This window comes from Pleurodeles waltl, chromosome 7 (genome assembly GCF_031143425.1).
Source record: "Pleurodeles waltl isolate 20211129_DDA chromosome 7, aPleWal1.hap1.20221129, whole genome shotgun sequence".
NCBI classification, from domain to species: domain Eukaryota; kingdom Metazoa; phylum Chordata; class Amphibia; order Caudata; family Salamandridae; genus Pleurodeles; species Pleurodeles waltl.
Window position 1 is genome coordinate 1427559006 of NC_090446.1, and position 144179 is coordinate 1427703184.

The 144179-nt window shown below is 44.8% G+C and overlaps 1 protein-coding gene across 1 annotated transcript; it reads right to left on the reverse strand.

Annotated features, from left to right (window-relative positions):
- Window positions 1-31241: 31241 nt before the first annotated feature.
- LOC138247423 (mucin-5B-like) lies at window positions 31242-89448 on the reverse strand. The gene is made up of 4 exons (XM_069202056.1): window positions 89335-89448; window positions 68425-68489; window positions 66614-66649; window positions 31242-31658 (listed from the first exon to the last, which is right to left on the reverse strand). Exons 1-4 carry the CDS (start codon window positions 89433-89435, stop codon window positions 31480-31482), a joined length of 381 nt encoding a protein of 126 aa, XP_069058157.1. The 5' UTR covers window positions 89436-89448; the 3' UTR covers window positions 31242-31479.
- Between the last annotated feature and the right edge of the window lie 54731 nt (window positions 89449-144179).

The window sequence follows — 144179 nt, forward strand, 5'->3', positions numbered from 1 at the left end:
TCCTGTCAAGCACGGCTCCGCTGGGCACCGCCGTGTCAAGCACCGCTCCGCTGGGCACCACCGTTTCAAGCACCGCTCCCCTGGGCCCCGCCGTGTCAAGCACCGCTCCACTGGGCCCTTCATCTCAAGCACCGCTCCGCTGGGCCCTTCCTGTCAAGCACCGCTCCGCTGGGCCCTTCATCTCAAGCACCGCTCCGCTGGGCACCGCCGTGTCAAGCACCGCTCCGCTGGGCCCTTCCTGTCACGCACCGCTTCCCTGGGCCCCGCCGTGTCAAGCACCGCTCCGCTGGGCCCTTCATCTCAAGCACCGCTCCGCTGGGCCCCGCCGTGTCAAGCACCGCTCCGCTGGGCACTGCTGTGTCAAGCACCGCTCCCCTGGGCCCCGCCGTGTCAAGCACCGCTCCGCTGGGCCCTTCATCTCAAGCACCGCTCCGCTGGGGCCATCCTGTCAAGCACAGCTCCGCTGGGCCCTTCCTGTCAAGCACCGCTCCTCTGGGCCCTTCATCTCAAGCACCGCTCCGCTGGGCACCGCCGTGTCAAGCACCGCTCCGCTGGGCCCTTCCTGTCAAGCACCGCTCCCCTGGGCCCCGCCGTGTCAAGCACCGCTCCGCTGGGCCCTTCATCTCAAGCACCGCTCCGCTGGGGCCTTCCTGTCAAGCACCGCTCCACTGGGCCCTTCCTGTCAAGCACCGCTCCGCTGGGCCTTTCATCTCAAGCACCGCTCCGCTGGGCACCGCCGTGTCAAGCACCGCTCCGCTGGGCCCTTCCTGTCAAGCACCGCTCCCCTGGGCCCCGCCATCTCTGAACTGCTCTGCTGGGCTCTTCATCTCATGCACCACTGGCACATTGGCAGGCCCGGTTCTGTGTCGAGCAGGGCTTCACGAAGCACTCTGGCCACCATGCCTCCTCCATGACCAGTGGAGTCTGTAATCCACCTGATAGACTGTGTCTTTGCACTTCCCAGGATACATCAGTGGGCAAACCACCCACTGTAGAGACTTGATAAACTGTGACTTTGCACACCCCAGGATGTAACAGTGGGCAACCCACCCACTGTAGAGACTTGAGAGACTGTGGCTTTGCACTCCCCAGGATGGATACAGTGGGCAAGCCACCCACTGTAGAGACTTGATAAACTGTGACTTTGCACTCCCCACGATGTAACAGTGGCCAACCCACCCACTGTATAGACTTGAGAGACTGTGGCCCTCATTCTGACCTTGGCGGTCTTTTCGCAAGACCGCTGAGTTACCGCCGCGGTGAAGACCGCCGACCGCGGCGGTGTGCCGCTGTGCGCATTCTGACCGCTGGGAGCGTTCCGCCGGAAAACCGCCAGCAGCCACACTGGCGGTCGGCGGGAAAGTGGAGACTGGTCAACCTCCACCGCCACGCCAGCAGAACACCGCCCACAGAATTACGACCCACATTTCCGTGTGGCGGTCTTCTGTTGGCGGTCTTCTGTTGGCGGTCACGTCCCTATGGCTCCCGTCGCCTCCCGGAGGACCAACGCACAAGGTAAGTTGATCGTCCGTGAGGGGAGGGGGTGGGGGGGTGTTGTGTGATGTGGGCGTGCATGGGGGTGTGCGTGTGTAGAGGGGGTGTGTGAGTGCGTGTATGCGGGCGGGGGGTGCTGCTGTGTCTATGGGTAATGTGTGCTGTTCGGCAGGTGCGCATGTCGGCATGTATGTGTGCGGGTATGTGTCCCCGCTGTGTATGTGTGTGTAGGGGGTGTGTATATGTGCATGTTGGGGGTGTGTGCATGTCGGGGTACATGTATGTGCATGTCGGGGTGGGGGTGGGGAGGGGGTTCGTACCACCTCTGGGGGGTGGCAGGGGGGTGGAGGGTGTGGGGGGAGGACTCGGGTGGGTAGTGGGGGGTGGGGGAGACCCCTATCAGTGCCAGGGAAGGAATTCCCTGGCCCCGATAGTGCTTACCGCCATGGTTTGCACGGCGGTTCCCGCCCGCAAGAAACCGCGGCGGTAGGCAGGGTCATAATACCCTTGGCGGTCTTGGGACGACCGCCGGGCCGGAGTGCGCAAACTCCAGCCCCGCGGTCATGACCGCCGTGGCGGTCGGAGTGGAGAAGTAGCGGTCGGTCGCGGCGGGGACCGCCGCGGTCAGAATGCCATTTTTAATACCGCCGGTCTGTTCGCGGTCCGACCGCCGTCTCTCCGCCGACCGCCAGGGTCAGAATGAGGGCCTGTGTCTTTGCACTCCCCAGGATGGATATAGTGGGCAAGTCACCCACTGTAGAGACTTGATAAACTGTGACTTTGCAATCCCCAGGATGTAACAGTGGCCAACCCACCCACTGTATAGACTTGAGAGACTGTGGCTTTGCACTCCCCAGGATGGTACAGTGGGCATGGAGGCCCCTCGTGGATCTGGCGTCGTGGACTCATGTGGCTGAGGTGCCCCCCCTCCCTTCCTCCTGAGGTGCCTGTAGTTTTATCTCGGGTCGGCCATGCATCGTTTTTCTCCCTCGCAAGAGAGCGATGCGTCAATTTCCAGACGGGGCACCTCTGATCCACGCAGAGTCGGGTTGAGTTGGACACCCAGGGATGATGAATGGAAGATCCAGTTGCAAGGGGTTAGAAAACCACGCTGCATGGAGTTTGCATCATTATCAGCCTCAGTAAGCGGATGTTGTGCGTTGGTTCTCCCACCGTGTTCTGTCGATCTCCCAGCCGCGATGCAGGTTAACGTCAATTTCAGCCGTGAAGCCTGAGGCGTGTCGTTTATCAGCCTCATTGTGGAAGGTGTGTCGTAAATTTCCCTGCACAGCGTTCTGTCCGTGGATTTTCAGTTCTTGTCTGCCAGCTTTACCTTTCAAGGGCCCAGGGACTGGATAGGGCACCACTTGGCAAGGCAGGAGTCTCAGCACAGATTCCAGGTGCTGTCTGGGGAAGTCTTTGATGGCCCTTAGACTTCAACAGCAGGAGGTAAGCTCAGTTTAAGCCATTGGAGATTCTTCTCAAGCAGGAATGCACAAGAAGTCCAACCTTTGTCCCCTTTCACAGGCAGAAGCAGCAACTGCAGGATAGCCAAAAAAAGCACAGACAGGGGCAACACTTCTCCTCAGCTCTTCAGCTCTTCTTCTTGCAGAGGTTCCTCTTGATTCCAGAAATGATCAAATCTTCAGGGGTTTGGGGTCCACTACTTATACCCCTTTCTGCCTTTGAAGAAGGCAAACTTCAAAGGAAAGTCTCTCTTGTTTGTAAGATCCTGCCCTGCCCAGGCCAGGCCCCACACACACACCAGGGGGTCGCAGACTGCATTGTGTGAGGGCAGCCATAGCTTTTTCAGGTGTGAGTAAACACTCCTTCCCTGCCTCCCAGCACAGATGGTTCATCAGGATGTGCAGTTTACATCCCAGTTCCCTTTGTGTCACTTACTGTCTAGAGGAGAGGTGCAAACAGCCTACCTGTCAAATTGACCCAGACAGGGAATCCACAAACAGAATGGTTTAAGCAAGAAAATGCCTACTTTCTAAAGTGGCATTTTCAAACACACAATCTAAAAACAAACTTTACTAAAAGATATATTTTTAAATTGTGAGTTCAGAGACCCTACACTCCACATGTCTATCCACTCCCAAAGGGAATCTCCACTTTAATCATATTTAAAGGCAGCCTCATGTTAACCTATGAGAGAGACAGGCCTTGCAACAGTGAAAAACTAATTTGGCAGTATTTCACTGTTAGGACATATAAAACACATTAGTATATGTCCTATCTTAAACATACACTGTACCCTGCCCATGGGGCTACGTAGGGCCTACGTTAGGGGTGTCTTACATGTGAGAAAAAGGGAAGGTTTAGGCCTGGCAAGTGGGTACACTTGCCAAATCGAATTGGCAGTTTAAAACTGCACACATAGACACTGCAGTGGCAGGTCTGAGACATGACTACAGGGCTACTAATATGGGTGGAACAACCAGCAATGCAGTCCCACTAGTAGCATTTGAATTACAGGCCCTGGGCACCTCTAGTGCACTGCACTAGGGACTTACTAGTAAATCAAATATGCCAATCATGGATAAACAAATTACATACACATTCTGTGTAGAAGCACTTGCACTTTAGCACTGGATAGCAGTGGTAAAATGCCCAGAGTAACAAAAACAGCAAAAACAGAGTCCAGCACACATCAACAACCTGGGAAACAGAGGTAAAAAGTTAGGGGAGTCCACTTCAAGGATGCCAAGTCTAACAATCACAAAGAAGGCCCTATTATATACATTGAAACTTCATCTCATGGATGTGTTGGTAAATCCTCCAGCACCATTGGTATGTTATTGGTCCTAAATATCGTGTCTCAGCTTGCACTCTACACAATCACAGACAACTCTTTCCTCCACCACATCTATGCCAGGCCACCAAAACTTGGATCTTAGGATTTCCTTTGTCTTAACAATAACCAGATGCCCTCCGTGAGCCATTTTTATCATTTTTTATCTGATTGAACTTGGGGAAATTAATGCTTTTGTCTTTTGTTAGTTCTTCCCTCCTTGACTCTCACACTTTTCCTAGTGCACACCAATTACCTTTTGTTTTGCTTTGTTTCTTAGTGACTGCACTGAAAATGTAATAATCTGAGACAGTCAATTTCCATTCCATTCCATCTTCTGTATCACACCATCAGTAACCTCACACACATTCATTTAATCTTCAAGTTGAATCTCTAGCTGATCACCACTATCAATCTCTCCATTGACAGGCTCAACTCATCTTGATAAACATTCTGCAGGCTGATTTGTTATACCTGGGACATATTCCACTACATACTCAAAATCTTGTAAAGAAACTATCTACCCCTTAATCCTTGCAAAGAACTGTTCTAATCCTTCCTTTGAGAATACTTATCTCTCAGGTTTATGATCTATTTGTACCATAACTGTCATTCCTCACACCAAACTCCTGAGTTTGTTTAAAGTCCAATAAAACACTAGAGATTCTCTCTCAATGATTGAATAACTTATTTCAGAACCTTTTAAGCTCCTGAAGATACATGTGATCATGTGTTCCTTCCCATGTAAATCAGTAGAGGATATCTCACTGACTGAATAACATATTTCAGAACCTCTTAAACTCCTGGAGATACATCTGATCAATTGTTCATTCCCATCTTTAGTCAGTACTAACATAGCTCCCAGACCATTGGGCTAGCTTAAGTAAGGACAAACATTTTTTTTTTCCCCAGGCACAAAGCCTACAACACAGGCACCTTTACCAAATCTCTCTTGATGGATTGAAATTCTTGTGTACATTCCTCAGACCACAAAAGCTTCCCCGATGAAACTGACTTTTTAGCAACATTTCTGATAGATTTGCTGTAATATTCCATCATTCCTGTAAGGAATGTAATTCCTCCTTGTTACTTGGTACCTGTAAGTTAAGAATAGTATTTACCACATCTTTTTTTGTCAGGTGACACTTCCAAACTGGAAATTCTATGTTCAAGATAGTTAACCTCATAATCCAAACACCTACTCTTATTTTTCTTCACTGTTAAACCTGTTTCCATCAACTGGTTTAACACATCGAAAACTCTGTCATCAAGCTTTTTCTGGGTTGTTCCAAAGATCAACAAGGCATCCTTACATTAGAGCATTCCTACTACACCTTCCAAACACCTTGCCCATCACTCTTTGGAATACAGAGGCTGGGGATATTAAGTTAAAAGCCATTCTCTTGTATTTAAATGCATCAACTGGTGTTATGAAGGCTGTCAAATTTTGGGAAACTTCACATAGCTCTGTCTGGTAGTGCACATATGCCAAATCTAATGTTGTAACATACTTAGCCTCCTTTAGTTTCATGAACATTTCATCAATGTTTATTAGGGGATATTTAGCCACAACCACTTCACAATGTAATGCTCTTAGATCCACACATAGGGGGTCATTCTGACCCTGGCGGCCGGTGACCGCCAGGGTCACCGACCACGGGAGCACCGCCAACAGGCTGGCGGTGCTCCCTCGAGCATTCTGACCTCGGCGGTTCAGCCGCGGTCAGAAGCGGAAAGTCGGCGGTCTCCCGCCGACTTTCCGCAGCTCGGGGGAATCCTCCATGGCGGCGGAGCGCGCTCCGCCGCCATGGGGATTCAGACACCCCCTACCGGCATCCTGTTCATGGTGGGAAACCCGCCATGAACAGGATGGCGGTAGGGGGTGCCGCGGGGCCCCCGTAAGAGGGCCCCGCAAAGTATTTCAGTGTCTGCTAAGCAGACACTGAAATAAGCGACGGGTGCCACTGCACCCGTCGCACCTTCCCACTACGCCGGCTCAATTCTGAGCCGGCGTCCTCGTGGGAAGGTTGATTTGCCCTGGGCTGGCGGGCGGCCTTTTGGCGGCCGCCCGCCAGCCCAGGGCAAATCTCAGAATCACTGCAGCGGTCTTACGACCGCGGTGCGGTGTTCTGACGGGGTTACTTTGGCGGGCGGCCTCCGCCGCCCGCCAAAGTAAGAATGAGCCCCATAGTCTTGTTGTGTAGCCATTTTAGTTATCGCTCCATGCAAGTTATTTTATACTAGGTCTGCTGCTGTCCACTTCAACCTAGATACATTTGTTTCAGCTTTGTTTATCATTTTAACAATAGTCACTTTCGCGGTCTTGTTTTATTTTTTTCTATCTAGCTGTTTGTTGCTTAGGCCTGCACTGTGTTCTTAAACAAGCACTATGTGCTTCTCTCAAGGCTGCAGTAAGATAGGTTGGGGGTAAACGTGGTAACGTTTTGTCTCTGGTATTCATAGAAACATACACATCCTTACGTAGGGACATTTTCTCAGAACATCAGCTGTTTTATTATAAAAAACACTTCCCTGTCCCATACACGTTAGAGGGAGATTCCAGTCAGATGACCACAACTGTATGCTAATTGCTGAACGATTCACTACAGCTGCTTATGAAGACTTCAGGCTCTTGCTCAGGTATGGGGGATGATGTCTTCCCAAGGGAACCTGAAGGGCAGAACTAGAGCTTAATATGCTTTGCTATAATATAGACCAGGTAGGAATTAGTCAATTGACTCTAGAGACAATGTGGTAGAGTTATTTCTATGATTTACTCTCCTTGTCACAACTTTAATCCTGTCAGGCTTTATCGTCCTGGTTATTGCAGTACATGCTTTATTATCTAAAATGCAGTTGCTTCATTAAAACCTTATTGAAACATATACAGCCTCTGTTTGTCCTTGTATATGTGAGACTAGTGTAATTGAGAGAAACAGATGAGATCTGAGTGACCAGGATTTCCCTGAGGAGTCAATTGTGTTATGCGCTTGGCTGCCCAATTGGGTAGAGATGAGGCATTGCTAGTAAGCCAGAGCAAAACTCGAACTAGGGCGACAGGTGTCACCTGTAGTGGGTTAAGACTCAGTCTCCCACACCCCAGGTGATTCTGAAGCTCAAATCCAGTAGTCTCTTTACAATAATGAGAGCCTAAGCAACAGTCTTATGGTCTCTCTTACCTTTTGTTTGCAAAACTATGTGAGCCAACCATTCAGTGGCCTCCACTGGCTCAATCACACCCTTTTATCTCAAATTCTTTCAATTCCTTTGCAACATTCTCTTGCATGGGTACATGAATGCATCTTACTTTTGCCATCACTTGCATAGCTCCTCTTTTTTACTTTATGGAATGTGTGCATCCCACTAGGCACAGCAAAGAATCTCTAAACAATTAACTGAATTCTTGTTCATAACAATCATTATCATAGAAAATGGACTGAATTTGTACTTGCAGATCTGCATTTGGATCTGACGTGAAATGCTGTTGTCATTGGTGTGGCCACCCTACTAACTCATCTTGTTTAAGTGATACATACACTTTTCTTGTGGTCATGCATTTTCTCAGTTTGATTGTGCCCCAAAACATGCCATCATATCTATGGGACACACACAATACCCCACTGTTTTTATATCTATATTGTGAAACTCTACCCTTCATTCAAATTCGCTTTCTAATTCTGATTTTGAGATTATTGTTAATTGAGAACATGAATCAAATGCATTTATACCATAACCTCACCAATTTGCACTATTTCACTTGAATGCTTGTGTAACATCCTTCATTTCCTTCAGAATCATTTTTTACACTCTTACTAATACAACATTTATTAAAATACCCCTTTTTCTTGTGTTACAATTCACATGCAGAGCCAGACATCTGCTAGAATAAGCTATGTGGCCTGCCTCTCTACATTTAAAGCATCCTCTTGAAAATATACTTGCAAATTCTCTGTTATCTTGCTTTTTCCTCCCAATCAGATTCACTTCCTTATGTAGTTTGTCCTCTTTTTGTTCCACCTTTTTCAAGACACTCAGGGCCAGATGTAGCAAAGGGTTTGCGCCTCGCAAACGGCGAAAAACGCCGTTTGCGAGGCGCAAAAGCCTCTCTGCTATGCAGAAATTCATTTTGCGAGTCGGATCCGACTCGCAAAATGCATTTCCGACTCGCAAATAGGAAGGGGTGTTCCCTTCCTATTTGCGACTCGCAATGCTATGCAATTTCATTTGCGCCCGCGAAAGCGGTCGCAAATGAAATCGCTGTTACCATCCACTTGAAGTGGATGGTAACCCATTCGCAAACGGGAAGGGGTCCCCATGGGACCCCTTCCCCTTTGTGAATGATCACAAAAACTATTTTTCAGAGCAGGTAGTGGTCCTATGGACCACTGCCTGCTCTGAAAAATACCGAAACAAAAGGTTTCGTTTTTTTTTCTAAGTGCAGCTCGTTTTCCTTTAAGGAAAACGGGCTGCAGATAGAAAAAAAAAAATGCTTTATTAAAAAGCAGTCACGGACATGGTGGTCTGCTGTCTCCAGCAGGCCACCATCCCCGTGAGTGCCCATACTCGCAATGGGGTCGCAAACTGCGACCCACCTCATAAATATTTATGAGGTGGGTCTTTGCGACCCCATTGCGAGTTGCAGAAGGTGTCTGAGACACCTTTCTGCATAGCAAATTGCGACTTGCAATTTGCGAGTCGCACAGACTCGCAAATTGCAAGTCGCAATTTGCTTTTTTCCTACATCTGGCCCTCAACTCTTTAACACACTTTACCATATGCTCCACCCTCTCCGTTAAACTAATAATTTCTTCAAGAGGATGCTCATCCTTGAGCCACAATTCCTTATGTATTTTCTCACTGCTACATTTTAATTAGTGATGGGTGGTAAACTTCACTCCACTGGCAAAGTTCACAGACTTTTGCCACTCAGTGCTCCACTTGAAGTGCAGAGTTTGGCAAAAACAGCTATGCTAACCACCGGCAGAGCAGAGTTTAGGGGTGTGTTGCTCACCTCTTTTCAGCATCACAATGCAAATCGGGCTGCAATCACTCAATAATATGTTTTCGCTGTCACATCAGGAGTACACGTTACTTTGAGGGAGGCCAAAAGGTTGCTTCTCTAATGGGAAAAAACACTACTCACATTTGTACTTCTACATCCTAGCTTCTTATCACATAGGGTGCTGGAAAGTGTAGTCCCCAGGAAATGTTTAATGAATGCCAAGGATGAGAGAATCACTTCCTCTTCCAGTGAGCAATGAGCACATGAGGACTGTGCATCCACTTTAATGGCTGGTTCGTCAGCTGCCACTCTCACAGCACCCAACCTGGTGAAACTTCAACTCCTTGGCCTGCGCTGTGAGTTCCTAGTAATCACTGGTGAAGCGTGGGAGGAGGAAGCGTATGCAGCCCGGGCAGGTAAGTGTACCCATTCTCTGCAGAACTGGGATTCTCTCTGGAGCAGCCCTGCATGATCTCCTTGGCAGGTGGACAGGCACTACCTGCTCTGGGGTACTCATCGGCAGACAGTCTCAGGGGAAGAGAAACACTGGCCCCACATGACACAACTTCCAGAGGAGACAGGAATGATACAGGAACTCCTGTGGCTATAGTCTCTTCCTCTGTAGGAGCTGGTTTTGCCGTCTGTGCCTGAGAAGCCTCTCTTCCCTCTCGCGCTGGGGTCAGAGCCAGTGAGAAAGAGGCAGCTGCTGCTATACTGCCCGTGGTGTGATGCATATTGTCTCAGAAAAGCAGGGCTGGTTTTTCTTCCAATACCTACCTTGGCCTGTGCATCTTGGAACATTGCTGAGTCTCTCCACTATGGCTCGGTGATTGTTTAATTTCAGAGATCTAATTAGTGCAGTGCAGAGAAATGAATCACTGCTAGGCACTTTTATGCTGCAATGATTTCAAATGCCCATACTTTTCACAGATTTAAAAAAAATGGCACAACTATCAACAAAGCAGCTAGGTCCATTTTGTTTGCAATGAGTGTCTGTGTTTAAAAAAAATAAAATAGAGAATGGGAGTTTTATGTTCTTTGTTCACATAAAGCACTAGAGGTAGCCAAGCACTGCTTTGGCAGCTCTTGGAACTCTGCATTATTTGGTGGAGTTTTTCCGTAGCTCCAAAGCATTCTGCGTAGTGAAACTTCGCAAGCTCTCCCCAGGCCTAATTTTTACAAGAGTTGATATCTAATTCTTTCCTCCAATGATGCTCTGATGTTACATGTGGAAGCAAGTTTTCCTAAACTGGTGACATCTACCCTCGTTATGACCCTGACAGACTTTTGACCGCCAAGGTTAATGTGGCGGTATCACCGCCAACAGGCTGGCGGTGTTTACCGCCACATTATGGCCTCTGCCAAACCGCCACATCTCCACTCAAACTGCCATAATGGTATGAACCGTCGGGCTGGACATGTACATCATTGATATTATATTGTAATTTGGACTTTAGACTAACAGTATGTATTGAAATGATATTACATTTCTAATGTTTAATGATTTACATGTGTGTGCAAAAATAGAGAAATGCAGTTCTGCGTTACACTGACTGGAAGGTATTAACAGAGTCAATTCGTTTAAAGTGACTGTAGCATGAATAATAATGAAGAATTATTAATGTGGAATGTATAGATTTGCATATTAAAATGTGTTTATTATAACATAGCAATCAAATGCATTGTTTTAATATAGTTGTATTAGCCTAAGTGAGGCCTGCTAGGCCTGTATTCGGTGACAGTTTGGGGTAATGCTGATTCATTTTCATAACTTGAACTTTTTCCAGATTTCGTTCCTATGAAAAAACAAGCCTTGGAAATAGACTCCTACTGTTTTAGACATAGAGAGAAGTGAAACAATGTCATTGAAGGTAGAACAACCTGACCTGTGAACTGGCAATATATACAATTGTTTGAATCTCCTGTGGAGCTACATGCAAGGATGATGTTCCCATGACGGACCTGGGAAGATGTGCCAATGTTTCAACTTTGAGTAGTGTGAACTATTGCTATTGAATTATGCCCTTTCAAAGTAAAATGGACTGTTGTCCAAAGCGAATCAGATTGTCTTATGAATTTTGTTGACCAGTTGGACTTTTGTGTGATTCTCATTCAGAATCCAGACAGATGTCTCAAAGATGTAGAACCCTGCATGCTGAGCCCCTTGGAGAGGTATCTTCCTTTCTGATTTGCAGCTTTGAAATGCTTTATTCAGACTTAGAGATTTCCTTTGCGGAAGGCTCTTGATTGAGCTTCTTACATGCTGACACTTTCCCTTTTTACCCTTTAAGAAAGTCAGTGTTTTGCCCTGATCACCCCCATTTTTTGCCTGATGCTGGTTGTTACTGCCTCTGACTGTGCTCTGGGCTCTTCTATGCAGACCCAGGGCCAGTGCTCTGTGTAACAGGAATATGCAAATTAGGCATAATCCTAATTGGCTATGACAGCCTACCTGTAAGTCAAGTCCCTAGTATGTAATAGGGGTTAGAGGATTATATGCCCAGTGGATTTATTGCACTCTAGTGTGCACTTCTGTAGTGCCTGCTGTCATTTAAAAGTAAAGTATATGTAAATTCAACTTTGGAATTAAAATTACTTCCCAAGTCTCAAACTACCTTTTTTTGTACATATAAATCACCCATAAAGATTCCCCTTGGTGTCACAGGGGTAGGGGGCCTTGTAACTATGAGCAGCAACAGTATAAATGTTGTTATATATGCCCTGGTGAGGGAAAAACTGCCAATTTAGTTTTTTTTTCCATTGTAGTATGTAGCTCCATAGGCTAACATAGGAAACCTTTATTAAGGTATTACTATCGCTAGGAGAAGACTACCATTTTCATTCTGGGACTTAAAATGATAGAATAAATCCAGCAATTTGTCACTGTTAGATTTATTTTAACACAGAAAATACGTTATAGAATGTTCCTTTCTGTGACTCAAAATCCAGTCTTCTAGTAGTTCCTCTGATTGGCCAGCCTCTGCCAGGCTTAGCCAAGCTGCCTTAATGAGGTGTAAAGTGTCCTGCATTGAGACAATGGGACATCTGGTGGGTGGAGATCTGCAAGCTGCAAAGTGAAAGGCAGATATGAAGCTGGGTAACCAAACTGGTCTTGAAAGGGGTTAATTACACTTAGGTCAGTACACAGCTTTCCCCCCACTTCCTCATACCCCAGCCAGATTAAATTAGCCAAAGGAGTGTTAAAGGAAATAAGCCACACCAGTGGGGTGGCTTAGCCAGATCTTAACCCCAAGGAGAGATTTCCTGGATTTTGGTAGAATAGTGTTTCCAGCAATTGATTTTTGCCACACTTTGCAGGAAGTGGTCACCCCAGATTGTGGTACCCTGCACCCCAGTGGACAGGGGTGCCCCCCTGCTTGTCAGCCAGGGAACAGTACCTAAATATGGAAGAATGGTCCAGTAACTAAGGCCACTGAGCAACAGGTTAAAAGAGCTTCACCTGCAACATTCCCACCAAGAAGGAACCTGGTGACCACCTTTAACTAGACTTTTGAGGATATGCCAGGTGCATTCTGGGGAAACATAGTACCAACATCTGAATTACCATTTCAGAGCTTCTAAACCCTTGTAAATTTGCTGTGGACCACTGGAGACCTAACTGTCTGAAAGACGATCCAGACGTTTGGAGAATATTGGAGAACATTTGGAAAAAAACTGTATAAGGCGGCTAACCCGCCAATGAGAGTCAAACTACCAACATCGAAATGCGCCTCACCCTGAAATTCATGTTCATCCCACTAAAGTTTCAGAGATTTTCCCATCGAGGAGACTTTCAGGTGTAGACCAGGAGGTCATGCTGAGCCAGACCAATGATGCACTAGAAAGCACCTTTTATTTATTTATTCTTCATATTGCTGCTTCCCTTCTTTATATTTGTGTCATTTTGGTATTGGTGTTGCATTTTTAGTATGTGACATGTCTTACTTATTTGATATATTGGTGTTTTTAAATGCTTTACATGCCTGTCTCTTAAGTTAAACCTGCCTGCTCGTTGCCAGCTACCAGAGATTGAGCAAAGGATTACTTTACTGAGACCATAACTGATCCATTTATCGTGTTTTTGGACTTCTTATCACTACTAATAACCCACTTTCTAACTCTATTTTTAGACATGACATCCTTGGGGTGGTCATCCTCCAACTTTCGCCTGCCTCCCTCCATTTCTCTGAGACTGTTTTTGCTGGTTTTAGGACTCTGCACACATTACCACTGTAAACCAGTGCTAAAGTGCATGTGTTCTCTCCCCTAAACATGGTAACACTGGTTTCTACCCAATGGACATATTTGATTTACCTTAAGTCTCTAGTTAAGTGCACTACATGTGTCAAGGGCCTTTAAATTAAATGCTACTAACAGGCCGGAAGCACTGATTGTGTCACCCCATAAGCAGCTCCTTAACCATGTCTCAGGCCTGCCATTGCAAGGCCTGTGTGTGCAGTTTCACTGCAACTTCAAATTGGCATTTAAAACTACTTGCCAAGCCTTAAATTCCCCTTTTTTCTTATTAGTCACCAATAAGGTAGGACCTAGGTAACCCATAGGGCAGGGCGCTATGTAAATAAAAGTCAGGGCATGTACTCATGTGTATCACATGTCCTGGTAGCAGAAAACTCATTGCTCCTCTCACAGATTAGCATTAGAACTGACCTTGTATACTTTTAAGATTCTGATCTGGAAGGAGTAGCCCTGTTATGTTTAGTATGGCAAGAATGGTAATAGAAAATCCTGCTCATTGGTTAAGTTGCATTTAGAATTACTATTTTAGAAATGCCTGTTTTAGAAAGTGGGCATTTCTCTGCACTTACTGCCATCTGTGCCTTACAGGCTGTCTCCAGTCCACCTATAGTCTGTGCTGGTTGATAGCTCCCCTTGTGCATAAATCCAGTTAATCATAAACACAGGACACTTAGGGAGTTATTACAACTTTGGAGGAGGTGTTAATCCGTCCTAAATGTGATGGATATACCACCAGCCGTATTACGAGTTCCATAGGATATAATGGACTCGTAATACGGCTGGTGGTATATCCGTCACTTTACCGTCACTTTTGGGACGGATTAACACCTCCTCCAAAGTTGTAATAACCCCCTTAGTCCCATCTAGATTCATCTGCATACTGAATGGGACTCCCTGGGCAGGAAAGGTGGATGGGCTCTCTCTTACATTTCAAAGGCCAGTGGCCTGACCTCACACAAAGGACTTATAACTCCCCACAGGGATCCTGACAGACAGAACCTGTGCAATTCGAAATCACTCTTTCAAGTTTCCCTTACTTCAAAGGCATGTTTGGGTACATAAACTGGGTCTCAGACCCCACCAAACCAAACACTTCTGGATCTACCCCTGAACTCATCTGAACTGCTTTGATGGGAAGGACTGCTGCCCTGCTTGTTGCCCTGATGCCTGCTGGCCACTGTCTGTGCTGGAAGGTCTCTGCCTTCCCCCAAATGTGCTCTCCAATGGCTTGGATTGAGCTTGACTCCTGTTCTGAAGTCTCAGGGCCAGCAAAGACTTTTAGCTAGTTCTTGAATTCAGCAACGCCAGTAATGACTTCAGCGACGCCAGCACCGGCGTTGCACCCTGCTCCACCCGCGTGGACCTCGCTGCATGTAACAACAACAGCCTGCAATGAAAGTCTGACACACCACGTCTTGACTGTCTGGATCCATCAACCCACCCGGCCACAAGGAACCAATGCTTCACCACCGATGGCGCAACCAGCTCCCCCTGCAACTAGACAGACCCAACACCTCGCCTCCCCTGCCTTGCAGTACAGAACCGATGCCTCATCTCCTCAGACACCATAAGGGACTGATGCCACACCGGCCTCAGCGATGCCTCACCTCCACGACTCCCTGTGAGGTCCATTGAAAGGTACTGTACTTGGGGGTCAGTGCTATTCTGTGATCAGGACCTGTTGCGCCGGATCCATCAACTATGAGGTGATAGCCCCAGTTGTGTTTTTAAGCACTTTAGTGGGATTTAATCTTTAAAAAGTCATAATTGTGCTTGTGAACGTTGGATTTTCATTGTTCCAACCTTATTTTATTCAGATAAATATTCTCTATTTTTCTAAACCTGTATGGTGTATTTTTGTGGTGTTTTCACTGGGTTATTGTATGAGCTATTGCACATATCACAGATACTTTACACATTGCCTTCTATGTTAAGCCTGACTGCTCAGTGCCAAGCTACCGGAGGGTGGGCACAGGATAATTGTGTCCATTCGTGGACAAGGGTGCATACCCCTGCTACCTAGAGACTCCATTTCTAACAACAATCTTTTTCCCAACTTAGTTAGTACCCTGTTGCCCGAGATTAACCTTTTCCAAATTTTTTGTGTCCCTTTTGTCTTTTGTCCATATATGTTCTGACCCGCACATTATCCCTTAACTTGGTTAATAGTAGGGTTTTCCCTGTGGCCAGCTAAACTGAACTTTTTGATGATTTGAATAACATTAATGCTTGTCATAGCTGAGCAGCGTTTATTTTCTGTATGTCTGATTTTCTTGTTAATGTTTTGCATCATTCTTATAGAGTTCTTAGATCTATTAGTGCTAGTTTGCCTGCACTTATTTCATCCCCTTGAACAACCCTTGGTGATTCTGTATTTTTATAACTTGGTTTTGTAAACTTTCTACAGAACACTAAGCTTGAGTTTGAAATAAATCTCTTTTGTCATGACTGGATTTTTCTTTGTATGGCCATATTGGTCATACTGTGTAACTTAATTGGTCTGTATTGAAAATTGAGTTGTATGATTCTACCACATTCTATTGCAGGGTCCAAAGATCTATTGATCAGAAGTGAAGCATTGATTCCTGTGAAGGATGAAAATGCTCCAGCACATAATTCCTGCTGCAGCAGAGACGGCCACACACTGATCGGGCCTCACCAACTAATGAGGCTAGTGTTGTACTTGATGCTGCGGTGCTCCTTCCTCTCACAGCCCCCACGACCTCCTCACCTGTGGGTAACCAACGGGCGATCCTTACTGTCTGTTGAGGTGTTACACTCTCAAAAAACAAATCCTGTCCTCTGTCACCAACGTGACGATGTAATTCACCACACTGAACACATAAGGCTTGCAGAAGAGAGTGCTTTAATGAACACCCCAGCTGGCGTCCAGTCTCACACCAACTGTCACTGGTACCCATGTTCCCTTCCACATTCTCATGGAACCTTCAGCTCATGAGCAACTTGTGCTTCATGTGCAGCTTGTGACATCCACAAGCTTCACTAGACATCACAAAGGCTCCTGTCAGTGGTGAGTCTGAAGACACAGAGATTGTATCTGGAATGAAGCTGGACATACCTGTTCTTATTGACTCCTCCTCATTTCTTTTTCAACACCTTCCAGCTCCAAATGTAACGCAACACAGCTCAAGGTACTGTGTTGTGTTACATTTCTTTACAAAGCCATGCTAGGTGGTGCAAATCTCCCCGTGTGTGGCTTTGTAAATCTTACAGAGCCATTGCCTTGTCCTTACATTGCTACTTTGCTATACAAGAACAATTCAAAGGGCCAGATTTACGCGAAACTGACACAGCTCGGTGCTGCACCAAAATCAGCAGTGCCGCACTGCAACTGTTTTGAAACACAGGGCTGCGCTGTATTTACAAGAATACAATACAGCTTTGCGTTTCCCCCAGTGCCGGGTACAGGCATTCTTGCACCATAATGCAAGGGTGTCTGCGCTGAAGGGAGTGATTGTTTATGTGCAGAAAGGTGTTCCTTCCTGCACATCAACAATCTACAATGGTGATTTGGCACTTCTATGTTTTCTGAGTATGCTGCACACATAGAAGTACAAATGTGTCATTTTTGAATGATTGTTTATGTGCAGGAAGGGACACATCCCTGCACATAAACAATCATCCATGGCATTTTGCTTCCTCCATGTGTGCTGCAGAATACAGAAAAAGAAAAAAATCATGAGGAATAAAACCCCTGGGGTGGCAGTAGTTTTTGGCGCTGCCACAGATTTACGATTTTTCCTAAATTTGGGGCAGCATCAAAAGCAGTGGAACGCCCACTGCAACACTCAGTACATGCCCGTCTCATGCAGAAAACTGAGTCGGAGTGGCCCATCTTCACAAGGAGGCGTAAAACCTCAAAAAGTGGTGTTACACCTCCTTGTAAATATGAAGAAGTGGTTAGCACCACCGAAGCGTCTCAAAATGTGATGCTCTGGTGGGGATATGGCCTTCTAAACCTGGTCCAGAGACTTACTACATCTTAGACATTTTTGTAAATCTCCCACATCAAGAAGAAAAACAATACACTCATACAATGAAAGAGCATTGTGATCAAAATGTATTTAAAGAGGGAGTAAGTGATAAAGAAAATGGAGTACAGCAGAGAAGTGAATAACTCAAAATAAACCACTTCACATGTTTCAAGAAAAGTCCTCATTTATATGAACTTTGGTAAAAACTTTGAACAGCAGGTTCACGCTATTCAAGGGCAGTACATGCCGCCTGCAGGGATGAACATGCATTTTACTATTTGACTTTGGTGCAGAGAGAGAAGGATTGCAGTTGTGGATTCTCAATAAAAAGTGTAAATTTAGTCACTGACTGATAACGCCAGTGACTCCAGCTCCCAAGATTATGTAACACTTTAGCCTGCAGCAGAATTGGCATTTCAGATAACTAGAAGGGCTACAAGAGAACTCATCTTTTTAGTCTCTGGATTTGTTTTCACAGACATGATATGGTGAAGGATCAGAGAGCTTGTAAATGTCTGGAGCATTAATAATCTTCCTGACACTACATCTAATTCCCGCTCAGCAGAGCTGTGGTCTCCTTCAAGATTAATTCTCCTTATATGTATGAAGAATGAGGAAGAGATGTGCAGCCTTCTTATCGCCGCTGTTGTGGTCTAACAATTGTTTTTTGTTTTATTTTAAACAGGAAACATCTCCTCAAAGATCTACTGGATCTTACCAAAATAATTAATTTTCAGTATCACCTTGAAGGTATCCATGCCATGAGACTGATTTACACTATATTGTGAAGATTAAGATTTTGACTTTCAATAGTGAATCTAAGGTTACACAGCTGTGATGTACTTTACAGTGTAGTTACAGTGAGATTTTTTTTAGATTCAGTATATGTACAGGTTGATATTTCTGTCTTGGATATTTTTAAGACTAACAAACAATTAACAATATGCATTTGTTGTTTTATACACAGAAGTATGTGGCTATTTTTAACATATTCGATTTCCACTTCTCTTTTTATTTATGCCATGCTAAGGCACTATTCTTACACCTCCTACCGGTGCCTAATGACACCTTGGTTGCGCCGTATTTATCATACAGTGTGCACTATGGCGGTAGTTTATGATGTTACTGTGGTGCTTTGCTTCACTAGCTTCAAAAAGATTGACGCTAGGGCAGCAAAGTGCAAGAAGGCCCAAAGGTTACTATGGGTGCGCCATTTTAGTGCCTGCTCTGAGCAGGTGTTAAAAATGACGCCAAAAATCGGGCAGTGAAATCTTTTAAATCATACTGCACCATTTTGCAGGCCCCCCAGTACCAGAATGCCACCTTGCATACAATATGCCTGGGACAGGCATAATGTGGCGCAAGGGTTTATAAAATAGTGCAACGGTGGCATTGTGCCACTTTGTAAATATGGCATGTGGGAAATGCCACATTAACACCATATTTGTATAAAAAAATAATATGCAAAAATGGCCCAAGGTGGCACTAGAGGCCTCATAAATATTTTACTATGTTCCTGAAGGCTGGTGTAGGTACAGTGTAAAATATGTAACAAAGGGCAGGATGTTCAATGTCGTGGAAAAAGGCTAATGCGAGGTTTCGACCCACATGGCATACATAACTATATCTCCCAACTCACCTCATCTTTTAATTTAACAGAAATGCACAACAGGTAGGCCTGAGACCTCATGTCTTTCTAAAGTGGTCTTTTAACAAGGAAATAACTTGCTCAGGCTTTTTTGTCCTGTCCTGTCCCTGAAACCCTATGCCCCTGCATTCCACGCCTACTACCCTTTTCCACGCATGAAGTTCCTTGCCAGGGAAATCACAGACATGGGCAGGCAAACTGCAGGGCAGTTTTTCGAGTAATAAGATTACGTGATGTTGCCATTAATAAGAGTACATGATTGCACACATTATTGACACGTTAGTGAAATGATGAGAGTGAGCATGCAAATCGGTGGACGAGTAATTGATATAATGGGAGAACTGTTGGTGTATGATTTTGTATAGGTGAGAGAGACTAAGGGGGTCATTACAACATTGGCGGTAAAAGCCGCTTACCGCCGTGCAGAAGACCGTCAATACACCGCGGCGGCGGCAGGAGACTGCCACAGCTATTATAACACACATCACGGATTCTGCCGAAATTCAGACACCCACACAAGTCCGCCACACCAAAGGTCAGCGATAAATATGCGGAAACAAATCCTCCACCTCCACGCCAACAGAAACACGCCCATGCTATTACGACCCACAAACACGCACATCTCCAAAACACCACCACATTGGACAATTACAAATACACACACCTGATACACATACACACACCACTCCCACACACACAACACAATATAAAACACACACTCACATCACCCACAAACCCCTACGACCACAATTTTTGAGAGAAGGTCGAGAGAGACAGCACAGAATAGATAACACCATCACACAGAGGCACACTACACCATCACCCACACAACATCCATGCACAAAACACCACATACCACTACACTCACCACACTCATCAACACATACACCACCCCAAACATCACACAAACCACCCCATGTCACGCCAAAGACACCCCCGCTTCTCCGAGGAGGAGCTCAGGGTCATGGTCGAGGAAATCATCAGGGTAGAGCCACAGCTATTTGGCTCACAGGTACAGTACACATCCATAGCCAGGAAGATGGAGCTATGGCAAAGAATAGTGGACAGGGTCAACGCTGTGGGACAGCACCCAAGAAATAGGGAGGACATCAGGAAGAGGTGGAACGACCTACGGGGGAAGGTGCATTCCACGGTATCCAGGCACCACATCGCGGTACAGCGGACTAGCGGCGGACCCTCACCTCCTCCCCCACAACTAACAACATGGGAGGAGCATGTCTTGTCCATCTTGCATCCTGAGGGCCTCGCAGGAGTCGCTGGAGGAACGGACACTGGTAAGTCAAATCTTCACTATCATATCCCCCACCCTACCTGCATGCTATCACACACCCCCACCTTCACACCCTCCCCTATCACCCCTAATCCTCACTAATCTACCCATAACACCAACCTCCCATCCCAACCCCAAGACCTGCATGACACAACTAAGCATGGACACCCGTCACTAAAGCATGCCCACTGCACAGACCCCCAACACCCCCCAACCATCAGCACACAAGCCCCCACACAGGAATGCCTACACTGGGGTTCACGCACACCCAACCATTGCACACCATGAAACACACACATGCAATAATCATGTACTTATACCCCCGCAGGAACCCGGAGGAACGTCACCACACCAGAGGGTCCAGACAACACCACTCCACTCCCAGAAGAGGCCCACAGTGACGACAGCAGCTCTGCCCTACTGGATCTTGATGACCAGCCCAGACCATCGTGGGCCTCAGGACAGTCGGTTCCCCTTGCCCAGCCACAGCCCAACACTGAGCTTACACCCTCTGGTAACCCCAGCACAACACCCACCCAGCGGGCCCATACCTCCCTACCCAGGACAGGTCAATCAGCGGTGTGTCAACCACTACAGGGAACCCAGGGTAACCCACCACCCCAACAACAACAGGGACCTGGGGGCAGTGGTAGTGGGCACACGGTCCAGGGGACGGAGGCACAGGAACACCGGGGAACTGGGAGGGCTGCTGTGCGACAGAGGGAGTACAGGCCAAGGGAACCTACTCTCAACAAGGCCCTATCCTCCATCATGGGAACATACCACCACTCCCAGGAGACGATGGCAACAGTCCTGGACAAGTTGCAGGAGACCCTGCGTCTGCAGGAGGAGCAGTATTTGGGGTTCAGGGAGGAGCTCAGGACCATCGCCTCCGCCCTGGGCACCATCGTAGGGGTGCTGACGGACATTCAAAAGACCTTGAGGGACACCGTGGCACTCCAAGGCGCCCCTGACACTAGCCAGGACGATGAAATGCCCACCACCTCCGCTGGCGCTAGTGGACAGGACGCCCCACCACAGGACCAACACACCAGCACCCCACCCCCTGCAGACGGACAACCACCAAGAAAGCGGGCCCTGAGATCCAGGAACAGGACAGAGTAAGATGGCAAGACCCCCGCCAGGAAATAAGACCAGCCTGATTGTCCCCCCACTGTCCCACTTTGTTACCCTGTCAAGTTTAGAACTGCCCCAGCTCCACTTCCAATGGCCAGATGTGCTATGTACCTGTAAGACTAATAGACTGGACTCTGCCATGGACATTCTTCCACCATGACCTCTCCCCATTTCACAACCCCCCTACATTTTTATGCACTTCAATAAAAACCCTTGAAACCTCAATAATATTGGAGTCAGTCAATGATTGTGAACTTTGTATTGTCAATTACAGTGTTAAAAAAGTTTACCCATTGGAAGGTCGACATACCAATGTCACACATCACAAGCCTTTCAAGGGTGCAAGCTGTTGACACGTAGGTTACCACATTACTGAAAATGAAATGGAAGGGGACAACTCAGTTACCAAATAGTGAGTGAAATGTAGGTACAGGATAGAGGTAGACGTGTGAAATGTAATATAATGTGAAACATGAAATTGTACTCACCTTTGTCTCATTGAAAATATTGCTGTATGACTGACTCCCTGTTGTCGTTTTCATCTTCATCAGCTTCATCCTCATCACTGTCCACAGGCTTAACCGCTGCAACAACACCGTCATCTGGATCATCCTCCTGCAGCAAAGGCACCTGGCGTCGCAATGCCAAGTTATGGAGCATGGAGCAGGCGATGATGATGTCGCACACCTTCTTCGGTGAGTAGAATAGGGACCCACCTGTCATATGGAGGCACCTGAACCTGGCCTTCAGCAGGCCGAAGGTCCGCTCGATCACCCTCCTAGTCCGCCCATGGGCCTCATTGTACCGTTCCTCTGCCCTGGTCCTGGGATTCCTCACTGGGGTCAGTAGCCAGGACAGGTTGGGGTAACCAGAGTCCCCCAATAGCCATACACGGTGCCTCTGAAGTTCACCCATCATATCAGGGATGCTGCTATTCCGCAGGATGTAGGCGTCATGCACTGAGCCAGGGAACATTGCATTTAGCTGCGAGATGTACTGGTCTGCCAAACAGACCATCTGGACATTCATGGAATGATAGCTCTTCCTGTTCCTGTACACCTGTTCATTCCTGCGGGGGGGACCAGAGCTACATGGGTCCCATCAATGGCACCTATGACGTTGGGGATATGTCCAAGGGCATAGAAGTCACCTTTCACTGTAGGCAAATCCGCCAAATCAGGGAAAATGATGTATCTCCTTACGTGTTTCAGCAGGGTGGACAACACGTTGGAAAACATAGGCTGGGACATCCCTGATGCCATGGCCACTATTGTCTGAAAAGACCCACTTGCAAGGAAATGGAGCACTGACAGCACCTGCACGTCAGGGGGGATTCCAGTCGGATGGCGGATTGGTGACATCAGGTCTGGCTCCAACTGGGTACATAGTTCCTGGATTGTGGCACGGTCAAACCGGTAGGTCACAATGGCATGTCGCTCTTCCATTGTCAACAGGTCCACCAGCGGTCGGTACACCGGCGGTTCCGCCATCTTCCAATATGTCCCAACTGACGGTGCCTAAGAAGGACAACAGCGAAGAAACTGTCAGCATTCCTCCAGGTATGTACCCACAGTCACACACAAGACTACAACAGACAATTAACCCATCCGGGAAAGGTGTTGAGTGTAGGCCTCGGTATGTGTGACACTGTAGTAATTGAAGCCATGTGGGCCCCTGAAATGGTGGCTGCCTGACCTCTAAACTGGGACAATGGAATTGTGGGGTAACTGCGCTGGCGTTGGACACCGTCGCGGTAGGCGGTCGTAGAGCGTGGAGCAATGCTGCATTGGTTAACATTGGACCCTATGGGTCCCAGGAGCCAATCAACAGGTGCGCTGGCGGTGATGATGCGCACCGCCGCGGACGTCACCGCCGCGGATGTCACCACCATTTTCCATCTCTTCAATCACTAGATACCTGACCTTCGACAGGAGAGGACCTACACTGCTAGTGCTGCTGTGACCTCGGTCTGGAAGCGACGATGGCTGCTGCGTCTGGGGAAAGGGCCCCTGCCTTCACTGCACAGGAGTTGGAGAAACTTGTGGATGGGGTCCTCCCACAGTATACGCTACTCTACGGTCCTCCAGACCAACAGGTTAGTACACAGGGAGCACGTTGTATGGGTTAGGCCTGGGTGGAGAGGGCTGGGTGGATGAGGGACGGGGTCAGAGTACATAGAACAGTCATGCATGGGGATGAATGGGCCACAGGGATAGAGTTGGGAGGGGGCCAATTACAACGACGGTGCTGTAGGTAATGATTGTTCCTCTTTCCTTGTGCATGTCATGTAGGTCAGCGCCCACCAGAAGAGGGACATTTGGTGTGCCATCGCCAAGGAAGTCCTGACCCTGGGGGCCCACCCGAGACGGGGCACCCACGTCCGGAAGAGATGGGAGGACATTCGCCGCTGCAGCAAGAAGATGGCGGAGGCTCAGCTGGGGATGGCCTCCCAACGTGGGAGGGGTGCCCGTCGCACCATGACCCCTCTGATGTTCCGTATCCTGGCGGTGGCCTACCCAGAGTTGGATGGGCGCTTAAGGACATCACAGCAGACACAAGGGGGTGAGTACAACCTCATCCTATGGACTTTGCGTGCAGTGGAGCTGTCTGGGTGGGGGTGGTGGGCTGTGGGTGTCCCTAGGCCAGGGCGAGTTAGGTAGGCAAGGCCCCTCCATTATGTAGGCCATGTGGCAATCTACCCCAGCTCAAAAAAAAGGCGAATTGATGTATAGTTGCCCCTTTGTCATCCATGTGGGCAGATTTCTATCATTGCCATGTAGGCCATATCCCAGAAATTGCATGTGCAGAGGGCAAGAACACGGCGTAATGCAGGGGCCTGCTGCGTTTTTCTTGTCCGCCAACGGTAGCGGTATACCATGCACTAAAACTCTCTTTCTTCTGTCTCCACCCTTTTTCTGCTCTCCCTGTCCTTCTGTACATCAGCATCAACAGGCGGAGGTACAGTGGCACCGGAGCACGAGGGAGCTGCGTCCCACATGGCCATGGAGGGCCACACCACAGACTCTGAATTCACCAGTGGGACGGAGGGCGACGGGAGCTTCACGTCGGCCACAGGATCACCAACCAGCGACACGGACTCGTCCGCCAATGTGAGCTCCCCTGTGGTGGCGGCACCATCTGTGCGCCCCACTTCTACAGGTACAGCCGCCACCTCCCCTACCAGCACCGCCCTCCCAGCAGCCCCTCAGCGTTTGCCCCGTGCCCGCTCACCCAGGACGGTGGGCATCACCTTCGCCCCAGGCACCTCGGGCCCTGCCCCAGTCACCCCAGCTGCCCTCAGTGAGGAGGCCATTGACCTCCTCAGGTCACTCACTGTTGGGCAGTCTAGCATTGTGAATGCCATCCAGGGTGTAGAACGAGAGTTGAAACACGGTAATGCAATCTCTGGCCTCAGCACTGATGGCAGCCATTGTCCCTGTGTCCAGCCTCCCCCCTCCAACTTCCTCCACCCAGACCCAATCCCCTGTACCCCAGCCCATCCCAAGCACACCTACAGACCAGCATGCACACAAGTCAACACACACAAGTAGCTCAAGCAAACATAGTCACCACACACACCACAGGCACTCACAAAAGCATCAGACCCATACAGACACAGCAACATCCACTGTCTCCACTGTGTCCCCCTCCTCCTCTTCTCCCTCCTCCCTCCCAGTGTCGTCTACACACACACCTGCATGCACCACATCTACAGGCACTATGACTCGCACCAGGACACTCAGCACCACAAGCCGCTCACCTGCACTCACCACCTCCACTGCCATATATACGTCCCCTGAGTCCTCTCCCAGTGTGTCTGTGACGCCCCCTCCCAAAGTACACAAACGCCAGCAATCACTCACCCAACATTCATCTACCTCACTACAGCCTCCAGTACCTGCACCTGCACCCAAAACAGCTAAAGTGACACCTCCTACAACCACCTCCTCTTCCTCCACTCCCAGAGCCCCTCCAGCTACCCATTCCAATGTACATCAGAAACTGTCCCTATGTCAAATTGACCTTTTTGCCCCCACCCCCCTCCAATTCATCAGTCCCGTCGTAGCGCCTCAGCCAAAAAGCCTCCAGTACCAGTGGTGCGTGTACCAGGTTTTTGGAGTGCCCCGTCCACCAGGGCAGGCAGTAGGACCCGGAGCCAAGGCACTGTCAGCCCACCCCATGTAAAGGCTCCGAAATTGGAGAGTGGACGACAGGACCGTGTCAAGACTCCTGGTGGGACAAACAGTGAAATGGGATCCAAGGCGATTGGTGAGTCATCTGTAACTCAAAAGAAGGTGGGGAAGGTCCCGAGGAAGTCTCCCCAACCTGTTGTGAGTGTCACGGCGGAGAAGTGCGCCATCATTTACGGCGGTCCAGACACAACCGCCAGCACCGTCGTTACTGGTCAGGAGACCACCGCCAGAGTCATAGCCCAGGAGGGCTCAAGTATCGTCACTGGTCAAGAGACCACCGCCAGAGTCATAGCCCAGGAGGGCTCAAGTATTGTAACTGGTCAGGAGACCACCGCCAGAGTCATAGCCCAGGAGGGCCCAAGTATTGTTACTGGTCAGGAGACCACCGCCACCGCTGGAGTCACAGCCCAGGAGGGCTCAAGTATCATAACTGGTCAGGATACCACCGCCAGAGTCATAGCCCAGGAGGGCTCAAGTATCGTAACTGGTCAGGAGACCACCACCAGAGTCACAGCCCAGGAGGGCTTAAGTATCGTTACTGGTCAGGAGACCACCGTCACCGCCGGAGTCACAGCCCAGGAGGGCTCAAGTATCGTAACTGGTCAGGAGACCACCGCCAGAGTCATAGCCCAGGAGGGCTCAAGTATCGTAACTGGTCAGGAGACCACCGCCAGAGTCATAGCCCAGGAGGGCCCAAGTATCGTTACTGGTCAGGAGACCACCACCACCACCGGAGTCACAGCCCATGAGGGTCCAGAATCCCACAGCCCCGCTGGGCAATGATGGAACGTCATGCTACACACCAATGTCCAGTGTGGAGTTTGTCATGCCACAAACCAACGTCCAGTGTGGAGTTCGTCATGCCACACACCAATGTCCAGTGTGGAGTTCGTCATGCCACACACCAACATCCAGTGTGGAGTTCGTCATGCCACACACCAACGTCCAGTGTGGCGTTCGTCATGCCACACACCAATGTCCAGTGTGGAGTTCGTCATGCCACACCAACATCCAGTGTGGAGTTCGTCATGCCACACACCAATGTCCAGTGTGGAGTTCGTCATGCCACACACCAATGTCCAGTGTGGAGTTTGTCATGCCACACACCAATATCCGTACCAGAACCGCCATGGCAAAGCACCGCTGAACAGTCCATAGCCAGCCATAGCAAAGCACCGCTGAACAGGGCAAAGACCGCTATGGTGAAGACCGCTGAACAGGGCAAAGACCGCCATGGATATGCACCGCTGAACAGTCCATAGCCAGCCATGGCAAAGCACGACTGAACAAGGCCAAGACTGCCATGGTGAAGACCGCTGAACAGGGCAAAGACCGCCATGGCTAAGCACCGCTGAACAGTCCATAGCCAGCCATGGCAAAGCATCGCTGAACAGGGCAAAGACCGCCATGGCTAAGCACCACTGAACAAGGCCAAGACTGCCATGTTTAAGAGTGCTGAACAGGGCAAAGACCGCCATGGATAAGCACCGCTGAACAAGGCCAAGACTGCCATGGTGAAGACCGCTGAACTGGGCAAAGACTGCCATGGCAAAGCACCGCTGAGCAGGGTATGAATAGTCCGGCACATCAGGCCTCCTTCTCCCATGTGCAGCTGTGACTGTGACAGGACATGTACTTTCACGGGGAGACTCATCCAGTCTGGGCACCAGTCCCACCCAGTCCCACCCAGTACCAGTAGAGAACTGCATCTACCTGCGAAGATGTGTTTTTGCACTCCCCAGGAAGGCACAGTGGGCAACCCACCCACTGTAGAGAGTTGAGAGACTGTGGCTTTGCACTCCCCAGGATGTAACAGTGGGCAAGCCACCCACTTCTGAGAATTGAGAGACTGTGGCTTTGCACTCCCCAGGATGTAACAGTGGGCAAGCCACCCACTTGTGAGACTTGAGAGACTGTGGCTTTGCACTCCCCAGGATGTAACAGTGGTCAACCCACCCACTGTAGAGATTTGAGAGACTATGGCTGCGCACTCCCCAGGATGTAACAGTGGGCAAGCCACCCACTGTAGAGACTTGAGAGACTGTGGCTTTGCACTCCCCAGGATGTAACAGTGGGCAAGCCACCCACTGTAGAGACTTGAGAGACTGTGGCTTTGCACTCCCCAGGATACATCAATGGGCATGGAGCCCCGTCGTGGATCTGGCTTCGCATTCATGTGTCTGAGGTGCCCCCTCTTCCCTTCCCCCTGAGGTGCCTGTATTGTTTCTATCTGATGCCCCGGCAGTGTTCTCTCGGATTTTGGTCAGGTATCTATTGTGGGCGTCGCCCATGCATTTTTGGACTGTTGGTGCACGGACATTGTTGTGTACATATCTGCACTACTTCTTGTATTGTACATTTATTTTTGACAGATTTCGTGATATATATATATCCGTATATTTTTTAATGAGTAGTATATTGGCACAATACAAAGTTTGACCGCTATTCGCTTTGTCTTTGCATTCTTCCGGGGGGATTGTGGGTTGTTACTGTGATATTTTTGACTGCATTGGTGTGTATGTTGTGATATGCGAGGGTGGGGGTGGGGGTGTTTGGTGGGTGTCCCCGTAACTTTTGCCTCCCCCTCCCCGTGTCGAAGGTGCTGTACTCACCGGTATGTTCTGCGCCTACGTCGCTGTTGGTCGTAGATGAGCAGGAATGCAAGGGCAGGTAAGATTTGTAGTTCCGGCTCCATGGTGTCCTCGTTCCTCGTGGGATGTGTTGAGGTGAGCGTTTTCCCATAGCACAAGCTGTTTCCGCTGTGTTTTTATCCACAGTGAATCCGCCCCGTAACAGGTGGCGGATTGGTGTGTTGTGATAGTGTGGGCGGTACATTGTCTTCCGCCTGTCTGTTGGCGGTGACCGCCAAGCTGTTTGTCTGTACCACCGTGGCGGGCAATGTGTTAAAGTGGCTGTCTTAGTTGGCGGTTTCCGCCAGGGTCGTAATTCCCTTTTTTTGTCCGCCGGCCTGTTTGCGGTATTACCGCAGCTTTAACACGGTCCGCCAGGGTTGTAATGACCACCTAAGTCAGTTTGCTAAAATAATGGAAAGAAAAAGGTTTGTGGAATTAAGTGAAATTTTTCATTGAACAACTTGGTAATTGCAGCCATAAAACATTGTGCGGGACTAGGAGAACTGGTGGAAGAGTGTACACATCGTTTGTAACAGATGCAATTGAGGGTTGTGCTATTTAAAGATGATATTTGAATTTCTTAAATAAGTAGCATATTGTGTGTTGCAGTGCACTTCTGTGTGTTTTTCGGGCTCAGTTTCTGTAGTTTCAGGTAAAAGGTTTTACATTTTAAAACATGGTTTGAAATTTTTAACGCAAATGACTTAATTAAAAATTATTAATGAACTTAATATAAAATGATTAACATAAAAAAATAATGTGCACGTTTGAAGTTGTGACCTCGGAGAATGGCCACCAGGTTTCACGAAATGTACTAAAAGAATGATTAACATACATGAAATGTTGAAAATGTATTAGAATTATGTAGTAATATGTCATATTGAGAATTATAACCTATATCTTGCAATAATTGTAGGCCTTAACTTAGCAAGTGTCTTGGCCTAGTCTTGCCAGGCCTCATGCAGAGAGCTGAATTTCTTAGTGTCTAATAGAAAAATGCTGACGAGATGAACTGACCGTGAACTGCTCGTTGTTTTAATAAAATGCTTAACTAGACCTTCTGTGAGAACTGACTGACAACAGATGTTGTTCTAGTAAATGTAACCAATAATGTATAACGTGCATGAGATGTACTTTCCTAGGACTCCAACAATGAAGGCACTGACAGTAGAAGAAGAAGCAACATTTTTGATACCTGATGAGCCGGATGATGAGGACATTGTAAAACGGACCAATCAATGACATGTGAACTGTGAAATATTGGAATACATAGATTTGGAATAGTACAACTATTGGGTAGAGTCATAACTTGTGATTAATTGACCAATTGGAAATTGGGGGATAGTCTGGGTAACTTCCATAACAACGTGACAGAGAGACAAGAAGACAGATGTTAGATGGGAGATGTTAGATGCTAAGGGAGAGAGACTACGTGATCGCAGAGGTGATTCGAGATTCTGTCACTGGGCTCATACTCTTTGAGAGCCTGATGTGATGCTGATGACTGATGACCTGAGGATGAAAATTGACTTTCTTGCTGACCCATACCGAGGATAGGTAGCCATGACAATGTGACCGAATTATATTTTTGTGCCTTTCCTTTCTAGGTACCAACTGCACTGTCTAAATAGTACTCTTAGATAGATGTTTTCTATATTCCTGTTCTAAATTGTTTTGCATGAAGTCCCACAAGTTGATGCTAATCTGGGTTAGATTAGGTTTTCCTAACATGACATTGACAGATTCAGAGACAAATGGTTGATGGACTGTTTTGCTGAACTCTATGATTAGAAAAGATCTATTGCCTTCTGTTGACCTATGCTAATGCTTTAAAATACACTTTGATGCAAGTTTTGATTAGATCATGTTTTTGGCGCATTTTAATAAATTAATACGGATTTTGAATTGAATTGCGTTTGAATTAATCTCATGACTTATTATTGTAACTAATATGGAAATAAAATCACTAAAACGTATAATGAGTTGTGGTTATTCAATGACTTAAAGGTCATGGTGTGGTGTTTATTGATTCTTATTAATGAGGACTAATGTTGATTGAGTTTTTGTGTAATGACTATTGGGAAACACCGACCATACCCTAGCTAGGATACTCCATGCAAATCAAAAGGTTCATCGACCTATGCGTGTCCCCTTGTAAGTTTACTAAGGACCAGGCGCGCTAGCAATATCCATAATTCCCTTATTAAAAATATTCCCCTCTTTAATGTCTTGCCACAAGGTAGATGTATACAAATAGATGTACTGTGTGCGGGTGTTATCCCCTAATACAGGAGGGTCAGATGGATGCTACAGCAAGACAACACTAGGTGCTTCTCTAGTTCATGCGGAAGTACCTTATTTGTCCTAAAACAGTACATAATGGTCCTTTCTTGTATGAATATACAAACCATCTTTCAGACAGCGTACACACATTCACTGAGCATGATGTCAATGTGAGTTACCAAATGAAGGAAGGTGGACAGTGCATTGAAACTCGGAAGAAGGAATTATCAAGGTAGCTTCTACTTTCCTTGCAGCGCAATCTCCTAGGTGCTTGTGTTTTAGGGTTATATTAGACTGTGAAGCGGGACTATGAGTGACTTGTGGTTTAGAAAAGCAAGATCTATTAACACAAAACTCTAAAACTGTAGAAATGTATTGTTTTTTACATGTACAGCTATAGCTTGGGGTGGATGCTAGAGTAGCAGTATTTGATACCCGTTAGGAGGTGACAGATAATGTACGGCTTCCAATCATTGTAACAAGATTTCCGTAGAAAATAATACAATAGCAGTCGGTGAGCAAGAGACTGTTTATTTCCAGATTTTCTCATCCGTGCCTATCCCCTAATTGCATCAAACACTGGAAGGGTCGCACACACGTGCCTCCTTGCTGAAGACAAGACCTTTCTTGTAGATACACCCCTCAATCCAGTCATTGGTACATTTAGTGATTACATGTAGGTAATTCTGACAGTTCAGGGGGCAGGCCGTGCCGCAGGGAGTGTAGACGCCGTTCCTGTTCCTGCAGGATCAACACTGGTCCTCGGGTATACATCTATCGCTGCTCGAGTCATTCAGGATGTAGCGATCGTTGCAGACACACCTTGGAACACACTGCCTCGTGCAAGGGAAAAACTTACCCCGGCGGTGGCAGGTCATTGGACAAGCAGTACCACAGTTGTTAAAATGCATATTTGCTGGGCAAGTACCTACGTAGGAAAAACATCAAGAGGCAAGTCATAAATATATATATATTAATCTGCAAGCAAAGAAGCCACTGTCTCCCCTCTGTCTCTATCACGCGCTCTCGCTCCAGAATTATCTTACATTTCCTGTCTCTTTGTCTCCTTTAGCCTATATGTATCTCTATTTTTTAACTAGTGCCATCATTATCTCTCTCTATTTCGTTCTTTCTCTTCCTTCCTTCATTGGTTTTCTGGTATTCCTACTATTTCTTTAATCTCCTTTCATTCCAAGTTTCACAAATACTTGTTCTTGGGTGTGTGTCTCTCTGCTGTACCGCTGCATGCTGCAGTTCGTTCGGCACAGACGTTGCTGGTAATGGCCAGCTCTTTGCACGGGGGGCCTCTGTACGGGCCTCCTGGGAGCAGGAAGGGTGTGGACAGACTTCTGACAATCTGAAACTGCTGAGCTCACTGCACCAGTGTCTCAGTGCAGAAACCAAACTACAACTATTTCAGGAAGAGTTTGACACCTGTTGCAGGAAACATCTAACTGAAATCCGAACACTCCGGGCATATGAATGAAGGTATCAGGCCCTATATTACGTGCGATCTCCACCTATTCTGAACTCCTGAGGAAATACAGGTGAAGTTAAGATAAGTGGCTCCTCTTCAAATGTTCCAGGTCTTAGTCCTACCGCCTGCCCTCATAACTTTTTGTCCACATAAGCTACCCACGCCAAATTTGCATCCTTTTTTTCAAACAACCTAACAATTCCAGCAGTACCCAGAGTTTGTGGGTCCCCCTGAAGGAGACCAAGAAATTAGCAAAAATACAGAGAAAATTTCATTAGTTTAAAAAAAATGGGACAAAACGGCTGCAGAAGAAGGCTTTTGTTTTTTTCCCCTGATAATGGCCTCAACAAAGGGTTTGCAGTGCTAAAATCACCATCTTCCCAGCTTTCAGGAACAGGCAGACTTGAATCAGAAAACCACATTTTTCAACACAAAATTTGGCATTTTACTGGGACATACCCCATTTTTCTATTTGTTGTGCTTTCAGCATCCTTCCAGTTAGTGACAGAAATGGGTGTGATACCAATGCTGGATCCCAGAAAGCTAAACACTTCTAATAAAGTAGATACAATTCTGAATTTAGAAAGGGGTCATTTGTGTGGATCCTACAAGGTTTTCCTACAGAAAATAACAGCTGAAATAAAACAATATATTGAAATTGAGGTGAATAAAACAGGCATTTTTCTCCACGTTTTACTCTGGAACGTTTTCCTGCACTGTCAGATTTTTGAAAGCAATATACCATTACATCTGCTGGACTCTTCTGGCTGTGGTGATATATAGGGCTTGTAGGTTCATCAAGAACCCTAGGTACCCAGAGCCAATAAATGATCTGCACCTTGCAATGGGTTTTCATTCAAAACAGGGTATACAACAATTAATTTGGTGAAATATAAAGAGTGAAAAATAGGTATAAAAAAACCTTTGTATTTCTCAAATTGGCACAAGATAAGGTGTTGAGAAGCAGTGGTTATATGCACATTTCTGAATTCTAGGGTCCCCATACTAGCATGTGAATTACAGGGCATTTTTCAGATAGATTTTTTTTTACACACTATCATACATTTGGAAAGAAAAAATGTAGAGAAAGACAAGGGACAATAACACTTATTTTGCTATTCTGTATTTCCCCAAGTCTCCCAATAAAAATGGTACCTCACTTGCATGGGTAGGGCTAATGCTTGCGACAGGAAATGCAACAAGGACACATCACATTTTTACATTGAAATCTGACGTGTTTTTTGGAAAGTGCCTAGCTGTGGATTTTGGCCTCTAGCTCAGCCGGCACCTAAGGAATCCTACCAAACCTGTGCATTTTGGAAAACTAGATACCTAGAGGAATCCAAGATGGGGTGACTTGTGAGGCTGTCAACAGAATCCTTTGCAAACTTCAAAATTTGGCCAAAAACACTTTTTCATCACAATTTGGTGACAGAAAGTTCTGGAATCTGAGAGGAGCCACAAATTTCCTTCCACCCAGCCTTCCCCCAAGTCTCCTAATAAAAATGGTACCACACTTGTGTGTGTAGGCCTAGTGCCCGTGAAAGGAAATGCCCCAAAACACTATGGTGGTCATTCTGACCCAGGCGGTCTTTGACCGCCAGGGCGGAGGACCGCGGGAGCACCGCCGACAGGCCGGCGGTGCTCCAATGGGGATTCCGACCGCGGCGGTAAAGCCGCGGTCGGACCGGCACCACTGGCGGGCTCCCGCCAGTGTACCGCCGCCCCATTGAATCCTCCACGGTGGCGCAGCTTGCTGCACCGCCGCAGGGATTCCGACCCCCCCTACCGCCATCCAGATCCCGGCGGTCCGACCGCCGGGATCCGGATGGCGGTAGGGGGGGTCGCGGGGCCCCTGGGGGCCCCTGCAGTGCCCATGCCACTGGCATGGGCATTGCAGGGGCCCCCGTAAGAGGGCCCCTACATGTATTTCACTGTCTGCTGCGCAGACAGTGAAATACGCGACGGGTGCAACTGCACCCGTCGCACAGCTTCCACTCCGCCGGCTCGATTCCGAGCCGGCTTCATCGTGGAAGCCTCTTTCCCGCTGGGCTGGCGGGCGGCCTGAAGGCGACCGCCCGCCAGCCCAGCGGGAAAGTCAGAATTACCGCGGCGGTTTTCGACCGCGGAACGGTAATCTGACGGCGGGACTTTGGCGGGCGGCCTCCGCCGCCCGCCAAGGTCAGAATGAGGGCCTATATGGCTACATCAAAATTCCATCAAATATCAAATACAAAACTACCTGTTTTTGCAGAGGCAGAGTGGACCTGCATTTTGGTCCTGGTCTCAGCAGCCATGCAGGGAAACCTACCAAACCCAGACATTTCTGAAAACTAGACACCCGAGGGAGTCCAGGGAGGTGTGACTTGCGTGGATCCCCCAGTGTTTTCTTACCCAGAATCCTCAGCAAACCTCAAATTTAGCTAAAAAAATAAATTGTTCCTGTATTCCTGTGTGGGATGATTGTACCGGGACCAATTTCCTACCACCCAACGTTCCCCTCAGTCTCCCGACAGAAATTATACCTCACTTGTGTAGGTGGGCCAAGTGCCTGTAACAGGGAAGAGCCAAAAACATGTCAAAATTGGGAGGGAACCAAAACGGGTCCAAAAGGGCAGTTTGAAAAAAAACATTTTTAGGCTGACAAGTGGGACAGACTTTTTATCGGTATAGATGAGACAATGCTGAGTGGTAGGAATTTTTGGGATTCCGGCAGATTCCTGGAAGGTTCCATCACAAATATGTGGAAAAAGTGTGTGATTTTCAGCAAAGTTGGAGGTTTGCAGAGCATTGTGGGTAAGAAAATGGTGCAGTGCATGTGAAGCACACCATCCTTGACTCACCCAGATGTGTAGTTTTCAGATGTGTCTAGGTCTTGTGGATTTTGAGAGTTAGCCTAGCTGTCATGGTCCAAATGTAAAAACAAAACCCCAAATAATCAAATGTCCTCTTGGCGTGGGATAAGATGTTTTAGTGTGCAGGGGAGAGGTGAAAGACTGTTACCCCGTCAGTTAGGGTGGGGGCATAACCATGCCCGTACTAGTTGGTAGACACCACCATCACATTATATATTTTTTTTAATTCCCTGGCATCTAGTAGACTTTCTGCCCCGAGGTGTGGATCGGGGGGAATTGCCACATCTGCCCACTGGTGGGCAGAACAACTTTGTCCCCATTTATTTGGGGTGGGGGTATGGCAATACCCCCAACCTCCTATTTTGAAATAAAAAATCTTCTGTGGTCTCTGGTGGCCTTTCTGCCCCCCCTGGGGGCAGATGGGCCTTCCAAAAATAGGCCAAACTGTCCCTAAGTGGGGCAGATATGGCCAACAGAAATGTACGCCCATGGGGAGCGACCCTTACCCAAGGGGTGGTTCCCCCAAACAAAACACACACAGACACACACACCAAACCCTGATGCCTAAATGGTTTCTGCCCCCCCCTCAGGGGCAGAGTGACCTAATATAAATATGCTGGCCTAAAACAAGTACCCCCCCTCCCCCGGGAGCGACCCTTGCCTTTATCAATAGAAATGTAAAACAAATCTCTGGTGTCTAGTGGCTTCTGCCCCCCCTGGGGGCACTATCGGCCTAATTAATATAGGCCAATCTGCCCCCAGAGTGGGCAGGAAAGGCCTAATAAAAAAGATTGCCCCCCTGGGAGTAACACTTGCCTAAGGGGTCTCCCCCCTTATGCCAATTTCATAACAACAAAAAAAATCCCTGGTGTTTAGTGGCTTCTGCCTCCCCTGAGCCGCCTGAGCGCTGTGCCACCAGACGTAACCACCTCGTCTTTGGCACCCAAGGGGTTAAGTAAAAAACAACAGTGCTGTTTCTTTGTTAATGTGTGAGTTAAAGTGTGTTTGTGGGAGACAATTAGATTGATTGAGAGTGACTGTTAGTTTTATGAATTTGGGGGAATCAATGAGAATGAGTGTAAAGCAAACACTGAGCAGTGCGAGTCAGTTAAAATAAGTTAGTGAGGTGGAGGGTGTGAGAGGGAGTGGTAGTGAGTGAGCGGTGCCTCTTGCAATGGTGCAACAGGATGCATACGTACTGGTGCAACTGCAGCTGCTGCACTATTAAAACCCCAGGAGTTCAAATCAAAGTCTCTGTCCAACAGTAGTTGTGACTGAAAGTTAGTGATTGTGAGAGTGTGAGTGTATGCAAGTATATTTTTGGGAAGAAACAGTGAGTGCGAGCATATCGGTACATTCATCTGTGAGTGCACTACGGCACATTTTCAAAGCAAGGAGGTGAACCCGTGGCAGATATTATGTTCTACCACTTTCCGAGATCACCGGCTGTCACTGGTTATTATACACTTAAATTGTAGTGATAGGCAATGTTGGAAATTAAATATTACTGTAGACCGATATTATCAACTGTGATATAGTTACATACCATATGAATAAATATTATTGGTCAGATATCCCTACACCAATGGAACTTAAACAGCCTGATTTTGCATTTTATTCAGCTTAGTAAATTACAGAAAATAGGAGGGCGGTTTATAACACTCTAAATACAAAAAATTATGAATACCCAAACGACCCGACATAAATATGTTGGAGCACTAGATAATAAGAAGATTCAACTGGAAGTAAAGAGCGGACAATTTCGAAGGGTAGTTGCAAATGTGAAGGTAAAGTAAAATATGACTAACACTTCAACCCCAAGAACTCTAAGGAAATTACCATCAAACTGCCTTGCAAAAGTGGCCATTGAACTGAAATACAAAAGTCCCACGACGCCGGAGGACAACTCAGAAGGCTGTGCATTGTAGGTTAGAGTGTCGGGGACCCAGGCTTGGCTGTGCACGAAGGAAATCCTGGAAGAGTGCACAGGAGCCGGAGCAGCTACAAATCACGCGGTACCCAGCAATGCAGTCTAGCGTCAAGGACTTACCTCCACCAAACTTGGACTGAAGAGTCACTGGACTGTGGGAGTCACTTGGACAGAGTTGCTGAGTTCCAGGGACCACGCTCGTCGTGCTGGGAGGGGACCCAGAGGACCGGTGATGCAGTCTTTTGTTGCCTGCGGTTGCAGGGGGAAGATTCAGTCGACCCACGGGAGATTTCTTCAGAGCTCCTGGTGCAGAAAGTAGGCAGGCTACCCCCAGAGCATGCACCACCAGGAAACAGTCGAGAAAGCTGGCAGAATGAAGCAATACATGATTGCAGTAGTCGTCTTTGCTACTTTGTTGCAGTTTTGCAGGCGTCCTGAGCAGTCAGCGGTCGATCCTTTGGCAGAAGGTGAAGAGGGAGATGCAGAGGAACTCTGGTGAGCTCTTGCATTCGGTATCCAAAGAATTCCCCAAAGCAGAGACCCTGAATAGCCAGAAAAAGGAGGTTTGGCTACCTAGGAAGGAGGATAGGCTAGTAAGAAAGGTAAGAGCCTATCAGAAGGAATCTCTGACGTCACCTGATGGCACTGGGCACTCAGAGCAGTCCAGTGTGCCAGAAAAACCTCTGTTTCCAAGATGGCAGAGGTCTGGGGCACACTGGAGGAGCTCTGGGCACCTCCCCTGGGAGGTGCAGGTCAGGGGAGTGGTCACTCCCCTTTCCTTTGTCCAGTTTCACGCCAGAGCAGGGCTGGGGGATCCCTAAACTGGTGTAGACTGGCTTATGCAGAGATGGGCAGCATCTGTGCCCATCAAAGCATTTCCAGAGGCTGGGGGAGGCTACTCCTCCCCAGCCATCACACCTATTTCCAAAGGGAGAGGGTGTCACACCCTCTCTCAGAGGAATTCCTTTGTTCTGCCTTCCTGGGCCAGGGCTGCCTGGACCCCAGGAGGGCAGAAACCTGTCTGAGGGGTTGGCAGCAGCAGCACCTGCAGTGGAGACCCCGGAAAGGCAGTTTGGCAGTACCCGGGTTCTGTGCTAGAGACCCAGGGGATCATGGAATTGTCTCCCTAGTGCCAGAATGGCATTGGGGTGACAATTCCATGATCTTAGACATGTTACATTGCCATGTTCAGAGTTACCATTGTGACGCTATACATAGGTAGTGACCTGTGTATAGTGCACGTGTGTAATGGTGTCCCCGCACTCACAAAGTCCAGGGAATTTGCCCTGAACGATGTGGGGGCACCTTGGCTAGTGCCAGGGTGCCCTCACACTAAGTAACTTTGCACCCAGCCTTCACCAGGTGAAGGTTAGACATATAGGTGACTTATAAGTTACTCAAGTGCAGTGGTAAATGGCTGTGAAATAACGTGGACGTTCTTTCACTCAGGCTGCACTGGCAGGCCTGTGTAAGAATTGTCAGATCTCCCTATGGGTGGCAAAATAAATGCTGCAGCCCATAGGGATCTCCTGGTACCCCAATACCCTGGGTACCTCAATACCATATACTAGTGAATTATATGGGTGTACCAGTATGCCAATGTGAATTGGTGAAATTGGTCACTAGCCTGTTAGTGACAATTTGGAAAGAGGAGAGAGCATAACCACTGAGGTTCTGGTTAGCAGAGCCTCAGTGAGACAGTTAGGCATCACACAGGGAACACATACATATAGGCCACAAACTTATGAGCACTGGGGTCCTGGCTAGCAGGATCCCAGTGACACATAACAACCACACTACAACATAGGGCTTTCACTATGAACACTGGGCCCTGGCTAGCAGGATCCCAGTGGGACAGTGAAAACACCCTGACATGTACTCACAAACAGGTCAAAAGTGGGGGTAACAAAGCTAGAAAGAGGCTACTTTCTCACAGATATGCAAAAGGGCATCCAGTGGCAGGTCCAGTATGATTTAGGTGTCTTTAAGAGTAGATGGAAACTGTCAGGTTTGTTGGGTGTTGGTTGTTTAGAGGGCATCCTCTAACTGTTATTTACCCATGAAGTTCAGGGTGTCCTGTCTTTGTCTACCTGAGGTAGGGGCAGCTCCTTCCAGTAGCAACAATGCACCAACACTTGGAGGCACCTTAGTTGATGGTCCATTCCAGAAGGAGTCCCAGAGGAAGAAAAAGCCCAGAGGCAAAAAGCTTCCTATTCAGGGAAACCACATGTGGAAAAATTGGTTTTGATAGTTTCAAATGGTTTGTTTTCATGTCATTTTGACCTAACTATACCATCTTATTAAACTTTGTTTTTTTTTTGTGTGAATTTTGATGATTATATTTAACATAAAGTAAGATGGTCATAGTAATGCATGGTGGGGAGGTGGACGCAGAGTCTGGCCTGGCATAGTCAATTGTGCTGCCCCCTTCCAAGCAAGCTGCCCTGTCCTTCCTCCTCCTTGCCCTCCATTGTCCAAGTCTGTAATCCTGACCCCTTGTTTAGCCCTGTGTGCCTCTTCAGAGTCTATGCCCCATCATTGCCATTTTGCTAAGCTTGCTGCCCCTAAACTCCTTCCCCCATCCTCAGATGCTTGTGTGCATGCCTGTTTCCTCCCTTTTGCCCACCATGATCTATGGACCTGCCACAGCTTACCTCTCTGATTTGAGTGTTATTTTGAGCTGCTGCAGCCCCTTCTCTCTGCCCAGCATGGTCAGATGGCTGCTGCCTGCCCCAGCCCCTTCCACCCTGCCTTACATTGTCTAAGTTTCATGCTCATGCCCTATCCCATTCCTTCTGTCCTCCATGACCCATTTTGCTGTCACTCCCTTGTGCCCTCCATGTTCTGTTGTGCTGCAAGTACTCCTCCGGCCTGCCCTGTGTGGTCTGTTGTGAAGTCCCTAAACTCTTCCCCTACCTTCTCCTGCCTGTTTCCAGCCCCTACCCCTTCTTTCTGCCCTCTAGGCTCCTTTGGGCGGGAAACATCACTTACATTGCGGTGAATGCAACCAAATGCATTTACCACAATGCATTTACAACACATGTGTTTACCACGCATGCTTTTACCACGCATGCCTTTACCACAAACATATTTTGTTGTAAAAGCATGAATGGTGAAGGTGTATGCGTGGTGAAGGTTTTATAGGTTAGGTAAGTACAGGTAAGTATTAAAAGTATCAAGTGGGTTGAGTGATATATGTATATATATATATATATATATATATATATATACATATATATATATATATATATATATATATATAAATAGTGTTTAGGGTAGATAACAGTTATTGGTGGTAATTGCATTTTTAGGTTTTAGGGTGGGCATGGGTTTTGGGGAGGCAAGTCATTCTTAGGTTTTAGGGTGGGCATGGGTTTTGGCGTGGTAAGGGCATTTTTAGGGTTTAGGGAGGGCATGGGTTTTGGGGTGGTAAGGGCATTTTTAGGTTTTAGGGTGGGTATGGGTTTTGGGGTGGTCAGGGCATTTTTAGGCTTTAGTGTGGGCATGGGTTTTGGGGTAATAAGGGCATTTTTAGGTTTTAGGGTGGGTATGTGTTTTGGGGTGGTAAGGGATTTTTTTGGTTTTAGGATGGGCATGGGTTTTGGGGTGGTAAGGGCATTTTTAGGTTTTAGGGCGGGCATGGGCTTTAGGGTGGTAAGGGTATTTTTAGGTTTTAGGGTGGGCATGGGTTTTGTGGTAGTAGGGGCTTTTTTGGGTTTTAGGATGGGCATGGGTTTTGGGGTGGTAAGGGCATTTTTAGGTTTTACGATGGGTATATATATGTAAATATATACATAATATATTTCTCCCTGGCCTCTGTTTTCAATGTATGTTCCCCTATGCCACCCCTCCTGCCTTCCCTGGTCTATTGGCATGCCTCTGCCCCCCTTCATGGTCTGTTGTGCTGCAACTTCCCCTCTTGTCTGTCTGGTATGGTCATCTTGTTGCCCTTGCCCCTTTCCTCTCAGCTCTCTGTTGTCAATATGAATGGCCCTGTCCCTTCCCTATTGCTTTCCATGGCCTATTGTGATGCACTGCCCACTTTCCCTGTGTGGTGTATTGTGATGCTGCAACCCTGTAAGGTCAGTGTGGTGCCACTGCCCACCTCCCTCCTTCCCTCTATTGTCTGAGTCCTTGTCCCTACTCCACTCCTGCCTTTCATCATCTAATGTGCCATGCATGTCAGTATTTTGAGTTTGGTAAGAGGGAAATTAAAAAAAAAATCTGAGGAATTGATTTTACCCATTTACTTCATCAAAAAGGAGGAGGTTTTAGGCAGAAGACAGCTAAAATATAGCCCTTTTGGACTTAAAAACAACAGGAATCTCCTGCCTGAATCGAGTCTGTTGACATGTATGTGTGTACTGCCACTGATTCTTCCTTCATCCCTCAATAGTCTGTTGTTTTGCCACAGCCTCTCTTGTCTGCCCTGCATGGTTGTTTTTTTTTGCCTCTGCCCCCCTTCTCCTTCCCTCAATGGTCTGTTGTGATGCCACTGCCCCTCTTGCCTGCCCAGCATGCCAACTTGCTGCCTCTGCACCCTCGTCCCTGCCCTCAACTCTCCGAGTCCATGCTCCTGACCTCTGTTTCCCCACAGTGTTCTAATGAACAACTAGATTGCTAATATTCTACATGTATGACAAAACTGTGGTAAACTTGAAGTTATCTTGATGTAATCAAAACTATAATTCCTAAAGTATTCCAGTTAGAAATTACAAAAATGAGGGGGTCTTTTTCCAACAGAAATGATGGTTAGTGCTCTAAAAAAACCTAAAATGAGGCCACATTTTCTGAGTTCTCAAATAGCGACACAGCATTTTTTAATTATTTGCTATGTTTTTTTTGTATCCAAATGAACACTTAATTTATTTGTTTCTCTTAGGGGAAAGGGTGGGGCGTTATTAGCATAGCAGACTTTGTAACTGGTAAACTAGGCACAAGTTTGGGCGTCAGCTCAACATCCTGTGATTCTGGGCAACTCACTTAATCTCCCCATGCCTCAAACCAAATTGAATGTGTCATTGTATAAAGAAGCTGATGCTCATGGAAAGTCCACGCTATATAAAACTGAAAAAAAAAGTGTTTCACACACTTTTGTCATTGGGCTGTACTTGGGCTACATTTGGGTGAGCTTTTTCTACATGTGGGCTCATTCGACTCTGGTCGCCATCTTGGGAGACTTTTTGGTCATGAAGCTCCCTAATTTTCTTATTTACAGCAGTATCAAGATGGTGTTCAGATGTGCCACACTTTGGCATATATTCAGAATGTTAGCACTCAAGTTGCTCATTAGAACACTATTGTAAAGCTGCTGATCACCAGGGAGTTAACTGGCAGTCTGCTGGTGGTGTGAAAAGTACATTTCAGTCTGCATGTCTGAATGATTTATTGAAATATAAGTAAGATATTCAAGAAGTCATTCAAAATATGTCCTAATGTTGTTTTCTACAGCTCTATCCATTATTTCTATGACACGATGAACCCGCTCATTTTATTTATTTCTAAATGAAATGTTTTAAGTTTTACTAGTTTGATTCAATCGAAATGGCTTCTGGTGTGCCACTCTTTAGTCATAAGTAAGACCATAAGCACTTTAGTTGTTCTTTCGAACACGATGGGAGGCTGCAATAGAATACAGAGGAATCCACTGACAGGCTGCTGCCTTTGGAAGTACATGTTTTACTGAGAATGTCAGGCTTTTTTCTCACATGGCTGAGAAGGCTACTGTAAATTTCCAGATATTATGCGCTCAGTTTTGGGTCTGGAGAACCTTCCATAACCTCTATGAGAAAATAATTTAAAAACAGTTTTTTCTCAATATTTCATGAAATCCCAGCAGAAGTTCAGCGTTTTTCACAGGATAAAATCACATTAGAACACATCACAATTTCTAAAATGAGTATGGTACCACACACAAATGATTTATATTGTAACTAAAATATTTTATCACCCGTGCATGTTTTTTTGACCCTCAAAATCTGCCATTTGCTGCATTTCAATGGGGCACGTATCCCAGAGTCCAGTAATAGCTGCTGCAGCATGTTGCCACTGGGACTCCCCACATGCCCTTTGTGGCCTGGGGGTGCTCACACGGCCCCCTTACATTTTTTGTATTTCATTCACAGGACACAGGGACCAAAACCCTGAGTCTTGTGATAGATGATAAAACACATTGTCCAGGTTGACAACATGCAATCGAGATTGACTAGTCCCATTTAAATTGGCCTATCAGAACATATCTGGAAACAAACTGTCCAGATAGCTATACATTTTTAATCTAATTTCTCCAAGCAGATTCATACCAAATCACTAACAGCACAATCTTTGGAACAAGATCTAGCTTCCTGCCAAATTTGGTGTCATTTCGTGCAGCATTTTTGCTGTAGCCCAGTCTATAAGAGTCTATGGAAAATGCATGGGCATTTTGCATTTTTCTCAACCCCTGCTTATGGAGTCACCCTAAAACTTTCCATACAAATCCAAAGCAAAACATAGCTTTTTTTCAGATTTTTTGACAAACAGTGCTTAAGTTATTAGCAGCAGAAAAAATGCATTTCCTAAGGAAACATTGCCCTAACCATAACTACCCAGTGGTGAGAAAAAAAAGTATATTTCATTTCCACTTTCGTCTCATTGTGCGGGCAGATTATGGATGGATTATGGCACTTTTGCCTGCTTTCACATTGGTGTGTCCCAACCAGCAGGGCCACACTGGTCAATGTTCCTCAGAAATGTTGCTGACCTCCCACAATTGTTGGGATAAAGGTCCAGGGGGACCAAGATGCATCAGGCGCTGTATTCTCTACTATTTTACCAATAAATAAAGCAAATTCTTCTTCTTTGAGGACCCTGTTTCATGTTTGTTGTGGTTTGCTGACAATATGGCATGAAAGAGAGAGACAGATATTGTTATTGCAGTGGTCTTGCAATACAATGACTTCAAAGCGTCACACTAGCACAATGTTTGAGTCAAATGTTAGAGTTACATTTGATGCACAGCAGAGCAGAGTCAGTTCTGACCTTCTGTTAAAGCTCTTGGACGGTTGCTCAGAAGGCTGAAGATTCAAATCCTGCTATCTTATGGCAGTGTGTTTTTTTTTACTTGTGTTTCAAATGCTAAAAATTGCTAGTGTGAACATTTACATCTTTTTCCATCACCATCTTTGCTTTGAATGTCATGGATTTGTCTGGACAATACACAGTAAGCAGTTTCCTGTGGCCTAGTTGTTAAGGTCTCTGATCCTCACTATGAAGGCAGAGCTTTTCAGTTTTGATGTGTCAGTGGTCATTTTCTTGCTTTAATTTCTTTTCAATTTCGAATATTTCAGGTACATACTGAAATGTGCTCTCACTCTTTTGTGGGGTTGGTGTTTGGTGGCTATAGGGGTTCGTTCGCAGGACCTGGCTGCAGGCCAGGCCCTGTGGACAACCCCCAGCGCAAATGGCTAATAGAGTTTGACTGGAAGACTGGGGTTGGGTGGTTATAGGGAGCGACTGCAGGGCCTCTGGCCAACCCCCAGCGTGAGTGGGGTGACTATAGGGGTAGGCCAACCCCCACCTGGGGGGAAGACTACAACTGTGTCCTAAGGTAACTAAAACTCGCACTCTTGCAATGCACTGTTAATTACCCCACATATTGCAACACTCATGACAACTATGGCATGTTTGATAATATCAACATAATATTTGCAGTAACATTATTGAGGAAACAACTGTGCATGGTGATGGCACAAGTTATAGTTACCTTAGGGCCAAAGTTACAGTTACTTGATATAACCGTAACAATAACTGCTCAAATTCTATGTTTTTGTGTGTGCAAATTCAAAACCTACTACAACGTCCTTGTAATCTTTGTTTTTTGGTTTAAGTGAAAGTCTACATATAAATACATATTTGTGTGTGTGTGTATCTTGGAAATGACCTTTCTGCAGGGTCCCCCAATTTTTTTTGCCTTCCTGCTTCTCTTTTTCTGACCTCATTTTTGCTGGTTCTAGGACTTTGCGCACTTTACCACTGCTAATCAGTGCTAAAGTTCATATGCTGTCTCCCTAAAACATGGTGACATTGGCTCATACCCAATTGGCATATTTAATTTACTTGTAAGTCCCTAGCAAAGTGCACTACATGTGCCCAGGGCCTGTAATTAAATACTATTAGTGGGCCTGCAGCATTAGTTGTACCACCCACATAAGTAGCCCTTAACCATGTCTCAGGCCTGCCACTGCAAGGCCTGTGTGTGCAGTTTCACTGCCACTTCGACTTGGGATTTAAAAGTAATTGCAAGCCTTAAACTCCCCTTTTTATACATATAAGTCACCCTTAAGGTAGGCCATAGGTAGCCCATAGGGCAGGGTGCTATTTAGGTAAAAGAAAGGACATGAACATGTGTGTTCTATATGTCCTGGTAGTGTAAAACTCCTAAATTCGTTTTACACTGCTGTGAGGCCTGCTCCTTTCATAGAATAGCATTATAGCTACCCTCATATACTGTTTAAGTGGTAGATTCTGATCTGAAAGGAGTAACCAGGTCATATTTAGTATGGCTAGAATGGTAATAGAAAATCCTGTTTATTGGTGAAGTTGGATTTAATATTACTATTCTAGAAATGCCACTTTTAGAAAGTGAGCATTTCTCTACACTAAAATCCTTCTGTGTCTTCCAATTCACATCTGGCTGGGCTGGTTGACAGCTCCCTTGTGCATTTCACTCAGACAACCCCAAAGACAGGATGCTCAGTCACACCTGCACACATCTAGATACCAAATGGGTCTTCCTCGGTTGGAAGGGTGGAGGGCCTGACACTTACTTGTCAAACGACAGTGGCCTGCCCTCACACAATGGACTGCCAACCCCCCCTACTGGGACCCTGGCAGACAGGATGGAACTGAAAGGGGACCTTGTGTACTTCTAATCCACTTTTTGAAGTATCCCCCACTTCAAAGGCACATTTGGGTATTTAAAACGGGTCTCTGACCCTACCAACTCAGACACTTCTGGACAAGATATCTACTCAGGAAGTAACTCTGAACCAGAAACTGCAAACTGCCAAGAGAAGCTGCCTGGCTGCCCATAGGACTCACCTAACTGCTTTGCTGTAAAGGACTGCTGCCGTGCTGTTTCCATGCTGCTTTGCTGCCCTCTGGCTCTGCTGAGAAGTGCTCTCCAAGGGCTTGGACTGAGTTTACCTCCTGTTTTCTGAAGTCTCAGAGCCAACAAAGACTTTATCTCTGCAAAGAACTCCTTGTGTGGTGAAAAATCCATGCACAGCCTGACGGAATCGACGCACAGCCTGCCCTGCGGTGACAAAATAATCGCACGCTGAACCGGAACAACACAGCCTGGCTCCCCGAGTGGAGATCGACGCAGTGCCAGCATTGTGACCAGAACTTTAATGCACAGCCCACTGGACCAACGCATTGCCGACCCGGAACAACGCAACCTGACTTCCTGCAAGAAGAATCGACACAGCAGCTGCTGTGCGACAGAAATGTCCCCACATCGCCCACCGGATCAACGCAGCTCCTTCATGCCCAGGATTTCTCCGCATCGTCCCAGGGTTGTCTGAATACCCCACAACCCGAAGAGGATCCAAGTCTGCACACCGGAAATCATCGCAAAGCCCTTGTTGACTGGAAAAGCATCAATGCCCCTGACTGCTTCCACCAAGCAAAAGCACACAAAGTCTGCTTTCTGTCAAAAAGTGAAGTTTTCATCTGTCTTCCCTGCTTGCAAATATGTCTGCTGGGAAGGCAGATAAAAACATTGCTCCCACAAGCAGGTAGATGCAATTAAAAGCAGCTCCCTGCTTGTGGCATGAATGGTGACTCCTACAAGATGTGGGGAATTGGCTCGGACCGACGGGATCTTGAGGCTCTCTCCACAGTCTTGTCACTCTCTCATCCATCCCATAATTGGATGGGCGAGAGATTGTTATTGCAATTGTCCCTCAATACAAATACTTCAATGAGCCAGACTAGCAAGATCTTTGTTTTGACTGATATTATTATGTTTTGATGCAGCACAGACCAGGATCACTTCTGCCCTACTGGTAAAGCTCTTGGATTCTCACTCACAAGCTAGAAGGTTTAAATTCTAATATGTCATGGCTGTGTGTCTCTTTAATACTAGTGTCTTAACTGGTAACATTTCCTGGTGATGTAACATTCATGTCTCTTTGCTGTCACAATCTGGGGGTTGCATGTCAGAGGTATATCTTGACATAGAACAGTCAGGGGTAACCTGTGGCCTAATGGTCGAAGTTGAGGGTTTGACTCCAGGTGTATCCATAATCATTTCCCTCCTTTAATTCATTTTCAACTGCAAATGTTTAAGGCTCATACTGAAACGTGATCTCACACTTTTTAATTGACAAAGACATTGTTCTTTTCAATTTGTCCAGAAATCTCTCATTTTAAGTATATGACTCAACAAAACCTAAAAAACTCTCCATCTCTATCTCTCTCACACTCTTTCTCTCCCTCCCTCTTTCAATCTCTTTTTCAAATTCACTCGCCCACTCAGACCCTTAAGCACCAACTCACAGACCCACTTAGACAATCACACAGCCTCTCACAGACTCACTCAGACCCTTGTGCAGCCACTCAGATTTGCACTCAGACCCTCACACACACACTCACAGACTCACTCAGACTCTCACCCACCCACTCACAGCCCCACTGAAACTCTCATGCTCCCACTCACAGGCTCACACAGACATTGATGCACTAACTCGCACAGCCACCCAGATACAGCTTGTCACACCTAATCTCACACCGAGAGAGAAAGGCCGTGGCCAACTCCCACTGTGAATGACAAAAGGGGTACTTAGGGGTGTTGGCCACAGTATCTGGCCACAAGCCAGACCCTGTGGCCAAGCTCCACTGCATATGGCCAAAGGCCATGCACTGCGCAGATTTGGCTGGTTATAGGGGTTGGCTGCAGGTCTTGGCTACAGGCCAGACCCTGCCACCAAAATCCACTGACCATGGCCAAAGGCTGTGTGCATTGTGGGGTTAGGTTGTTAGTTCCTGCGGCTAACCGTCACCATGCACGGCCAAAGGCCATGCACAGTGGTGGTTGGATTAACATATAGTAATGAAAATGAGTTTATGTAAAAAACATAGAAATTCACTGAAAAAACTAAGTTTACAGGGATATTATAGTTAGGAAATAGAATTTAAAAAACATAGAAATTCACTTTAAGGTTACAATAATGTTGTAGTTATGTACACATTTTAAATGTACGAAACCAAAGAAATTAATCTCTTATAATTAGAGTTATCTCAAGTAACTATAACTCATACCATAAGGTAACTATAACTTACTACCTCGCATTGTATTGCTAATTACCCCATAAATGATGGCACTCAGGACACCTTCGATAACATCAATGATAATATCACTGTAATATTTTAAGTATTTTTTTTGATGAAAAAACTGTGCATGGCGAGGGTGCATTGATAATATCAATAATAATATTTTCAGTAATTTCTTTGATGAAAAAACTGTGCATGGTGAGGGTGCAAGTTATAAAGACCATTGCAATGACAATGTCTCTCCCTCTCTCTCTATAGGGCTGCTGGAGGAGCTTGAAGGTGTCCGTGGTTCTAGCCATCTTTCAGCATCCTGTAGTAGCCGGCATTCCTCCCTCAAGCAAGGAGCTGCTTTAAATAGTAGCTCTCTGCTTAGGGGAGCAATGTTTTCATCTGTTTCCCTGCACACGTTTGAATGCAGGGGAAGAGATGAAACTCTGCTTTCTGACAGCGTGGGAAGTTTGACGGGTCCCGCTGTCAGAAAGCGGGCTTTGTTTGCTTTTGCTTGTTGGGAATTGTTAGCTCCCACCAAGCAAATGCAAGCTCCCACCAAGCAAAAGCAAACAGCTCTGTCCCGGGGGTAGGCAACCCCATGACATAGGAGGAGCCAAACCCGGGGAGTGGCAGTCCCAAGGGCAATTATTAGCTCCTTGAGGTGTGAGAAAGGGCCTCTTTTGACAAGGTAGCTCCCTACATTTTGCCTGGACAATTATGTGGTTTCAAATTGCAAGTGCCCTGGGTCCTTCTAAACAGGTTGCCAGGGTCAGATTTCTTTCTCCAAAAGTGTACTTTGTGTCACACTTCAACCACCTTTGTAAGTCGCTAGTAAATGGTACCTAGGGCATGGGTACTGAAAAGGATCCCCCAGAGCTGCAGCACCAATTTTGCCACTCTGAGAGGCCCCACGCCTCATGGAGACTGCCATTGCAAGTGCATGACAAGGTGTATTTAATAGTTGAAAACTCAACATGGCACTCACCAAGAGTGCTATGCCCACTAGCATTAAGTGAAATATAGGTAAGTCACCCCTCTGGCAGGTCTTCCAGCCCTAAGGAAGGGTACACTATAATGCATGTGCAGGCATATGTGTGCATGAGCAAATATGTCCCTACTGTGTCTTTGCAAAACTTTAAGACGTAGCAAGTGTACAGGGAAGCCACAGGAAATACATGTGTTGGACACTGGTCATTGCGAGTTCCCGAGCTACATGATGGCCTCTCTGAATACTGGGTTGTTTGATATCAAACAACTCAGAATAATAAGCCCACACCAATGCCATGGCTGGATTCATTATAAATTGTATCCAGAGAGAACCTTTGATGTGTCCCCCACAAAACCTAGCAACCCTGGCATGGTTTCTGACTGGTCTTAGCCAGTCTGCCACCACCAGACAGAAGTCTGGACTCCTGGGGTAACAGCCTCTGCTCTCAAGAGCTAGAGCACAAAGCTTTTCCTGGCTGTATGTGTTATATCTCCTCCCCCAGGCAGCCATCCTGCACCTGAGGTCAGCTTCAAAGGCCTTATCACCTTTACAATCTAACCCAAACCTCTGCTGCTAGACGCAGATAGCCACCCAACAGTTCTCCCCCCAATTTGAGCAGGAAAACTGGCAGGAAAACATAGCCAGAATAGGAGGAGTGGCCCTCATCAACCTGCACCATGCCTCAGGTGTGGCAGGTGAAGTGACTACACCATTTAATTTTCCTCTATCCTGGAAGGCAGGAAAATAGCTAATCAGGGTTACGGATGTGACCCCTTCCCACAGGAAGTGGTGATGTAGTGGGTGTAGCCACCCTAACGTTGGTGGCTCACTGGCCACTACCTGGTACTCCCCCTAGCACCCACTAAGAACAGTACTTAGAGGGAATTCATGGACATGCAGAGCAGACTTGATGGACACAAGAAGACCAGAAACAAAAAAGAGCCGAGGCATGAGAATAGAAGCTCTGCTGCAAGACGAAAAAGGTGCCAGACCCTGCCTGCTGCTCCTAGGACTCGACCATCGCTGCTGAGGCATCACCTGGAAACCTAAAGGACTCTAAAACTCCACAGAACACCACCAGCCTTCTGCAAATTACCCAGTACTTCCCTTAGAGTGAAGGTATCACTCTCCTGCAACCTACAAGCAAGGAACCAGTGAAGTCCAGTTCACTGACTGGCAACTGACCAATGAACTGGACTAAGCTGCCTGACCCATATCCTCATGACAGGGCAGAAGGACAAAATCAACCAGTGTGCCAAGATTGGTGGCATTGCTACTTTCAGGGCCTGAGATATTCCATTGCCCTGGGTACTGGACCTCCAACATGGATACCCAGAAGCGAAGTTCACTCCAGACTCTGTGAGGACCAGAAGCAAGCACCAGTCAAGGGACATCAGGTCACCCAAGAACCACCCCCATAGTCACCCTGATGACCTGCAATCTACCCTCCAAGTGCACCTTGTGCATGGCTTGTGAATGTAAGTAATACCTGGCTCCAAGGACTTCCTGATGCACTATTCTTGGCTGACCTATCTGCACCCAGCCTCCTTGACTCTTGCAACACTGTGCTTTAGGGGTCTTTAACCCCTTGCGACCTCTACAGCTCAAGGGGACCCACTGGACGTACCTTTAAGTGCATCTGTGCAGAGTGATTCCAAGTTGTTCCCTCCTCTGTTGTGCACCAGCTCTAAGACTTTCAGCCGCTGCTCCCATTTGAGCCGGGAACTCCCTGAACTCCTCAGCGTACTCACAGGACATCTTGATGACCTCAACCTAAAAACAAGCATTTGCAATGCAACAGGTCTCGCATTTCTCCGAGTTAGAGCTATTAGCAGTTGTAAACTCCCAACCGGACTTTTCTTGCCTCATTAAATGGGGAAGAAATAAAAAACGAGTGCGATCCCTGCATGTGTAGAGCCTCAGTTCTTGCTCCTGTCATCTTCAACTCCACCCTCTCTGGTGCTGGACACCCTTGTTTGCCCACCTCATGGCCGGTGAAGGAGCCTTCCTGTTAAGGGAGCCTGGCGTGTCCCTGGCTTCTCCGAGTGACTCTTCCCCACTCCCTCCTGTTGTACCTAAGCCCCCTTTATTTGCAACTAGCAATGGCACCATTGTTTTGTGCATTCTTGAACTATTGCGCTGATTTGCTCACTTTGCCTGTCCAGTAGGGGATCCAAGTTCATTTGATTCCGCTGTTCCGTCTTCTGAAGCAGTATTGGCGACCACACACTCTCCAAAGTGTTGGCATCCAATTTGTCTCTCTTTGGTTCAGTTCTTATAGAAGTACTAGGATCAAAGTTCACTTTATTTTTAACTCTAGTAGCTGTGTTGCATGCTCAGCTGTTCCGTGGCCAAGTTTTCATTCAGCCCTCAGGTAGGTTTTAACAATCATGGTGTCCGAGGTGACACACAACTCACTCTTAAATAAAATCTTCACCACCAAGCTTCACGCAAAAAAAACTACAGCTCTGAATTGAGGCATTACATATTAGCAAGAAACTTCCAAGTAGACCCATATTTCTGAAGGCCAGTGCAGGAAATGGACAACTCACTACAAACAGGATGCAAATAATGAACAGCATGGCTTTCGTCCAGATAACTAAAGCCAACATACTGAGGAGACAAACTACAGAAAACTCGACAACACAACTAATAATTCTTACTGGTCTTGTTTCAACCCAATATTGCTATAAGACCCACCTGGCTGAGAGCGGTAAAAACTGCCAAAATATCATTATGGAGGACTCATGATTGACCTGCGAGAAAACGCCCAGGTAACAACCAAAGAAAAGTCAATAATTAAAAAAAAGATAGACAACTATATTAATTAAAGTAAAAAGAACAATGCAGAAAGGAAACCACCAAGAGCAAGGTTTTCGAGTACACGTGGAACAAATACTTCACTTACAAATAAAAGACGTGTGACAAATCAAAAACACCACGAGGTGTTAAGAAATTCAGGGTGAAAACCTCAAACAAAACAGAAACTTTCAGTAAATCTCCCTAGAACAAGAATCCCATTGGACGACCTGTTTAATGATAAAGTAGCCTTCAAGGGCTTGACTACAAGAGCCAGGCACTGGAAGGTTTACAGAAACAGGCTGACAACTACCAATCTGTATTTACAAAACCGTAGCATTTGAACTAGAACTCCAGTAGAGTGAGAACATAGACTCACTAGTTGGGTACGTTTACTGAGTTTCCGATGGTTCCGAGCCAATGACGAATTGAAATGTAACAGTGCCATAAAGAAAACCGTATACACCCATGATATACACTCAAGTGCCTTGTCATGTTGGTGGCCGTGGGTTGGAAGTGTGCGCGTGGCGAGGATTTGCAAGGCATTGGCCAGGGGGTGCAGTAGTGAACAAGAAACACTCTGGATGTGGCCTAGTATCAAATCATGCCACTTAAGAGTACTTGGAGCCAGCAGCAGCATTTGCAAAGCCTTTTTACAGCATTATCCAACAGAGGATTTTGGAATTTATGACCAAACAAAAATGATTCACTCAAGACCAGAATGAATACCTCCCAATACACACACCGCAGACCACATCCTCACATTATAGATCATGATCACTAAGCCTATGAAGAACATCAAAAGAAGAAACATTTTTCTTTGTGGTAGTCTTATTAAAAGTGCACACTGGATTCCCCACCCCTCCCCTTCACGACAACTACAGGCTGCTCCAGCTGATAAAAGCATTGAACAACACGACTTGAATCCCCTATCAAGCGTAAGTTAAAACCCAACAGAAGCAAACAGGAAACAGAACAGAGAAGGGATTCCCTTAAACCAATCGAGAGATTTTACAAAAAGTACTATTCTCCTGCGGGTCTTTTAGAGAAAAGATAGGACAGACTGCTGCCAGTGCGACAGAACCAGACCAAGAGGCATGACTGGGCCCTGTCTGGGACAGAGCACAATCCAGGCTCTGCAACCAGAGCTATGGATACCCAGGCTGTGTACCACCAATGTCGGAGGAGGCCAAATGTGCCATAAGTGGCCCAGTGTAAAAGGCCAGTGACCCGGGAGCTAAGCTCTAAAGACGGTGATAGCTGGTCGGCCAATGATACCGACTGAGGCCTGGATACAAGGCTGCGCACCAGCGAGGGAGGGGGCCCGGCTGTGTAAGGGCACCGTCATAGGGAGCTAGGTTGCGCAGCTTGATTGATAGAAAGATACTAAGGATCATATGTACTAAAGCATTTTCCCATAGACACAGAATGGATACATCTGACCCTAAGATGCTAAACTGTGCTATCAAAGTGAAAAGAGGCCAGGCCGTGCCGCTCGTGTAACTGGCGGACACCGAGACGCCAGCTGTGCTGCAGGCAGTGGTCGGCTAGAGGCCAGGTTGTGACATGAGAGAGGATCCAACAGGCCTGGATATGCAACCGGTCTTGAGGGGAACCCCGATTTCAGCACGCGTGGCACCGAAAGCCAGGCTCTGCAGCCAGTGTGACAGCAGGCCATGCAATATAGCCAGCGTGATAGGGAAGATCATTTTCAAACAGTATCAGACACAGACACCCACGAACCAATTTGCTGGCCCCACACACACACACATTTATAGAAAAACCTGTTCCAAATTTCTAGCCTCCTTTAATCTCCCCTCAGCCTTGTTCTGCCCACTATACAGTAAGGAATTGGTTCTAATAGCAGCCCCAGACTAAATCCGAATAATTTTGGATTTCAAAGGTTATCCAAATTTTGATCCCTTTTGGTCTCTCTAACGTTGGCAAGCAACTACTGATCTGCTTCATGAGCAACTGCCCAGATGCAGTGACACATTTCAGGCTTGCAATGAGCCCTGTCCGCTCATGGATGAAGTTGAGTCAAACTGAACTCAAGTGAACCAAAGTCTTCTATCTCTGCAAACAGCCTTCTGTCTAGTCTAAATTGGTGGCCTTCTCCGCCTAGCCGAACACCTGGTCCTGCGACTAAGGTTATGAATCTAGGAGTGGCATGATCCCTCCATTTCTTCTTTGTCACTTATCAACCACATTGCATCCACTTAATTTGATCTGCTTAAGATCTCCAGAATGGTGCAGCCTTTCCTGGCAAAAGGATAGTGATTGAAGCTGCTTTAGTCCCTTATTTGCACTATGGTCATTCTTTTCACAAAACTGGCTTAACATGCTCCACATCAGGCTTCTCCAACGAGTAGCTCATGAGCTACTGGTAGCTCTGCACCTACCTGTAACTGGCTCTTCTTACGAAGCCCAGCCCACTAAATTAGAAGCTTTCGCTTGGTTGAATGAATAAATATAACTAAATTAAAAAGTGTGTAAAGACAAAAAGGTATGTATTTTCACAATTGATGTTTTGGAAAAATGGTTACATTTACAAAATATACTTAAAGGTAATATTTGAATGAAATTATTCAGTGTTTTGAGGAGGCTTATTTCTAACATCATGGTCTTGGTGTCAAGTGTATGAATTACCAATGTAGAGACATTTTGTATTGACAAAGCATTTTTTTTTTTTTTACATTACTGCTGGCAACCATGCCTGATGGACTAAGATGATTAATTACAGTAAATGTTTATATGGTGGCTACTAATGTAATCTTGCCTAATGTGGTCACTAAACCAACTCCAAAAATAGCTTGTTATGGTTTTCATTGAACATAAGTAGCTCTTATTAAAGAATAGGGATACATATTTCCAAACTACACTGGCTTCCTGTACTAAAACTCACAGCCTCTCAATCCCTATGAGGAGAACAAAGCAGTTCCCAAACCCAGCCCTCAAAACATTTGATCTTGTTGTTAACTTTACAGGCCTGTGCACATTGTAAGGTCCTTAGGAGGCCCGGCGGATGCCCTGTGAGGAATAGAGTCCTAAATTTTGAGCCAATACAAGCTATTTCACCTTCCACAAAAACTGAAACCCTCACGTATTTATTAATTTGTTGTGAACCCCCAATCCACAGTATTCGAGTTCAGCGCCAGGACACGCTCAAGCCACAACACTTTGCATGTATACATTCTGTAGCATGAACCTAGCCAAAGAGGTGGGGAGCACTGCTAAGGGCAAGGACACAGTCCAGATGCAGAGTGGTAGCTGGTTATTGGATTATTACTGCATTGTGATGTGCTGTTCGTTAGAGGTGTGTCCAGCTCTTAAGCTGATCTGCGTCTTGCTGTCATTCTAGATACTGAGATGCTGTTTGATATCCATGGAAGCAGAGATGCTTTACGAGCTTGTTACCTGAGTAACGACAGCCCGCGAGTGCCTCAAGGGAGCCAGCGTGACCTGTATAAATTATGCTGCAGTCAGCATGGGGGAAGCCTGGCTGCACAGCCTATGCAACAGGGCCACAGAAGGCAGGTTCTGTCGTGGGTGTGACTGAAGTACAGCAACAGAGTGCAGGATGCACTGCTGGCGTGACAGGGCACCGGGCTGTGCGGTCAGGGCGAGGGTGTTTAAGCCAGACTGCGGCTGTGTTACAAGTGGCTGTGCATCCAGCTGTAGAGAGAAAGGTGGACGCGGAGCCAGTAAGGCCCATTGGCTGCACACCAGCATATACCCCACTTAAACAGATATTTACATTACAGCCCTGCTTCTTCCAGCCTGGAAGGGGGGCACTGACCCCCTCAGAATACAGGTAAGACTCTCAGGTCCTATGGTAGTCTGTCCGAAACTTCCCCTAAATATTTCATGGAATACAGCCCTGTTCCAATGAAATTCTCTTAGAGTTAGTCTATCTCTGCGCAGTGCCCACACAAACCCAAATGACAGCCGCCCTTCCTGGCCCAGAGGAGTTCCCTAGCTAGAGGTCTTAAACAACGAACATCAAACTATCTGTAGCTCACTGTCTGCACTTCCCCAACCCCCCCCCCTTCGGAAACAAAGTGATTTAGAGGGCGTGTTTGGGTGCAGCTGTTACACAGCCAATAAGAGAGGCCAGTCTTCCTCAATCTCTGGCCAGTCTCCCATGGGAACACAACATAACCCGGTCTTCTGGCGCACCCGCCAGTCTCCACAAGATCACATGAGTGTGAAAGCGATCAGCTGTAGAGGGACCCTGTGGCGGGAAGAACAATTCTTCCTTGCAGTCTTGAAGAGTGGGGTTCAATAAGGACAGTTTTCACACCCACGGGTGACGCACCAGGCTCTTCCTCCGCAGGGGCAGGGTGTGGAGTCCCACTCATTCACTAAATGCTCCCTCTGCTCTAACCGTGCTCACAGCATGGTGCAAAGACCAAAGCCCACACATCAAAAGACATTCCCCACCTCTGGCAGGCAAAAGAAGGCCTGAGACCGCCCCAAAACAATATCTTTGTAAGAGGGGCTTTGTCACACACAGCAGTACAAAACACAGTAGAAGGAACCCATATTATCAGCCACACAGCCCTTTTCCAGGCACTCATGCTAGTTACGTTTCCCCTCGAAAAAGCATTTTTAGAGACTACCCCTTACGCCCCACCACAAACATGTGATGATAAAAGGTTTCGCCGAAACAAACCCAAAAGAGTGACCTCCGCTAACACCACTTTCACGAAGAAACCCCCAACAGGCACTCTGCAGAAACAAAACTATAAATCTTCGGGTTGACTCCAATAACACCTTTGTGAAAGCACTCCGCCTAAACCTGAAACAGCAAGGAACATTTCTTTTGACATGCAGTGTTAAAACAGCCCACTCCCTCCATTAAATGATTCCAACCGAAAACACGCATTTGGAATGCAACAGTCTCTTGTTTGCTCGAGTTAGAGCTCACAGCGTTGTAAATTACTGACTGGACTTTTATTGCCACACATACTGAAAATAACAAGAGGAGAACAAGGGTGAGCTGTCTGATTGAATATGCATTTTTTAAATGATTTTCCCATTCATTCCTATGGTGCTCAATTACGCACAAAAAGAATACATTTTTTTGGAACTTTGAAAAATCATAACAAAAGAAGTACTTACTATTCAAAGTAGTGTAATTACATTTTGTGAGAATCTGTTTCGAAAAGAGAGATGCCCAGCAGTAACGTTGACAGACAATGGTCCTCCATCTGTGTCCAAGGAGTTTGATCAATTGTTCAAGATGTGGGGAATCAAACATTACAAAACCCCAGTATACCATCCCAGAGGGAATGGTCAAATAAAGAAATGTGACCGAGAATTTGGGGAAAGTATTCTGCAAGCTGCTGTAGGAAATATATGTTATGGACAGAGGCATAGAAAAGGGATGAAGAAAAAAATCAAACAAATTGTGCTAGGAATGTTTATGAGAGTACCTCTTGACAATAAAGCAAGAAAAGGTTGCTCCAAGTTTCCTTTTCCCAAGGAATTGTTGAAGGTGAAAGGGAACAATGTCATGTTGTCAGATGTGAAATGGTGGAATACGAGGAAAATATAGATTTGCAATGAAAGAGAACAACAAGCATGGTTTGATGTTTGAAGCAGCTAACATTTGATGTGACACAATAAGCCTCTTTAAAGTTAATCAAGTTCCTGGGCATGGCCCACTTGCCATCCTGTCAAGGCAACAGCATAATATCCTCATACCACAGACCTTTGTCCTGCTCTGAGGAATGTCTTCATGCCTCATCAATGGGGCTGGTCAGCTGTCAGATGACCTGTGAAGCTCAGGCAAATGGACGCCCAAGGCTTTAGGCAAGGAAAGTGTACATTTCTTCAGGTGTCTTCAAATAATTAATTTTGTAGTTGTTTCTTTGGCAGAGATAACGTTATTGAATATAATATTGCATTCTAATGCTTTGTCCTTCCCTACTTTTTTAGTCTCTTCAGGTGCCCTCTGTTAGAAATGGGGTCTTTCGTTGGCAGTCAGGTTACTCCCTGTCCAAACAAGGACCCTCAGTCTAGTCAGGGTAAAAGAGAATCACCCTCAGCTAACCCCTGCTTACCCCCTTGGTAGCTTGGCACGAGCAGTAGGCTTAACTTCAGAGTGCTAGGTGTGAGGTATTTGTACCAACATGCACAGTAACTCAATGAAAGCACTACAAAATGACACAACACAGGTTTAGGAAAATAGAATATATTTATCTAAACAAAACAAGACCACAACAACAAAAACCCACACTACACAAGTCAAGTTATCACTAAAAATACAAAAAGATTCTTCATGTAATTTTAAACACAATGCTAATGCTGTTAGCGTGAAAATGTACCTTGGGTGCATCAAAAATAACCCTACACGGGCGAGTGTGCATCAAAAAGGGCTGGCGATGCATGTATTTTACTCTCGAGTGAGACCTTGCGCAGTTTCTCCTTTAGTCGGGTTGGCATGCATCGTTTCTTCTCTCCGCAGGAGAGCGATGCGTCAATCCGGTCAGAACTGTCGGGGCAAGCCTTGCGTTGTTTTTACTTGCCCAGCGGTGTTTGCATCAGCAATCCAGCTGGGCGATGATCTGAAAACCACGCAGCGCCGGTTGCAATATCACCAGCCTCCGTCAGCGATGCTGTGTGTTGTTTCTTCAGCCCCGGGTGTTGATCTTCGGGTCGCGTTGCAGGCTAGAGTCGATTTTCAGCCCTGAAGTCGGCGGCGCATCGATTTTTCAGATGCAGATCGGAGTTGCATTGATCTTTTCCCCCGCACGCCAGCTTCTCCTTTCAGGGTCCCAGGAACTGGATGGGCACCACTTGGCAGGGTATGAGTCTCCCCAGAGACTCCAGGTGCAGGCAGAGAGAAGTCTTTGCTGTCCCTGAGACTTCAAACAACAGGAGGCAAGCTCTAAATCAAGCCCTTGGAGATCTTCACAAGAAGGAAGGCAACACAAAGTTCAGTCGTTGTCCTCTAGCACAGGCAGAAGCAGCAACTGCAGGATAGGTCCACAAAGCACAGTCACAGGCAGGGCAGCTCTTCTTCCTCAGCTCATCAGCTCTTCTCCAGGCAGAGGTTCCTCTTGGTTTACAGAAATGTTCTAAAATCTGTGGTTTTGGGTGCCCTTTTTATACCCATTTTGCCCTTTGAAGTAGGCTTATTTCAAAGAAAAGTCTCTCTTGATTTTGAAATCCTGCCTTGCACAGTCAAGGCCCTAGACACTCACCAGGGGGTTGGAGACTCATTGTGTGAGGGCACGCACAGCCCTTTCAGGTGTGAGTGACCACTCCTCCCTCCTAGCACAGATGTCTCATCAGGAAATGCAGACTACACCCCAGCTCCCTTTGTGTCACTGTCTAGAGAGAGGTGCAACCAGCCCAACTGTCAAACTGACCCAGACAGGGAATCCATAAACAGGCAGAGTCACAGAAATGGTATATGCAAGAAAATTCTCACTTTCTAAAAGTGGCATTTTCAAACACACAATCTTAAAATCAACTTTACTAAAAGATGTATTTTTAAATTGTGAAGTCAGAGACCCCAAATTCCACATGTCTATCCACTCACAAATAGAATCTACACTTTAATCATATTTAAAGGTAGCCTCCATGTTAAACTATAGAGGGACAGGCCTTGCAACAGTGAAAAAGAAATATAGCAGTATTTCACTGTCAGGACATATAAAACACATTACTATATGTTCTACATTAACCATACACTGCACCCTTCCATTGGGGCTACCTAGGGCCTACCTTAGGGGTGTTTTACATGTAAGACGAGGGAAGGTTTAGGCCTGGCAAGTAGGTACACTTGCTAAGTCAAATTTACAGTTAAAACTGCACACACAGACACTGCAGTGGCAGGTCTGAGCCATGATTACAGTGCTACTTATGTGGGTGGCACAACCAGTGCTGCAGGCCCACTAGTAGCATTTGATTTACAGGCCCTGGGCACCTCTAGTGCACTGTACTAGGGACTTACTAGTAAATCAAATATGCCAATACATACACATTTTGTATAGGAGCACCTGCACTTTAGCACTGGTTAGCAGTGGCAGAGTGCCTACAGTAACAAAAACAGCAAAAACAGAGTCCAGCACACATCAACAACCTGGGAAACAGAGGCAAAAAGTTAAGGGAGACTACAACAAGTATGAAAGTCTAACACCCTCCAAAATAGTTTGGACACCTTTGTGGTCATTTTTTTGTGAGCATATGTAAGCATGCCTCATGGGCTAGCCATGGGGATTCTTACTTCACTTATTACAATTCAGTTATTTTGATACTATTTACATGAGCTCAGTACTCCAGGTGTTAATAATTTGTAATACTTAAGTGGAGTTTTGCTTTATTCCTCACTTCTGGTGTGAGGTTTATGCTCTCTTCTAGCAGTAAAACAGAATGTCTCACCAAAAGGTTTATGATCCATCACTGGCAACTTCACTTCCGGTTGGGGATGGACAGCTGATTAGAAGCGTGGGAGAAGGATTCCCCTCCTTCGTCTTGATCTGTCCTTGGAGAACATTGATGTGACACCCTGTGTTATGCAGTTTTGTTGATTCTCACAGACTGCTTTCACAGTGGCAGCAAGGCATTGTTCTCATGCTTTCCCTTGCTCCCTAATCGATCCTCTAATTTCACTTTCGGTCAGGGACACACAGCTGGCTAGATGTGTAGGGTGAAGGATTCCCTCCTTTGTTTGGATTTGTTTCTTGTGGTATGAATTAATGAGGTGTTTTTATTGTTTTTTTGATCTCCTCTGAGAGTTTCTTCTACCAAGGTAGTTTTCATTTCCTGCAAATTTGTTTTTTCAGTTTTTCTATAGGTTAGTGCCACTCTCTGTTTTCAGAGGTGGTGGTTACACAGTATTTTAAGTGGATTCACATCATCTGTCTGCCAATGCCCCATTCTGTTCCAAGAGGTGGTGACTAGGTGGTGCATGGAGATGATGTCATCACTTCCTTCATATGCACATTCACCTTTTCTATCATGCTTTCTCAGCTCTTTTGTGGATAATTTTAACACGATGATCATTTTTTGTCTTCTTTTCTCCTTCGTCTTTCTATATGTTCCTCTACACTCTTTCTTTTCTATTTGGGTTTGATTCTTGCTAATGAGCAAGCATGTCTTTTATTCCCTACCCTAAAGGGGTCTACCTTTACTCTGGTCTGATGATGACCCCGGAGGAATAATCCTAATTTCGGGTCCAAACGGCAACTTCATTTTTAGCCCACCCTCAACCTTTTTTGTTGGACACAGGACTTTTATATTTTATGATATTAGGTTGAAATCCCTGAATCTAGTAATCCGAGGGAGGTTGGGTACGTTGTATATTTTGTATATATATTATTTATGTTATGGTTCACTGTTCTTCAATGGTTCACTGCGCCGTCACTTGGAGCACCTTTCTTTCCTTTTCTCTTTTCTTTTTTTGAAAAATACAATATTTTGAAAGTTGCTGTATGTTATTATGATTTCTTGAAAGGTGATAATTGACCCAGATAATAGGTCAATATATTTTCCATGTCTTGCAATTATAGTTTTGTTTAATGTTCCCTTTCCCTGCAAAACATTTTGTGTGAATGTTGCCCTGGTTGCAAGGGGGAATATGTCCAGCCATATGGGTTCTTCTCATAGGACTCAACAGCAAGCACAGTCCTTCTTGTGTCTTGCAGAGGTCTAGTAGTGTTCTGAAGAAGCTACCCAGGATGTCCCAGGATGCCCCATTTATACCTGGTACTATTGTGTGAGTGGGGAGGCACTCCTGACCCCTACCTAATCAATGGGGAAAAGTGTTCCCTGGGGCAACTCTACCAACTTTTGCAGTAGTTCCTGTCTGCCTGGCAGCAAACAGTCCCATGCTGTACTATCCAAAACCAACATGGCTTACCCTTTCTTCCTCTGTGCAGAGTTCCCTGTGCCCACACAAAGGTGCAGCTATGGAAATGGACAAACACTCCCTCAGGTCACTGTAAACCAGGTCTGTGGCAGCTTCTCTCCCACTGGGGTTTGAGCCAGCCTGATTAGGAAGACAAAAGGTATATATTACATTTACACATGTCCTCCTTTCAAATATACCCTGCCTTAGAGCTAGTAAAGTCTACTTCAGAGGTGACTTATAGTCAACTTTGTTCCTCTACATGTTCATGGAACTACTTGGGGACTTGCAATGTCCTTACAATGTACGGCGGGAATACTTTACTCCTATAGTATCTATACCGCTGTGATTAGAGTGAGGTTGTTTCCCTCATGAGAAGGCACATCAGATATTGGGATTGATCTCAGCAACCTAATTTAAAACATTTCCTTATTGCTTCTCAAAATGGTCTGCATTTTTGACAATAGCATATATTATATTGCTTTTCTAGTTGAAAAGTGATGCTGTGCCATTTACTTCCCCCTCACTCTTCCTTTTTAGGGTCGAGCGCAAAGCGCTCTGTCCCTGGTGTAATCTCTCTGTGGGCTTTTGACCACACCCATGTCAAGCCCATCAGTCTGGTTGGTTTGTAGGATTTCCTTTTAAAATTAGCTTGATTTAATTAGTGAAATGTATGCATTCGTCCTGGCTTTTCCGGTGTTTAGCCCATCTCAAGCGTACCGTCCAACTACTGAAAACATATGAGGCTCCATGTTTTCCATATGGTTTCTACATTATTTTGAAGGCAGTGCAATCTCGCTGGGCAGTAGTAGAGTGCATTGCATGACATCGACCCTGTTACATGGATATTTGCACTTTTGCCGGCTACATTGTTAATTACAATTTTGCGGTTACATGGATAATTGCACTTTTGCTGATATGGTTCACTGTGAGCGAACTTCTGTTTCCTTTTGTGTGTTTGCTTTGCGCTAGTTTCAGCCATCGGCTTGCTTATGTGTAATTGTTTTATTTTTCAGTTTATGTGGCAAGAAAAGTCCAGTTGGGAGTTTACAACGCTAATAGCTTTAACTCGAGTAAACACAAGACCCATTGCATTGCAGATGCTTGTTTATTATGTAACTCCTCCAATGTTGTAGAATTGCACAGGCAAATATGATTGGAATGTTGTCCTTCTCCACCAACTCCATCCATTCATTCATTCATTCTTTCACTGCCCTTCTCTCTTTTTATTTTAGATCCCTCATTTTCTTTCTATTTGTTTTGTTTAAGATTCTGTATCAAGGGAAAGTTCGAAGTAGAAGGAATAATTTATTAAGATTACTGTTATTCGGCTTATACCTGCTGTTATTCCCTTTTTAGTAAACACACCTTATTTGGTACAAATCACACTCTGTCTACCTGCTGATGATCTTTGTGTATGGCTTAAGAAATGTGTATCTCATTTGTAACCTGGGAAGAGTTCAGAAATCATACCTGGTAGCTGTTCTGCCTATATGTCTCTATGTATTTGTCTGTGCCTCTCCATTGCTTTGTGTGATACCATGTTCTATTTTGCACAAGGTTGTTTATGTGTGTGTGGATTTGTTTCAGTGTAAGTGTTCCTGTCTATGTTAAAGTGTGTGCTTAACCGTTCATGTCTTTGTTGGGGTTCGGTTATATGTGTTGGCATGCTTCTTTTAATGTATCTGTCTCGATGCAAGTCGGCTATGTTCTTGTGCTGTTGTGCTTCCTGGTGTTTGTCTGTATTTAGGCATTAACTGAGAAAATATGAGTACTTTTTTATGAATGGGTGTCAGTGTGCTTCTGTTCTCTGTTTTGAGTTAACTAGTTGCATGCTGCTGACTTCTGCAGTGACTTGTGATTTAAGGTTTTGAACACAGCCAGACCCACTCAGGAGTTTACCTTACTGATGCCTCTACATGTAGTCCCGTAAAATTAGTATGTAGCACTCTGTATTTACAGTGCCTAGAAACTGCAAAACCTTCATTTGTAAGTGTTGCATGAAAAACACAATATATCTCATATTTTGAAAAAATCCACTATGCAATGCAAGCTATTAACAACACACACCTATCTGCTCCAGCATAATATATTTTCCCAAAATAGCAAGAAAACATTGCCTAATTTACATAACAGAATATTATGCTTGAAATGCTAATTCTCACATTCTCCAGTTTAAAGTCCATCACCTCGCAAGGTGTCTGTGCCAATGCCCTCACACAATGCCCTTTCTCTCAAACACTGGCCTTGTCCTCACACTCTGAATTGATTTAGTCCTTAATTCTACCTGACTCACTTACTCCCTTTGCAACCTATAGAACTTCTTTAAACCCACATCTATATAGTCACGCACAAATTCATCCACCTATCCATCCATGCCTGCACCTATGCATCCATCCATTGATCCAATAATTGACTAATTCTTACATTTACTCACTCACCCATACACACAACCATGTAGGCAAACTTGCCAACCATTGAAGAAGCATCTTCATTTATGAAAATGCCAGTCAAATTGGCATTGTCTGTGCTTTTGTTGAAGACGATGTGTCTGCCGAATTATAAAGTATTTAAAAAACATTAAAAAATGGGCACCTGTGAATGCACTCACAAGCGCAGCCATCTTGGTATGATATTTGCCATACTTTATTTAGGATAAAAAATAATGGGGAAATACTATTTTAAATTGGATGACAGGATGTATTTAACATTTGGCAAAGCCAATATTACTGTGGCCATCCATTTAAGACCTTCTGACTTATCTATTCTAGTTCAGTTTCTTGCTCATTTTCTAAATACGGCAATGGGGTGTGAGATGTATGTATACTACTCAGTGGTGGCTCCTCTGCTATGGCAGAGGACCGTCACCCCCCACCAGCAGCAGCAGCTGCAAACCTTTTACTACAAAATGGTAATAAAATATGCTTATTATCATTTTGTAGTAAAAGGTTGGGGGCATTGGGGATGACAGACAGAGAGGGGAGTGCATAGAGTACTCTTCTCAGTGCACACGTATGTTTGGACGTGTGTCTCTGACCGGCCAAACACACATGTGCACTGTGCTCTCTCCAGCCCAGCACTGTGTTGCCAGGCTGGAGAGAGCAGGCTCAGGCTCTCAGTCTGCCTGGGAGCACCCTGGCTGGGCTCTCCCAGCCAATCCTAACGCTGCTCTGAGCAGCACTAGGATTGGCCGCAGGGCAGGCTGGGAGCTTGTGCCTGCAGCCTGCAGGAGAGGAGAGGCGTGGTGGTGGTGAGTGAAGGTAAGTGTATTTTTCATTATTTAATGAATTCCCCCCATGCCACCCTGCCCCTTCAAAGCCCCACAAGCCGCTCCTGATACAACTGATAGACTGGAAGAAGAGATGCAAGAATCATTTGAGCAAGTCAAAGAGCTCAAGCATGACCTCTGACTGCTTATTCTACAAGGGCTTCCGATATATACGTCAAATGTAGACTAGAAAGAAATTGTGAGTCACCATTATATACTTTCTGCATGATCTTCATAGCAGAAGACGTGTAAAATATGCACATCACTTTTGGAAAGAAGGATGTCTGCTTGGAAAATATCACAAGTTTGAGCTTTTGAATAGGATATTACATTCATTTCTCACATTCATCTTAACATGTAACACGTACCAAATTGGTTCAAGCCTAAGGCCTTAGGAATGTGCATGAATGTGTCTAGATCTCACAGCATGCACAAAGGATGTTCATGTACTTTTAAAATGTTCATAGTTAATAGTGCAGTAGAAAATATGAATAGGATTGTACGATGTTCATAATCGTATGGATGCTCACTGTCTTGTTATGTATAGTGTGCATTTTGAATAGTCGACATTAGCCTATTGGATACATTTAGACAAATTTGTGAGATTGTCCTTCCTTATATATTGCACTCCTGGAAAGGTGTACATAACGAATTCTAGAGATCTGTAACTGGCCTTAGTGATTTTGTTGGACAAATCATACACTGTAGGAAACAATCCACGGCCAATGTCATTAGTGGACTCATTCTACTTACCTTTTACCAATGTTATACATGTGTATCAGATTTCAGGATGATATGCAAACCTATCATTTTATACCATAAATTTGGATGGCTGTGATTTTTTGCTCCACATTTTGTAAAATACAATTCCACCACAATTTATAAAAGTGGGTTTCCTAATTTCTCCTGCTAACCACACCTTTTCGGATTAAGGCCCATCTTTATACTCTTTTAGCACCGCATTCGCTCCGCTTCTTGACGCAAAAACGGCACAAGCTTACAAAATACAATTCTATTTTGCAAGTTTGCACCACTTTTGATTTGAAAAATGACGCAAATGCGGCGCTAAAAAAGTATAAATATGGGCCTAAATAGGGAGCAGTGAAAAATATCACAAAACTATTTTTTGCTGTCAAAAGTGACAGTGATACTGCCACAACTTTCTAATAGTCAGTACTGTTTTCTGCATTGAAGAGTATGCCAGAGAAAAGATGAGACAGTTGCCAGAAATAAGGTTACAACTGAATGGTACCATTCTTTACTGGAAGTGCTCTAAATACAGAGGTGATGTCAGCAGTAATGCTAATACATCTGCTGTTCTTGCTGCCATATTTACAATTATTGCTGGCAAACATAACAAGCATCATATCAACATTAAAATTAAGAATAATACTTACGGGATGCTTGAGTAGGTGCCAGCGTCAAGGCAAATCCTGTGGGATAAAATAGAATCAGGTATTACAGGAGTTAGAGTTTTCTGGTAAATAAAGCATGTGAGTTATCCCCCATGACTTACGTGAGAGAAGGGACATGGGCAGCTCTAGGCAGCAGGCTCTGACCTACAACCAGAGTATTATCTTCAATGCTGTAAAAGTGCCCCCACTAGGTAAATCAAACAGGCTTCATTTGTAGATGAAGTCTACAATATAGGCAGGCAGCATCTTTCAATGTTTGTGTAAAAGAAGGACTCATAGGGTGGTGGTGCAGAGCCTGGTGAATCCCTTCTTGAATGGATGATGTGAGTAACATACCTGCATCTATGCCCATCAAAACTATGTGATTATTCGGACATACATAGTCCATCCATAGCCAATTTGGATGAGTGCGACCTTGGTTACTTTTCACACACTGATATTTACATATTCTGTGAAAGTGGCCAAACACGGAACACACTTTATCTAGTCTGCAACCGTGCAGTCATAAATTACACCATTTTATGTACTGAGTTTCTGGGGAACCTCGCTGTTAAATTCAGTACCATCTGTATATAATAATTAGCTATCTGAAAACAGGGCCAAACTTTCTGAAATTTCAGGCGTCCTTTGGTGAGGCCACGTCTGTAGCTCAGTTAGTAATAGTTATATAATGTGCAGGTTTCACAGGTTTGTGTCTGAAGAATAATTCCTGAGTGTTGAATAGGTGTACGGAAGAGATTGGCACCAAATGCATCAGGCAATGCATTTTTGGCTGACCGTAAACTGTTCACCAATGAATTTATTTACATTACTGAGCCAAGACTGGAGATAATTCTTTGTTGACTGATTCATGAAGTCATGAGGTTCTCCTCCAGGTACAATTTGGTCTAAATCCTCCCTCTGTCTCAGCTTGTACTCATTTAATTTCAGAGATATATCACTGCTGTTTCAGTTAATTGGCTTGTCATTTTTATGTAGCCAAGAGGCTAAGAACATTTATTTATTTTCTTTCCAGGGGGTGTGTTACAGTAAGTGCCCTGAGAGAACAACAAACATTTTCACCCACTCTTGGTTCCCCAGGAGCTCTTTGGTATCATATAAGAGGCCATGGTTGTTCGTGCAGCCTCTTCTATAATATGGAATGTGCCAGAGGACATTTTTAGCAACTGCACCTATGAACTGGAGCTTGCTCAATTGCATGAGGGCATGGACAATGGGCAACGCATATGAGGAAACACTTTACTTTTGAGCCCGTACAGTATCACCAATGTACGCGCAGAGGCAAGGGAGCTGTAGTGGGGTGTGCCCTATAGTGCAAATAGAGTGGTGGGAAGTGGTCCCAGTGTCCTCCCAGCCAACCTCCAGCAGGAAGGTGCAGTCACTCACTGCATCTACCAACAGAATACTCCATACCCACATTTAAATACAAGTCCAGGTATGTGCCGCCACAGTGAAAGGTGGACTAGCATCTTCAAACAGATGCTAAGTGATCTGTGTCTACCCAACCCCTTTCTATTGGAATCTTCTTTTTTCAGGTTGTAATATTTGATATGGTTAACTCTGAGGATAGGCTTCCTAAAGTACCTCAAATAGAATATAAGCATAATTGAGTCAAGCTCATGCTTATATATTTCCTAACACAGGACTGGTAGGCTGTGCAAGTGATCATGAAGTGTTATGTAGATATGTGAAACAATTTAAATGGAAGCCATGAATAGATATTCTTCATGCAATGTGAATGTTTGGTTGGCATCTGATAAACACTGTGGTCATTTGAATCACCGTATCCTCACCCATGAGGAGCGCCAGAAGAATAGTGTCCTTATTTCCCATTGTGAGCGATGGCATTGAGGTTGATCTGGAAAAAAGAGTAAGGTTTACATAGTTATGCATCATTTTGATGTGGCTATGCCATAACCCTATAGTAAATTATTCTTCCAAAACAAAACATGAAATCTTATGCTAGCACATTTCTTTTCCTTTTTTAAACAGATTTGTAATGTTCAAAACTTGGAATTATCAACCAGAACTTTGTTAGAGTACAGATTGAACTAAAAACATATGTTGTCTTATGAGAAAAACACCACAATGGGCTTCAAATTGGAACTAGCATTATGAATGAATTTTATGTCAAGAACAGAGGCTCCTATTATGCCTTCTAATCTTGTTTTAATAATATAGCAGCAGTCAAGAACTACAAATACCAAGAAGCTCAGCAGCAGGCTGGCTAATGGGACAAAAGAATGTAACAATAGTAAGCACCAATAAGGTAATCAAACTGGCAATAGAGTGCACACTTCACTGCAAGCAGTCCTCTTTTCTTGCATCTCGCAGTCAAGATAAATACTCGTATTTCCTCTAGAAATCATTATTTATGCAGGTTTTAGTGTATTTTAACTTGTGTGTGTTATTAATTTACATGGTAATGATAATTTAATCCTGGAATGTTTCCTTTCATTCCATCTAAGTCATGCTGTGCGTCCGTTTGTTCTGCCTCCTTTACGTAAATCTTGCTTATTCCCCCTTTCAGCGGGACTCATGCCCAATATTTCCCTTTCCGAAAGGCTCACACATCTGCAGCGGTTTCAACTACTGCAACACCTCACCACTTTGTCTACCGTATTTCTCAGCCACGCTCTTCTTACCTGCTTCACTGCTTACATTGCCAGTTCTGTTCTCCAGCTTACTCATCTTCATCGTCTTCGCTTCATCAGGAAGGGTGCGGCCCTTGACTCACTGGCGCTTCAGTTGTTTCAGTACATGCCTCAGGGGAGTGATTCTTTCATTTTTTCCCCACTTTCTCCTTTCTGGCTTCATTAAACCCTTACCAGACAAATTCTTAATTCTCAAAAATGGAAATTGATAGCTCCCCTTTAATGCCTGACAAGAATGATGATGGGGAAGCTTATAAAGAAGAATGAAATGTTTTCTGTGGAGCAAGCCCTTGAGGCTTCAATGGAAAAAATATCTAAGAACAATGAAAATACTGCCATAAATATGATGTCCAAGACATTGTTGGCCCATTCTCCGGGGGAGGGGGGGGGCAGAAAAAATAATTATAATCTTTACCTAAAAAAATAAAGTTACCTCTAATGATGATGCACAATGGAAAAGTGAGGTTTTAACCCTGATCCTTTTCTTTCCAACACTGTTATGGATTCTGACAGGATTCTGATGTTTGACCCTTCTCTTATTCACCACCCTAATTCTATGGAGTGGTCACCAACCACCCTAATGATAGAATACATTTCTTCTCACCTTTGCCTCCAATTAGACAAATGCAAGCAGAACTTAAATCTAAGGCACTGATTAAAGAGCCGCGCTGCGTTTTGCAGCACACATTGAAGATGTAAAATGCCATGGATTGTTGGTTATGTGCAGGAAAGTGTCTCTTCCTGCACATAAACAATCATTCATAAAGAATGCTTTGGTACGTCTATGTGTGCTACATTTTACAGCACCCTTAGAAGTGCTAAAATGCCATTATATATTGTTTATGTGCAGGAAGGGGCACCTTCTTGCACATAAACTTACTATCCCTTCAACACAGACACCCTTGTACTATGGTGCACGGATGCCTGCGTTGGCCCAGGCAGCTTAATGTGACACTGGTGCAGGGGGAAATGTAGGCATGCACAGTATTCCTGTAAATACGGGGCATCCCTGTGTTTCAAAAGTGGCACAGTGCTGCTACTTTTTTGGAGCAGCACTGCGCTGCTCCACTTTGGCATAAATCTGGGCCTAAGTGCCTTAGACCTTCTTTACCTTCCAACACCACTGTTATTCCTTCTATCAACCAATCCATAACTACTTTTTTCTCTATATTTGGAAAAGATCCACAAAGAGGGGTCGACAAAGCCTGGTCAACCTGCCAGGATAAATTATTTAATGTGGTAGGCCCACTCGCATGTATTTTTGATTTGGCTGAATCAGCTACATTGAACAATTCGGGAATCAATCCTTCAGACCTCTCTCTATGGGTTCAAAGGGCCTTTTGTTTATTGACTATTATCCATGAAAGAACAAAAGGTTTATTATTAAAGCTGGACCTGAGCCTCGCCAATCTAGCCACTCTTGAACCTGGTATACAAGCAGAAGGTCAGCTCTTTGGGGACTCATCAAAGACTTTAGCCCCCGCATCACAATGTTTTTGTCTATTGACAAGGCATAACAATTCTTAAAGAAGGCCTTCAATCTACAGGCTTTTGCATGGGTCAGTTGAGGCAGGAGCCACTTTACTGGCCATGCCTACCGCAACCAGGGATCAAGAGACTCCTTCAACACGACCTACAGTGTCCAGGAGTACAAATCTCAGTTCTACCCTCATAGGACTAAGGGATGGACAATAGAACTTCAAGTCCAATATTCCCCAAGATAAGCCTATCTTCTGGCCTTTCATTAGGGGGCTGTCTTCAAGTATTTTCTATCAAAATGGCAAATGATTACAACAGATCCTTGGGTTCTAAATACAATACCTCATAGAATTCTATTGTCCTCCATTCCAAAATGTCCTTCCTCTCCCTCTAAAGTTTTCATCACAATGACCAGTCTCATATCACTAGAAATTCAGTCTTTTTTACAAAAGAGTGTAATTCAACTCTCTCGTCTGGATCACATGGGGTTCTTAAGTTCCCTCTTTCTTGTACAAAAGAAAGGAAAGAGATGAGACCAGTGATCAATCTCAGACTGTTCAAACATCTTGTGGTATATCACCATTTCAAAACGGAAACTATAATACAGCAAAGAAATATTTTATAATATGATTGGATGGTAAGACTAGATCTACAAGAGGCTTATCTCACAATACCCATTCATCCATCTCACAGGACATTTCTTCAGTTCTAGTGGCTGAGAAAAATCTATCAGTTTTCCTCCTTTCCTTTCAGGCTTTCTTTGGCTTCCTGGTGTTCCACAAAGGTAACGAAGCCCGTAGTCGCCCATATCAGCTCTCAAGGTATAAGACTCACAATATATTTAGACAATATTCTCCCAATGAGTCAAATTGTTCAAATGCTTTACTCCCATCTTCAACTCACATGCTCACTTCTCTCAGATCTGAATTTTGTGATAAACTTGGAAAAACAATAATGATTCCCAGTCAGCAAATAGAGTTACTAGGTTGCTTAGTAGATTCCTCTATCGCTACCCTTCATCTTCCAAATCCAAAGGTTAGTTTAATAAAAAAAGAACTCCTTCACTTGGAAAGCCTTTTTAGATGCCTAGAACGGCAGGAGAAGCTTTGCCTTAGCACCTGATCTTGTATTAGAATCAGATGAAAGCGAGACAGGCTGGGGCACCCATTGTGGACCAATATCAACTGGTGGTACATGGTCCTTAGAGGAGTCCAAATTGCATGTCAATTGTTTACAGATACTTGCAGGTTTCTTTACAATCAAAAGCATTGCAAAACACAAAGCACAATGTTCTATTCTTCTCCTCATCGACAGCGTCTCTGCTGTCTGTTACATCAATCACATCAGTGGTACCAAATCAATACCTTTGGCAGAGTTAGCAAAGGACCTGGGAGTTCTGTCTCTCCAACAAGATTTCTATCCAAGCAGAGTATCTTCCAGGTACTCAAAACTCCATCGCAGAATGGCACTTCCACCATCTCAAAGGCTCCAGCATTTGGAAACTCCATCTCTCGATATTTCAAATTCTGTTGATCAAATTTGGACCCTTCAAAATAGCTCTCTTTGCTTCCTGCCTAAATTCCCAGTTACCATGCTTCTTCAGTTGGCAGCCAGATCCCCTAGCCCTAGCAACAGATGTTTTTTTACAAGATTGGTCCTCAACAATTAATTATGCTTTTTCCCTTTTTATCATGATCAAGTGTCAGCCCAAGTCAGATGTCAAAAAGCAACCTTGATCATAGTGATCTCCTTCTGGCAATCTTAGGTCTGGTTTCCCCCTCTCCTCAAACTAACAATGGACTTCCCAGTCCTTCTTCCGTCAATGCCTTATCTTCTTCTAGATCCATCAGGATCTCCCCACAACCTTGTAATCAACAATTCCCTAACACTCTCGGCTTGGAAAGTGTCAGGTCTTCCCAACATGGCATTTTCAGAAACTTCAGAATTCATTAACAACACTTGAGTCCCAGGAACAACCAAGGTTTATAAATAAGCATGAGCTTTATGGTCAAGCTGGTGTGTGGAAAAATGTATCAATCCTTTTTCAATGGATATAATCTATATCATTAATTTCCTAGCAGCAGAAGCTAATTCAGGTAAGTACTACAGAATCATCAATTTATACAGATCAGCAACTTCCATAAATCCTTGTATCAATGGCAAACCTGTGGGAGAACATCTATGAATCTGTTTTCTATTGAAGGGAGTAAAACTCTCTAAACCTCTTTCTCCAAAGTATACAAAACTATGGGATGTAACTGTGGTATTGAATTTATTTATTTATTGTCCTAATAATGCAGCACTATCGTTGACAATGGTTTCAGCAAAATTGACTATGTTGTTATGGCTTATTTCTATTAAATCAGATGTCGAATCATTAGCTGTGTCTTCACATCACTATACTCCTACTGGAGTAATGTTTTATGTTAACAAACAAACTAAAACCAACTTACAAACTGACTTGTATCCTTACCTTCCAAACAAACTCAAACTTTGTGTTGGAGTGTGTTTAACCCCTTCACTGCCAGGCCTTTTCCCCCTCAGGTAGCAGGACTTTTTCGGGCTATTTGGGGCAGTTTGCGCTTAGGCCCTAATACATTTTTGTCCACATCAGCTACGCACTCCAAATTTGTGTCTTTTTTATCCAACATCCTAGGGATTCTAGGGTTACCCATAGTTTGTGGGTTCCCCTGAAGGAGACCAAGAAATTAGCCAAAATACAGCGAAAATTTCAATTTTTTAAATAAAATCTGAAAAAAGGGCTTCGGAAGAAGGCTTGTGGTTTTGTCCCTAAAAAAGCATCAACAAAGTATTTGTGGTGCTAAAATCACCATCTTCCCAGCTTGAATCAGATAACCACACTTTTCAACACAATGTTGGCATTTTACTGGGACATACCCCATTTTTATTATATTTTGTGCTTTTAGTCTCCTTCCAGTTAGTGACAGAAATGGGTATGAAAACAGTGCTGGATCCTGGAAAGCAAAACGTTTCTGAAAAGTAGACAAAATTCTAAATTCAGCAAAGGGTCATTTGTGTAGATACTATAAGGTTTTCCTACAGACCATAACAGCTGAAATAAAAACATATTGAAATTGAGGTAAAAAAACTGTAATTTTTTGCCACGTTTTACCCTGTAACTTTTTCCTGTGATGTCAGATTTTTTAAAGCAATATACCACTACGTCTCCTGGATGCTTCAGGTTGCAGGGATATAGGGCTTGTAGGTTCATCAAGAACCCTAGGTCACAAGAGCCAATAAATGAGTTGTACCTTGCAATGGGTTTTCATTTTATACCAGGTATGCAGCATTTCATTTGCTGAAATATAAAGACTGAAAAATAGATATCAAGGAAACCTTTGTATTTCCAAATACTAGACACCGAGGGCAATCCAGAATGGGATGAGTTGTGGGGTTCTCACCATGTTCCGTTAGAAAGATCTGGAATCTGAGAGGAGCCAAAAATGAACTTCCACCCAGCATTACCCCAATTCTCCGGAGAAAAATGGTACCTCACTTGCGGGGGTAGGCCTCGTGCCCACGACAGGAAATGCCCCAAAACACAACGTGGACAAATCACATTTTCCTAAAGAAAACAGAGCTGTTTTTTGCTAAGTGCCTAGCTCTGGATTTGGGCTTCTGGCTTGGACGGCACCTGGGGAAACCTACCAAACCTATACATTTTTGAAGACTAGACACCTAGGGGAATCCAAGATTGGGTAACTTGTGGGGCTCTCACAAGGTTCTGTTACCCAGAATCCTTTGCAAACCTCAAAATATGGCCAAAAAAAATGATTTTTCCTCATATTAGGGTGACAGAAAGTTCTCTAGCTCAGGCACCTAGGGAAACCTACCAAACATGTGCATTTTTAAAAACTAGACACCTAGGGCAATCCAGAATGGGATGAGCTGTGGGGTTCTCACCATGTTCCGTAAGAAAGGTCTGGAATCTGAGAGGAGCCACAAATTTGCTTCCACCCAGCGTTCCCCCAATTCTCCTGATAGAAATGGTACCTCATTTATATAGGATAGATAAGACTAGTGCTGATGAAAGGAAGTGCCCCAAAACACTATCTGGACACGTCAAAATGATTAAATACAAAACTACCTGTTTTTGCAAGGGCACCTGCGTTTCTGGTCCTGGGCTCAGCAGCCATATAGAGAAACCTGCCAAAGCCAGATATTTCTGAAAACTAGGCACCCAAGGGAGTCCAGGGAGGTGTGACTTGCGTGGATCCCTCAGTGTTTTCTTACTCAGAATCCTCAGCAAAGTTCATATTTAGCAAAAACATCAGATTTTCCCACATTTCTGTGTGGGATCGGCGCACCGTGACAAATTTCCTACCACCCAACGTTCCCCTCTGTCTCCCGATAAAAATGATACCTCACTTGTGTAGGTGGGCCAAGTGCCTGTGACAATTTTGAGAGTTAGTCAGGCCCATAATCAAAGTCCATACGAGATTTTAGGATCTTTTAACCAGCTTAGAAACGCCATCGCAGGAAGCTTAGTGAGAACATCGGGGAATAAAAAGAGAGAAAAAGTGGGGTGGTTTGATCATAATTGTTCACTAGCAAGCCAGGAATTAAAACAAGCCCTGCAGGCTCGACCAAGAAATAGGGAAGAAGTAAATATTAAACGCTCTAGCTACAAACATGCACTAAAGACCAGGAAGGCACAACTGAGAGCCAGGGCATGGGTTAATCTTGAGCAAGCAACAACACTAAGAGATAGTAATCTATTTTGGAAAACATTTAACCAACCATTCCTAACAAATAGTGATGCACTCGAAATTACTGTACACATCCCATCATTGGAATGGCTTTCCCATTTTGGCTCAATTTTCAACCCAGATAATCTGACAATTCATTTATTGAATACTGGGATAATTGAGATCAAGCCACCCTTCTTGAAACCAGTTAGTTTAGGGGAAGTGAAATCTGCTATGGGAAGATGCTTGAAAGGGAAGGCACCGGGCCCCAACAGGGTGCCAGTAGATGCCTATTTGACACATGTCGATCTATGGTGCCCTATTTTGACCCAAGTTTTTTTGAGTGTGACAAAGGGATATATTTTAACATCATGGACTGAAAGTATAATTGCTCCTATTTTTAGAAAGGGAGATAGAGGTGACCCCAAATGCTATCGACCTATTTCCCTTTTAGATACCTCTGTTAAATTGCTGGGAAGAGTACTCCTAGAAAGACTAGAATTATGGGTAACCAACAATCATATACTCACAGAGGCTCAATTGGGATTCAGACCTGGGGTTGGTACTCTGGAACAATGTATAAACCTTAATTTAATAATAAGTTAACATACAATAGGAATGGAAGGGTCATGTGTTCCTTTGTTTTGCAGATCTTAGCAGCGCTTTTGACTTGGTGAATCATGCAAAGCTGTGGAAAGTCTTAACAGATATGGGTGCGCCCTTAGATATAATTAGCTTCTTGGCACAATTATATAACCATCTAACAGCGCGGGTGAGATATGGAAGAAACGGCGAGTGTACCCCAGGTTTTAGGATAGGGAGAGAAATACGTCAAGGTTGTGTTTTGGCGCCCCTTCTATTTTCCCTTTATATAAATGGAGTTGATGCCCACCTAAAAAATATAGAAATTGATACCCCTAAAATAGGAGAATGTCCTATCCCAGTCCTTTTATATGCAGATGATGCAGTACTGCTGTCACGAACTGCAAATGGGTTGCAGCGGCTAATCGAGGGCTTTGTGGAATTTATGGAGGAAAGAGATATCTTGTTGAATATGAGCAAAAGTGTTGTAATGACCTGTGGACAGGGAAAGGCCAGGAAGAAAACTTATTTTATTAAGGGCCATAAATGTGAAGAGGTGAATAGATTTACATATCTGGGTATACAGTTTTCTAATATGGGTCATTGGAAACAACATCTAGAAACTACCAAGATGAAGTATATTAGGACAACTGAGGCTGTTTTTATATTTTCCAAAAAATAATTGGTAATAAACCCCTTAGGGAAATGTTGCAAATTTACAAAAGTAAATCAATTGGCAGCATTATGTATGGTTCTGCCCTTTGGGGTTTAATGCCCAAGATCCATTCATTACAAGTGCTAGAGAACACATTTTTTAGCAGACTACTTGCAGTGCCAAATGCCACCTCCACATTTATGGTACATAAGGAACTGGGCTGCCCTTAGGTGGAAGATCTAATATATACCAATGCGTTGTTGACTTGGCATGGCATCTGGTCTAAAGAAGGGACACAATTTACCAAAAAGATTATTAAAGATTGCCTTACATTAGAATATCGGGATAGAATTCCATGGTTCGTGCATTTAAAAGATTTGTTGAAAGGCATAAATCTAGCTCCAAATTTGGGCAATGCAGGTATTATCCTCCAATTTAGTAAGAAAGAATTGAAAAACCAACTAATGACATGGAGGGATAGTGATAGAGATAATAGAGAATGTAGGAAATCAACAAAGGCACTTTATATGATTGAAACTAACGAGGTAATGCCAAATTACTTACTGACAGTTGCAAATACTCAGGATAGATTTTATTTGACTTGAATGCGCTTTAGAATGTTGCACTTTTTAGTAGCTTTCCCAAAGGTGAGGATTTGGAGCAAAAGCCTACCGAAGTGCCCCTGTGTGGGACGATTAGCACAATCTACAATGCACTTTATTCTATCTTGTAAATTTCATATTAACAAATTATTTTATTGTAGAGAAGCTTTTAATTATTTATGTAAATTGGATACTAATGAGAAATGTGATGCAGTGATAAAATTTACCCTATATGCCATAGAACAAAGAAAAAAACTGTTGTATTTAGAAAACCTCAGTTATGAGAATGAATATTCACCCAATTTGTTGTAGCAAAGGTTTTATTCATTTATTTATTAGTAATGTTTTTTTTTTTTTTTTTTTTAGAAGTATTTTATTGTATACTATTATCATTTTTAAAGAGATCGTTTATCTTTTATGGAGTAAAATCGGAATAAAGATTGATTTGAAATTTGAAATTTGAGTCAAACACATGTTGAAATTGAGGGGGAACCAAAGCGGATCTAAAAGGGCAGTTTGAAAAGAAAATATTTTTAGGCTGACAAGTGGGGCAGAAGTTTTATCGGTATAGATGTGACAATGCTGGTGGTAGGAATTTTGTGTATTCCTGCAGATTCCAGAATGTTCCATCACAAAAATGTGGTAAAAATGTGTGATTTCCAGCAAAGTTGGTGGTTTACAGGGCATTGTGGGTAAGACAATGGTACAGGGTGCATGTGAAGCACACCACCCTGGACTCACCCAGATATTTCGTTTTCAGTTGTGTCTGGGTCTTCTGGATTTTTCTACATGGCAGTGTCCCAAAGTCCAAAAAATGCAGCCCTCACCATTCCAAGTGGCCCAATTTTTAGAATTAGTCAGGCCCAAATGTAAAACCAAAACCCAAAATAATCAAATGTCTTCTTGCTTGCCGCTGAACAACATGTTTTAGTGTGCAGGTGAGTGATGAAAGACTGTTACCCCCTTCAGTTGGGGTGGGGGCATAACCATGCCCATAATGGTTGATAGTCACCAGCCCACTATTTTTTTTTTTTCAATTCCCTGGCATCTAGTAGGCTTTCTCCCCCCCCCAGGGAGTGGATATGGGGTAATTGCCCCATCTGCCCACTGGTGAGCAGAACAACTTTGTCCCTATTTATTTGGGGTGGGGGTCTGGCCATACCCACACCCTCTTTTAAAAAAAAAAAATATTCCCTGGTGTCTGGTGGGGTTTCTGCACCCCTGGGCCTGGTGCAGGACAAGCTGGTCTAGTCCCCAGCACACGGGAACCGTGGCCGATGGCGAGACCAGCTCATCCCAGGCACCGTAGGGGTTAAAAGAATATGAGAAACTGCGATTAACCTCAGAATGTCTTCTCTCCACCAACTTCTGATTTCTTTTCATGAACCTACAAACCATTTTCCTCCGGTACTCTGGCTCTTGGTCAGATGGGCTATGTCTTTAGTTGGTACTGACATGTCCCAGTTTGGGTCTCACTCTTCCATGGGTGCTATGGTTTCTAAAGCCTTGAGGACATTCTTGGTTGGTTGACTGGTCCAACAAGAACATTTTTAGAACATTTTACTGTAAATCAGTTCAGACAGCAACTTCAATTGTGGTTGATGTGCTTTAAACTAGCATAACATTGCAGCAAAGATCTACCTTAAATAGCACTTATTTGGAGAGGACACCCGAATCTGTAGTTTTTTGTGACAGTTGTGGAGGATAAACATGATCTACTACCTATTTTGCTCCTGAACAATGTAAGGGCACTTTTGAGAGGAGTGGATGCTGGCTTAGGATATTACAATGGGATCCATAGAGATCTGACCAGGTTACATATAATTTGCACCCTCTAGTTTTAGCATTTCTAGAAAATCATTTTAGTCTAAGGACAGGGTTTTTTGTGTAAGTGTCAGAGCATTGAGGATGATAAATCTGTGAACAAAAGGTGAATTAGAACTGAATTTAAATAATTTAGCCAATAATTTAGATTTTAGCAGATAGATAAATTACACAGGGGAAGAATTATATGATGAAACTAATATTGGTCCACATCAGAGATTTTAAGCTCCACAGCCTCTCTATTTTCTTTCCGTTTGCCCTTGATGGACAGTGGGGAATGGGTGTTAACACCTTCTCTAACCACAGTGTAAAAAAAATTAGGACTTAACTCTCTATTAAGTTAATGCAATGGGAATATTATATGTACAGTAGATGCTGCTTGGTTTCCCCAATTTTATAATTTCCTACTGAACGTTGCGCAAACAAGCATGAGAAAGGGGTGCAGAGAAATTGGCATCTGGGCACAGAGGAACATAAGACCAACTAAGAGGACAAGAATTGGGTTGTGGGACATACGGCTTGTGCCTATTAACAGTTGCCTCTGCTAACCTTTGCCACTTAACCTCCACACAGACACATAAACTCACAAACACAAAAAGTCCTAAAGCCTTAAATATGAAAAAGTATTGCTATCTAAACTCAGCCTTTGAGGTCATTGATTGTAAGAAATTGGGTTACTGGGCTGAAACAGGGCTGTAGCAGCAACAAAAATCCCTGTCAGGTTGAAGTCACAAGCAACCTCAAATTAACCTATGCTTAACCCTCTGGTAGCTTAGCACAAAACCAGTCTGGCTTAACTTAGAGGCAATGTGTAAAGAATTTATTCAGTACTTCAAACAGTAATAAAGTGAAAGACAACGCAAGAAACATACCACACCAAAACAGAAATAAAGAGTGAAATGTAATAAATTAGCCAAGACTAAAAGCAACAAAAGTCTAATCATATGAACCAGAGATACGCAGCTTATAATATTTCAGTGAATATAGCTCCAAAAAGCACAAAGCGGCAACTGTGGATATTTGGTTGTGCCAGACTGGGACAAAGTTACATGTTCAGGCTGACAGCAACTGAGCACATGCCTTCTACAGGGACCCAGTTAGGCCTGCTAAACAAGAGTACCTTAATTCCTGGTTGCAGAGCAATGAGAAATCTTTAAGTTGAGTTGCGCTGGCTGGCATAGAGAGACCATTGCTAACGATGTGAGATCCTGTGCCAAGATGCATCGTGCAGCGACATCAGTTAACATCTGTAGGAGCTTGCAGTGCACCATCTCAGAGATCTTTGAATACTAGGACACAGAGAGATGGTTGTTTCAGCTGGGCAGCTCACAGCAGACGGGTTCTTGTGCAGAAACATCAGTCCATGGGCAGCAAAGCATGTCAGCAGGGAGAACTTCATAAGTGAACAATCTTTCTCCCTGTAGTGAGCTCAAGAGTTGGAGCCAGAGGTTCAATATTTATATCTGGTGCCTACTTTGAAAGAGGAGCATTTTCCAGAAGTCTCCATCACTCAGAGGTTCTTGGAATTTCCTCCCTCCCAGCCTTTGCTCCTGATTGTCTAGGGTTGCAGTAGACTGGAGTCAAAGCCCTTTGTTTGAGTGTGCTCAGACACAGCCTTTGTGATGTGCAAGGGTGAACGGTGATAGCCCCTGCACTTCTTTAACTCAGAGTAGCCATCCTGGGAACACCTACATTTATTTTGTCTCACTGTCTGAGAGAAATACGCAGAAACCAATTGTCAGCTACATCTAATAACGTGACCCAGAAATAGGTGCCTGCCATGGGGCTCCTTTATGCTTTGAAAAGGAAAGTTTGGGCCTGGCAAAAGGTTTACTTTTCCAAAGCGACATGGCAATTTAAAACTGCATACTCAAAAGCAGGGAGCCAATAAATGTCCTATGTTCCAAAATATCATCAGTAAATAATTAAAGGTGCCTTTTCAAAATACGGTTCCCCATGCACTAAGGGTCCTGTGCTAATTATTCTCATGCATTTCTCATTTCCCATACTTATAGTTCTTTTGCAGCTGTGCACATTACTCTGCTTATGACATAAGGGGCCCAACAGGTACATCCCACGGGGTGAGACTGCTCACCCTCGCCCAAAGGGATATGATGACCCTCGTCCCTTTTATGGTGTTTATTGTGTGTCTGTATGTACTGTGATTTCACAGTGTTTCCATGTGTGGTCACCTGCCTGGCCTGACATCCGCTTTGGCACCTACTGCATGGAGCGTGAATCTCGCCTAGTTAGAAAAAATGTTGAATCTGCATATCTTTGAGATTACATTTCTTCTCTCTCCAGGTTGGATCATACCTCAGATAGGTATTTTATCAGTAAGAAAACACTAATCATTACATGCTCATGTTGGTGTAGGGTAGGGATATGTGTTCCTGAAGAAGCACCAAGGATCTGGCTGGACTGGCTAGGCTGAGGGGTGCAAAATATATTGACCCTACCAAATCCTCCTGAAGGCTACCTGGGGACCTTATGCCCTTTGGGTAGCATTCCATTTTTGTTTTTAAGCCTGTCAAGGTGAACACAACATTAAATGTTATTTAGGTACCCCTTAGACAGGTTTAACACTTTTTTGTCTCTCACCTGATCACCAGCCTACACAGAACAAACCTTCACAAACTAGGTCATCATTAAAGTATAATTAAAAAAGATCTACAAAAAAGTGCCCTTTCGACAGGCCTGTTGAACATTGCAGCACCAGTCAGATGAGGAGCATGCTCTATGATAAAGCATGACACTAATTTGCGTGTGTGGTGGCACCAATTCATGGGTACAAAAACTCCATAACAGTTCTATTCAACCTCACATCTATCTATCTTTTCTTCTAGGAACAGCACCTTCAGTTGTTTACTGAGTTTAAAACTACACTCGTAGGCTGCAATGGCAGGCTTGAGACAACCTAAAAGGGCTACTTAAGTAGGTGGCACGGTCATTGCTGCAGGTCCCCTAGTACCATTTACTTTTCAGCATGCAGTATCACTTGACTAGGGATGTACGAGTAAATTAAATATGCCAATTTCAGCGTAAGACAATTTTACCATGTTTAATGGAGAAAGCGCTTTAACGCTTGTCACCAGTGATAAAGTGCACATATTCCAAAGGACAGCAAAAACGTTATCAGCAGAAAATCAAGGAGGAAGACAAAACGTTTGGGGGAAAGACCCTGCAGAGAGGGCCAAGCACAACACTGATCCATTGAGGATTATAAATTAAATGTTTCTATTATGATCAACAGGCCAGTATGTATCCTTGAAGAACTATTACACAAGGCATGTAAGAACAAGGTCCATATGCCTAGAGGCATTCATTCAAAAAACACTCAGAAACAAAGACAGGTGGTCTGTTTGCCAATGGTGAGCAAGTGATACAACTGACTTTGCCAGTGTCCAACCAGCTGTGTTAAACGTAAAGAAAATAGTTTGCTCTACTTTAAAGATGACCACTGTGTTGCAGGATGCAATAAAATCTCAAAACTCGGTGACAAGGATAAAACAGTGCATTCTGATTGTTTCCATATGTTAATGTATTGCCTGATATAACAATGCAGAGGTGATCTATAAAATATGTAGAGACATTTTTTCGATGCTTTTTTCATGGATGATCTCTGATGTGGACTTTGCAATTGCCAGTGGATTGTAAAAGCCCCACGTACTGATAAAGCCAATAGCAGCTACCATCATGGTGGAGGAGAGACGTAGCAGTGCAACAGAATATTCAGAAGACAAGGGAGCAAGGTGTAATCTGGAGCAACAGGAAGAGAAAGAAGAGATGAGTAGCAGTAGAGACAAATATCCCAACAACAGAATTAGCTCAGTAGCAGTGTGAAGAAAGACAAGAGATAGGCAATGGGAAAGCAAAACATTCAGTGGATTGTGGAGCGAGCAGAAATCTGGAACAAAATGAAGAATGAAAAGAATGAGCCGGGATCTGGAGTAATGAGAAGGAATAAAAAAGGTAAAAAGAGAAGAACAACAGCCAGGCACTACCATGAAGTACTAAAAGACAAATGATATGTAAAGATGCAAATAGAAAAATCTGTCTCTTTATAATAGCCATGCTGGAATAGAAACGCCTGCTCTGATCAGGCATTAAAAATGACACACAAAAATGACACAGTGGACTCTCATAGATTCCACTGAGCCATTTTATGGGCTTCCTAACGGAGGAAAGCCTCCCTTGCATACAGTATGCCTGGCGTAGGCATAATGTGGCTCAAGGGTTTACAAATTGGGGCAATGCAAGGATTGCACCACTTCGTAAATTTGGTGCAGTGTTTTTGCCAACCTAACACCATATTAGCGGCAAACAAATGACACTAATGTGATGCTAAGTGGTGCGAGGCCTTCCTAAACCTGGACCAAAGTTTGGAATACACCTTAAATCTAAAATAAGTGCTTATGGCAAGTTGTTGAATGTTTGAGTGTCTTTGAAGCAGCAGATAGAGTAGACGGAGGGTAAATGAAACAGCCCTACTTATAAAATGAATTCGGCAGTTCTGTCTGTTTCCATCTCATATATAGAACTGGGCAATGGGAAGACTTGTAAAGTCAGGGGTGCACTCTGACAACTCTAAGCTTCGAAGGAGGGCCTGTTTCTGTTTCGTCCAAATTGCAGTCCACGGAAATATCCCTGTCACTCCGGAAATCTTTAACAAATTTAACTGTAAATACATTTGACACAAAGTTAAGAATTAGATTGACAGAGTTTACAAAGTTTTCAGAACATAGCACTGGCAAAGAAAGAAAATAGATTTTTGAGGCACTTATCTGCAAAATTACTCTTCATAACTCTGTAGTGACAGACATTGAAGGTGGAGCTCAAATAGATTTGTTTGAAGTTCAGTGCTTTGCTAAGCTTTTGTTCAACTTGTATTGTCTAGAGGAAGAGTAGAAGAACAGTCTATTTTGTAAAACATGGAGGAATTACCACAAAACTGAGCACGCCATGGACAGCCCCACTTTCGCACCCTTAGCAAAAATCTGCTCCTGTGGAATGGGCCTCAGTCAGAGAGAGGTGTTTCCGTCCATCTAACCATGAAGAAATCTCACTGAGGATGTGTTAGGACAATTCACCCTCTGATTATTTGTTCAGGGCCATCACTGGCCAGGAGTGATGTCGCTGGTGTAGACCTTAGTTCTAGCAGGATCGGTGCTACTCACCACCGTGTACCCAATACCGCTCGTTTATCACTTGATACACAGTGCTCTTTATTGCTTACATTTGGATCTCTGCCACGCAGGGCATCTGGTTTCTTTCTAGATTCTATGAGCACGTTTGGAAAATGTAAGGGCAGTCGCTGTACCTGCAGGAGAATATTCTGGCTAGATAACCTACTTTTCAAATGAACAGCAACAGTAAATCACTGTGGGTCGTACCCTCAGTCAGCCAATCAAAGACACAACACAAGACTGAAAGGACAGATAGTGAGGCTGGTTTTAGTCAGGCGCTGTGCGTAAGAACTTGTCTAGTGTTGTAGGTGCTTGGAGAAGTAGTGGAGAAGTACCATATGCAGGTCTCTGAGCCCACAGAGGAACATGGAGTTGTTACAGTAAGAGCCAAAAAAGCAGTAGGAATGTCGGAGGCCAATGTTGTCTGCCTCTTCCCTCCCAATGAGTAAACATGCAACACAGCAGCAAGGCTGTCATGGCAATGAGAGTGGATCAATTCATGTTCATCTGGTCACTCATGGTCTCAATGGAGCAGTGCTAAGTTTGAGTCTGTGGTTGCCGGTGGAGGGCACTGGCACTTATTTCTGAGGGCCGGCACATATTTTTCTGCATCAGGCATTGACTGTGAACATTAGACACATGCAGGAAAGACGGAGGAAAAGAAAGACGGAAAAGCATCCCAGAGGGAGAAGGCAGAAAGCTGCAAGAGTGAGCTGAAGGGCCAGGGAGTGGCTGTAAATGGATGAAAGAGGGTGGAGATGCATTTAGGATTATGCTGCCTCGTTTTCTGTGCACGCACATTGAATTGCAGCAGCCGCGTGTTTCAGAGAAGAGTTTTGGTCACTGCACGTTTTTATTTGAAAATTAACCACTGCCAAGGAGCTACTTTTAAAACAGTCTGCAGACTCTGTCTTGTCAGGCCCTGCTACTTTGCTGTCCTCTTGCTGAGAAGTGCTCTCCGATTGACGCATAGCCGAACCGGAACAACGCAGCCTGTCTTCCTGCGAGAAGGCTCGATGCAGCGCATGCCGCGCAACAGAAAATTCCCTGCATCACCAACCGGATCAACGCAGCTCCTGTGACTTCGTCCTGCATGCCTAGGATTTCTCCACATTGTCCCCAGGGGCCCAAATACCCCGCAACCGGAAGAGGATCCAAGTCTGTGCGCTGGAAATCAACGCAAGGTCCTGGCTGTGTGAAAAATATCGACGCATCGTTTGTGTGCGCTTGGAGAAACCGATGCACTCCTCATCGTTTTCCATGCATCTCCTCCTCTGCGGTCCCTTACGGATAATTTAGACACACCGAGGTACTTTGTGCTTGAAAGAGACACTTATTGCTTTTAAGAACTTAAAACCCTTTTTACCATTCTCTAAAGTGATATTTCAATGTTTCCTTATCAAATATTGATTGTTTCGTCCTTATTTTACCCAGATAAATATTCTATATTTTTCTAAACCTGTGTGGTGTATTTTTGTGGTGTTTATACTGTGTTATTGCATGACTTATTGCACAAATACTTTACACATTGCCTTCTAAATTAAGCCTGACTGCTCAGTGGCAAGCTACCGGAGGGTGGGCACAGGATAATTTGGATTGTGTGTGATTTACCCTGCCTAGAGAGAAGATCCTTGCTTGGGCAGGGGGTAACCTAACTGCCAACCAAAGACCCCATTTCTAACATGATGTTATTACGTAGATCAACTGTACTGTGTCTATTCATCTTGCATTGATTTCAGGCAGTTTCAGTTATGCTGGGATTCATATATGTGGGTTTTAGACTAGGCACAGTAGTCCACTGCTGCTTCTATGCTTGTTTTCCATTTAATCCTCTCATTAAGGGTGGCTCTTTAATAAGTTCGGTAATTCAGCGCACCTGGAAGATCATTATGTCTAGAACAACATCACTGGGGTTTAGAAAAAATGTTCTGAGTTCGGAAAGCAAATAATCTGTTGAATTGGATTAAACACAGATGATTCCACAGATTATTCATAATTCATACTTGGAATTTTACTCGGAGATATAGGCAGCTTTAAGAAAATGGTGTCCCTTTGGGTAAATGGTCCTGGTAACCCTTGTTACTGGGTCCAGCAGAGATTATGAGCATTTCCTAGTGAGGGCCTGGTTATCATCCTTTAACAAGGTCTCAAGTACTATCATTCCCTGCATGTTTCTTCTTTTAAACACAACTTGATGGCTAACTGGGTACATGTTTCTAATACTTTTTGAATGTTTAAAAAAAACACACAAATATGAACCATAATAAACAAATAACAACACTTTTTGTGGTTGGATTTCTACTTTTTGTTTTGAAAATCATAGATTTTTTGATAGATGCTAAAAATATTTTTGGGGATGTTACTTAATATGATATGTACAGGTGCTCTTTCACATCTGTATTCTCATCAATCACCAGTCCTTATTATGCACCTAATCAAAGCTATTACAATTTCCAAATACACTACAATATAGATTATCTGGGTAAGAGAGATCTGAAAATTATTAATTAATTTCTTCTCAGGGTCAGCATCTATTCCATTAAATATCTACTGTAGTAGAATGAATAGAATAATGTACAAATGTGAGTGAATTATTATCAGGCTTGTCGATGATCCAACTGAATGTCCAAGAAAAAATATTTTCCTGCTTTTTAAAATATCCTGTGGGGCGATCCTCCTCACAAGTAGTGTGAGAACGTCAGAAATGGACATACCACAAATAGCAAGTAAGACCCTAAACTAAACAGCAAATGCAGCCACATTACTAAATATAAGGTATCAATTCTGCACACATGGAGAAAATGCCAACAGGTGAAGTAGATTTAGAATCTACCTATTCTAAATAGTGTTGGTAAGTGAGGTAGACCATAAATAAATGTGTTCGCACACACTGGCCCTTACTTCAACAAATACAGACAGGATAGGAGAAGATTCACGGAACCTGTCATCCAAAGAGTGGTAATGGGATGGTTTACTTCGGTGCAGAATGCCATCAAACTCCCCTCTACCCTGCACCTGTTTCAAATCTCACTTTCAAAGTAAATGTGCCCTTCATTCCTGAATCCTACTCCTCATGGGCATGGCAGTGCTGTAATGACTCTCACAGAGTATCCAATCTTCAATTACTGGCAAATAGGAGGTTGAAATGCAAAATCTGACCCCGATCTAAGCACACTCTTCTCAGTTCAGTCGGGCTCGCTGAATTCACGCCCTCATTTGGCTCACTGGCTAAACAAAAAATGCAAATTAAAAAGGTTGATCACTTCCACTATGGATCAAAATAGTGGAGAGAGTGCATGCAGCAATGTACAGCACCATAAGTGCCTTTTGCTTTTCAGATGTGCTCAGGGCCAGAGATCCTGTAAGGTGAGGTAGGACAGCTGCCTTAGAGTAACATCTCTAAGTGATATCAAATACACATACAATAGCATGAAAGTCCCCAAAAAATCATTTTCGTACTGAAAGCGTAGCACTCTGGTGGGGACATGGGGCTAAACATCTGAGAATTTGGTGCAAGGCAACACAGCAACTCATCTTGCTGTTCTGTCCTTCCTCAACAGGAAAGGGCAGCAATGGGTTGTTTCTATGAGACATTGTGCATTCCTTTCCCTTCCAACTGCGCTGGTTCCATTTTGAACACAGCACCCTTGCACCATGGTATGAGGGTGTCTGCATTATCTGCAGGAAAAGGCACCTTCCTGCACTTAAACAATCCAGAGAGGCTTTTTCCTCTGCAGCACACATAGTGGAAATAATTAGGAGAAATAAAGATGCATGAAAATCCATGGGTGTTGCGTGGGAAAACCCACCTCAACACCCATGGGACACTTCCCCAGTAAAGACTGAGGCACGGCAGCAATTTGGGCTGCCTTCCCCTACTCTATACCTATGAGGCCATTCAAAGCCACGCAAAGTAGCTTTGCTTGGCCTCATAGATGTGGTTGAGAGGTTTGCTCCTAAAATGGCACAACGGTGGTGCACGTCCCTCATAAATAAGTCTCAAGGCGTTGTGCATAGAACATTATGTTGCAGTGGCTATTATTACCGGAATTAAATCAGGGGCCGTATTATAAACAGGTGCATTGGCTCAGAGAAGATCTGTGTGCCTGTTGGAAAAAAGTTTACACTTAACTTAGTTCATCAGCAGTATTTAGCACAGCTCAGAAACAAGGGACCTTTCTTGAACTACTGTGCAGGCTGCAAGAATATCTGGGTGCCCTTTTTTAAGTCAATGTCTGTCCAAGGAATATACACTTAGGCCCATATTTATGGGCTTTGGAAGCAGGGCAGCACAGCAAGTCACATAACTGAAGTACCCTGGCTCAAAGGGGAAGGAGAGGAATGCCCATTACCTATGGCATACTTCTCATTCCTGTTTTTCCCCACTGTGATGGTGCTCTTTTAGCAGCCTAGCTCATATTCAGGCACCTTGCACCATGATGCAAGGATCTCACCTTGCATGCAGGATTGTTTTGGTACATCTGCAGAAAGGAGCACCTATCTACACAAAATCAGTCTTGGTAGACATTTTCCTCTTTCTCATATATGCTGCTGAATGCAACACACATAGAAGGAGAAAAAACACGAGGAGAAACAAGATATATGTTAGTTAGCTGGAGCATCTAACATTCTTGCACCATGTTTGCATGTTTCACACACACTCAAATCATAAAGCTCAGTGCATGGGAAGGCGTGGGGAGGGGGAGTATACTTTACACTTGTATAGCCCTTGACCTGAGTTCACCACAGTGCTCACACGCAGTAAGATCTATCTTTTGCTGTTGGGGTTTGCCATCTTATAAAATAGCCTAGATGTGAAAGATTTTTCTCAACTTGATGTATCTGCTTAGACGTGTAATCACACTCCTAAATTGAAATGACTCCAGTATTTATTTATTTTCTAAAGAAATACACATTTCTTTACCAGCACTTAGTGGCCTGGTATTAATAATATTTAACAGTTTCCCAGGACGTGACCTGCTGTAGTTAAATTAAATGTTTCTTTGCCTTACCTCAAGTTTCCCAACTCCCGATCTGCAACTGGATTGTTGTGCCAATGGGAACCGAGGCATGGATATATAAGGTAGCAGGAAGGCATGAGGAGAATCACCATCCTTGTAGGTGTGACTGATTTATTGAATGTGAGAACATTCATACTTCAGTGTTATTTGTCTTTTATATTTGGTATGTTCTGGTTGAGCCACTTGATTGATGACATGATTGCTGAGTGCTCAAGATCTGGTCAATTACACAAGCACACTAAATCACTACATATAAAAACTCTCCAACTTAAGTACCAATAATGGGGTTCTTTTCACTGAGGGGATTACATAAACTCAAGTTATCATTGTGATTTTGAGCCCTAGGGATTTTATATCTGAGTTAAAATGTCATACTATATATTTATTTCGACAAGCAAAGGACCTAAAACACTTGTTAGGGAGGGACATAAATTAAAGACATCAATAACATACCCTAAATGCTGATACTCAGCAGCAAAACATTTACCACAGGTTGTTCCTTCAGTTTTACTGTCTCTGTGCTCCCTATCAGGTTCAGTGCTTAATTTGTAAATACAAACGTTCCGGTGCCCAATGCAGCTGCTGCAATTAACTGTGCAAGCACGGAATACTGAGGCTGCGTAATCCTTAAGCCATATCAGGCCTCTTTAAACAATTTACAGGCACTCCCCGCCCCTTCAGCTCACTCTTGCTGCTTTCTATCCTGGTGACACGTTTTTCACTTCCTCCCTCTTTCATATGTGTCTTTTACTCGCAGTAAATGCTTGAGGCAGAAAGTAAGTGCTGGTCCCCCGCACCGGAAACCACTGGCACAAATTAAGCACTTACGTGTATGTATAAATATATATGATCTACTTACACTCGCACTAAGCTCTGTCAACTTTGCCAGCTCTCAGCATTTCCTAAAATGTAAAGAAATGTTCCCAGACCTCTCCAACACCCCTCCCCCACATTCCTCTGTATGTAAAAAAAACATAATTTGGCTTATCTTATCATTTTCCCAATTAACATCACACGTAAATGTGATATCTGGACCCTACCCCCTTTTTCCATGCCCAGCTGAATCCTCCCATCCACACGCACTGTGGGTTCTCCTGCTCGCAAACAGAGACTCAATAGCAGTGGTAGAGAGCACCCAATCATGGAGAGATTAAGCTCCCGTCCGCCCATTCGGTCCAAGCAGTTGAAGGTGGTGGGAGTCCTGTCTCAACAACTTAACTGTTGACAGACATTTATTTAGTGGAAGCTTCCAAAAATGCCCAAGTGCGCCTTTGGAAGTCTTGACTATTAAATCTTTGAGGTGCCAGATTCTCTTTCCTTCATCCACCCTATTTCTTAATGAGTTAATCTTCATTATTGGATACTACAATTGCAATGGCTTAGAAAATATCAACACAGCGGCACTTTTGATGACCTAACTGCCAACAAAACTCACATCAGAAGCCCTAAGCCACTGTGGCCTCCAAATTATGGCAGTGACCAACCTCTGTTATGGCATCACAGTTTAATCTTAATAACGGAGACAACTTGACTAGCCTGGGGTCCTGATGACGTGCATGTTCTATGCTGTTGTTACAAGTAGAAGGAAGAAGCAATTAAACTAATAATCGTGGTCTCACTGTGTAGGAAGTCATGACTGAGGAAAAGATGTACAACTTTTGCAGGAAACAGGGAAGGCCCCATGTCATAATGCCATGGAATGTGAAAACTGTGGGGGAACAAGGAGGAAGGCCCAATGTGAGACCACACATGTGGCTGAAAAAATTATATGACCATAGCAATACGTGCTTTGGATTGACAATTTGTGGCAACCATTTTGGTATCCATTAAATCATGCATATACGCATCTTCGGATTGGGAAGGTGGGCATTTGGACATTGGCCGATGGGCTGGTGCTTCAGGGTCACCTGAAGGCTGTGTTGTTTAACAAGGTCTGTCAATTTAATTTTAAATTTCAATTTACTGTTCAGTTAATTAAAACCATTACAAGAAAGCACAGTGGATAATATTTGCTTTAAAATGTGGTAACATTTAAAAAGAAAGGAAGAAAGAAATGGAAGAGGAAAACAAAAAACCTGTTAAGAAGGAGTTAGTGTTTGCCTTCGTTTTCAGCAAGAGGCACTTATGTTTCATTTTGCCCCACATGCACCAGGCTGTCCACCCCCACTGACTGGGCTAGCAGCCGCCTGAGAATTGTCACGTATTTTTTACCTCTAGCCAAGGCCCAAGCAGCCAAATGTGAAAAGCAGAGATTGGATGTCTCCATGCAACTCCGCGCCCCCAGAGCCAAAGTTACTGGAATTATTAACTCTCTCCTATCGGCTTCTAATATGGGACAATAGAACAGAAGGTGTAGCCATCAGAAGCTCTGTCAAACAGCCTACAGAGCCTTACTGTCTTCCTTGCCCCCACCAGTAACTGTTATGTGGGGCCAGCATCATAGGCAGGCTCGGAGTGGGTAGGGGCTTACAGTAATGTCTCTAGGCTAGTATTGTTTTGACCATGGCAGACTTCAGCTTGGCACCCCAGTGGGACTGGCACAGATGCATAGAAGTAGTGTCCTACTGCCCTGTTGTACTGTTAAACTAATACGGGGTGTTGAAAGCACAGCAGCCTTACTGGGGTCAGGTGACGTGGCCTTTGGGACATCATCACCTCATCCATACTGAAGCAGCAGCAGCTCTGTGCTTTTCTGTTGCTGGCACCTCAGCCCTAATGTCTTTCAAGCCATGGTGGACCGGGGTTTCCATGGGCCTCCCTGTGAGGCATCTTTCTCAACAAGGAAAATTGAGAGAATATGACAATAAATTTAGATTTGCCAACTTTGGAACTAGTGAATAGGTTTGAGTCCTAGTGTGAGCTCAACATCCTGTGATTCTGGGCAAATCACTTAATTTCCAAAGGCCTAAAATAAAAATGAATTTGACCTTGTATAATGCAACTGATGCTCATATAATCCCTCTGATGCCCTTCGGCTGAGTTCATGCTATATAACATCACTATAAAAAATAAACTTCTGTTTGTTCATGTTTTAAGAGGCTGCAAAGGCCTGAGCATGCTATTGAAAGAGGATGCCTGCTATAACAATAAAAGCAGCCATATTCCTTTTTAACATGGCTTTTCTGCCTTTGTTTAGCTTACCACAGTCACAGATCGTTAAGGAAGCTTTACACCACATTATATACTACTTTTACCCTAACTTTACTGTATAAAGTACATATTGATCAGATAACAAAATACTGGCTTTATGTTTTTCTTCATTTTCTTATCACACAGGACATTAACAAACCAAGTAGATGGTGATCATAACCAGATAAGAAGTAGTGGGCTTTGGGCTGTTTCATTTCACCTCACCCACCTGGCCAAAATGTAGTGCTTCTAGTTTTTACCAATGTTTCTGGCTCTTTAAGACTTAAAAAAGATAAGTTACCAAACATTTCTTAACAAGCATTGGCAAAGCCAACAAATCTTGCCCATGGTTGAGCTTTTGGCTTTGGCGGTTGGTTGGTGGTGGGTAACAGGACTGTTATATAAGGCACTATGGGCCAGATGTAGCAAAAAAACAAATTGCGAGTTGCAATTTGCGAGTCCATCCGACTCGCAAATTGCAACTCGCAATTTGGTATGCAGTACGGTGTCTCAGACACCGACTGCAACTCGCTATGGGGTCGCAATGACCCACCTCATGAATATTCATGAGGTGGGTCGCAAATTGCGGCCCCATAGCGAGTATAGGCACTCGCTAACATGGAGGCCTGCTGACGTCAGCAGACCTCCATGTTCGTGACCTGCTTTTAAATAAAGCAGTTTTTTTTTTTTTAAGTGTAGCCCGTTTTCCTTACAGGAAAACGAGCTGCACTTAAAAAAAAACGAAACCTTTTGTTTCGGTATTTTTTCAGGGCAGGGAGTGGTCCCTTGGACCACTCCCTGCCCTGAAAAAATATTTTTGGGTCCAGTCACAAACTGGAAGGGGTCCCATGGGGACCCCTTCCAATTTGCGAGTGGGTTACCATCCACTTGAAGTGGATGGTAACTGCGATGCCATTTGCGACCGCCTACGCGGTTGCAAATGGTATTGCATACCACTGCGACTCGCAAATAGGAAGGGAACACCCCTTCCTATTTGCGAGTCGGAAATGCATATTGCGTGTCGGTAACGACACGCAATATGCATTTCTGCATAGCAAACCCACGTTTGCGAGTCGCAAACGGCGATTTTCGCCGTTTGCGAGTCGCAAATGGTTTGCTACATCTGGCCCTATGTATTTTAATGCAAACCCATATTTACTAAGGTAAATAAGCATAAGTTTGCCTGAAAATGGTGGCCTACTTGGGGATGGAAAATAGAGAAAAATAAATATGAAATATCTCTGAAACCCGCACCTGGACCCAGCCTGAGTGAGTCCTAGTCGCCAAAGTGGTTCCTCTTCAGTCCTGGGCCCTTGTTGGGGGTGCAAAAGGTGTCCAGATAGCCAAAATCCAGAACCTGGGACTAAGAAAATGTTTGGCTAGAAACTGCTCTGAAAACTGAGGGAAGACCAGGACCAAACTACTTGTCAATACCCCCAAGGTACATTACGGTTGTCTTGACTTTGATGCTGCTACTGATATGTTCTTCTCTGGAGCAGCAAATCCTGTTTAATGGTCTTTCACCTTCTGGAACTTTCAGCAGCTACAGCCTCCTGCCTCATCCTGCTAGAGATTTTCTACTTTTAATAATTGACTCTTGCCTTGTTGAACTTTCTCTTCTTAGAACTTTGTCACCAGAATTTCTTCTAAGTCCAAAGGTGAGCACAGATCGGGCCCAATCGACCTCTTGCATCCAACCCGCACTCCCTTGTGGTCAGCCATATTTTTCAACTTTGACCTGGTGTTGCACTACTAGATGGCCTTGGTTGGCACTTTGATGTTTTAGGTGCTAGTTTTTCATAAAAAATGTAAAACATCTTAACACTGTTCTGATTCAATGTTTGATGTTTTGATGTCAAATATTAACAACTTCCCTATTTTTCTAAATTGGTGTGAGATTGTTCTTGCATTGTGTTTTTACTTTTTGTGAAAACACACCACAAAGTACAGTTTGAGTCCTGCATAAATACTTTACATTTGTTTCTAAGCTAACCCTGGCTGCTTTATGTGTTGAGCTTCCAAGGGTTAAACACAAGTTAATTTAGTGACATTTTGTTGTTCATCCTGCCAGAGACTGTGGCAGTTGGTTGACCAGGGCTAAAACCTCAGTCTACCAACAACCCAATCACTCACAATGTGTTTTCATGTACTATATGTTATGGTATCAACATTGTGAAGTAATAAGCATTGCATTTGGTGTCCAAGTTATGTTTTGCATGGCAGTTGTGCAAGTTATGTATTGTGGGGATAACTATAACTTGCTAATCCCAGTATTTTTTAGTTTTTAATCATTCACTTTAGCTGTACTTTAAGTGTTGTTTTAATAAAGAATTCCATTGTTTTTAAATATTTTGAAGGCACTCAGATAGATTTATTTTCCGGAGATTCTGAATAAATCCAAATTTCATTACCACAAGATTATCCATATACTGATGATAGATAGGGAGTAGTTATAATGAGGCCAGCATTTCCACTGAAAACTATTTTTGTTTTCTTAATACCTATGGTGCCATTCAATGTATCTGTACAAAATGCAAACAAAAATCATCTAATTTGGGTTTTTAGATGTATATTTTGTGCAGATATGTGGAAGTGGAACCAATGAGGACATCTAAAAATGTATGTTTCTCATTTTAAATCCTACAGGAAGCTTGAGTGTGTGTGTGTGCCTGTGTATTCACAGAAAAAACCCAAAGTTTCAAATTAAGTCACAGTTAGGTGAATATGTCAGTGACAACATTAACACTATGACATAAAAGAAACACAGTAATTCACCAGTTATAGTTAGCAGATCTAACTCTAACTTGCACCCCCTCCAAGCACTGCTTATGACCTCACATATAAAATCACGCATGACATGTTCGATGACACCAGTTATGAACTCATTGATGATATCTCAAATTAATCAATTGAATAAATCACTGATGACATCATCCAAGCTTCTTTTGGACACATTGCTGTATAAACTAGTATGGCATTATAGGCTTGAAAGTAAGTACAACATAGGTCTGAATAATATGGAGCTTCATTAATGCCATCATGGATAAAATATCCCTCCGGTGTAGCAAGCATGGGTTATGTGCAACATTGACGCTTCACAGATATCCTATTTCACATAACAATCAACCACTGATATATAGGAAAAGTAAATTGCACACAGTGTGCAATCTGTATACAGGTATTCAAAAAAGCCAAGTCCTTCAAGATCCTCAACGTGTCTTTTAAAATTAATAACCTACTATAGACAGCCTTTATCTGCATTAAATGCCTCACAGTCACCAAACCTACATTGAGAAATTAAGATGATATTAGTAGAAACGTGGGTACTTTAAGCAAAGTTTACTCTATGGGAAGGGGTTTCCAAGACCAATTAAGAGTGAGGGAGTAGCAACCCCCCTTCTTTAATATGTTATTACCCCAGGGGATGGGGCCATGGACCCAGCAGGTCAACCCTATGCTGTGCAAGCCAAAGGCTGTGCGTGCTGTGAGGATGGCAGGCTACTGGTGGTTCAGCTACAGGACCGGGCAGTTGGCTGAGCCCTGTGACCAACCTGCCACTGCACATGGCCAAAGGCTGTGCACAGCATGCAGTTGGCTGTCAGCCTTTATCTGTATTAAATGCCTCACAGTCACTAAACCTACATTGAGAAATTAAGTTGATATTAGTAGAAACATCAGTACTTTAAACAATGTTTACTCCATGGGAAGGGGTTTCCAGGACCAATTAAGAGTGAGGTAGGAAGTAGCAACGCCCCTTTCCTTTAATATATTATGATCCCAGTGGATGGGGCCCTGGACCCTGGAGGCCAACCCTATGCTGTGTAAGCCAAAAGCTGTGCGTGCTGTGGGGTTGGCAAGCTACTGGGGGTTTGGCTACAGGACCAGGCAGTTGGCTGAGCCCTGTGACCAACCCACCACTGCACAAGGCCAAAGGCTGTGCACAGCATGTAGTTGGCTGTCTGCCTGGATTTGAACGTAATGCTGTGCTGCAAGTGAGGCCCTGCAGATAAACACAAGCTACGCACAGCCAAGGCCATGGACGGCATGAGGTTAGCTGTCTCTAGATGGCTGCCTGTGGAGAGTTGGATGAAGGGCCTCGCTGTAAGCCAGGCCCTGTGGCCCACCCCATGTCGTGCGCAACTAAAGTCCATGAACAGTGTGGGGTTGGCTGCCTGTGGGGGTGGGTTGACTGCCTCTGGACGGGATGGCCAAGCGGCCAGCCTCAAATCCTCTGCTATGCAAGGCCAAAGGACTTGCACAGCATAGGGTTGGCAGCCTGTGGGGAGGCCAGGCCCCACAGGCAAGCCCATGCTGCCCACGGCCAAAGTTCATTTGTGCTTAGGGATTGACTTCATGTATGGTAGTAAAGTATTACTTTACATTAAAAAAAACGTAGAAATTACTTAAAAAAAACAAAGGCTAAAGTAACATTATGGTTAAGTGTGATAAAAGATCTGTATTATTTAAAAAAGAAACCTTCGAAATGCCCTGAAATAACAAAGGTTACAGTAACATTATAATTAGGTGACTATGTCAGTGACATCATTAAGGTTTTGAACTAAAAAAAACAGAAATTTACCAGTTATAGTTAGCAGAGCTCAAACTCCCACACTGCTTCATTGTCTGTGGATTTGTGATTTTTAAAAATTATTTTGGGGCTTTCAGTTTCTGGTCTGGGTCACGAACCTGAGGCCCTACCTGAAGTTGGCTGGCCCTAGGGTGCATGCTTGGCTTTGTGAAAGCAACAGGGTCCAAAGAACCTACAAGAAAAAAGGTATTTGTTCCAACAAGCCAAGGGAGCACTTCTAGGGCCACCCACTGGCCTGGGGGTTAGAGGATTGTCTCTTAGACCCATAACACCCACTTTCATTTTTTTTGCGCGAAGTTGGCACCGAACAATGTATTATCTAATGGCAGCTGCAACAGAACTTTTCCTGTCATAGCTGTTTTTTCTGAAATTTCTGGTTCATGCACTATCGTTTGGATGATAGAAGAAAATGCTCCCTGTTAAAAATAGATGTATTTATTTTTTAGATTTTTTGAGACAGCTCACTGTTATCAAGTCCTGTATTGCAATCTCTTAATGATCAATGGGCAGTACATATAAAACTCCCTCTCTCAATATCCTGTTGAATATTTGTTGTACAGCAAATGTATATAAAAGTGCCATATACGTTTATATGATAATAAGCCACTGGATGCCTATGAGTGAATTTTAGTTCCAGGCAAGCTTAGATGTAATCTGGTCTGAAGTTTTCTAAGGGGCACTTCTGTTATTGCCCCACCCCCCCCCCACTGACAAGCTGAAATGTTCTCACTCACACCATTTGATCAAGAAGTTTTGTGCAACTCCAAATATATAGGACAATCAAAAAAGTCACTTTTCAATGCAAGCAGTTGTGCTATTTAACAAAACACTATAGAACCTGATAATCAGATTGTGTTATTTCCAAAGATTGTTGTGCTGGCCATTACAAAAATGTCTCCTGAAAAAAGCAACAGGCTGAATTTTGTCATGAAAGGGAAATAAAAATACATGTTCTAGACATGATAGCAAATAAAGGAAAGGAAAACTAAAATTAAGCAGCTATTTATCTGGCTGCTGGGTAAATAGTGAATATTTGCTGCTATTTGCTTGGCCACTAGCTAAATAATAAGAATTATGGACTATTTAGCCAGAAGCCTTGAAAATAGCAGAGAGACCTCACTATTTACTTGGCTGATAGCTAAAATAGTAGAGAGCTCCCGGTCAAATAACAGAAAAACTTCACTATTTACCAGGCTCTTATCTAAATAGTTGAGATTCTGAACTGTATGTTGGACAGTCATGTAAAAGAACTTCACTATTTTTCCTGGTGCCGGCTGAATATTAGAGGTTCTGCACTGTTTGGCTGGCAGCCATGCAAATAGCAAAAAAAGGTCACTATTTATTCAGCCATTTGCTTAATAGTAGATATTCTGCACTGTTTGGCTGGCACAGGGGATGTGTAAATGGTATTGGGGGTGGTGAGTGCACGTGAGCGGTGTGTGGTGATGGGCGTGCTGGTGATGGAGGTAGTGACTGAAGATATAGTACATGCAGGTGTGAATGGAGACGAGACTGGGAGGGAGGAGGGAGACGTGGAGGAGGGGGACACAGTGGAGGCAGTGGATGTTGGTATGTCTGCATGAGTATGATGCTTGTGTGAGTGCCTGTGGGGTGTGTAGTGCTTATGTTTGCCTGAGCCACTTTTGTGTGTTGAGGTGTGTGCATGCTGGTCTGATGGTGTGCTTGGGAATGGCTGAGGTACAGGGGATTGGGTCTGGGTGGAGGAAGTTGGAGGGGGGGAGGCTGGACACAGGGACAATGGCTGCCATCAGTGCTGAGGCAGAGCATGACATGCTCTCTGTTGGGCTGCCTGGCCAGAATGAATGCCCTCCAGGTATGCATTTGTTTATTGCAAAAGCCTCTCAACACTCTGGATGGCATTCAGAATGGTAGACTGCCCAACAGTGAGGGATCTTAGGAGGTCAATAGCCTCCTCACTGAGGGCAGCAGGGCTGACTAGGGCAGGGTCTGAGGTGCCTGGGGCGAAGGAGATGCCCACCCTCCTGGGTGAGCGGGCACGGGACAAATGCTTAGGGGCTGCTGGGAGGGCGGTGTTGGTGGGGTGTGGTGGCCTGTTGATGCAGGGGGCACAGAGGGGCCTGCCACCGCAAGGGAGCTCCCTTCAGAGGAGGAGTCGCTGTCACTGCCGTCACCTCGTGTTCCCGCCATGGAACTCCCCTTGCCCTCCGTCCCACTGGTGGCTTCAGACTCCGTTGTTTCACCCTCCAGGGCCAAGTGGGATGCAGCTCCCTCCTGCTCCGGTGCCACTGGGGTACAAGGCCTAATCCAGATTGCTGCACACCTGGAAGTCACAGGAGCCTGACTAGGTGTAGATGGCACTAACCACTAGTGGGGTTGGGGTTCCACTGAACCTGCCTCTCAAGGGACCTTGCCTACCAAGCTCGCACTGGCCTAGGGGAACCCACTGCCCACCTTCCCCACCCAGACACCTCGTAATGCGTGCAGAATCAGATGAATGTGACTGTACTCACTCCCTTGTGGCTGCTGTGATGCCAGTAGCCATGCAAAAAGCAGAGGAACTTCGCTGTTTTCCAGCTGCTATCTAAACAGCTTAAATTTTGTTTTATTTTGCCTTATGGAGATTTTACCAGAAAGAATTGCAAACCAGGAATTAACACTATTAGCAACCAACTCCTTCTGAAACTTAGGGTCCTGATTTATAATTATTTATTTTACAAAAACTGGTAGTAAATTATGCATGTACTTTCTGTGAGTTGGATAGCGTTTCTCAAACAGACATATGTACTGTTTGGTAGGTTCAGACAATTCTGAATCATAAGGGGTCAAAAACTGACATGCCTAATAAATATTCATTATGCAGGTCCCAATATGTGCCCCTCATTGATTGACTCACAGAGATAGTGATTGCAATTGACAGCAAACCATCTTCTCTATGATTGTATTGCAAAATGGATTTTGTTTTCATGCAGCGTGGTCTTTAAAGAGACCAATGCTGGTTTAAAAAATTCATCCAGTTTTGGAAAATTGCTCCTGCCTGTGACTGCCAACATGTTTGTAGAAGGGAAAGGGCATTTAAGGGTACTTTTTCACCTCATCCCTTTGTAAACTAGTTACCACCTCAACTCTGGGGTGGTTAGCTCATCAATAGTTTGCAAAAGCAATTATAGTTATAAACCATCAATAAGTACTTTCTGAATTGGAAAGGGGAGAAAACATACTCATAATAAGGGTTTTGTACTTCTGTTGTCACAAACACTGTGATTATGTGACAAGAGGTCCTTAGTGCTAGAACTGTCTTAGATGCATGCACTAACCTATAGGTTTAAAGGTCGCAAATGTTGAATTTTTTCAAGTTATTTTCAGTGGATTGGCATGGAATGCCACTCCATCACAGCAAGGGTCAAGGCATAGTGACTTGGAAGGCATTTTATGGAGCTAACTCATGCTTCCCAATGGTCATACTTATTTCTTTACATTTACCTGCAAATGTGACTAATGATACAGATGATAAGAAGATTTGCAAGACTAGTCAAAGCTATTTACTTTTCTAAAGCTATCTACTCGCTCTTGCTCACAATACCATGGGATTGTACCAGGGCCAGATATAGGATTACAAAAAGGCTCCATGTTATCAGAATACCTCTTTTCTACAGGAAATCAGGGAATTCTGGAATTGTTGATTCTGATTCAGTGCAAATGAGCAAATCAGACTAAAAGATTTGAAAATAATAATGCGTAAAAGCAGAAACTAGAACTGGAAAATGTATCCCAGAGGCATGGAGGCTTTTAATATCTAGGATTGTTTTATTAGAATAGGAACAATAGCATACAGACCCCTATGAAGTGACCAACAAAGTATAATTAAGAGGCTTTATTAGTCTTATGACAGAAGGAAGAAAATCCATGGACCCGATTAGAGTTCCGAGGATGGAGTTAACTTTGTCATGATGTGGTGAATAAATATTTACAGGTGTCTGCTGGTGCTGTGGACGACTTACTACATTGACAGAAACTGCTGTCCTGGCAGTTCCTGGTTATGCATGAAACATTTGAGGGACAGCACTGTCAGACATGATAGCCAGCCAGGAAACTTTTAGAAACACGTTTATTTTTCAAAAACAAAGTCCCAAAGCATGAGTTTGTTTTTGAAAAACAAAAAGAAGCCAATGGCCCCACATGTTGAGAATATTTCCCTAGTGTGACACAATCATCATTCATTTTACATGTCCTTTACAACATCCAGGTTTTACTCTAAATAGACTAGACATTATAAAGTAATTTCTTTGATGGCCTCTACTCTGTCAGGCCAACAGAGGAAGTATTCCGTTGAGGAGCCACAAGCAAATGAATTGAACTATAATTAACTGAACTGATTGTTATTGGAAAAATAAATAATTTTCCAGTAAATCAGGGAAATACATGTAGGCATCAAAGACAAATAAGAAAAGATACTCACAGAGATTTTTATTCATTTACTTTATTACAGATATTTTAAGAAATAAGACAAAGAATAAACATTCTTATGACCTACAGATCGATAATTTCACAGTTTAACTTTAATATTAATTTTCCACACAGGCGATGTGGATCTGCTATTGAGGTTTTAGAAGTGATTTGTTGTGATTCTCTTTCAATCATCATTTTCTGGCCTTAGCTCAAACACACCCTTTGTGCTAGAAGATGGCTCTCACAGCATTACCAATAGTGTTTGCTTCAAGCATAAGTATTCAAGAAAAGGACACAATGAAGCATCAGATCTCAGCACCTGTCTGCCATCAGCCTTCCCTAACAGTCATCTGGCACAGACAAAAGAACAGCCCTGCTTAGGAACTTTGACACATTTAACAAGGAAATCACATGACCTACCCCTAATCCTAACATCTAGAAACTACCAGTACCCCATACCCAAGACCTTCTTCAGGCACCTGCATGACACTCTGCAGCACTTTCTTTGGAATTGTTAAGCACCCAGAGTTACACTAACTATCCCAGATCTATCTTTGAGGGAGACCTCGTCACGCTAGACCTCCCTTCATATTATAGAGTTGCACACCTGCTGTACTTAATAAATGGTGGCATGGACATAGTGAATGCTTGGCCTACACATCAGAGCAGTTGGCCACGCATGGGACTCTGATCTCCCATTTCCTGTATGGAGGTCTAGGAAATACAGTTGGTCTACCAAGTCTGGAATGACAGCCGGCATACACAAAGTTAGGGGAGGCACCTTATGTAGGCAACTCTGCTGTGGACCAGACAGTGGCTTCCACAGGTGTCACCTCTAGAGGGATCCAGGGACTGAGCACCAATGTAATGACCACCGTGGGAGACCTACAAGCGGAGTTTGACTTACAGAAGTCCCAATTCTGTTTTTACTTACCAATCAGACATGCGCTCCAGCCATAGCTTTTCAAAATAAACAAACTCCCTCAGTTTAGTCGTCTGGAGGCTCAGGTACTCCTTATTCCCCACCCCCATGCACCATACGTTGTTTGCAATAAACAAATCACTAGTCATACACACCCCAGAAATTTTTTCCAATTTAAGTAAGGCCTGGAAGAGAGACCTCAGAAGCAAAGTGTAAAGTATTTCTACCAGCACAAACAGTAATACAGTGCAAACACTACAAAATAGGCACCATACCAGTTAGAAAAATAGGCCATATTTATCTAAATCTAAATAAACAAGACCAAATTGAGAAAAATCCAACATACACAAGTGAACAAATGAATGTTCAAAAGAATAAGGCCCTCATTACAACCCTGGCGGTCGGTGTTAAAGAAGCGGTAATAAAAAAATGGAATCATGACCACGGCTGAAACCGCCAACATAGACAGCCACTTTAACACTCTGACCGCCACGGCGGTACAAACAAACAGCGCGGCGGTAACTGCCAACAAACAGGCTGAAGACAATGTACCGCCCACCCTAGCACAACCCGGCAATCCGCCACCTTTTTCGGGGCGGAACCAACATGAATAAAAACATGGCCGAAACAGTACACAGAAGGGAAAATCACTCACCTCTCCACACCCCACGAGCAACCAGGACGCCATGGAGCCAGAACTGCAGATCCTGCCGACGATGGTCTTCCTGCTCCTCTATCAGGAGCTCCAATGACGGTGGCGCCCACCACAGTGAGTACTGCACCTACAACACAGGGGAGGGGGAGGGCAAAGAGAGTGACACACACACGCAACACGTAACATCCCCACCCTCACCCACAACAGTATTCACACAAATACATGCTGCAACATTACATTTACACCCCCACTCCCCCTTGAATAATGCAAGGGCAAAAGGAAATGATTTGAACGATTGTAATCAATAAAAATCCAGTAGTCAAAACTCCAAATCCAGTATATACAATTATGTACACCAACTACACAAGTCCGGATAGTGCACTAATCATTGTCCGTGGACCACTGGGCCCAAAATGCATGGAAGAGGCCCACACTAGACACATGACTCCAAATAGAGAGAACACGGCTGGGGCATCAGACAAAAAATATACAGGCATTTCAGGGGGAGGGGGAGGGGTGCACCTCAGCCTGATGAACGCACAACGCCACTGCTCCACAAGGGGGCTCCATGCCCATTGATGTATTCTGGGGAGTGCAAAGCCACAGTCTCTCAAATCTTTTCGGTGGGTGGGTTGCCCACTGCTTTATCCTGGGGAGTGCAAAGCCACAGTCTCTCAAGTCTTTTCAGTGGGTGGGATGACCACTGCTTTATCCTGGGGAGTGCAAAGTCACAGTCTCTCAAGTCTTTTCAGTGGGTGGTTTGCCCACTGCTTTAGTCTGGGGAGTGCAAAGCCACCGTTTCTCAAATCTCTCCAGTGGGTGGTTTGCCCACTGCTTTATCCTCGGGAGTGCAAAGCCACAGTCTCTCAAGTCTTTTCAGTGGGTGGGTTGCCCACTGCTTTATCCTGGGGAGTATAAAGCTACAGTCTCTCAAGACTCTCCAGTTGTTGAAGTAAGCTTCAGCAAGGCCTACTAATGCAAGGGGTTCACCTTTCTCTGCACAAAGTCCTTAGACCATGTAGGAAGAAGTTGGCACAGTAACTGAAATAAAAGACAAAGTTTATTAACCTCATGAGGTGGTAGTACAGTTCAAACAGCACCCTTAGGTAATGTCTGAAGTAGCACACTGAACTGAGAGAGCATGGTCCTTTTATACCCACGCTGGGGCTAAAAGGAGGTGGTACAATTATAGAAGCGAGACTTGTATACACGTAAGGTCATGTGGAAAATGCACAGTCGACAGGTAGGAGGAGCTAACAGTTTTCAAGGACTAACAGCTGCAGACCTTACTGAGCATGTGCGAAAGTGGGAGATGCTAAATATACCTTGTCACTAGGCAGATTTCAAGAGTAGTTAACAGAAAGGTAGGACAGAGCACATGGTGAGCTCATGGCAGCATGTGGCAGAGAAAATGGCTGCCATGAATACAAAATGGATTCCGCTAAATGTTCACAATAGTTACAAATACAGATGTCTTCTGCTAACGCTTAATCTAATTGTTGCTGAACTACAACAGACAACCCTTTCAGCATTCGCCTTTCTGGGATAATCTAAATATTCATCTTGTATATTTATGCTCATCATTTCAGCTATTTCCTTATCTAACATATGTTGTGCTTTCATTTCTGTAATATTTCTTTTGGTAGGCACAAAAGCAGTAATACACATGGAGCAGAACATTGGACCACACTGAATACAGATACAGCATGTGAAAAATATTGCAATCATTACACACAGGATAGTCAGTAGTTTCCAGCCCCAGGCGGAAACAAGAGCCCAAAACCATCCATAAAAAGTCCAAGTACCAGTCTCTGTGTGGATTTCTGCAGCAATTTTATGCAATTTAGATATTGCATCATATACTGAAGGTGAGTGATCGGGAATGAAAACACAGCAACTACCACAGATGATGCGACATGCACCACCTCAGTCAGCTAATATCACATCTAGTACCATACGATTTTGGAGCGCTACAATCCTCGCAATTTGGAGCTCCTCAGTAATATTCCCAAGTGCCAGAGCTGCCTGATTGGTAACAGCTTCCACAACCCTAGTCAATTGTCTCACTTTCCTACTGTTTAACGCAGAACCCACAAAGGGGAACAATCCTAAATTAAAATCAACATATTGTTGCAGGCTAGTATCCGTTTGGTCTACCTCATTTGTACTTATTTCCCTTTTATATCTCTTGTTAATGATGTCATTGAACAGTTTTAAATCTCGGTGATATGATGCAGGGGCCAAAAACACAGGGGGTAATAGAGAAGATACATAATACACACCTGACCACCCAACAGGTAGTCCATAGTTACCACAAACAAAATATGTATTATGTGAAGCTGTAAAACTACTATTATTTACACCCTCAATAGATAAAATCAAGGTACAATCGCTTATCCCTACTGGAATTTGCACAATGCTACGTATACATAAATCTGCTTTGGTTTTTGTAACAGAAATCACAAATTGTTCTTTCTTGTCAGAGTCTCTTATATTTGTGAAGACACATGGTATTGAAACATTGTCTGGTTGATACTCTTCCCATTCCCATTTAGTTCCTTTGGCTTGGGGATACCCATCTTTGTCTTGGTAGCATACTTGATTAAGGCGAAAAAGAAGTCCGCCCTCTGTACGTTTTCCAGATGCAAACAAAAGCGTGTACCAAGCTTGACAAGAACCATTGTATGAAAAAGGAAGAGGAATGAAAGGTGTTCCTCCTTTCTTTTGATGCGCAGGTATCATTCCACATACCCAACAGTTAGTAGTATTTGTAGCATTATGAGTATGATGCAACATCTGAATGAAAGTATTATTGAAGTACGATTGACGGTGCTTCTGCTCCTGATAGGGAAGCATAAAGTAATAGTGATCCTCTGGTACTGGAGTAGTGGCAACAAAAAACTCACGAGCAGGAGCCTTCTTTTCAACAAATCAGGTGATTGTTGCTGTAACCACCAAAACAACAACAAACCCCATAGTACTAATGATCAGTATGTTATTCATTTTAGCAACAGTGATAATCGACCCTTTCAGAAATGGATTAAAAACAATTGTTGTAGCTCTTATCCCTGGCCAGCCGCTGATTTCTTCACCACGGGCCAAGACGGGTGTCACTACTCTAATGCATGGCTGATCCCCCCCCTTGCCACATTAGCTCTCCGTTTCACTAACCCAGGGCGGTAGCTCAACCAGTTTGTTTGAAAAAATCTTCAGATTCTTTCCTCGGTCTCAAATTATATTGCGATACTCCAGAAGTCGTATGGTCCGGGAAGACCTCTGCAGATTCATGAGGTGATATAGCACGGCCTTTCTCCGTAGTCAAAATCGCTTGATGATCGGTCAGCACAGCAGGTTCCACCAAGGTAGGTAGCACTCTCTTGCAGTGAGTACTATGGACCCAATTCTTTCGGTTCGTCACTCGAACTGCTGTCCTTGTCTCAAGGAGCACCTGTTCTGGGCCTCGCCACCTTGGTTCCAAGCTGCTTGATCTTTCAAAAGACTTAATCATCACCTGGTCACCAGGTCGGAGTTCATGGCCTTCACCTGTAGATCTGTCAGGAAGTGCTTCTCGAACCTGTTGATGAATAGAAACCAAATTGTTAACTGTGCCAAATAATCATTCATCAGGACACAAGGTACATCATATACAGATTTTGGCTTAGGAACTCCCCAAATATTCATTGGCCTCCCAAATACCACCTCATAAGGACTAAGGCCGAGTCGGGAGTGTGGCACTGACCTAATAGACAATAATGCCAACGGTAATGCATCTGACCAAGTTAAGGATGTGGAAGCCTATATCTTCGCTAACTTCAGCTTCAAATTAGCATTATACCTTTCCACCAACCCTGCTGATTGTGGGTGGAAAACCGCATGGAACTTCTGTTTGATCCCTAATCCTTTCAGGACATACTTAATAACTTCCCCAACGAAATGAGGTCCGTTATCACTCCATAAAAGTCTGCAAACACCAAAACTAGGGAAAAATTCTTTCAAAAGCACCTTTGCTGTGGTAATGGCAGTATTATCCTTTGTTAGGTACGCCTCTATCCATTTACTGAAGGCACAAACCACCACCAAGACATACTTTAAATTGTTGCAGCGTTCAAGCTGAATATAATCCATTTGTAGAACTTCGAAAGGTGCAGTTGATGTAGCAAACCCTCCCGCAGGAGTACGTGTCCCTTTTCCAGGATTGTATTTTAAACAGATCAAACAAGACTGTACTACTCTCTTAGCTGTACTGGAAATTTCTGGATGCTCCCAAACTTGCGTAAGCAACTTCGTTATTGCTGAAGCTCCAACATGTGCCAGCCCATGTGCCATCTGAACCATAGGTTGTACAAAAGCTATAGGCAATTTCCATTTATCCATCTGCTTATTCCGCCAACAGCCCTCATCATCCAATTCTCCTTCTTCAGACCATTGTTCACGTTCTTTCACAGAAGCAGATTTATGTATATCTAATACGTCTTGTCTAGCATTATGCCAACGTTCAGCGTGTGACTTCACTACATACATAGAAGTAGTACTTCGCTGCATCGCACTCTCACGTGCTACGCGGTCCGCAAGGGCATTACCTTGCCCTATATTATCGGTCACTCTCTTGTGTGCACTACATTTCACAATAGCTATTTTCTTTGGATATGTCAATGCAGTCAAGAGGTTATGCACTAATTCTCCGTGCATTATCTCCATCCAGTGGGATGTGAGAAAGCCTCTCTCCTTCCAAAGCAAACTAAAATCATGAGCCACTCCAAAAGCATAGCGGCTCTCTGTATAAATGTTCACACATAACTCAGTACTAAGCTCACATGCTTGTGTCAAAGCTATTAGTTCAGCTGCTTGAGCTGACTTCTGTGGTATACGAGCTGTCTCCACTACCGTGTGTATTATGGTGATTGCATATGCAGCTGAGGTCGTACCATCTGGCAACTTCAAACAAGACCCATCAACCCACAATTCCCTGTCTACGTCTAAAAGGGGTGTATCTTGTAAATCAATACGACCCTTTGTCTGTTCTTCGGTAAGGAATATACAATCATGTTTTTCTTGTGACTGAGGCTGAGTCACCGGATATGGCAACAAAGTGGCTGGATTTAGTGTTGTACATCTCTTCAGTGTAATGTGAGGAGCCAGCAATGTCAACTCATATCCTGTTATACGGGCGCTAGTTAAATGTTGTGTCTTTGTTTGATTTAAAAGAGCATCAACCGCATGGGGTACTAACACCAACAGCTTATGTGACAAAACTATCCCTTCCCTCTGATGTATTGACACAGCTGTTGCGGCAACTGAATGAAAACACCCAGACAACGCTCGAGTGACAGGATCAAATACTTCTGAAAAATATGCACAGGGACGCTGCTTATAGCCATGTGTCTGTACTAAAACTGACAATGCACATCCATCTTTCTCATGTACGTAAAGTGCAAATAGCTTTATGTAATCTGGAGTACCTAACACTGGTGCTGAACAAAGGGCTTGCTGCAGCTGCCTGAAAGCAGTCTCACATTCATATGTTCATGGGAGGGGTATTGGAGTATCTTTAGTCAAAAGTGCTAGCAAAGGTTTAACAATGTGTGAAAACCCTAATATCCATTGCCTACAAAAACAAGTAAGACCAAGGAATGTCCGAACATCTTTTTGAGTAGAGGGTACTGGTGTGTCTAAAATTGTTTGAATACGATCTGATGTAAGTGCACGGCCCTCCTTAGACAAAAGGTGACCTAAATAGGTTACCTTTGGTCTACAATATTGCAATTTCTTTCGTGACACTTTATGATGGTGTGAAGCAAGAAAAGAAAGTAAGGACAAAGTACACTTTTCACATTGCTCAGGGGTATCAGCCGCCAACAAAATATAATCGACATATTGTATGAGAGCCACACCTTCAGGCAAAACAAAAGAATCAAGTTGTCGTTTTAACGCTTGAGTATAAATACTTGGACTCTCCGCATAGCCTTGAGGAACTCTGCAAAAATCTAAATGATCGTTTATTCAAAGTAAAACCAAACAAATATCGGCTGTCAGGATGAATATCGGCTTCTCGAAAATCAATAATGAATCGGTTAATTCTAGTATCAGTGTCCTTTTTCAGAATAGGAAGAATCGGACTGTTACAAACATTATACAGAACTTCCTCAACAACTCCAACTGCAATAAGATCATGCAAAATTCGTGTGAGTGCTTCTTCACCCTCCTGTGAAATTTTGTATTGAGGCAAACGTGGCAATACAGCTCCCTCCTTGACACTAATATGTACCGGTGGAATAATCATTTGTCCCACATCAGTATCTGAAGTAGCCCACAAAGTACTAGGAAGTGAAGCTATTGCAATATCCTCTTTAACAAGACAAACTCTTTCCATCACAGGATGATTATCATTAAAAATAACACGCACCCCTTCAGGAGAGCATCGTATTGTAGCCCTGAAATACTTGGGCATATGAAGACCCACAATATTGTCTGGTGTATTTGTAGAAAGCAAAAATGGACATGGAGCAGTAAATTTATCAACATGGAATGCAAGTGGTTGTGACAATGGTCTAGGGGAAGGTGTTCCATCGAAACCTATCGATGTAATGATTAAGCCAGACAGGGGAGCCCTTGGAATCAATTGTTTAGACAAGGCGCTACGAGTAGCTCCTGTATCAAGCAGAAACTGATCAGTAGAACCCAAAACATGTGCTGTAACATAGGGACCCCTCTGATCTACTGGAACTTCAACTGATTCCTCATCCCATCCTAGGAAATCCTATGCATAAGCAGAATCTTGGAAATCAGGCTGCACATAGTTAGACATCTGGTATTGGTTCCGTCTATCAGAAGTGTTAAACCCATCCTGCCCTCGTACATTAGCATCAACCCTAGCATGATTATTCGTGCTTCTTCTAGGTCCTGAATATCCTGAGCGATTTCTCATTTGTCCCGGACCACGTGAACACTGCTGAACACGTAGTGCTGGACAATCGGCAGCCCAATGCCCAAGTTTCTTACAATACGCACACTGATCAACAGACAAATTCAAACGAGTGTAAGAAGAACCATGAGAACCACGTCCACCTCTATCACTACCTCTAAAAGGCGGACCATAAGCTTGAGCCAACATAACCTTTGTCTTTAATTCTTTAATCTTTTCGTCCTCACTACCTTTTGCTTCTAATTCCTGACGTTCATAATACTGAGCCATAGTCAAAAGAGAAACCGGAGTAGAGGTAGTCCATGAACTTTCACTAGCTTTTAGATGACTAGCTATTCCTGGTAACAGATTTGCAACATATTTATCAACAAACAAATATCTGCCCGTATCATCTGACAATAACTGACCGCTAAAATCATGAAATGCTTCTTCAAAGTGTGTAAAGAAATCAGAGACCGATTCATCGGCCTTTTGCTTACAAGACGCTAAAACAGTCCAATCTATCTTTTTAGGGGGAAAAATCGTTTTTAACTTAGCTAATATGGCTGCAGGAAGATTTAGAATCAACTGATATGGCTTTTTCGCACGTTCCCTATCCCCGTCCATCTGTTCTAATTCTTTCCATGACGCCCCAAAAACTGCACGATCATCAATTTTACGAACAGTTCTCCACATACCTGGCAGTAATATCAATCCGAAAAATAAATCAATGTCAGCCAAAGTCATAGTACAAGAACTAATTGCTCCCTCAACTTCCTCATAAAAGGCGGCTGGATTTTTCTGCGGGTCAGGTAATGCTGTTTTAAGTGCCATTACATGTGCCCTATTCCAAGGAGTATACACCCAATTATAAATAAAATAACCCTTAGCATCAACAGATGTTTTATCATCACTTGTACCCAATCCTTTAGGAGGAACATACAAAGGCGCGGAATCCCGCATGGGTTTCGCGTGAACTATCATAGTCTTATCTTTTCAGAAGATGGAAGCTTGCACCCCACCGGTCTGAGATGTCCGTGCAACTACATCCACAGCCCTTTTCTCCTCTTGCAAGCAGACTGCCGTAACACATAATTTCACCAACCGCCTGATTGCATCAGCCACCTGGGAGAAAACTAAAAGACCATCACGCATTTGCTTATGATCAGCTGCTACATCATCGGGCAGTAACTCATCAGAATATTTCCGATATAGTTCAATAACTTCTGAGCCAAATGACTCAGTAAAATATAGCTGCTCCTTTTCCGTCCACCCTTTCATGTTGTCTAAAAGTTCAGAAGCAGAGACAAAGCTACTAATTGTTTCACGAGCAATAGATCTAAGCTCAGACGCACGGTCAGCAGGCAACATAGAGCGACTGTCTCGCATCTTCTGTTGCTCCGAACTGGAGACCTTAGCTAACTCATGAGGGGCAGAAGGAACAACATAAGGAGGTGGAGGGCGATCTCGTAACAATAAATCATCATGTGGTTTATTAAGGATAGGATAGAGAGGTTGCCTAACGGTGTATTGGCCAGTTACCTGTAATTTACATTCTTTCTCTTCTAGCTCCTTTAAGCCATTTATTTCTTTCTTTCTCATTTCCAATGCTTTCACATATACATTCTTCCGCTGCTCTTTCTCAAGCAAGGCTTGCTCATGTTTCACTCGTCCACGCAGTTCTTTCTCCCACATTCGTACACAGTCAAACATATCTTGCCTAGACTTTCGCTTACACATACATTGTTCCACATACTCAATCTTTCGCAAATCAAATGACCCATGCAAAGGCCAACGTAACTCAGGATCCGCACGAGTGCATTTATTCCATAATGTGCTGTACATTATAGAAGAAAGACCATGTTTAACATACATATCTCTATTGGGCGTCCCATCTGGGGGTGCCGGTTGCGATTCTTCCAGTCTCAAATTGGTACCATTACAAAAGCAACACAGAAAATTCTCCTCATTACCTGCCTATATAAATTGCAATTTATATATCAATTCAAAGGACACAAATTGACTAGTCACCCAAAACACGAGAGCCACAGTAAGTAGTGCTACATTACATTACCAAACAAAGGCATCAAAACCCACAGCAAGTGCCGTAAAACGTCTTACCAATCACAGGGTGTCCAGGTTCCAACTGCCAAGTTCTAAAATCGACCAACTGGTCACTGCATGATGAATGAACAAAAAGGATCTCAGTCGAGGACCGGCACCACCTGCATGGTCAAATCAGAAGAAAGGGAAAAACGCTGTGGTTGCCAAGACTCGGGTCTCCTCAGGCATTGATCTTCCGCAGCGAGATCCCAATCCATCGACGCGACCAATCCGTTGGGCATCCGAGTCACTGATGAGTCCCTGTTCGGGCGCCAATATGTTGAAGTAAGCCTCAGCAAGGCCTACTAGTGCAAGGGGTTCACCTTTCTCTGCACAAAGTCCTTAGACCATGTAGGAAGAAGTTGGCACAGGAACTGAAATAAAAGACAAAGGGGGTCATTCTGACCCCGGTGGGCGGCAGGAGCCACCCGCCTTGAGGGAACCGCCGACTGACCGCACCGCGGTCAAAAGACCGCGGCGGTCATTCTGGCTTTCCCGCTGGGCCGGCGGGCGACCGCCAGAAGGCCGCCCGCCGGCCCAGCGGGAAACCCCCTTCAACGATGAAGCTGGCTCCGAATGGAGCCGGCGGAGTTCTAGGGGTGCGACGGGTGCAGTGGCACCCGTCGAGATTTTCAGTGTCTGCTTTGCAGACACTGAAAATCTTAATGGGGCCCTGTTAGGGGGCCCCACGACACCCGTTCCCGCCAGCCTCTTCCTGGCGGTGTAAACCGCCAGGAACAGGCTGGCGGGAAGGGGGTCGGAATCCCCATGGCGGCGCTGCTTGCAGCGCCGCCATGGAGGATTCCCTGGGGCAGGGGAAAACCGGCGGGAAAACCGGCGGGAAAACCGGCGGGAAACCGCCGGTTCCCCTTTTTTGACCGCGGCTTTACCGCCGCAGTCAGAATTGCCCCAGAAGCACCACCAGCCTGTTGGCGGTGCTTCCTCCGTCCCCGGCCCCGGAATGACCCCCAAAGTTTATTAACCTCATGAGGTGGTACTACAGTTCAAACAGCACCCTTAGGTAATGTCTGAAGTAGCACACTGAACTGAGAGAGCATGGTCCTTTTATACCCACGCAGGGGCTAAAAGGAGGTGGTACAATTATAGAAGCAAGACTTGTATACTTGTAAGGTCATGTGGAAAATGCACAGTCGACAAGTTGGAGGAGCTAACAGTTTTCAAGGACTAACAGCTGCAGACCTTACTGAGCATGTGCGAAAGTGGGAGATGCTAAATATAACTTGTCACTAGGCAGATTTCAAGAGTAGTTAACAGAAAGGTAGGACCGAGCACATGGTGAGCTCATGGCAGCATGTGGCAGAGAAAATGGCTGCCATGAATACAAAATGGATTCAGCAAAATGTTCACAATAGTTACAAATACAAATGTCTTCTGCTAATGCTTAATCTAATCGCTGCTGAGCTACAACACAGTGGGTGGGTTGCCCACTGCTTTATCCTGGGGAGTGCAAAGCCACAGTCTCTTTTGTCTTTTCAGTGGGTGCTTTGCCCACTGCTTTATCCTGGGGAGTGCAAAGCCACAGTCTCTCAAGTCTCTCCAGTGGGTGCTTTGCCCACTGCTTTATCCTGGGGAGTGCAAAGCCACTGTCTCTTAAGTCTTTTCAGTGGGAGGGTTGCCCATTGCTTTATCCTGGGGAGTGCAAAGCCACAGTCTCTCAAGTCTCTCCAGTGGGTGCTTTGCCCACTGCTTTATCCTGGGGAGCGCAAAGCCACAGTCTCTCAAGCGGATAACAGTCTCCATTGGTTCTGGAGGGGGATTTGTGCCCAGAGTGCTTCATCTTGCCAAGGACAGAGGTAGTGGATGTGATACTCCACTGGTTCCAGAGGGGCTTTGTGCCCAGAGTGCCTCATCCTGCCAAGGACAGAAGTAGTGGATGTGATACTCCACTGCTTCTGGAGGGGGCTTTGTGCCCAGAGTGCTTCATCCTGCCAAGGACAGAGGTAGTGGATGTATCTCTCCACTGGTTCTGGAGGGGGCTTTGTGCCCAGAGTGCTTCATCCTGCCAAGGACAGAGGTAGTGGATGTATCTCTCCACTGGTTCTGGAGGGGGCTTTGTGCCCAGAGTGCATCATCCTGCCAAGGACAGAGGTAGTGGATGTATCTCTCCACTGGTTCTGGAGGGGACTTTGTGCCCAGAGAGCTTCATCCTGCCAAGGACAGAGGTAGTGGATGCCTTTCTCCACTGAAAGTGATGCTTCATGGAAGCTTCCCAAGCTCCTGGAACTCACCACCAGCCTCGGATCTTGGGGGTGTGGCCTTGACTCTGGTCCCTGTACTGTGGGGCACACTGCTGATTGACCTGTCCTTTGGACACACGTTTGGGGATGAAGGGTTGGCTGTGTTGTGGTAGCCACATGGGTAGGGGACTCTGATACGTTGATGGTTAGGCTTGTGGTTTTGGACTGGCCAGTTGTCGCAAAGGGGCCAGGCACATCGTAGTATCAGTATGGGGCCTTCATCCTGGGGAGGGCTGTTTGTCTCTGGCATTGGCTGCCGGGTGGCAGTGGCAGCAGGGCCTGTGGATGGAAAGGGAGAGTGTTACATTGTGGAGATGTACTTGTTTGCATTATCGTCTAATGCATGGTGTAGCTTGACTTGCTTCCCAGTGATGGCAATGACAGCTGCAGCACTGCAGACATTGCTTGTGTTTGACATATTGTGGCATAGTTTCTATTTTGCTTTGAGTGTTGGGGATTGTGGATAGCATTGCTTTCATTCCCATGTGCTGGAACGCAGTTGAAACATCCTGTTGGTGTGGCATGTGGTATGCTTTTCCGTGTAGATGTTCCAGTGTGAAGTGGGAATGTGAATTTGTGGAGTGATGCATTGGGGGAGTTGTGGTGCATGGCATTGTGATTGATATCTGTGCATTATGGAGAGACTGTGTGGGGATAGTGGCAATGAGGTGGTGTGGCATGCAGGGGAGGGGTGTGAGGTGATGGGGAGTGCAGAAGTGTGAGATGGGGTGGATTAGGGAGTGGTGGGGACGCATACTGTCCAGGAGTGGGTGGTGTCTGAGGAGTTTTGTTGACTTACCAGAGTCGACTCCTCCTATGATTCCAGTCAGGTCTTCAGAATGCATGATGTCCAAGACCTTCTCCTCCCACAATGTGAACCCAGGGGGAGGAGGTTGGGGCTCACCGCCCGTCTTGTTGATGGCAATCTGGTGCCTGAATGACATGGGATGCATCTTCCCCTGTAGGTCATTCCACCTCTTCCTGATGTCCTCCATTGTGCATGGATGGGTGCCTACTGAGTTGACCCTTTCAACGATCCTCCACCATAACTCCATTTTCCTGGCTATAGAGGTTTGCTGGACCTGAGCTCCGAACTGTTTGTGGCTCTACCCTGATGGTTTCGTCTAGCATGACCCTCAACTCATCATCAGTGAAACGTGGGTGCTTCTGACAGGAAATGGTGGTTGTGTTTGGGGGTGTGTGATGTGTGTGTAGGGTGGCTGGGGATGGGAGTGTTTGGTTATGTGTGCTGGTGGTATATGTGTGCAGTAGAAATGTGTGTATTTGTGGTGCAGTTGTGTTGTATGTGATGGTTGGGAAGTGTGTTGCTGCCTATGGTATCAATCTGCAGTGTCATCCTTTGGTGTGCTCATCGGTCTCTCTGTTGGTAGTTGTGGTTGCAAATTATTGTGTGGGTTTGTGAGGGGGTGTTATATAGTGCATTTAGCAGGTGTGTGGTACGTGTCAGGTGTGGGGTATTCAGACTATCCAATGTGGTGTCAGGTTCTGGTGGAGGTGATTTTTTGACTGCGAATTCGCACCACTAATGGTTTTCCGCCGTCAAATGACCGCCATGCCGATTTGTGGGTCGTAATATGGAGGGCGGAGAGTTGTTGGAATGGTGGTGCGGGTGGTGCCAGTGCTGGGACTGTCTCTCTCCTGCCCTCTGCCAGCCTGGCTGTTTGAGATTTGTGGCTGTATTTGGGTGTAGAATGGCAGTCACTATACCACCATTACTGGAGGTCTTTTGGCAGCCGCCAACGTGGCGGTCTTGGCAAAAGACCACCAAACTCGTAATGAGGGCCCCAGTGTCTGATGGTATCCCTCTTGCCTTCCACCAGTCCTGTCCATAATAAGGTTATTTTGCACTTATTGCCTTCAAAATCTTCTATAATGTGTAACACAGTAAATTTGGCATCGTTTGGCAGCAGCCCCCACAGGACTGTGCTCAGATAGACCACAATTTCCATCCAGAAAGTGGTGAGACCTGGGCAGGACCAAAGCAAGTGTTAACAGCATGAGCAGAGGGGTGAGGCCATCCCGTCCATTCACCACAGTTTCGCAAGGGTAAGATAGACCCTGTGGTTTTGTAACACTGTGCAACAGGATTTTCCATGCATCATAGCTGGGCAAGTTAACCCATGGATCCAAGGTGCCCTGTCCAAAAATCAACACATCGCTCTCTTGTGAGTGAGAAGAAATGACGCATCACTGACGTGACCGGAGAAGAAACGATGCACGGCATTCCTTGCGAGGAAGGAATCGACTCATTGCTGCCTTTTCCAATGCACGCTCGCTCGCGCCACTTTATTTTTGACGCTAATTAGGTACTTTTTGCAAAATCATAATTTCCATTGGTTTCTATGCTATGGAGTAAGACTCTTAGGCCCTCATTACAACATTGGCAGTAAATGCTGCTTACCGCCATGCAGAAGACTGCCAACACACCACTGCGGCGGCGGAATTCCGCTACAGCTATTACGACCCACTGCTTGGAATCCGCCATAATACAGACACCCACACAAGTGTGCCACAACAAAGGTCAGTGATAAACTGGTGAAAACAAAACCTCTACCATCACGCCAACAGGAATACGCCCACACTATCACGACCCACGAATCCACGCGGCGGTCTTTCAACAGCGGTATTCCATTGGCGGTACACACTGCCGCGCTCAAAATACACACACATTTACAAAACACAACCATAACTCGAAATACACACACCTGATACACATACACACACCACTCCCACACACCCAATCCAATATAAAACACACACCCACATCACCCACAAATCCTTACTACCAAAAATTCCGAAAGAAGGCCAGAGAGAGACACCACCAGAAACAACACTAACAGCCACAGACACACAACATCATCACTCATGCAACATCCACGCACCTCAAACAATACACAACAACACATCCCCTCACACATCACAACACACACCACCTCACACATCACCCACACCACATCATGGCACCACAACGACACCCCAGGTTCTCTGAGGAGGAGCTCAGGGTCATGGTGGAGAAAATCGTCCGGGTTGAGCCACAGCTATTCGGATCACAGGTGCAGCACACCTCCATTGCTAGAAAGATGGAGCTATGGCGCAGAATCGTCGACAGGGTCAACGCAGTGGGACAGCATCCAAGAACAAGGGATGACATCAGGAAGAGGTGGAACGACCTACGGGGGAAGGTGCGTTCCGTGGTCTCAAGACACCAGATTACAGTACATAGGACTGGGGGTTGACCCCCACTTCCTCCCCCACAACTAACAACATGGGAGGAGCAAGTCTTGGCAATCCTGCATCCTGAGGGCCTCACAGGAGTAGGAGGAGGAATGGACTCTGGCAAGTCAACTCTTAACTATTATATCCCCCACCCTACCTGCATGCCATCACATACCTGTGACTGAGATGAGGGCGGTTTCTGTGCTGTGGTTGGCTCGGAATCCGGACTGAGAGGAGTCGAGAAGGTTGTTGTCTTCAAGAAAGTTGGTAAGCTGCTTGTTGACGGTCTTCTCTATGACTTTGGCAGGGAAGGGGAGGAGCGAGATGAGGCGGAAGTTCTTCAGGCCGCTTGGGTCCGCCTTAGGTTTCTTCAGTAGGGCGTTGACTTCAGCGTGTTTCCAGCTCTCAGGGAAGGTAGCAGATGAAAAGGAGCTGTTGATGATGGTCTGGAGGTGCGGGCGATGATGTAGTTGGCTTTGTTGAAGATGAAGTGTGGGCAGGGGTCCGAGGGGGCACCGGAGTGGATGGAGTTCATGGTGGCTTTGGTCTGTTCCGTGTTGATGTGGGTCCAGGCGTTGAGGGTAATGGCTGGGGTTGTGGGTTCTGTGGTGGTCAGCTGGGTCTGGTGTACAAAGCTGTCATGTAGGTCGGTGATCTTACGATGGAAGAAGGTGGCGAGGGAGTTGCAAAGGTCTTGTGAGGGCGTGATGGCGTTGGCGTTGGGGTTGGAGAGCTCTTTGACGATGTTGAAGAGTTCTCTGCTGTTGTGGATGTTTTTGTCCAGTCTGTCTGAGAAGAAATTTCTTTTGGCGGCGCGGATCAGTTGGTGGTAGCGTTCTTGAGGGCAGTCATGTTATCAGCGGTGTGGTCCTTACGCCAGGCTTTCTCGAGAGTGCAGCAGGTTTTTTTTTATTCCTTAAGGGTGTCCGTGAACCAGAGAGGTTTTTTGGTGTTGGTCTGTCTTGGGAGGCGTCTGAGGGGAGCGAGGTTGTCTGCGCAAGGAGAAGTGGAGGAAGGGCAGTTGAAGGATGGACAGGGTGGCAAAGTGGGACAGAAGGGTAACATTCAGGGGGGTCTCATTTCCTGGCGGGGGTACTGACAATGTTCTCTGTCTTGTTCCTGGATCTCAGGGACCGTTTGCAGGGTAGTTCTCCATCTGCAGGGGGTGGGGTGCTGGTGTTGTGGTCCTGTAGCGGTGCCTCCTGTCCACTAGTGCCGGCAGAGGTGGAGGGCTGTTCATCATCCAGGCTAGTGTCAGAGGCCCCTTGTTGTGCCACAGTGTCCCTCCTGGTGTTGACAAGGTCCTTCAGCACCCCTACAATGGTGACCAGGGTGGTGTTAATGGACCTGAGTTCCTCCCTGATCCCCAGATAGTGTTCCTCATGCAGCTGCTGGGTCTCCTGAAAGTTGTCCAGTACCGTTGCCATCGTCTCCTGGGAATGATGGTACCCTCCCATGATGTTGGAGATGTCTACCATTCCTCCACCCAGACCCAATCCCTTGTACCTCCGCCTATCCCAAGCACACCATCAGACCAGCATGCACAAAAGTGGCTCAGGCAAACATAAGCACCACATATCCCACAGGCACTCAACCAAGAATCATACCCATGCAGACATACCAACATCCACTGCCTCCACTGTGTCCCCCTCCTCCACGTCTCCCTCCTCCCTCTCAGTCTCGTCTCCACTCACACCTGCATGCACTACATCTTCAGCCACTACCTCCATCACCACCACACCCATCACCACACACCGCTCACGTGCACTCACCACCCCCACTACCATTCACACATCCCCTGTGTCCTCTCCCAGTGTGTCATTGGGTCCTCCTCCCAAAGTACACAAACGCAGGCACACACCCACCCAACAGCCATCCACCTCACAACAGCCTCCAGCCCATGCACCTTCACCCAAATTCAGCAGACCTACACCTCCTACAACCACTACCTCTTCCTCCACTCCCAAACCCCCTCCATCTACCTGTCCCAGTGTGTCTAAAAAGCTTTTCCTGGCGAATATTGACCTCTTCCCTACACCTCCCCCCCTGTCCATCCCCTAGGGACAGGCTTTCCAGGTCCCAACCCAGCACCTCAGCCACCACATCCCTAGGCACAGTGGTGCCAGCAACTGCAGGCTATTGGAGTGCGCTAACCATCAGGGCTGCCAGTGTGCCACGGAGTGGGGTCAAGGACAGTCCGCCACCTGCCAAGCTAAACAAGTTGCCCACATCCCGGAGGGAGAAGCAGAAAACACCTGGCACCAAGGGGTCAGGGAAAACGAAAGGGGATAGTGGCAAGCCAGCTGCGCCATCATCAAAGGTGGGGAAGGGCCAGAAACTGAAGGGCAGGTCAGGAGAGGGCATGGTGGCACCGACTGAGGGACCAGTGTCACACCTTCTTTCCACGTCAACGCCAACCTTTACAGCGGAGAAGACTTCCACCTGCACCGCCACCTGCGCCGCCACCTGCACTGCAGCCAGCACTGCTGCCACATTTTCTGCCGCCAGCACTGCTGCCACAGAGCCCACCACCAGCACAGCTGCCAGAGAGCCCGCCACAAGCATCGCCGTGACTGACACAACCTCAAGCACCGCCGCGACTGACACTGCCTCAAGCACCGCTAGCAGCCCCGCAACATCCTGAGCCAGTGGCACCACCGCAGACATGGCTGCCATCCCCAGTGGTCAGTCATGGGAGTGGGTACACTGTGCCAGGAGCACAGACACAGGGGACCAGAGGCAGAGGGAGGGCACCTGTGGGCCAAAGGATGGGACACCCACAACAAAATACTGGCCAGGAGGCCATTTCCCAAGGCCTGGGAGCATACCACCAGTCCCAGGACACTATGGGCAAGATCCTCACAACAGTCCAAGAGAACCAGAAACTGAGAGGGGATATCACCAGGAGGCCATGCAGTAGTGGCAGACCCTCAGTGCCACCATGGCCTCCATTGCAGGGGTACTGAAGAAACTGACCACCATCCTGTGTGCATCCTCCACCCACCAGCAGGGCCCTTCCACTAGCCACATTCCAACAGAGCCCACTACTTCTGCGGCAGCTATTGGAATGGAGGCCCTGCCAGAGGACTCACAGACCACCAGTACCCCTCCCCCTGTAGCTGAGGAACCCACACGCAAGCGAGGATGTCCATTCCAGACATCTCGCAGGACATGATGCCAAGACCGCTGCCAGGAAGTGACCCTCTGCTGAACATTCTCCCTTGTCTGCCACTGACACATGTTTACTGTCCACTGCCATGTCTCCATTTTCCAATGTCCCCTTGGATACTGGACCTGGACTACCTACAGCTGGGGCAACTACTCTGATGATTACACCCATCCTGACCCCACTCATCACCCATTGCAGTCAGTGTAGGCCATTCAACTCACATGCTGTACAATGTCTGAATCCCAAGTGTGATTTAGCAGGTGGAATCACAAACCAAATGTCCATGTCAGATCTACATTTCCAAAGCATCCATACCCAATTGTCCTTCCCTCACAAGTGGCAAATCTCAACCAAAGGCATGTTCCACAGTCAGCAACAGTTGGGTTACACATTCTTCCATTGTGGACTGAGAGGATGGATAGCAACACTGATAACACCACTATCTTCGGCACTACAATTGTAGTTGGTAAAGCAGTACAGGGAAAGTAGTGCATGGACAATGAATTGCATTAGTGATGCTACACAACAGCAGAGCAAAAATAGCACTCACATTTGAGGTCAGCACAGCAGCCACAAGGGGGTAAGTACACACTCATACCTCGATGATGTAATGCCTGTATTGCTTTCGGGTTGACTACTAGTGAAAAGATGTAGTGTAGGTCATTGTTCATTGCACGCTGACTATGGGTATCAGCCACCCCGGCAGGACTTGTACGAAGATATGTGCCCATACCATGCAGACAGCGACTTATGAAGGCATTTACTTCCAATTTGGGATTTATGCGGTCACCCGCAACAAAGTTTAAGAGCCCAGCTCCTACCAGCAGCAGTAGTACACGTGAGGTGTTAGGGCATTGCCATCAGTATCAGCCTACCACTGTGACAGAGGTAAGTAGTGAGTGCTCAATCAACTGCCATGTACTGTATGTGTAGATAGGTACAATGTGGCCAGATGTCACTGTGCTATTTGTAAATGGATTAGTGGGCATGCTGCCTACCAATGCAGGATGTTGTGTAAGGAGTACAGGAAACGTCTCCACACACAACCATGAGAATGTGCCAGGCACTGGGCAAGTGTGACTGGGATGTCCCTCATCAAGTACATGAGAGCTACTGTTCCACCATTAGAGGTTTACTTCAGCATTGCTGAAGAGTTCCTCATGGTGTCCTACTGTTTTAACAGGTATTGGTGAGGGCATGGCTTGCCCTGGCATAGCAGCAGATAATGATGTTGTTACTCTTTGTGTATATATGGTTGGTATTAACCCATTGCACCTTGTCTTCCTCTGTCACCCTCCCTCTCCACCTCTGTCTTTGTGTGCATCAGCATCACCAGGAGAAGGAGAAGGGGCACCAGCGAGTGGGGAAGCTGCAGCCCACGGGACCCAGGAGGCAGATACCAGCAGAGCAGAGGGGACCATTGGGACGAAGGGCGAGGGGAGTTCCACGGGGGAGACAGGATCATTGACTACATCTTCAGATTCCTCCTTCGATGAACACTTCCTGGTGGTGGTGGACGCATCTGGGACCAACCCAGCACCATTCTTGTCTGCCACCCTGCTTATGAGCACCACCCTCCCTGTCGCTCCCCAGCTAGTTGCCTGTGCCCACTTACCTAGGAGGGTGGACATTTCCTTCACCGCAGCCACCTCTGCCCCAGTCAACCCTGCTGCCCTCAATGAGGAGGCTATTAACCTCCTGAGGATCATCTCTGTGGGGTAGTCAACCATCGTGAATGCCATCCAGGGACTGGCATCACAGATGCAGCAGCCAAATGCCTACCTGGAAGGCATTTACTGTACCGTGGCTGCCCTGCAGAGATCCTTTCAGCCTGTGGCCTCCTCATTGATGGCAGCCAGTGGTCCTTCTTCTTCCGTCCCCCCTTCAACTACCTGTTTCCGTTCCCACATCCCTCTCCCCTCACCCATCCAAGGCACACCCTCATACCAACATGCTTCCACATCAACAGACCCAGATTGCATGGACAGACACAAGCACCACATAAGACATCACCGCCATGCACACACAACAGACACATGCAGACAAAACAACATCCACTCCCTACGCAAACTCCCCCACTTCCCCCCTCACAGACACTACACCACTTATACCTGCAGTCACCACATCACCACTCCCAGGTCCTGCCACAAGTGCACTCATTCCCACTGTCACCACAATGGCAGACCCCCATGCATGCTCTCCATACACACATGCGCACTCAGCACAACTCACATGCAGCACATCCACCTTACCTGCAGACACCATCACAACATAAATTCTCACATCCACCCTGCCATCTCCCTTCATCTCCTCCCACTCACCTAAATGCCCACACTTGCACACCAACAGTCACATAGCACACACATGACCTACACGCCGCCTTCCACCTCCCAGTCCTCCCATAGTCCACCTGGTACTAGGTATGCCCCTCCTCCATCTAAGACATCTACCCACACCAAGCCCAAGAATAGCCCTCCCAAAGCAAAAGCCAAGCACCCTCCCCTAAAATCAAAATCCAGACCTAAATCTCCACCCCCAACCCGAACCAAAGGACCGCCCCAAACCCAAACTACTGACCCCCCTCAAATCCCAAGCCCCCAGCTCGGCCCCCCATCATCCCTGAGGTGCCTTCATGCCCCATTGATGTCCCTGTCATGTGAAGGCCACTTTGCAGTCACAAGTCAAATTGGGGCCATGGACATTGCCCTGTGTGCCTGTGGCACATGTTCCAGTTGGACCAGCCAGTGAGCCTCTCTTGTTTATTATTAATTATTGAGATTGCTCTTCAATATATCCACACCAGGGACCCCATGGTGTCAAGGGTTACATATTTGTCATGGATTTCTTCCACCTGTATGTGTTGCATATGTACGAATTGTTGTATGTGGTTTGTGTGTGAGTGTGTGTATGTATGTGTTTGTTTCCACCAAGCTTTTCGTGCCAGAGCAACCACAGTGGATATCCTGGCGGTGTGCAACCTCATAATATGGTCAGCGGAAACATCCTCCCCACCGACCTGGAGATGCCTCCCACTGGCAGTGGCAGCCCGCCTGTGCTGGCGGTACTGGCAGTGACTTGCCGGTGTTCGTTAACACCGCCATGGTCATAATATGGCGATCTGCTCCGCCGAGCCAACAGCGGTGCAACCACCACCTCCACTGTGCTGGTCCTTGGATTGCCAAACTCGTAACGACGGCCTGGATTTTGGCAGATGTCCCTCCTCAGGTGGAGTGGTAGACTGGCCTGGACAGCTGCATGGCCATGGGAAATTCCACATACACAGCTAGGGATGTATCTGTGGGGGCAGGAGGGCCTGTGTTCCTGGTGCTGGCATGGTCAAGGCGTGGAAGTGTGCAGACAGGCTTGTCTTTGGCATACCTACAGTGCATTACCAGCACTCTTGCACTGCAGCCTCCATTAAGTAGGTGCTGTAAGGGGAGAGGAGCACCGGAAGGCAGGAAAGTGGGAGAGGTGAATGTGTGGGAAAAAGAGTGAGGCGAGCCAGCTCCAAAGAAAAAATGGTGTCGTACAGCAATCGACTAAAAATAGGCAACAACAAGACGTACAATAAAACTAAATTATGTGTTAGACAACAGAAAACGCAATTAACAATGGTGCACTACTATATTTGACAAGCGTCTAAACAATAGCTAACAACAGTTTTAACAACACATGGCAAATGAAACTCAAAAGGAGTTAGGACTAAACAGTACATACAAAGCAGTGCTACCAAGTGTAGAAGCAGAGGGCGGCTGGGGGGAGGGATGAGCGGCAGAGTCAGGGAGACCTGCAGAACAAAGCAGCAAGAGGGGAGCAGATCAGGGATTTCTTAATGGGGTAGAACTGATAACTCCATTAAGTAGATCCGGGGGGGTGGGGAAGAGCATTGGGTGTCAGAAAAGCTGGAGTGGTGAATGGGCAGGAAAAGGATTGAGCAATCAACTCAAAATAGACAAAATCATTGAGAGAAATAAAAACAAATTACAGGTTAAACAACGGAAAACACAATTGAAAATGGTGAGGTACTAAAATTGACAAGAATGTAAACAATAGCTTACAAAGGAGAAAAAACTCAACCATTCAAACACAGCAGTGCTACCAGATGTGGCAGCAGAAGGCAGCAGATGGCAGTAAAGGGGCAACAAGAGGCAGAGTCAGGGAGACCTGCTGAGTAGAGAAGTGAGAGGACAGCAGATCAGGGATCAGGGATCTGCTTAATGACTGTTGTGCTAGTATTTCTATTAAGTAGGTGCTGGGAGGGGGAGGAGCGCTCAGTGGCAGAAAAGCAGGAGCTGCAAATGGGTGAAAGGAGCAAGCGCTAAGGTAGACTGGCTCCGACAAAAAAATTGCACGGTACAGCAATCAACTAAAAATAGGCAACAACAGCAAATTAAATACAATTAAATTACAGGTTAAGCAACAGAAAACACAACTCACCATAAAGAGGGTCTAAAATTGACAATGATGTAACCAATAGTTAACACCGATTTTAAGAACACAAGGCAAATAAAATAAAAAATGTGAAAGGACTCAGCAATATAAACAAAGCTGTGCCACCAGGCAGGACAGCAGAGGGTGGCAAGGCAGTAATGAGCGGCAGAGTCAGGGAGACCTGCTGAACAAAGCAGCGAGAGCAGAGCAGAACAGGGTTCTTTTGGGTCATACTGGGACATGTAGGTTGAGCACTATCCAGTTTGGGTGAGGACACTGAACTGTGTTACTTTTCATTTTATACTTTTTAATTTCATAGTTATTACAATGAAAATGCCAATAACGTGTTATTAAAAAAGTCCTACCATCTACCCTATGTCATCACTCAGGATGAACTAATCAGCAGCTGTTTCTAAAAATCACCTCACAGAATTTATTTGGATAGCCTTTTCTCCGTTCTCCCACACTTCAATTCTGGGTCTCCATCCTCCATCCACAGGGATGAAGTTAATACATGCCCACTGTGTAGTGAAGCTGTATCTACTCTTCATCATGTCATGCATCACATCATAACATGAAAAATGTATTCCACTGGTCAATGCACTTAAGGCCATATTTATGACCTGATTTCTGTGGCTCTTGCACCATGCAATGTGATGCAAGTGTGATGTAAACCTTACTTGGGATTTATGATGCCATGCAAGGCCACCTTGCGTGGCCCTGGGTGGCTTCATAAACCTTAAGTAATGTATGCAGCGCAAATCGCTGCATTACATTACTCTGCACCAGTGAGTTGTTTTCATGGATGATGCTTCGGTGTTCTCATGCAAAACCCATGGATTTTGAAGCGTTCCTAGATTTATCAAGTTGGTAATCCTAGGAATGCGTCAAAAAGATATGTCTCCCGAGGAGAGGCATCACGAGGTGCAGGAAGGAGTCCCTTCCTGCACAAAAACAATTCTGAATACAATACAGGCACCCTTGCACAATCGTGCAAGGGTGCCTGCATTGGTGCTAGGCAGCCCATTGTGCGATATCGCAGAGGAAAGGACAGGAATTTGCAATAATATTTTAAATAATATGCTGTTTATTGGGTGCAGAAGTGGATTGGCCCCACAAGTGAAGGGAGTGAAGAACTGGAAAGTGAATGTTAAAATTGGCTATTGGCCTTCAAACATATGTTTATTTAATACCTAAAGGGGCTATGCCAAGACAAGGTTAAAAGTGAAGGTGGGAGTGCACTCGCCATGACATAAATGTGGAAAAAAGAGAAACAAGGAACTTATTTTATCCCAATGTGTAGGTTGCCATGTTTCACGCCTATGGAAGTCACTAAAGGATCAAGTGCTGTTTGTCCAGGACAGAAAACAAAAATCTAGACCTCACTACAGAGACCCTGAGTGTGTCTGTAATGTATAGCAATGTAAAAGGAAACTTAAATATGAGCCTAGGAGCCCTAATTTTAGGTTGACTTGGAAAGAAAAGAGAAATTTGTAGGATTCGTACAACACACATAAATACAATATTAGTAAAAATAAAAGTAATGGTGTGAACACACAGTGATTGCATGCACACACTTGGTGTATCAGTGTGGTTTTTCTGCCATCAAAACACATGCAGAAAGTCATCTCAGGGCCTGTGTTGTCATGCACAGATAAATTTTGTTGTCTTGCCCTTCTATGTTAAGGACAGGGTTCCGTGGGAAAATGCGAGCCATAGGACTGCTGCAAAACTATAATGAGAAAAAATCAAAGATAAGGTTTACATTCAAAAAGATGTATCCATAAACTGGCATCTTTTACTGTGTCATAGTGAATCAATGCATTCAGTGTTATTCAATGTGTCTGGTGTTATAAGTACTTTTGTAAATGTAACTCAGGTAGTAATGTGGAGGGGGCACAGTCCCTCACACCTATCATGAGTGAGACAAGGTGTTTCCGACAGCTCTCACCAAGTCCTTATGGTGACCCATATACTATCCTCTTTGTATTCATCAATGAGGCTTCAACTATGTAGTGCAATGTTATTTACTGAAAATTCATTAATATAAACAGGTAACTATGGCACTACATGTCCTGCATTTTGACTGTTCCCACCAAGAATCTAGGTGGTTAAAGACCTTTTAACTCAGCACTTAAAAGTATGCTGGACTATGGTCAGTAAACCTAGTGGGACCTCCTATTTCAGAACTGTGTATTTTGATGTAATGTGTTACAGAAGCTGTACCAGTCATCATTACTATAATCAACCAATTTTTCACAGTAACCAGACACACACTTAAGAAAGAGAAAACAGAGGTCTTACCTCTTAACCCCTACTGTCTACCTGCTCATCTTGGTGACTCCAGTCTCAAGTGGTAGCCCAAATTCAGTAAATACCTAGAAACATAGGTTAGCAATGACCTAGCTGAATCAGTCAAACATAATAAATCTCAAGCTATAAAAAAGGTCAACAAAGGATGACAATTTTAAAGACGATAATCACTCCTAATAAAAATGTTGTTATTTCCCCAAAATTCTTAAGATGATAATTACTCCTATTGTAAAGGTTCTTATGTTCATGCTTCATATGAGCCTTTCACCATCATTTATTGCCACCATTTATTAATTCAATCAGCTTTCTCATGGAATGGTAAAGGTGCCAGAATAGCATATAATACCCTTAGTCTAGACTATGCACAAGGTGTTTGTAAACTACCAAACTGAGGACACTATCAAACTGCCTTTTTGGCGGCCCAAGGTGACCACTGGCTACTAGAGAACTCAATCACCCACCGTTGATGGCAAGACTTGAAACACTGGTTATACTCACCCTACTATATCACTTCTATTTGCACCATGTTGCGTTAATCCGTCCCACACTCACAACTAATTTTCACCAATACATTGAGTGAATCTCACAAATGATATGGCCAACTTTAAATGACTTAGCAACCCCACTGACCAGGACCCAATTATATTATACAAGTAAATGCACATATTAACCAAGTATGTATCAAACTTCCCAAGATATGCCCTGGCTCTCCCAGCTTCTTCATTATTTTTTTGGTTATTTTCTTTTCTATTAACATCCTACAAAACACAAGACCCCTATGCATATAGTAGATGTGCATATATGCCTTTTGCAGTTAAATACTTACATTGAAATGTACCTCTTGTTTTTTCTCTGACACCAATTCAAGATGTTTCTATGCTACTGATTCATTAACCTGTGTACCATACAACTTTTGGCTTTTGTCTTAAATAGATTGTATAGCCCACAAGAATGTTAAACTTAATATTTAGAAATCACATTTCTACAATATAGATCATGTGTATGCCAGCCTTTTCTTGTACATGGATTGCTATTTTATGCTTAAAAGACTCAATTAAAAAAAATGTGAATCAAAAAAAGAAGTTTGACTCCTTCATTTCTTACTTGAATATTACAATAACATAAATGTTTAAATGTTTTTATTCAAAATTATGGGGGTCATTCTGACCCTGGCGGTCCTTGACCGCCAGGGCCGGTGTCGGCGGGAGCACCGCCAACAGGCTGGCGGTGCTCCTAAGGGCATTCTGACCGCGGCGGTTTGGCCGCGGTCAGACACGGAAAACCGGCGGTCTTCCGCCGGTTTTCCGCTGCCCTGAGGAATCCCCCATGGCGGCGCAGCTTGCTTGGGGGATTCCGACCCCCTCACCGCCATCCTGTTCCTGGCGGTTTTGACCGCCAGGAACAGGATGGCGGTGAGGGGTGTCGTGGGGCCCCTGGGGGCCCCTGCAGTGCCCATGCCAATGGCATGGGCACTGCAGGGGCCCCTGTAAGAGGGCCCCACTTAGAATTTCAGTGTCTGCTTAGCAGACACTGAAATTCGCGACGGGTGCTACTGCACCCGTCGCACACCTTCCACTCCGCCGGCTCCATTCGGAGCCGGCTTCCTCGTGGAAGGGTGTTTCCCGCTGGGCTGGCGGGCGGCCTTTTGGCGGTCGCCCGCCAGCCCAGCGGGAAACCCAGAATCACTGCAGCGGTCTTTTGACCGCGCAGCGGTGTTCTGGCAGGGGTACTTTGGCGGGCGGCCTCCGCCGCCCGCCAAGATTAGAATCACCCCCTATGTATACTGTTTTTCATCTTTGAACAGTTCAGCATAATCCATGCACTTACCCTTTCGCAAACTATTGTACCTTTGTATAAGAAATGTGGATACTCTTTAAGGAGGTGTAGCCCTCCTCAAGCAGCAACCACAATTCCTTTCAGGTTGAAGTCACAAGCAAACCCTTAATTAACCTATGCTCATCCTTCAGGTACCTTGGCACGGCTTAACTCAGAAGCAATTTGTGCAACATTTCAAACAGTAACATAGTGAAAACAAACCATAAAAAGACCCCCTAGCAGTTTAGAAAAATAAAGTAATGTTTGATTAATAAAACAAGACCAAAATGCAAAACATCAGGTCAGTAGAACCAGAGATATGCAGGCTTTTTTCAGTAAAAATAGGATCAAAAAGCACAAAGCTCCAACTGTGAATATCGGGTCATGCCGGAACAGGTAAAATCACAAGTTCAGGCCATCCAGGATCAGGAAATAACAATGCTTTGGATGAGGGATGTCTATGCAGTAATAAGTAGGAATTTCCTAACAAGAAAGACTCTTGGATGCCATTTATCTACATTCTCCCCAAAATACATAAACGTATGGACAGTCCCCCTACTCTTTGGATCCCTGCTTGAAATTCTAGCACAATATGTAATTGTGTTTTTTAAACCTTTTATGTGGGAGTGTATGGTCCTAATCAATAGAATACAGGGAATGATTCTCATTGAAAATATTCATATCCTCTCTACTTTTGATATAGAGCCTGTTAGACTTGGCATCCTTGACGTGGTCTCCCCTAACATTTTGCCTCTGTTTCCCAGGTTATTGATGTATGCTGGACTCTGTTTTTGCTGTTATTGTTACTCTGGGAACTTTACCACTGCTATCCAGTGCTAAAATGCAAGTGCTCCTATGTAAAGTTTATGTGTAATTGGTTTTCCATGTTTGGCATATTTGTTTTACTAGTAAGTCCTTAGTAAAGTGCACTAGACGTGCCCAGGGCCTGTATATTAAATGCTACAAGTGCGCCTACAGCACTGGTTGTTCCACCCACATTAGTAGCCTGTAAACAAGGCTCAGACCTGCCTCTGTTGTGTCTGTGTGTGCAGTTTTAAACTGTCAATTCAACTTGGCAAGTGCACCCACTTGCCAGGCCTAAACCTTTCCTTTTTATACATTTAAGGTACCCTTAAGGTAGGCCCTAGGTAGTCCCCAGGGCAGGTGGCAGTGTATGTTAAAGGTGGGACATGGGCTAATGTGTTTTACAGGTCCTGACAGTGAAATACTGCCAAATTCGTTTTTCACTGTTCTCTCATAGGATAACATACGTTAAATATTATTAAAGCTCAGGTCCCCTTTGGGGGCAGAAAGACATGTGGAGTTTGGGTTCTCTGAACTCACAATTTAAAAATACATCTTTCAGTGAAGTTGGTTTTTAGATTGTGTGTTTGAAAATGCCACTTTTAGAAAGTAAGTCATTTTCTTGCTTAAACCATTCTGTGACTCTGCCTGTTTGTGGATTATCTGTCTGTTTGGCTGTTTGCACCTCTCTCTAGTCAGTGACACAAATGGATCTAGGGTGTAGCCTGCATATCCTGATGAGCCATCTGTGCTGGGCGGGAGTGGAGGAGTGGTCACTCACACCTGAAAGGACCGTGCCTGCCCTCACCCAGTGCAGTCTCCAATCCCCTGGTGGGTGTCAGGGTGCTGGACTGGGCAAGGCAGGATGTTTAAAACAACAGAGACTTCTCTTTGAAGTAGGCCTACTTCAAAGGCAGAAAGGGGTATAAGAAGAGCCCCTCAAACCCCTTAAAGTTAGATCCCTTCTGGAATCAAGAGGAACCTCTGCCAGGGAGAAGAGCTGAAGAGCTGAGGAGAAGTGTTGCCCCTGCCTGTGACTGTGCTTTGTTGGACTATCATGCAGTTGATGCTTCTGCCTGTGAAAAGGGACAGACTGGACTTTGTTGTGCATTCCTGCTTGAGAAGAATCTCCAAGGACTTGAACTGAACTTGCCTCCTGTTTCTGAAGTCTCAGGGCCATCAAAGACTTTCCCTGCCAGCACCTGGACTCTCTGCTGAGACTCCTGCCCTGCCAAGTGGTGCCCTATCCAGTTCCTCGGCCCTTGAAAGGTGAAGTTGGCAGACAACAACTGAAACTCCACGCACAGACCGACGTGTGGGGTGATTTTCAATGCATCCTTTAAGATGCAGCTGATAAACGATGCGCCGCCGGGCTTCGCGGCTGAAATCAACGCTCCACCTGCATCGTGGCTGGAAGATCGGCACAAAGCGGTTGGAGAAATGATGTGCAACACCCGCTAATGGAGGCTGTTACCGACGCAAACCCCATGCAGCCCAGTTCTGTGATACTGTGCAACCGGATTTTCAACGCAACATCTCTGGGTATGGAAAATGAATGGAAAGCCTGCCCGGACCCGAGGTACCCATCCGGATCGATGCATTGCCTTCTAGCGGGAGAGAAGAAACGACGCATGCCGACCCAAACGAAGGTGGAACAATGCACGTTCTTGCTTGCGGATAAGAAATTGATGCATCACTGGCCTTTTTCGACACATGGCTTTATTTTGACGCTACCCAGGTACTTTTGTGAAATAACAGCATTCTCACTGTTTTCTTAGGATTAAGGGCCATATGTGCAAACACATTTTCCCATAGACACAGAATCGGTAAAACCCTTTGATACATCTGGCCCTAAAACTCTTATTCTTTTGAAAATTCATATCTTGACTTGTGTATGTTGTTTTTTTTTCATTTTGGTCTTGTTTTGTTTAGATAAATAGTACCTATTTTTCTAAACCTGTGTTGTGTCATTTTGTAGTGTTTTACTGCGTTACTGTGTGTGTTGGTACAAATACTTTACACATTGCTTCTGAAATTATGCCTGCCTGTTCTTGCCAAGCTACGAGGGAGGTGGGGGGGGTTAATTGAGGATGATTCTCCTTTACCCTGACTAGAGTGATGGTCCTTGCTTGGACAGGGGGTAACCTGACTGCCAACAAAGACCCCATTTCTAACAGAGTCACTACACACAAACATCCCACAGGAGGAAGTCATTGCAGTTGCATGTGAAGTCATTGATTTGAGAGAGCGACCCCGTTTGGTACCCATTGAATTTTTGGTCGATTTAGATTTCATTTGCTTCAAAGATTTGTGTTTTAGGTGTCAAGAAACAGCTTTATTTACAAATTCTTTATCTACAAAAAAGGGAGTAGCCATGAGTTGGAACTTCTCTCGAGTGGTGGCAAAACTATTTATGGCATATTTAAAGAAAAGAATGGATTTATGGTGTGGAAAATCCCTTTAATAGCTCTATCAAAGAATGGTTTTAATATATCAATGACATCCTTATGATTTGAGAGGGCTCTTTCACAACACTTAATAGCTTTCATGAATGGTTAATCCATCTTACACAGGATTAGAGGTTCACAATGACCCAGTCTAAGGTTAACATTAATTTTCTTGACTTATCTATTGGAGTAATTGAGAATCATTTGGTGGTCAGTCTTTCCTAAACCTACTGATAGCAATACTTTAACTTAATTTAATAAGTGGACATCCCAGGCCATTGAAAGAAAAGTTGCCCTATGCAGAGAATGTGTACTTATAGACAAGATGATTTTCACAATTTTGCATGATTTTCAGAAATGTTATGTACTGATTGAGAGGGGTTCCCTGGAGAACTAGTTAGAGCTTCTCACAAGCACACATGGCACACCCCTCAAGAAACTTTACAAATACCTAAGAGAAAGTATCTAATGATCCCTCAACATGTGTGAAAGATGAACTCATTACTAATGAATTTACATTGATTAATGGCTATGGATTTATATGAACTAGGCTAACTTAGAGAAAATAGTGTGTCTTAGAGAATGCTCACTTGAGTGGCCTTCATAACGTGCACGAGAATTAATGAAGAATTCACACTTATAGTCTAAATGATGTGCACATGTAGTATAAAATGTATTAGTGGATCGTACCAATAAATTGATGTTATGTATGTTATTAGCTAATGTTAATAATTGATACATTTCGAGGTTTGGGCCTAGCCAACAGAGCTTTATGTTTCGGTGCATGGCATACATAAATGTTCGGAAATATTTTGTGAAAAGCAGAGAAATTAATATTATTCATTTTTCACATGAAGATGACCAAGTGATTTGAAAGTGTCTTAAACTTTCTCATGAGAACTGCTTGATGAAATGTTCTGCACTAGAAGTTGATACTTTGTAGACTTGATGCATGAGAAGATGTTCCCAGGAGCTAACAATGGACTTCAGCTAGGATTTCAACTAAAAAGTTACCTGACGATGGGAATGCGAGAAGAGGAGACAATCATCTATGTGTAAAAGACTGTTCAGTTATATTTTAGATTTAAAGTTTAGAGACTATTGGTTCTACGGATAACGTACAATATTCTGACCAATGATGGCGTGAGAAAATACTTTCTGAATTTTATTGTATTCAGACTACACTTTGCAGAGCAGTCAGCCATTTCTTTCTATTCTGGTCTTGATCACGTCCCGTTCAAGGAGCTGAGCAGTTTCTGATGTCTTCTATTTTCTAACTTTAACTTCATTGCTTAGTTTGTTAGTGGTGGACGCTGATTCTTTAGCTTGATGTCCTTTCTAAGAGGGTTCAGTTAACTTACAGCCCAACCATGGCTGAACCATTCCCCTTTCACAGCCCTTTGCTGATGCTGACCAGAAGGATGTCCAACTGACAAAGAAATCACCTGTTGCTGATCCTTTAAAGATGTTTATGAAATGTTATTGTGATGTTGTAGATTGTGTTCTTTCTTCTAGGTACCAACCGCTAATTTTGATAGAACCCTAGTTAGATGAATTCAAAACTAAGTTTTGACTTTATTGTTTTTGCATGAAGTCCAAACATGCTGTTCTAATTGGAGGGTTAGTTAGTAAACCCAATGTACTGACAAATGATATTAACAAAGAAATGATTTTGCTCATCTGTTAAATCTAGATGTATGCTCTTTCTGAAGTATATTCATTGATGCTTTTAATTTGTACTATAACTCTTGCATGTTTAATCATTAATGTTTTAGATAAATTCTTTCAATGCTGTGACCAGCTTGTGTTGTTTGTATATGCATATTGTTTGGTTCTAAAACTAATCTACCTGATATTAGCATTGTTACTATAGGGAAATAAACTGTTTAACTTTTAATAAAAGGCGTGGTTGTTCATGGCCATATGGGTCATGGTGCATGACGATTACTGACTCAAAGTTTCTGAAACTTGATTAGTTGCACATGTTATATTGCTGTTGATTAGATTATGAGTAATGATGGTTAACATGGTGGAATCACTGTAAGCATAGTCGAAAAGTCCATCGAACTTCTAACGTGTCCCCTTACAAATAAATTATAAAAGACCAAATAAGGCCAGACGGGCTTGCACATGAATTCTCACATATACTCTGAAGCCACACAAAAAATCAAACACATAATTGAAAAGAACTAGGGGCTGGTTTCAGATTTCAGAATCCAGAAAAACCCTTTTTTAAGATGAGGGAAGAATTTACAACAGCATCTAGTTAAAGTCTATTTTTTGATCTTTTGAAAAGTCACAGGAACGATTGCCCTCGCTTGGGCTACCCCTGATAGTGGGATTCTTTAGGTGTATAAATTGTGCACATGTTATTTCATTAACAACAATCAAATGCCCTTGCAAAACAATCTATATTGGCCGGACCACCCAAGTAGTAAAATCCTGTATTTTGCAGTGCAGGTTACAAATAAGATACTGCACTCAGTGAGCACGCCTGGTTGAAGATTATCAATCCTTGAAACACTCTGAAAATTATTTGTTTTTGGCAGTTTTGTATGTGGTCTAAAGCAGGTCTATTGGCTTACCGATGTCTATTATATTATCAAAGGTGGAAGCAAGAATGATAGAGAAATTTAATACAGCTAGGTCAAGATTGAATAATATGGAAGAAATAAGGGCATCAATATAATAATGAGAAGCAGTCACTATACATTCACAAAATTCCAGTCCTAGTTGTTCTGGGTCACATGATTTTAAATGTTAATACCATAACTGGTCTTTGTGAATGGCACATAATTCTGAAGAGGAACATGTATTAATGTTAGAGTAATATGGCAACACCTACTTTACTTATGTTGGAATACTTCATTTCATATGTGGGTTACTGAGCTTATATCTGTTTTTTCAGTTTGTACACCTTTACTCACTATCTATACTGTTTCAGTAGGCCAGACATTTTGACATGACCACCATGGTGCTTCTAGCCAGGCACAGTTTCATGGGAATTGTCATTTGAGCAGGCTACACTCTCAACACACTTTCTATGAAGAAGGATACCTCCCACATGATATGTGGGTTATTGGCATAGCAATTCACCCCTTGGCCATCCGATCTAATTACCTTCCAAATTAGTTTGAAATGCGAGATGGCCTCTTGTGTTTTTTTCCATGTACAGCATAATCATTTTGTTCCTGGTTTGCTCATTTTTAGCAGGATGTCCTACCGTTTGAGAGGACACTCCTTTTGTGTTGTCCTTAGAACCCACTCAATTCCCAGACAGAGATTGAAAAGTGCAGTATTAATTGATATCGTACTGGAGTGGCTCTCCTCTTTCCTTGAGGATAGAAGGTATCAGTAGTGCAACTTTCTCTCTAGTTTGAAGGTCCTTCCACTGAAATGTGGGGTACTGCAGGGCTCCTCCATTAGCCCTACTTTGTTCAACCTTTATGTACTCCTATTTTGGCCACTTGATTATTATCTGTGTAGATGATACACAATTGGTGTTGTCGCTTACACCTGGTAAACAGGCTAAACAACCACAGTTGGGACCATGCTTAAAACAAGTGGCCGACTGGATGGCAAACTGCTGCCTGAAACTTAATGGTGAAAAAAACAAACTTATGGTGATGAGAAATAACTTTCATGCTTGGTCTGAGGTTGCCTGGCCAGACTCACAAGGAAGTGTTCTGTCTCCCAAAATGTCAATTAAAAAACCTGGTCATTTGATTTGACAGCCCCCAGTTGCAGCAAGCATGTCTGGCATGATTAGGAGGTTGAGGAAAATTAGGCCTTTGCCCATTCTCCAACAGATGAATGGCTGTACAGGCATTGGTCCTCTCACAACTGGACTATGGAAACTCACTTTACCTAGATTCTCAACATTATGTCATAAAAAGACTGCAGACAGTACAAAATGATGGCACACGTCTTTTACTGAAAACCCCTAGGCATCAATCAGTGGTGAGTGCTTTGGCCTCCCTCAGCTTTCTGCCATTTGAGCAAAGAATAAAATTCAAGGCCCTCTGTATTGCTCGAAGGACGTACCATAAAAGTGGCCCAAAAACTGCTCCACCCCCAACGCAGCCATATATCTCTCGCAAGATGCTAAGGGCTTCCAATACAATGCAATTCACAATTCCTAGAATTAGTAAAACCAGGGCTGGCAGCAGGTCTTTCTCATATCTTGTTCCACAACTGTGGAAAGACCTCCCGTTAAGGATCAACAAAATCTAAAATAAGGATAGCTTCAGGAAGCACTTAAAAGCATGGCTGTTTGTTAAATATACTGAGGGTATCACAGACATTTTCCTGTATTCAGGTTGGTAGTGCTGGGAAGTCCTTGGGTAGCCATGCACTTTGTATATCACCCACAATAGGATAACATAGAATAGAGCTGCAAGGTGTCATGGGACTTTTTCATCTCATACTATCTTTTACACCCTTTGTAACATTAGAGAATGTGGTGTGTGAGACATCTTTGGACTCTTTTTTCTAATTTGGTCTGACTCCTCTCTGTAAGTAGAGGGAGTTGGATTCACAGCTAAGCCTGATAGTTTAAGAGTTCAGTGTGCTTGTCTCTCTTCTAGATTGTTGGCCAGATTGGTATGGTATCTTTGAACCTTGTCTGGATTGATTTCTGACTAGGTACTTGCCTGACATGAGTTTTGAATGGACATGTTTCAAGTTTTCAGCTATATTATTAGCATGGCACTTTGGTGACTTGTATGACACATTATGTATTGTGTTTATTAGGATGTCTTTGTGGTATTGACTGGTGAACTGTGGGCAAGCAATGCACATATTTGTTGGGTGTATTGGTAATTGTTTGTTTTGGTAGCACATTTGTGTATGTGGGATGACTTTTGTGGTCTGTACCTGCATCTGCAGGATTTGTTCCCTTTCGACACTGAGGGCCTGATTACGACCTTGGCGGACTGGATTACTCCATCTCAAAGGTGACTGATATTCCGCCCGCCATATTACAAGTTCTGTTATAGCCTATGGAACTTGCAATACGGTGGACAGGATATCCATCTCATTTAGGATGGAGTAGTCCCCTTCGCTAAAGTCATATTCTGGCCCTGAGTCTTGAGGATGGTCTTGTAGACCTTTCTGGCTAAGTGATACTGTAACTATGACAGAGTGTCCTCACTGACAGAACTACTGCATATGTTGCTTCAGTCCTTTGAACATTGGAATTATGAGGATGAAAATTGTGTATGACTGTTAAGTTTCATATCTGTATGGTTAGGAGGGTTGACTGCTTAATCTGATCCGTGAATTATGTATAGATATATCTATTTTTAGGGACTGTAGGGGGTGCCAGTGTGACTCTATAGATATACTGTTATATTTACTGGCTATTAACTTTAAAAGCTGGTGATGTAATATTGATTGATTTTTGTATGTAAATAAACAAGATACTTTTTTCTAATAACAATACACTGTCAATTGATTAATTACATAATGTACTGATAGTTGGTTGGTGTTGACCATTATACGGTATTGATGATTTATTTATAAATAGTTCCTTCAGGAACATGTAAGTTTTCTACATCCTCTCTGTGGACAGCACACAGTGGGAGAATGGTGGATTACATTAGCTAGCAATGGCAGTCATGTTTTACAGTTTTGGGTGATTTGCACCTCCCTTTTCACCATTTTGTATTGCGGAACGTTGGTGGTAAAGCAGTTTATGTCTCTGATAAAGACTATACATACTTACATTTTTTATGAGGCAAAGTGCCTCTTGTCTTTTCTCTTTTCTCTTGAGGAGGCCTAATATTATCCGAAATTTGTTGACTGATCATAGAGGCTCTTTTGGTAAATTAAATTAACTTATTTGCACAAATGGTTTTAGATGACAGGAGAAAGATATTACATTTTTTTTTTTTTTGTTCTCCTGGTCAGGTAGACTACCCCTCTGGTGGACTAATTTATGGATTTATAATTTAGACACCTATAGTGAAACTATTCAGGAAAACCAAGAGAACATGAATTATTTTTAATGATGTATGTAATATATGTGTTTTGTAGTTTATGTTGTGTCAGATTGTACATATATGTGTACCCAGGGTCTGAGGTGTTCTCTTGATGTAAAGAGTGATGGCTCTTTAAAAAGTTCAGCAATTGGAATAATGAGCATGATTAAATCAGGTCCCATTAAGAATTAGGTGCCTTACTGTGTGACATGGAATGATTGCTCCCAGAGGCTGCACACAGCAGCACAGGTGGTGGAGGTGGTGCTTGCAGCACTTTCATGAATCAAGTAAATATTTTTGCACAACATGGCAGTCATGTTTGCCATGTATGCGGTTGTCACTGCCGACAGACACAGCTTATGACCCGCAATGGACACAGGCAACAAAGTTAGCCCATGGCTATGTCTGCCATGGTTGAGACTGCCTACCGCCCTATCGACTTCCGCCGGCAGTCAAGGGCATTCCCCTATGTTCAGTGGTGTAGATCAGGCATCCGTCATTTTGGTGGCACGTAATACTGTTTTTGGCTTTGCAAAATGAGTCACACCTACAAAATATAATATGGTTCCAGCAAGTGAGAGTGTGAGAGGGCAGTTCTGACTATCTGGGTCGTCCCAGATTTTTTTCTTTTGGAGCACCTGGTTTTTGACCTTTTACTGTGAGGGGGCCTCATAGACTGGGAATCACCCCAAAATTTTAGAAGGCTGGGGCCCCCAGGGCTGAGATTGGCCTGGGGGAGGGGGACCACATGGTCCCTCGCCTCCAGAAAATATATTTATTAACGCAGGCCCTAGGGTATGGGGTTCCCTGGGCTGACATCGGCCAGAGTTATAGTTACCTTGGGGCACAAGTCATAGTTAATTGAGAAAACTTTAACTATAACTGCTGAATTTCAATGGTTTTGTACGTTTACAATGTGTGTCTAACTATAACGTTCCTGTAGTCTTTGTTTTTTTAAGTGGATTTCAAATTCTATTTCCTATCTATAATGGCCTTTGTTTTTTTCAGTCAAATCCTATGTTTTTTTAAGATATACTAATTTTCATTACTATACGTTAATCCAACCACCAGTGCGCACTGTCTTTGGCTGTGCACAGCTGTGCTTGCCAAGAAGGGCCTGGCAGGCAACCAGGCACTGGGGCCAACCCCGTATAACCGCCCAACCTTGCACCATGCACAACCTTCACCAGTATGCAGGGGAGGTTGCCCGCAAGATCTGGCCTACAACCAGACCCTGTGGACAACACCCTTAACAGCCCATCCCCATGCTGAGCATGGCTCTTTGCCCGTGTGTGGTGGGTCTCTTGGTGTGAGAATAGGTGTGAGAGGGTGTATCTGGGGGTGAGAGTGGTTGTGAGAGTCCATACATCAGTGTTTTCATGGGTGTGTCAGTGTGTGTGTGTGTGTGTGCGGGTCTGTGAGTGGGTTCAGGAGGGTGTCCGTATGTCTGTGAGTGGGTGTATCAGAGTCTGAGTGGGTCTGTGAATGGGTGTGTGACTGCCTGAGTGGATCTGTGTTGCAGGGTGGGTCATTAGTTGTGTGGCCTGCGCAAGTTATGGGTTCGCACCTGTCCACCATTGGAAACCAAACACCCCATTGTACCTTGTGACTCTCATAGGGTGGTAATGCAGAGCAATCCAAGGCTGCTCTGCAAAGGAGGTGATGTGGGCTAGTAATCCCCATTCACAAGCACACAAGCATGACACTCAATAAATGATTGTCCACTCTGTGCTTTTTCTTTTGATCAAGTAAAAGTACATATATTACACACACACTACTCAATAATATGCAACAATTTACAAATATACACAAACTGATGGAATTACTATTAGATGACATTGTGTAATCATTCTTGTCTCCCCCAATGGGAAATATAATCTGACAACCCACATGGCACAACATTTCGTAGTATCCCAATGCAATATTTGAGTGTAAGTTGGAGTGAGAACACCTAAATCTGGCAATTAAGTACATCTACTGTGATAGGAGGGGGCTGTCAGTCTCATTACTCAAACTAGCTTTAACAAGGAACATGTAGACAGATGTTGAAATAATTTTGAAGATTAGGTTTACATTTAGATTAATCTCAGATTGCTTTCCATTTACCTTTGATTACCCTGATGTAATACCATTCTAAACACCTAGAAAACACCAGCCCACAAACAAATAACACAAGTTGCAAGAAGCTTGTACTACACATTGAATTGGAACCTTTTGGGGGGTTATAATTCTGTTGTCCCACCAAACCTAGGGTGAGGACGCAAACTTTGTGTTGGGGTTGATGCTGTGCCACTTCTACAGCTCCCCCTGTCCATGGGCACTTCGTTAGTGAAGGCCCCATCTTCCTGTGGCTGCCATGAGCTGAGAACTGGGCTCTATGAGACGTTGTGGCTCGCAAGGCATTGTGGTCCAGGATGCATATTGAATGAGCGGCTCTCCTGCTGTGCCCGGGCAAAGCCACTCTGCTTCACTTCATCTTCTGCTGCCTTGCGCCGTGTTTCCCATTGATTTTGGGGTAGTGTCTGGTCCCACACAGACAAGCCCATCATGCTGCACCCTTGTTGAAGAGCAGCTGTTAGGACTTGTTCTCACACATGCACGCCTATGGCTGCTCCCTCACAAAATAAATCAGCATGTATAAAAAAAGATGGCATGTGTCTGATGACTCATCACCAGTCTTTAAACAGAACTGCCAAGGTCTTTCCTGTGCTTGGCTTTGAGTCTTCCTTCGCTCACAGGTGTTCCTGGTTCAGCTGGAGTTCTGTGATTCTTTCAGGAGTCATCTTTTTTGTGTGAGGCTTCATCGAAGCTTCCCTCTCTGGAGCGGATTACTTTCGCAGCGGCGGGGAATTTATAAGCAGTATTCCATCTTCCTCAAATAATCGAAACATTCCAGGAGAAGTAGGATTGTGAGTAATTCCCCTCTCATCTCCCTGTTTTCAGCCTTCTTGAGGTTAATGACCTTTTGGTGCATTATGAAAGACATTTGTCTATTCTGAGAAACCAGTGATACAAGACTATTTTCCAAAGACAGTTTGAGAAGTATTTTTAAGAGGGGCATTGAGGTAAAGTGTTGTGAACTCCTGAAAGCATCACTCAACATCTATGCAAACGTAAACATTTATTCTGATTGTTTTGGAGTGACTCTATTATGTGAAAACAAATAACAAAAGACAAAAGACAAATTTATAAGTTTGATTTAATAACGATTCTATTGTGAGTTACAAAAGCGTGCTTAATAGATGAGCAATTGAGTGCAATAATTATTGTGATTTTGTTGAAAGACTCTGGGATATTTGTAGTTCTGTTGTTTTTTATTTGTTTTTGGTCTTAGAATTCCTGCACAAAACCCTTAGGCAACTTAGTGAACTAGTGTTTTATTTCTCTTCCCTTCCCAATTCCCTGATCCCTATCCTTTTCCCAAGGAGGCTATTCACTCCTTCCCTGTTCATTTCAGATATGAGAGAATAGTGTTTAGGGGTGAGGGTTTAATTCTCTTTGCTCCCGCAGAACCTGGAATTCATGTGAGTGGACATGGTCTTGTCAGCAGTGCGGGGAGCCTATCCCAGGCTGCCCCGTGTTCTGGGGGGTCTGATCCTACTCAGACAGCCCCTCGGATGAGTGACATCAGGGTGTGGCTCAGGGAGCTCACCCCCAACCACTCCAACCAGCTCCCCGCACGATCAGCACCTCCAGGTGCTGCCGCAGGAGCCAGCCCTGTACTTGGTGTCTGCCTGCTCCTGTGGGCAGACATGTGAGCTTTAGCTGGACGGGCCACCTGGGGGAGTGTGACGGCAGTCTCCCCTCCTCTCAAGTCGCATCGAGCCCCGGGATGGGGTCTAGGGCCCCTCCTTACCTTCCTGGGAATGGGGTCCAGGGGTTCTCTGGGCAACTTCACGGGGTGCAATGGTGCTGCTAACTTTCTGCTCCTTGTGGAGCCCTGGGATGGGTTCAGGGGCCCTGGTGGGTATTTTCACAGGAAAAGCAGCAGTGCTCCCTGGCTTGGTCTTGAGCCTCTGGCACCTCCCTCAGCTGGTGGGCATCTTCACAGGGGCGAACAGCGTACCCCAGCTTCACTTCATGGCAGAACCCGGAGATGGGTTCTGGGACCCCTTCTTCCTTTTTCACAGGAAGAGCAATGGTGTGCCCCAAATTAACCTTCCTTGTAGGGCCCCCGGGATGTGATCCGGGGCTCCTTTCAGCCTCTTCACAGGTGGACGTGATGGTGCGCCCTAGATTTACTTTGGGCCTGGGGCCCTGCCCATAACTTTACAGGGAGCGTGACGACAGTCCCAGAGGTGGCTTCTCTTTGGGGGCCCTCGGTTGGGGTCCGAGGCCCTTCAGCGCATCTTCACAGGGGGTGCAACAGCATCCCCCAGCCTTACTTCTTTTTGAGGGCAGCTCCAGGGTTATCGACCAGAGCAACAGCAAAGTTCCATACGATTTGCCGCCCGCTCTGAATTCGGTCAAAGATCATAGATCTTCTCTGCCTGATTTTGAAGATCTTGCTGTTGTTTTAATCCTGGTGGCAAGCCCTGACCACCAGAAGCACGTTTTTAAGGCCTCCTGGCCTAGAAGGTTCCTAAATGGTAGAGATCCAGTCTCACTGACTCTGTGCTCCAGCCTTTCCTCTGGGTGCCTTCCTTTTCTTCTGGGCAGCACGCTCCCCTTGCGCCAGCCAAGTCTTTCCCCCAACTAGTCCTCAGGGAGGATAAGGGGGCCAGCTTACCTGGCCCTGGCACGTACCTTGCTTGGTCTGCAGTCCTTCAGGGGCAATGTCCCTGCCCCAATGGGCAGCCAAGGGATTCTTCCTACCAGTTACTCATTACGCCTGTCTGCAGTCCCAGTATCCAGCAGTGAAGCACAGCCAAGAGAGAGAGCTTTCCCCTGTGCAAGACCTTTTAAGTGGGGGCAGAAGTGTCCAGTAGGCCTGAACCTTTGGCCAATCCAGAAGTGCCACATCACTTCCTTGCCCAGTCTCCTCCTTCCTGCATCTTCTGGGATAGCTCAAAATGGTGTTGTCCTGGAGCTAGGGCCACATGTGCTCTGAAACTCAGCTCCCCCTCCCTGACATTCCTTCCAGAGCATCTCTGACCTATTTCCTGGTAGGGGCTGACAGCTGGCAGATTGATGCAAGGCCCTGCTCAAGCAGGTGGATGGAGCAGTAATTGACCCTAAAACTGCATCAGAGTAAGATGGCATTCCTGAATGACCCATAAGTTGTACAACTATGCTTCTGTAGCCGACTGCATCATTCTTTTCATATAGGTTGCAGTGTAAATTGATGTGAATAAGGTCTCTGTGAGCCCTAGGGGACCTGAGTTATGCCCTAAGCCACTCTTGCACTCTTTTATGGAGTGCTCCCACAGTGAAAAGACAGTAAGCACACTGACTATCCCCACACATGAGGTCTACTCCAGGTCATCACCCACTCTGTATAGTTCTTTCTGCATCAGGCTACCTAAGTGCAGTTCTTGGGTTGCACACACCAAGAATCCTCCCCGGGTAGCCCTCACACATGACACCAGCCCAGGGCCTCCTACTCTTGCTGTGCCACCGCAGCCTTTCCTTAACAAGGCGACACCGGTTGTAAAAATGTGCAATCCATTTTGCCATACGCTTACTCTGGGTGAGCCCCCGATTATGAGCCTTCCT

Bases quoted from the DNA above. Each gene is read 5' to 3' on its own strand.
- LOC138247423 (XM_069202056.1), bottom strand. From the start codon at position 89,435: ATGGTGATTCTCCTCATGCCTTCCTGCTACCTTATATATCCATGCCTC. The intron at 66,650-68,424 runs GTGAGGATACGG...TTTATCCCACAG, and splicing joins TCTTCTGGCGCTCCTCATGG to GATTTGCCTTGACGCTGGCA. The intron at 31,659-66,613 runs GTAAGTATTATT...TTTCCTACGTAG, and splicing joins GGCACCTACTCAAGCATCCC to GTACTTGCCCAGCAAATATG.